The 117,977-nt window shown below is 38.7% G+C and overlaps 2 protein-coding genes across 6 annotated transcripts in view; both read right to left on the bottom strand.

Annotated features, from left to right (window-relative positions):
- The window catches only part of LOC109914311 (centromere protein C), an 80,040-nt gene extending 79,501 nt beyond the window's left edge, over nt 1-539 (bottom strand). For both annotated transcript variants that reach the window (XM_048592404.1, XM_048592410.1), the window contains exon 1: nt 461-539. In XM_048592404.1, the coding sequence (XP_048448361.1) occupies nt 461-527 (67 nt within the window). In that variant the 5' untranslated portion in view covers nt 528-539. The remainder of the gene's footprint in view (nt 1-460) is intronic.
- Nucleotides 540-5,829: 5,290 nt separating this feature from the next.
- Nucleotides 5,830-117,284, bottom strand: gak (cyclin G associated kinase). Of its 4 annotated transcripts, none has more exons than XM_048592374.1 (29): nt 117,251-117,284; nt 103,984-104,045; nt 94,795-94,854; nt 87,899-88,013; nt 87,583-87,725; nt 82,081-82,206; nt 79,423-79,512; nt 76,280-76,415; nt 66,693-66,805; nt 62,768-62,867; nt 60,764-60,881; nt 57,159-57,167; nt 53,942-53,991; nt 52,788-52,936; nt 49,249-49,371; nt 47,159-47,292; nt 41,521-41,715; nt 40,594-40,711; nt 37,634-37,713; nt 32,959-33,152; nt 26,048-26,203; nt 24,060-24,542; nt 21,334-21,492; nt 17,025-17,162; nt 15,663-15,782; nt 14,186-14,419; nt 13,055-13,203; nt 9,063-9,239; nt 5,830-8,717 (listed from the first exon to the last, which is right to left on the bottom strand). In XM_048592374.1, the coding sequence occupies exons 1-29, from the start codon at nt 117,267-117,269 to the stop codon at nt 8,616-8,618; spliced, it is 3,852 nt and encodes a 1,283-aa protein (XP_048448331.1). In that variant the 5' UTR covers nt 117,270-117,284; the 3' UTR covers nt 5,830-8,615. The 4 variants fall into 4 exon arrangements, with proteins under 4 accessions (XP_048448331.1, XP_048448337.1, XP_048448345.1 ...); XM_048592380.1 differs by having other exon boundaries at nt 21,334-21,489; XM_048592388.1 differs by lacking the exon at nt 57,159-57,167.
- Between the last annotated feature and the right edge of the window lie 693 nt (nt 117,285-117,977).

Genomic DNA, 117,977 nt, shown 5'->3' with positions numbered 1-117,977 from the left:
GTCATTGGATCCAAAACATTAACTCTTCTTTCTCCACATATGCTGCCAGACCTTCTGAGTTTCTCCACCAATTTTGTTTTCGACTAATCTGCTTGTATTTACCTTAAAAAAAACTGATCATTAAAACTGGAGAAAAGTATATTCCATCTGTTAAGAAGTTTTGCTCGCTCCCTGCTAGAATACTCCCATAACTGATCTCAGCTCACAGCTGAAAATCTAGCTCAGCACCATGCTGCAGCGTACTGCCACTGTACCCAACCACTGCTGAGTACTTTTTGAAGACCCTTCACTCCTCTTCCTTTACTGACGTCTAGCGGATGCAACCAAGATCAGGCTTCCACAAGTATGGTAATCAAATCCACCTATCACAGTTCAGCATATTTGTAAACAATCATATAACAGCACCATGGAATAGAGTTCAACATATCGCATTTAAATTGGATATTTAAGAAAAGTTCACCTAATCCAGCCAAGAAGTTATTTAGAATGGTTGAAGTGTTGATATTTTTCTGAGAGATGGTGGTCATGGGTTTTCTTGGCAGTCTAGAAAGTTTGAAAGAAAAGAAGATTAAACTAAGAAATCTTTTAGACATATTTTAATGCACCCAAAAACACCTATAATTCACTAACATAAACAAAAGAACTGTGGATGCTGGAGATCAATCAAAAACATAAATTGCTGGTGAAATTCAGCAGTTCTGGCAGCATTGGTGGGGAGAAAACAATCTTTCGAATCTGGTGACTCTTCTCTTGAGTCACTGGACTCGAAACGGTAACTCTACTTCTGCCCACAGATGCTGCCAAACCTGCAGAGTTTTGCCAGCAATTTCTGTTTTTGTTTCACCTATAACTTATATGTATTAAATCCAAACAAATGATACACAAAACAATTTGTCAAAATACATTAACATGCAAACTGAAGACTCTTTACAAAGTTCAATAAATGAATCGAATCTTTCAAAAAATGCTTGCAGTCATGTGGAGAGATCAGGTGCCACAAGTTACAGCCTCGTTGGTAATAATAAATTTCAGTTATTCAGTTTTTCTCACCCTTCTGTTATTCACAGGCAAACATAAGAAAAGATGAGCCAAGAAGAGACTGCATCAACTTCAGGAACAAATTATTTGAGTAGAAAGCACAATGATTTAATCTTCAGAAAGTGAATGTTTAAACATAAAACAGCCAAAACGATAAAATCCAAATGACTAATTTTCCATGCAAACATGATACTGAAGCAAGAACCTTATATGAGTGAACATCACACCCTACATTAATCAATTCTGGCTATTATATTTCCGAGTATATCATGCCAAAGTCTAAGGATTAAAGAAACATAGTTTTGAGCAGCTACATTTTTAAATATCAGCTTTCTAGGGGGTTATGGTTAGTTTCTTTACATAGGGACTTGCACCATCAAAGACTTTTTTAAAAATCCTACAAAATGTTACATCTATTATTGTATGTTAAAAGTGCGCAAAACAGCACTGATTTCTTTTCAGTAACTAATGCTAATTTGAAAAGTGAAATTTTAAGGTCTTGCAAGTGCACCAAAATTTACTAATGACTCCTTTAAAAGCATTACTATATAGTTATTGCGATTTATCTTTTAAATTTCTTTCTTAGACATTTGTCTAGAAACAAAGACAGTTTGAACCATTTTTAATGCAAATTTATTCCCCAGTTGAATTACAGGGCATTTTTCACAACTGAAAAGGTTTATGAATCTACAAAATATTTTAATCCAAATTAAGCAAACAAATTATAGCTGCTTTTAAGAACATTAGAAAAATTGGAGCACTTGATTTCATACTAATCTGTGCAAGCACAGAGTCATACAGCACGGACATGGGCCTTTCGGTCCAATTTGTCCACGCCGAATAGGTTTCCCAAACTAAACTAGTCCCATTTGCCTGCATTTGGCCTATATCCCTCTAACCTTTCCTATCCATGTACCTGTCCAGATTGAAAAAATAGTGTCATTGCACTAATCAAAATGGAGAAAGGGCTTTGTGCGGCTGGTCAAAATTCCTCAAAAGTATAGCTAAACATAAGGCCATCTGACCAATGATCAGTCTGTTAATTTTTTTGTCCTTGCTGTGTGGAAACTGGTTGCTGCATTCACCTGCAGAGAAAGGCAATTAAAAGTGCAATCCAAGTGACAAATTTTCAGTTTCAGAGAAAAAAAAACAAAGTGTTGTATATTTTATCGTTCTAGAAGCAAAGTAGGATTCAATTCTTAAAATCTTTCATTGGCAACACTTGAAATACTTAATACGCCTTCTTCACCGCCCCATCCCAAACCCACAAATATCGTTTCAAAAGTAAGATATCAAAAAAAACGTACACAATATACCAGGTTTTGTCAAAGAACAAAGGCTTAAAATAATCACGTTAATTTATCCAATGTCTTCAAAATGGATCGCAATGTACAAGCACTGACAGCTTTCAATGGTCAATCACAACAAAATCCTCTGTCCTAATACCTCTCCATTCTGTTCACACAACCAAGTTATCCACTTGCTATTCTTTAGCTTAGTTTCCTAATTTGCCCTTCTGAGTTCTGAGGAAGGGTCACCAGACCCAATGCATTAACTCTTTTTTTTCCTTCACAGATGCTGCCAGACCTGCTGAGCTATTCCAGCAACTATGTTTTTGTTACTGATTTACAGCATCTGCAGTTCTTTCAGTTTTTATACAAAAGCACAGGACCAGCATAATCAATGAAAACAATGACTGCTCTTATCACAGGCATTACAAACTGTTTTTTTTTTCTATAAATTGGATTTAAATATGTTTAACAGACTAAAATCCATACCTTGAATAAGGCAGCAAAAGACTTTGAGATTTTCAAGTGCTCTATTATAAATCCAGCTTAGTACAGAAGCCAATTTCTACCTTCCCCTATCCAAAAGCCAACAACCCACTGGAAAAGAAAACAGCTTTTGTTTTGAAAATAAACTCACCACTATTTAAATTAAACACCCCGTACAAAAATGACAAAAAAACCCAGTTTTTTTAAAAACCAAATCACCTATTTGGCAATTAAGCTAACAAATAACAAACTCTGCCCACCAAGGGAAAAAAAGTTTTTTTTAAATTAAACTGTCACCAATCACCCATGTCCATAAGACCTAGGAGAATTACACCATTCAGCCCATTGAGTCTGCTCTGTCATTCAATGAGATCATGGTGTGATATTATAAACATCAGAAATTTAACAACTTTATTGATTGAAAGAATCAACAATAAACAGTTATACACGGAATGAAGCAGCAATAACTCTGGAATAAACTAGTAAGGGACAAGGAAAAAAAAATTTCTAGAAACTGAAAGCATTTAGCCATGTCTGGGAAGAGAGGGAGCAAAGCTACATGAACAAAACTGTTTTGACAACCACTTGATAACTAGTTGCTTTATTGTCACAAGGGCAATTGATTGTCCTGTAGAAGAATTTAAGGACTTAATCACAGGAAAGGTGTGTTTTCAAACGGACAGTCAATGCCAAATGTTACAAGGAACAGGGAAACTACTTCTGATGAGAACGCAAGCTGCAGACTCAATGGTTTTAGAGTAGTCAATAATTTAGATGGAAGAATGTAAAGAATCATCAATAATCTCACATCATTGACCTGAAGGACAAAAATAAACCATACATGAATCCAACACCAGAACAATTCAGCAGCAGAACTTTGAAGAAAATCACTGCACAAAGATTGAACACCAGAGACAGACATTGTTGGTTGGGATCGTAGCTAAACTCATTAAATCAGGGGATAGCCAAGTTGATTCAGAGATAGTAGGAACTGCAGATGCTGGAGAATCTGAGACAACAAGGTGTAGAGCTGGATGAACACAGCAGGCCAAGCAGCATCAGAGGAGCAGGAAAGCTGACATTTCGGGCCTAGACCCTTCTTCAGTCTAGGCCCAAAACGTCAGCCTTCCTGCTCCTCTGATGCTGCTTGGCCTGCTGTGTTCATCCAGCTCTACACCTTGTTATCTCAGATTCTCCAGCATCTGCAGTACCTACTGTCTCAGTCTTAAACTGTGTTCTCTTTCCCACGACAAGAGAAAATAACTTCCAGTATTTAACCTATCAAGTCCCTTCAAATCTTCTGTTTCAATAAGATCAACTCCAATGGATATAGGCCCAACCTGTTCAACCTTTCTTCAAAAGATAAGCCATTTATCCCAAGAATTAATTGAGTGGAGCTTTTTGGAACAGCTTTTAACAATTATATTCTTTTACAAATTGAAATACCAAAACTGAATATGGTACTCCAGATGTGCTTTCACCAAGGCCCTGCAAGGCTGCAGTAAACCTAATTACTATCTATCAGAGTATCACCAACAAATTTAGCTATGATACATTTGGTTCCATTATCCAGTCATTGATACAGACTGTAACTAGGCAAGGCCCCAGCAACCATGTTGACTCTGCCTGACCCAGTTATGATTTTCTAAGTATCCTCTATAACTTCCTTAATTATGGATCCTAGCAATTTCCCCATGATAGAAGATAGCTAACCTGGATATAGTGTCATGCTTTCTGTATCGTCCTTTCATGAATAATAGTGTTTTTTTTGGTTATTTTCAAATCCATTGGGCATGTTCCAGAAGCCAAGGAATTTTGAAAGGTTATAACCAGTATATCTGTTATCACTACAGCAACCTCTCAGATGCAAGCCATCAGGTCATGGAGTATTAAAATTGAACAGTTTTCCTAGTACCCTTTCCCCCCTAGTGATGATGATTGTTTTCAGTTCCTCTTTCTTGTTCATTTCTTGCTTTTCAAATATCTTTGGGAAGTTGTATATTTGCGACAGTGTAAAATGACAGAAAATATGTCAACACTTCAACCATTTCCGCTTTTTCGTTATTAACTCCCCAACACTAACGAGAAAGTAAACACTTGACTTACTCTTCTATTTAAATACTTGTATTATGTGTCTCTATGTTGTATTATACTTGTCTCACTATCTTTGTTATATTTTGGCTCTCTTTCATACTCCCTCCTTGTTTATGATATATTTTAGCATTATTTGCTGGTTCTATAAAAAAAACTGTCCAATCTTCTGAATCTTCACAGATTTGTGTTGTGTTTCTTTCAATTTCACACTAAGCCCAGTTTCTTATTAGGCCTTGTTTGAAAGGCTTTTCTCGAAGCATCTTGCTTTTTCACAGTGACTTATCACTGGGATATATCTTTGCTGAGCTGTTAAATACCTTAAAAGTCTTGCATTGCATCTCAAATATTTTACCTTTTAATCTAGTTTCCCAGTCCACTTTAGCCAACTCTGCTTCATGCCCTTATATTAACCTTTGTTTAGGTTTAAGTCACTAGTCTTATCATGCTAAGTTTGCTGTTCCCTAGAGACTGTTATGATGAAGTTAGTAATTAATCCTGTCTTGTTGCACATTACCAGGTCTCGAATAGCCTACTGCCTGGTCAGTGCAAGAATATACTGCTAAATAGTTGTTTCTGTGCAGGAGTAAATCTAACAGTGTTCCTTCCCACCCTTGTTAGACCATTATGACCACTGTTTCACATAAAAGAAATCTAAGCGCTGCAAAGTATTTTTGCAAAACACCTTCTGTAACTAACCATTCCTCCAAATGAGAATCCAGAACACAGATATATTATTTAGAGTACGTTACCAACACAGTTAATTCATTCTTTCAAATAATTCAATTGATCATTCCTTGATAAGATTTGAAATTAGGGGAAAAAAAGAAGTTTAAATCATGTTTTCAATGCACGAATAGGAAAGTCATATCTGACACAAAATAACTGAGACAGACTGGAGGAAATAGGGTCATGAACTACTAAGTAAATTAATCTGTTTTATTAGCCATAAATGCAATTCACAGATCAGATACTCATATTTCCAGACAGAGATGTATATGACTAAATCAACAGATTCTATATTGTATTTATTACATGGATCCCTGTTTCCAATGTCTGGGGTTTCAATTTACTTCCTTCTATATATACACATATATGTTGTACAATCTATAGATAATACAATATTTTCATATTTAAAAAATGCAACGTGTAACATATTTTCAGATAGTTGTCCAAAATAAGAATATTTTCTGCAAGTCCCTTCAATATATCCCAGAAGAATCACACAAATTAAGACTATGTTAGATTTAAAAGTAGTTGTGCAACCAAATCATTATTTTCTATAAGTTATGGTCAATAGAAGAGGAAAATGTATCTCATTTTGCACGTGGAATTTATTATCTGAATGCCTTAAATGGCTGTAATGCCCAATTTCTCACCTGCCATTTTAGGAGTGTCTCATCAGTAATACAAAATTCCTAATATGCATCACTTGCTATTTCAACTATGTGTTCCCAGGTAAAATTACACAATGCATCCTTCATTAAGCAACTACCTGCCAAGATATACAAATATGCAAAGAAAAATCAAGATCCTTATGACTTGACATGTACTTTCTCAGCAAGCTTTTCAGCCCTTATATTTTGAATACCAAAACACAGGTGCTATGAGTGTATGTTTCAACTTCAATAGTAATGTTCACTACACATGTAAACAGTTCAGTTGTGAATCCATTTTGCAAGCCACATCATTGTCTTTGTTCATTGTAATCTTCAAGCAAAAAGGTTACTTGGTAAACATGTCAGATTTTTCACATGGCATATAACTTTTCTTCAGGTTAACCTCACAATGATATCAAAAATGTTATTTTGTTTTTGTTAAATACTGTGCAATCTCCAGCTGCATGTGTAAGCTCTAGTCAGCAGGATCTCTGGTCCCACACTGAACACATGGATGTGAATTCTCAGCTGAGTTGATACTTTAAATTCAATTTTGATGATGTTAAACAGTTTGCTAAACAAAGACTCTCGCAACATTAAGAATTGCTCTCCAGACTTTTTAAAAGAATCATCTAGTAGACAAACTTTAGAACACACAACGGCACTGTTGGCAGGAGCGAACAATTCAGACTTATGTTTTTTCACAGTCCTGCCTAAAGTATGTCAACATGGAGGCAACAAAAAGGAGCAGAGAAGTAAAAAAAAATTAAAACTACCTTTAAAATACTGATGGAACATTAAGAATACCACATTATATGGCCAGATTTTAATACAGAATATTTCTAAATGCTTGTAATACAGATTCTCTGTCTTTCTTCACTACCCAACAGTCAAGCAAATGGTGTTTCATTTTTTGATAAATTGGCTGCATTAGTAAGCCTTTCTTAACAAGAAACATTTGTTTAGTTAATCTAGATTTGCAAACCAGATTTCTGTCAAATTGTATCATTTCTGGGGCAAGCCAAATTCAATGCGCAGAAATTAGTTACCTGTGAATGAATTAAATCGCACTCTCTAAATCAAATAGCAATGGGAGAGAATGGACTTTGATATTAGAATTCTACCAATTCTGAACAATCCCACCATTCATGCATTTCTTTCTTTAGAAGAAAAGGAATTCTTAGTTAATTCTGGACAAACAATGACCATGTAAAACAGGACCTTTGAACGGAAAGTATATCAGGAAAGTTTCTTTTTTATGTACACAACAAAGGAAAAGTTTTCTAAATTCCACCTTTTGGAAAGTAGCATTCAGTGGATAGTCAACCAAAGAGTGGCTTCAGTGTAAAGTGCAAACACTTCCAATTTTTACAAGGAAAAAGTAATTAACATTTACTTCACTTAAGTTACTACAAATGATTTCTCTCAGGTGTTAGCTGACACTTGAAGACTCACATGTCAAGATCGTAACACTGACATGTTAAACCTTAAAGCACGGTGCACAACCATTTTCAATAGTCACTGAAATCTAAAACAGGAACATAATGCTTCAAAGTAGGTCAACGCCCCAATTCACAGCACATAATACACACTCATGAACACTAAATTTACATTATTACAGAAATCAACATAAAAATGAAAAAGCTAGAGATTGTTGAAAGGAATTTCAAGTTTCAGAAAGTCATGCATAGTCTACATGGGCTAACAAAACAAAATCGTTTCTGACCATTAATCTTTTGATTAAATTGAAATCAATAAAAGACAGCCATGATAAAATTACAAACAAAATATAGCAAACATGAACAAAGACTACAGAAGATGGCCAGGTGGGCTGAACATGCCAAGGAATGCTTCAACTCCAACTTTTGAAGGTAAGGAATTGTTGAATATGTTCATTAAATTTAATAAGCCTATCACTATACATTTTTAGAATATCTTAATACAAAATTCTTCCTTTGAATCCTTTTCCAACATTTACACCTAGTAGTTTAAGTTCTCTGTCAAAACAGATTAGACTTTCAAACACATTTCAAGAAAATATCACTGCAATGATTTTAAAGATATAAATGTGGTTTTTAAGAGGGTGTCTAAGCACAGTCATCACCCTGCAGCAGAAAAAGATTGTCTTATTGATGTGGGAAGGGCGTCAATCAAGTGTCTGTAGGAAGAACTCCACACATTTTAAACTACAACTCTGCAGTTCATGAAGATGAAATTTTAAGACAACTGAAGATATGAATATCTTTTGCAGTGGCTGTTCCAATAGAAGTTAAAAACACACCATCATAGCACTTGGAGCAGCCTTGTCAATTATATTCAGAAGTTTGATGATTCAAAAGAGTGTCCTTGATCCCTGGTTTTCAAATTCTGACCAAGCATCATTCAGTTCCATGAAGATCATCTTGGCATACTGTTCATAGGGTTCACCTGTAGCCTTAATTTAAGGAAAAAAAAGTTTAGTGCCCAGTTCATAGCAGCTACGGTATGGTTTATTTCATTGTGAGTTTAGAATTTCAGAAGCAAATTACATTACAGGCAGAACTTGGCTCACTAAAACTGTTGTGTCCCACAAGATTTAGTAATCATTTATCTAACTTAACTCTACTTTTTCTCGTTGATGTAAAAAAGCAAAGATTAAGTTAAATTCAACAATAGTATTCGATTTCCTTTCAAACTTCTTAAAAGTACTAATTACATTTCATGATGTTAATTAATGAGTTCCCAGATTTTTAAATTTACTGAATTGTATTGTCTGACAATGCCATTTTGTTGACCTTACCTTGTCTGGGTGGACTACAAGTATAGCTTTCCGATAGACCTTCTTCACTTGGTCTGGGTGCACAATGTCTGCCATGCTCACAGGTTTCCATTTAGTTTCACCCTCCCACAGTACTGTGTGTAGAGTTGACAATAAAGCCCTTATATTTCTCTCTTTTCCTTCAATCCAATCAAGGATCTGGCAAAGAATCAAAATTTTAATACGTAATCTAATCAACAAGAGTTTTGCAAACAATTACATAACATCGGAGTCTTTGATATGATAGTTAAAAATATCACATAGCAGTGGAAGGACACCAGGCATCTGAAAAAAAACATGACCTATATTAAAACATTGGTAGGCAACGCTTAAAAATCTTCATACTAGCGTAGGGATATGGGATATGGATCAAAGGTGAGTAAAGGTAATTAAAAGTGCATATCAGTTAAAATTTAATTGAACGGTAGAAAAACCTCAATGGATCAATGGCAAATTCCTGCTCCTATGTTCCCCTTTACCCTGAAGTTACATACTTGTTTCATTATAAATTTCATTGACTGCAAGGAAGTATTGATAAAATGATGTAACAAAGTCCAGAACATCAGTATAATCATAACATTTCTCACTACCTTGACATTGCACTTTCTAAAAGCACTGACAACTGCTAAGTGAAAACTCCAATCAATCAAACTGACTCATGATGAATTTGAAAATATTGTGCATTTTATGCATTAGGTACAACTGAAGAACTGGGACTGAAGAAGAATTTACCAATTACAGTTGGAAATAACTCATCAATAAATCAATCTCTTTCACAATCTCCTTTAAGCTGCTATCATATTTAACAATTTAAAAAAATATTGAAGCCTCTTTCTCCTTTTGGTTGATTAATTGACTGCTGCTATCCATAACTGGATGTGGCAGGACCACACAACTGTCAGGTAATTCATTAGTTGTGGAATCACGTAGCTCTGCCCTTAGCAAACTGCTTCCACTGTTAAACATTAATGTGATACTATGTTGCAGCTTCTCCAGGCTGGCACCTCCATTTTAGGTATGCTGGCATTGTTCCTGATGGACTCACTCCTCATTGAACCGGGGCTGTTTACTTGGCTTGCTGGAAATTACAAAGTGGGGGATATGTCAGGCCACGAGGTTAGAGATTGTGTTTGAATACAATTCTGCTGATGATGGTCCACAGAGCAGCATAGATGCCATGTTTGAGTTACTTAACCTGTTGGTCAGAGGCTGCTCACACAAAGGCAGTAGCTGTGAACTGAAGTTACCCAAGCCCTAACTGCTGGCTTGTCTGGCTGGTTTGAGCTGGTTCAGCTCTGAGGGATAACATAAGGGGGAAATCCTTATTTAGTGGAAGAGTAACGAGGTAATACTTGGAATGAACCTATAGTGGAAAGACACCACTATCAGATGAGCTGACAGCCAACAAGAACAAGACACCACCATTCAGAACGATAAGGATAAAAGATAAAAATGATGGATTTCAGTGTGCTATCAGTGAAAACGCTGGACAGCAACCTTCGCAAAGTGTAGAACCCACACTTGGAAATGTGGAGAGGACCCCAAGACCTGGGAGAAAAATATCTGGCCAATGTGAGCTTCTATTCTTGGGTATTAGCTTTTATTTTTCTTGACTGTTCCAGGAACATCAGCTTAGTGGGCACGCGCTGGATTTTAGCCTTGTATGAATTGCATGTCTGCTGTTAACCTTTTCCTAGCCAAGTGGTATGAATTGTATGTCTCTTTCAACTAAACTAATAAAGGTAATGGTTAGTTAATACAGACTTGACTCTTGTCTTCTTTGTGCCGAGCCAACAATTGTCATCAAGGGAGGTAACCGGGCAACAAACCTGTTCTAAAACTTACCTATTTGGCATGGTGGTATTGACACACAATACAGTAAAATGAAGGACGTGCTCAAGTGTAAAGAAAGGACTTTGTCTCTAGGAAGATTGTGTAATAACTCTTACCAATACCAGCATGGACAGATGGATGTTGATTCTCTCATTACCTGCTGCAGGCTAAGTCTGGCAGATATTGCGCTTCAGTATGTGGGCAGCTTAGTCAGTGGTGGTACTACTGAGCCACTCTTGGTGAAGAACGTTGTGAATTTCAATGCAGAACTACTTTGTTCAAAATGGAGGAGTACTGATTCATCAACTGAAGGACAGCAGTGTACAATACTTAGTAGAAGGTTTAACCTGATGCCATTGAATCTTCATGGGGTCAAGTTTAATTGAGAACAAACAGGAGCATTCTCTCCCAACCTTTTGGCACCATACCAACATCTCTACTATGTCCTGCTGCTGGTACAGAGCATAACTAGAGATGGTGATGCAAGAGTCTAGGACATGAGCTGTAGGGCATTATTCAATATAATTATGTCAGCCAGCTCTCGCACATCACCCCAGATGTCAGTGAGCAGGACCATGCAGGGTCTACTGGGCACAGTGCACCTTTGTCCTATCCAGTGCCTAGATTGAGCCATGTAATCTATCCAGTTTTATATCCATTAAACTTTCCTGGAGCAGACTGATGCATACTGAGTGGTTTCCTCAGCCAATTCACAGGGCAGTTAAGAATCAATCATGTTTCTGTGGGTTTGAAGTCACATGAAGTCTAGGCATGTTTCTTTCCATAAAGGATGTCAGTGAACCAGTTGGATTCTTACGAAAATCCAACAGTTTCGTGATGGTTAATATTGAGATTTTGCTCTTCATTCCAGATTAATTTAAAATAAGTGAAATTAAATTTCCACAGCTAATGTGCAGGAAATTGGTCTTATGAATCTGGAACATAACTCACTATTTAAAAGAAAGTCTTCTCACCACTTCTTGACACTATGATGATTGGTTAAAACCACGTCACAAATTTGGAATGAAATAGGGACATAGCAAATTCACCATGAACCCAGGAAAGGCCTGAGCCAACCTTAGTTAAAAGCGATATTCTCCTTGTATTTGTAAACTTAAGGGCATCAACTCCATACCAAAAGCAGAGTTAATTCTGTACTGCAAGATACAAAATAAAGGAGTGCAGAAAAACAAGATACAAAGTGCAATAGCCAGATTTGCAGATGACACTAAAATAAGTGGGAAAGTACACTGCAATGAAGAAATAAGAAATTTACAAATATATTTGGATAGGTGAATGGGCCAAAATTTGACAGATGAAGTTTAACGTGAAGAAGTGTGAGGTTATCCATTTTGGTCAGAGGAATAGAAAGGTAACATTATACAAATGGAGAGAAACTTCGAAATGCTTTGGTGCAGAGGGATCCGAGTATCCCCGAGCATGAATCACAGAAAAGTAATATGCAGGTATAGCAGGTAATATGGAAAACAAATGGAATTTTGGTATTTAATGCTGAAGGAATGGAGTATAAAACTAGGAAGTGTTACTACAACTGTTCGAGGCATTAGTGACTGTAATTGAAGTATTGCAGACAATTTTAATTGGGAACAGATATAATCGATATTGAAGGCAGTTTAGAGGAGGTTCACTAGATGGATTCCAGAGGTGAGAAGTTTGTCGATGAAAAGAGATTCAGCAGTTTAGGCCTATACTCTCAGGAGTTTAGAAGAATGGATGGAGATCCAATTGAAGTGCATACCATGCTAAACAAGATGGACAAAATAGACATGGGGCAATCTAGAATGAGAGGTCATAGGCTTATTATAAGGGATAGCAGATTTAAAATAGAGATATGGAGAAATTACTTCTCTCAAAGGGTCATGAAACTGTGGAATTCACTACCCCAGACTGCAGTGAATGCTGGGTCATTGAGTAAATTTAAGGAGGAGTATCAACAGATTTTTAATTAGAAATGGGTTGAAAGGTTATAGAAAGTGGGCAGGAAAGTGGAGTTAAGGCCAAGATGAGATCAGCCATTATCATATCAAATGGCACAGCTGGCTCGAGGAGCTGAACTGCCCATTCCTGCTCCTAGTTCTTACGGTCTTAAGATCTGTTCAACATGTATATATTCTTCAAACCTTCAGTTTTAGAGGATCCATTTCTTTAGTCAGTTCTTCTCTTCGTAATTCTGCAATAGTCTTAGGTTCTTTTCTGTCCGCTGTGCTAGAAAATCCTTGGTCAGACAATAGATCCTGAAAGTCGTTTGCAGAAACTTTTGGTTTTGGTCCTGCAGGAGGGAAGAAAAAAAATCAATTCAACAATAGGATTCTACTATGAACAGTTCCTTGCAGTAAACGATGCTAATCATTGAAGTAGTTATCATTAGAACAGTGGATGCTACCTAACCCACTGTGATTTCCTGTACTTTTTGTTTTCAGTACAGATTCTAGCATCTGCAGTAATCTGCTGCTACAAAATTACAGGGTGCTCAGATAGAGTTGTTTAAAAACAGGAAGTGGGGGAGAGTTAGATTGAGACAGGACTTCAAAGAGGTGACTTCACATGAGGGCATACATTTAAGATTAAAAGTGTGAAATTTAAGAGGGAAACATTCCTCTACATAGAGGGTTGTGAATGGAATGCAATATGGAATTAGTGATTGAGCCAGGAAAAATGTCAAAACTTAAGAAGAGATTTGATGGTGGTTTAAGGAAAAAGAAGGGAAGGTGTATGGGATTGAAGGAAAAAATAAGAGGTTAGGACTAGTCAGTGTTTTTCTTGTCATAAGGAATCATGCAATTCGAGGTACCTTTATGATCTATCATGAAATGCAAATACTTTTGAGCTATTTCAAATATGTAAAATTCAAGTGGGTCGAAATATTAGTTTTCTTTTTGTTTAATTGTTCAATGTGGTCTAATTTTAAACTGACAACTACCTTCTCAAGGGCAATTAGGAATTAGCAGTGAATGCTGGTCTTCCCAGCGGCTCCTACATCCCAAGGGCCAGACGAGGGCAAATAAAAGGGCAAAGGTCAATGATGCAAATGTTGAAATTCCGCCAAAGGAAATTTCTCTCTCTCTTGTGCTGGAGTGGAGGATAAGCACAAATCTGAAGTAGGTTAGCCAAATGGTCAGCTTCTGATTTTGAATTCCTTTGTAAATCTATGTATTTTAAAAATAGTTTGCCCTCCCTTCTTAAAAAGCTACTGTTTGAAAAAGTATCTTCTGAAAACAAACAGTTGAAATATAAAACAGAAGAAAAAGTACCAAATCCAGGCCCTCGGATGCCTCGTTCCTCCCGTCTACCCATGACGCTGAAATTCAAATTGTAGTTGGGTTTAGTCTGGGCTGCTGGTCTAGGCGGATGTGCCTTTGATTGCTGCTGTGGAGTAGTATTGCTGCCCAGAGTTCTGCCAGACTGCCAGGAACTACTGCCCATTGCTGGCTGTGCAGATTTCTGAGTCAATGTTCCTCCAGCTGTAAATCCTCCACTCAAGGAACCTGTAGAAGCATCAAGAACAATCATTATTATAAAGACAAATCAACTACTGAGGTTATATTATTTATCCATGTTTTGTCCTCATATGACATACAGCAGATTTATTAAATAACATTCCAAACATGTATATTATGTTTCATAAAATGTAGGATTGGTAGCGAGATTAACTTTGTTATTTATATAAATAATTTAGACTCAGGGAACAATATCAAAATTTGCTACTGACACAAAGTATGTGCATGTGTGTGTGCGTGTGCGTGTGTGGAGGAGGGGAGGGTGGGGGCAGGCGACAATCAGTACTTTGGAAGACTGCAAGATTATACAGGAAGACATTGTTATGTTGTCAGAGATGTGTTTAACTCACAAACAAAGTTCAAAATGGATAATTGTGAAGTATTTTGATATGAAGAAAAAGGAATAATCCGGAAAAATTAATTGACTTAAATGGTACAGAAGACCATAAGGCACAGATGAACAAATCATGTAAAGCTCTGAAAAAAAAAAACCTGTAGTTCATTTCTAGAGCAATATAATTAAATTGCAGATAAGTTATTATAAGCCTATACAGAACTTTGTTTTACTTTGTCTCCAAACTATAAGGATGCAGAAGCACTGGAGAGTTGCAAAGAAGATTTACAAGAAGATGGTAGAGCAGAGAAGATCAGGTAAAATGAGACATAGAAAAAAATCAGAAAAATGAAAATAAGGCCCTTTTTCTCAGAAAAAGTAAAAACAGAGATGTGACCTAAGAAAGGCGTAAAAGATTATGAAAATGTTTGATAGGGTCATTGTAAATAAAACTTCTCATTTTCAGTGGAGACTACAACTAGCAACTGTTAAAATAAAGTTCGTGAACATATTCAATACAAAATGCAGCAAAAACCTCTTTACCCAAAGAGTGATTAGAATGTGGAACCTATTACATCAAGTAGTGGCAAGTTAAATAAACATGAGTGAGGAAGCAGTAGCAGGATATGTTGATGGGATTAGTTGAAGAGTAGTGGACACTTCTACGAAGCATAAACAAGGCGGGGGGGGGGGGGGGGGGGGGGGGGGGGGGGGGCAGGCGGAGAATGAAATCTGTGAACATACTTTAAACAGATCAATCTCATTAATGTTTGCAGTGTAAGGGTCTGATGACACACACAACTTGTCAACTATAAATGACTAAATGTGCAAGGCCCCAAAGGCAATGAGAATTATTTTAGTAACTGGATCTGTAGATTAATGGTTCTGGAACATTACCTGGTAAACTGGAACCAAGGTTACCAATGTCAGCAAATGGATCAAAGGACTTTGAATGACTAAATGATACATTCGAAGCAGGACCAGAGGCAGCACCAGATGCTGAAGTAAATGTTGAGCCTATGTTAGAAACAATCCAACATGAGTTACTTTTGAGTTACAATCCAGTAGCCATGTAACAGAGAAGTGCAAGAGTAATGGTGCAAGTTATATTACATTATCTAGTCAGGCAGAACTCAGACCTTGTGGAATACACCACATATTTGTTTAATCAAAATTATCTTGATGGCCAACATAAGAATAATGTTAAATCACCGTATCAGCGAAAAAGGCTTTTTTTGAAGAAGTAGAATTTTATAAATGGCATTTTTTTTTAACACCACAATATATAAATAGGCAGATAAATGTATATCTATATCTGTAACTCATAAGAGTGAATAGTCAATACACCTGAGTACATAAAGTTTGATGCCTATTTCAATATTCCATTATTTATTCAAAACAGCTGAGTGGTTTCCTACCTGTCTCCGTCACTCTGGCAAACTGGCTACATATTTACATATTCTGTCTTTGAGATGAAATATTAAACAAAGACTCTATCTATCCTCTCAGATAGACATAAACAATCCCATTACACCATTTGAACAGGAGCATAGAATTCTCCAAATGTCCCGGCCAACATTTATCCTCCAGCTAAAATCACTAAAAATGGTTGTCTGGTACTTTTTTTGTCACCATTTGTTGGCCATTACAGTGTCCGGATTGACTTGCACATTGACTAGAGTGACTACATTTTAAAAGTAGTAAAGTGGCTATAAAGCATTTTGGAACATCCTGAACTTGTGAAAGGCCCTTTACTTAGAAAAAGTAAAAACAGAGGTGTGACCTAATAGACGTCTAAAAATTATGAAAATGTTTGATAGGGTCAGTGTAAATAAAACATCATTTGCAGTCGAGACTACAATTAGCAGTCGTTAAAATAAGGCAGTCATGAACATATTCAATACAAAATACAGCAAAAACCTCTTTACCCAATTTATAAAACACAATTACTACTTTTTTTTGTAATATTCCCAAAACTGGTGGCATGTATTTAGCCTCAATATGACTGGATATTTGAGTCAGTTTCATGATCAGCGGTTTCAGGTAGTTTTTTTTTTATTCAATCCAGTGTTTCATGGTCAAGTATCAAACTTTTGACCAAAGGTGAGAACTCTAAAAATTAGGTTTAAATTCCCAAGTTATGCATTTTCCAAACAATGGTAGCACATCTCACGTCTGTTCTTTTCAAAGTAGAAGCACAAGATATTCAAGATGCAGCAGTTTTACTAAAAAACATAAATCAAAACATGCATGTGTTACTTTGCATTGTAGCTCCAAATGCTGTCTTGTTATTTGTTTGGGGAACTGTGCTGCTGGAAGGCCACGCATTCCATCCGCTCATCAGGTCTGGTTGACTGGCAGACGATGACACTTTTGATAGCTCAGGTGTTACATTTCCTAGAAGAAAGCATAATGTGTGAACTTGTATTAATTCAAACATTTTCTCAGAATCATTAAAATACTCATGATAACTAAAAGCATCACAATCATTTACACCCAAAACACCCATCAAACATTCAGTGAATTACAGCCAGCCCTGTCCACAAATGCCATTTTTACAACTGTACTCTAAATAGATAAAGGGTGTGAATTGTAATGCTCAATTGTATTTTAACAGGTAAAATGGTACCTTAATACATATTTTAAAGTGTGATTTTGCAAACTGTCAGGGGATAAAACAAAGGAACATACTCGCTGAGACACCTTAGAACAACAAGGAATTATTATAAAATCGCAGAATGGTGACGACACAGAATGAAGCCATTCGGTCCATCATGTCCTTGTCATGGGATGGCACGGTGGCTCAATGGTCAGTACTGCTGCCTCACAGGGATCCAGGTTCGATTCCAACCTTGGGTGACTGTCTGTGTGGACTGTGCACATTTTCCGTGTGTCTGTGTGGGTTTCCTCCAGTTTCCTCTCATAGTCCAAAGATGTACAGGTTAAGTGGATAGGACATACTAAATTGCCCTATAGTGTCCAGGAATGGGTAGGTTAGCCATGGGAAATGCAGGGTTACAAGGATATGGTGGGATGCCTTTAGGACGGTCAATGTGGACTCGATGTGCCTGCTTCCACACGGTAGGGATTCTACAATTCTAACTTTGAGAGAGTAACTCGGCTAATGTCCCTGCAATTTCTCATTGCAAGTCTTTATTGCCCATTCCCCAGTTCTCAACCCATTCAGCAATGGGTACAGTTTCTTCCTATTCACACAGTCCAGACCAGTCGTGATTTTTAATAATCTTATCAAATCTTCTGTAAGGTGAGGTCTACAAAATCATGAGAGGTATAGACAGGGTGGATAGCAAGAAGCTTTTTCCCCAGAGTGGGGGACTCAATTACTAGGGGTCACGATTTCAAGATGAGAGGGAAAAAGTTTAAGGGAGATATGTATGGAAAGTTCTTTACGCAGAGGGTGGTGGGTGCCTGGAATGCGTTGTGAGCGGAGGTGGTAGAGGCGGGCACGATAGCATCATTTAAGATGTATCTAGACAGATACATGAATGGGCAGGGAGCAGAGGGATAAAGATGCTTGGAAAATAGGCGACAGGTTTAGATAGAGGATCTGGATCGGCGCAGGCTTGGAGGGCCAAAGGGCCTGTTCCTGTGCTGTAATTTTCTTTGTTCTTTGTTCTTTGACATTTAATGATAAGGTATTGCTGAACAAAGAGATCTTGGAGTACAGGTTCATAATTCTTGAAAGTGGAGTTGCAGATAGACAAGATAGTGAAGAAGGCATTTGGTATGCTTGCCTTTATTGGTCATTGTATTGAGGAAAGGATTTGGGAGATCACGTTGCAGCTGTACACGACACTGGTTAGGTTACTTTTGGAATACTGTGTTCGATTCTGACCTCCGTGTTATAGGAAGGATGTTGTGAAACTTGAAAGGGCTCAGAAAAGATTTACAAGGATATTGACAGGTTTGGAGGGTTTGAGCTGTAGAGAGGCTGAATAGGCTGAGGCTATTTTCCCTGGAGCATTGGAGGCTGAGGGTTGACCTTATAGAGGTTTATAAGATCATGAAGGGCATGGATAGGATGAATAGACAAGGTCTTTTCCCAGAGTTGGGAGAGTCCAAAACTACAGGACATAGATTTAAAGTGAGTGGGGAAGATTTAGAAGGGACCTAAGGAGCACCTTTTTCATGCAGAGGGTCGTGTGTGTATGGAATGAGCTGCCAAAGGGAGTGGTGGAAGCTGGACTAGCTACAACATTTAAAAGGCATCTGGGTCGATACATGAATAGGAAGGGTTTAGAGGAATATGAGCCAAATGCTGGCAAATGGGACTAGATTAATCTAGGATATCTGGTTGGCATGGACAAGTTGGACAGAAGAGTCTGCTTCCATGCTGTAAAGCTCTATGACAGTGAGAACAGATCCAGCTTCACAATCTATCCACTAAACTAGAATTTCCCATTCCTGGAAACATTTTCCTAAGTCTTTTTGAATGAGTTCATATCCTTTCTAAAATGCAGTATTAAAGCCTAGTATTGTTGCAGCCTAATATTAAATATAATACTGCAGTTGAGGATGAACAAGTGTTTGATAACTTCCTTGTATTGTACTTTAAGTACATAGGTACAAAACCATGCATCCCTTATTCATTCTGAACCAGCTCTGTAATCTGCTCTTTCAGCTTTGACAATTTGTGGTTGGATATAATTACAAGTTCCTCTGTTTAAGCAATCCTTTGAGAGATGTAGTCTTCATTTTAAGTTGTCATTCCTCATTCTTCCTTCCAAAATGTATCATTTCACACATCCCTATATTAAAATTCATCACCCACCTTCTGTTCATTACATCAGACTACGTTCTCTTAAAATCTATCATAATTCCCTTCACGGATCTCAAAAAACCCAAGAGTGTTTGAAGTTCCATGGATTTTTCTGAAGACACATTTACAAATAATGAAAATGAATAAGATTACTCAAATTTCTTTTTCCTTATCCATTCACGAGATGAGGGCATCGCTGGCTAGGCCAACTTTTTTTGGCCATCCCTAGAGGGCAACCATATTGCTGTGGGTCTGGAATCACATAAAGGCCAGACCAGGTAAGGGTGGCAGTTTCCTTCCCTAAAGGACATTAGTGAACTAGATGGGTTTTTCTGACAATCAACAATGATTTTGTGGTCTTCATTAGACTCCTAATTCCAGACTTTTGTTGGATTCAAATTCCACTATCTGCCATAGTGAGATTCGAGCCCAGGAACCCAGAATATTAGAGATAGTAGGAACTGCAGATGCTGGAGAATCCGAGACAACAAGGTGCAGGGCTGGATGAACACAGCAAGCCAAGCAGCATCATAGGAGCAGAGAGGCTGACGTTTCGGGCCTAGACCAAAACGTCAGCCTCTCTGCTCCTATGATGCTGCTTGGCCTGCTGTGTTAACCCAGAATATTACCTGGGTGCCTGTATTAACATTCCAGTGATAATACCATTAGGTCGTCACCTCCCCAAAACTTTGAACAAGCATCCTTTTACTATGAAAATCAGTAAATCAATGAAATAAGGGGCTGAATCATACAGTATTTAGCAAATGGGAAAAGCAAGCAGACTGTGACAAGAACTATAGTATTTAAAATATCAAGGAACTCTGAAACTTTATGCCTAATGGTTATAGTAAAGGAATTGTGTGGTACATGGAAGTTACAGATGATAACGTTGTTAAACATTTAAATTACAAATTAAATTTCTCCCATGAACCTGACTGGCATTCCATTGAGTATCAATGATTATGAGGTGGTCTAATTAAGATATTTCAAATTATAAGATGCTTCAACAAAGTAGATGCAGAAAATCTATATCATCTGCTGGGGTTATCCAAAACAAGAGGGCATAATCTTCAAATTAAGAGTCAATACATCAGGAGAGAAATCATGAACCGTTTGTTTGCATAAAGGATAGCAGATTTATTTGTGTTAGGTAATGCAGGTAAATGGAGTTGAGGCACAGATCAGCTGTGATCTAAATGCATTGTGGAATAAACTCGAAGGACTGAATGGTATGCTTCCGTTGCTATATACTGTAGTTGAATCTGTTCAATGTTATTCATGAGAATGCGTTTGAAAGTCTTCTGTCTTTGCAATTTGTTTCATTAACAAAAACGAACCTCAAATAGAATTTTCTATGAGGATGGTGATTAAATAGTAACTATATACCACTAAAAATAAATTTGTCTTTCTTCAATCAAACATTCATTTAACAATATTGATATCTTTAACTTGTAACCCAAATACCAAGAGATTCACAATCCAAGAACTTTAAAAAGTGTATACTATTTTGAGAACAGGTCTAAATATTCAAGTGAAATTACAATGCAGTCAGTGTTTCACATAAATTTTATTTTAGCTGCAAGGATGCTGAACTTGCATAACCTTCATGACTGTTTTCCTTGTGGAAAGGAAAATACACATTGAACAGAGATCATAAAAACACAAAACTCGAAGTCTGGAGAGATGGTGGACAACAAATATGATTTGTAGGCACAGCCCCTCTATTTAATAACATGAATGGGAGACAAACAATGAAGGAAGAATTAAAAATTACCAAGATAAACTTACCCATACTGAAAAAATCTGAACTCGATGATGGATGAGGCATACCATTTGTGGATGAAAAAGCAGGAGCATTAGGAGTGAAAAACTGTCCAAATAAGTCTGGCTCAGTTTGATCAGTCTTGGATGTTGAAAATGCAGCACCAAATGGATCAAAAGAGTCTGCTGAGAAAAAAAAAAGTTAACAGGCGATTGCATTTGTTTTATTACAATGTCTGCAATTAGTCAAGGATCAATGTAAAATGCAGGGTGCATATTATTGGCTTTGATAAATCTTAGATTGAACTAAAAATTGAGGAGCTGACCTAATAGAAACTCTACTTCAGCTTTAGTTGAATTGTCAAAAAGTCATATTTACAAACCACTGATTAAGACCAGTGTGACTAACAATTTGGAACAACTAATGATAAAACAATGCTAATACCTTCATTCACTTCAGGCCAGATTTTCCGAGGACTAGCAATCTCAATCAGATAAGCCACGTAAGCAGGGTTCCCAGTGAGTGGAGTGCCAGCTGGAGAGGGTGCTAGTATGAAAGGTGGCAAACGGGCCAGGTAAACAATGTACTTCTTAAGGAGATTCAGAGTGGGTAGGAAAAAACAAGTCTGGCAGGGGCATAGGTGGGTGTCACATCTAGCAGTGGGGGAATGAGGGTTGAGTACGGAGTGGAAGAAGAAGGGAGTGCATCTAGAGGGAGGAAATTGGTGTCAAACCAGGGTAAGGGGAATGCAAGTGATCTGAGGGAAGCATAGTTAGGAGTGCGCAAGATAAATATGGTGTCAGATGAACTGTTATTCAAGATTAGACTACATATACAATAGAAAACTCTACCTCAATATCTACTCAATTTAGTTGGAACCCTCAAATTTTCCAATTTAAATTAAGACTTTTGCAGGGATCTAGGCATAGAGGAATTACTCAGCAGAAAATTCAACTTCCTGGAAAATTCTTTCAGAGTCTGCTAAGATGCAGATTCTGCACATCTTTAACACCTTTCTTTGCAATAGGCCCATTGAAAAGTCTGAGCCTTCAATTGCTGTGTTGATCTACAGAGGTATAAAAATGACTAGTAATGTAAAATTAAAATTAAAGTTGGTGATGAGCTAAGCAGTGGGGATTTATGGATACCCTACTTGATATGACAATTTATTTGGAATAGAAACAGAAGTCTTAAAAGGATATAGAAGATTTCTGAACAATTGTAACCACTCCCTCAACTGATAGGTTCGAATAGTTTATTCCAGAATGCGAGAATCTTTATGGATGTCTAATTATCAAAATAACATTTGACTCAACAGCATTAATTCACCCAACACTACACAGTACATGTGGAAAGTTATTTTCTACTTACACCCACCATTTACAATTCCTAATTCAGGCAGATTTTAAATTGGCCTAGAATAATGTTGCTCACCTATTCTTTCAGAACAAAATTCACTATTTTATCAACGCTATTTTGTTTTACGCCACTGACGAGAAAAATGGGTGGTTAAAAAGGCGTTTAGCACGTTTGCTTTCATTACTCAGACCACTGAATATAGGAGTTGGAACATCGTGTTGCGATTTACAGGGCATTGGTGAGGCCAGTTTTGGAGCACTGTCTACAGCTCTGGCTGCCCAGCTGTAGGAAGGATATTATGAAATTGAAAAGATATACAAGGATGTTGCCAGGACTGGAGGATTTGAGTTATAAGGAGAGGCTGGGACTTTTCTCAGTGGAGGATAGGAGGTTGAGGGGTGACCTTATTAAGGTTTATAAAATAATGAAACTATGTAATATGAGGGACAGTAGTTTATTGTACTTAACTATTCATAGCTTCTATTTAGTATGCAACTCGCATTGTTTCACCACTTTAGCATTCAAATTAGAACACCAGGTTTTCTTTATTTTATATTGTCAATACAAACATGAATTATGAATCCCTACAGTGCAGATAGAGACCATTCATTCCATCAAGTCCACACTGATCCTCTGAAGGGTATCACACTTAGACCCACCACCTCATTCCATGTGACTTCACATTTACCATGGATAATCCACCTATCTACAGATCCCTGGACACTATGGACAATTTAGCACAGCGATTCCACCTAACCTGTACATCTTTGGGCTGTGAGAGGAACCAGACTACCTGGCTAGAACCTACAGTGACACAGGGAAAACAAGCAAACTCCACACAGTTGCCCAAGATTAGGTTTGAACCCAGGTCCCTGATGCTGTGAAGCAGCAGTGCTAAACACTATGCCGCTGTGCTGCCCCAAGCTTACAAGATGTGTTCTGGCAACTTCAGGCACACCTAGTTTTGAGCCAGGTCAAATGATCAAGTCCCAGGGTTGTTCTATAATCATACCTACTTGACCTGATGAAGTAAGTTTATGAGCAATTTGTTACACAAGCATTGACCAGAGGCAAAGGATCCCAAGTTTAGGAAGCAAAGGGGCAAGACAAACAGAAATGCTGACTCAACTAAATTATCTCCAACAAAACACGAGTTACCATGGAGATGTCAACAATTTATATTAATGGAAGGTAGCTGATTTTTAAAGCAGAGAGCAAAACTTTTCGGGACAAGGACGGGCAGACAAGGAAATAGTTTCTCACTGTCTACAACTCCAGACAGAAGCCGCTTCTCAATTTAGAAATGTAAACCCATCAATTTATCATGTAAGAAAGAGACACCCTATATTGACAGTTCTAATTAACTGGTACTAATATCTATAGCAGTACCTACCTGCTGAAGTATGCAACACGGGAGCTACAGGAACTGGTTCAACTGGTTGAGGTGCCCCACTGAAAAAGAAATCATCTCCTCCCCCAATGAGGTCGGCTGCGAATTCTTGCTGCATTTCTGTTGGACCTCCAGCAAACAAATCGTTCAGCAAATCAGCATTGCTCGATGAACTTTTCATTTCCACTGTTGGAGGTGCAATGTCAGCCTGGGCATCGTTATTTAGTCCCAGTAAATCCACACTGTCCTCAGTGGAAGCTTCTGTAGTTTGGTCTGTTGAACCTTCGATGTCTGCTTCAAAAAAAAAGTTTACGGTGTTTGTTTGTTCTGGCTGAGTAGGGGTCTCTGGCTCATCAACCTTCGTAGCGTTACGCTCACTGGAAAAAGCAGCAAAATCATCATCTGATGGTCCACTTTCATCCACCAAGCTTGGATGACCTTCATCAGGAGTTTGTACATCAGTAGCCCGGGAGTCCTCTTTTGCTTCTGATAAATAAACACAGTATCAGACCTAACTAGCTATTTCACACAAACTACCAAAATCACTTGGTGAAAATTTATTATTTATTCTTCAATTTCTTCTTCATTGTTCTTTTGATGGTTACTTACAGCAGATACTCACTAAAGCTTCTTAGTCATTACCTTCCAAACACATAATAACGATCACTTAGAGGTACATGGGTGGCAAATAAATGGGAACACCGTCACCCACAAGTTCCCCTCCAAGTCACTCACCATCCTGACTTGAAAATACATTGCCATTCCTTCACTGCCGCTGGGTCAAAAATCCTGGAACTCATTCATTATTGGCGTTGAAGATCTACTTACAGCAAAATGAACTACAGTGGCTCAAGAAGGCAGCTCACCACCACCTTTTTAAGGGCTGGTAGGGATGGACAATAAATGCTGGCTCTTTTTTCCTGCAATGGCTTTGTTATTGCACCAAGTTATTATATTGAGTTAGTGTGTTATTTGACCATGAAGGTCAATGCAGCACAGGGAGATGAGTTTACTTTCCCCGACACTATCCATGAACATAGTTAGTTGAGAACACTACAGTTGAAGTCTATCAGGGACCATTCCTTGTCCATGTTACTTAGTATTATTCAAGGTTCTGCACTAAACTACTTGAGAAATCCTCTATAAAAATCCCATCAATATGTTCATTTGATAATTCTACATACAGTTTGTGTGTCCACATAGAAGTGGAAGATCAAAGCTAAAGCAGAATTTATTTTTTGGGGGAAGTTGGGTGGGTGATTGGGTCGAAGTAGTTCCAGAGCCTCACTGACATGGTTTCTGAGCAGAAACCCATAAATGAAAAGAAACTACTTTATAAAAAGTAAGCTAAAAGTGGAGGATGTTATAAAGGAAGTAGGCATAAGTTATGCGAAGTAAATTTTACCCTGCCCCACCCCAAATAAATTAATGCACTGCACAAATTCAGATTATCAATGATATTCAACATGAACCAACTTCAGACTTTTTATTTCTTTACTGTCACTAGGAAAAGTGCCCGCTTAATTTGCTGCAATGAAATAATTACTTACATTGTTGGCATTTATTTCCCAAAATTTCTGTGCATGAGCAAAGCTTTGATACAGGTTTAGCTGATTTCACAAAGACAGCAATATGCATATTCAGACGCTTAAGTAACCAGAATAATTGAACAGCACTAGTTCAATGAAGGTAAGTCAATATCAATGCTTGCACTCCACACCAATAAGACAATGTGAAGCTAGTCCAATATTGCTCCATGAGATATAAAACTAATAGCTTAGTAAGTTTGCTTTGCTGGGAATTTGATAATAGGAATACTCAATAAGTTATTGTAACTCCAAGATCGTTCTTCTTTTATCAACCACAGTGGAAGTTCAATTTTAAATAACTATCCATGTGAAATGAAAATCTGGGTATAATGAAAAAGTGAACCCTCCACACCCTGCATAAGCTGAAATTTGATCAAGTTATCATGATCTTCCAACACTTACCTTCCCAATTTAATGTTTCAAAAAAGCTGTTGGAGGTATCACTGTTTTGATGTGATGTCTCCTCTTCACTTGTATTCTGTGAAGCGTGGTCCGATTTAGGAGTCTCTGCATCATACTGCGCTGTTGACCCTGGTTGTCTGGGTAGTTCAGGTTTTCCTTTGTACGGTAAGAAAAAAAGACATAAATCTCAGAATTTTCGTGTGTTATATTTTTCCTCTACGCCAACAGGTTTTCTTAAAGATTAAGAATAACTTTCACATGCAAAACTTGCTCACATATTTCAGAATTACCACCCAATAAACATAGGACCATGAGAATGGCAATGTAGTACAGCAAAATTCAAAAATCAAACTAAAGTAGATGACTCCTGAGGAAGTTCTTTCTCGATAAAAGTCACTCTGACCTGTATAATACAGGAAGTCATGAAATAAACCTAATGCAATCGTTATGTGGTTTTGAGTGATTAATAAGCCTTAATATGGCCATGAGTGCTTCAGAGAAAATGCTGGAAGTAGATGTAAAATGTTTTTTGCACTCTGTCCAAACAGTCTCTTACACAAATTGTGGATGCATATTTCATTGCCTAGGATTCATATTTGTGTCAAATATTCCGTAAGTACAGAAGGGGTGGGACAACAGAGCAGGTTGGAATAATGGATCACTGAAATTACAATAACAGAAGATCCTGATTTTGTATTATCATGGTTCACCAACTAGAAAATATGTCAGGACTAATTTGTTGAGCTGGGAAACATAACTTGATTCTCAGGAGGCTATTTGGTTCAGTATGCGCCCTGAAACAATTACCAATCCATTTCACTTTCCTTCCCTTCTACCATAGCTCTGTAAATTCTTCATCTTCAAGTTTATGCAATTGTCTTTTGAAAGTCACAGCTGAACTTGTTTCCATTGCCTTATCAAGTACCGCATTCCAGATCATTGCAACTCACAATGTAAAACAATTTCTCACCATATCCCAATTTTTGCCAATTATATTAAACTATGTTCTTCTAGTTACAATCCCCCTGCCATTGGGAACAGTTTCTTCTAACTTACACAGTCAAAATTCTTCATAATTTTACACATCTTTCATTTACCTTCTCAGGTCCTAGAGGAAGGATTCCAATTTTCTATGTGATTCTATACGTGAAGTCACTCATCCCCACCCCAAAGAGTAGTGACCAAAACTGGACAATGCTCCATTTGATAACTTATAAAACTTTAGCAAAATTCCTTAGTTTTTTTCACTATAAGCTTCTATTCATAAATTTTGACAAAAAATCACTCACTAAGAAAATCATTCATTGCATTTTGAAAAGTACCCTATTCTAATATGCAATGTGTCACTGTTCTCCCATTCTATAGGCAGAGTTGGGTTACTCATTCTCAGCATAAATGTCACTATTGACATTTCCCTAATGTTGGCAGCTCTAAATGACAGCTTCTGAAACTGTTAGCACTTTATAAACCTGCCTAATTTTTAAATTTATGTTAAACAAGCATCTACAGAGCTTATGGATGTGAAGCTGGAAATGCACACCAGGTCAGAAAGCAACCAAGGAGCTGGCAAGTCAACATTTTGAGCCGAAACCCTTCATCGGGGCTGGGGAGGGGATTTAAAGTCTCCCTTGTCCTCACGTACCACCCCATCAACCTCGGAATCCGATGCATCATCCTCCGACATTTCCGCCACCTACAATGAGATGCCACCACCAAAAAAAACTTCCTTCCCCACCCCTGTCCACTTTCCACAGGGACCATTCATTTGTGACTCCATCATCAGCTCTACACTCCCCCACCAACTTCTCCACCACACCCAGTACCCTTCCCTGCAACCGCAAGAGGTGCAACACCTGCCCGTAAAACTTCCCTCTCACCTCCGTTCAAGGCTCCGAACAGTCCTTCCAGATACGGAATCCAGACATTCTCCTGCACATTCATCCAACCTTATGTATTTTTCTTTATTTTTTCACAAGATGAAGACATCGTTGGCAAGGCAGCAGTTATTACCCATCCCTAATTGCCCAGAGGGCAGTTAAAAGTCAACCACATTACTGTGGATCTGGAGTCACATCTATACTAGACCAGATAAGGATGGCAGTTTCCTTCTCTAAAGACATTAATGAACCAGATGGGTTTTTCCTGACAATCAACAATGGATTCATGGTCATCATTAGACTCTTTAATTCCAGATATTTATTGAATTCAAACTCTACCATCTGCCATGGCAGGATTCGAACCTGGGTCCCGAGAACATTATCTGAGTCTCTGGGTTGACAGTCCATTGAAAATATCACTGGGCCATTGCTTCTAACCTATATCGGGGAGACCAAACGCAAACTCGGGGACCAGTTCATGGAACATCTGCGTTCTGCACACGTCAACCAACCCGACCTTCTGGCTGCAATCCATTTTAATTCCCCCTCCCACTCTCCTGGCAACATGTCCATTCTTGGCCTCCTCCACTGTCAGAGTGAGGCCAAACATAAACTGAAAGAACAACACCTGATATTTCACCTTGGGACCTTATAGCCCAATGGCCACAACATTGACTCCACCAGCTTCAAAATCCCTCCATCCCCAGGTTTATCCCATATCAAGCCCTCCCCCTCCTCCTTGCGTCCCTGACCTGACCTACCTGTCCATCTTCCTACTCACCCATCCGCTCTAACCTTCCCACTGGCTAATTACAAGAACGCCTTACCTGCATCCACCTACCACCTACCCTTCCCCCAGCCCCAGCACCAGCCCCCTCCCTCTATTTATTTCTGGGCTCCCTGCCCTCGCCCCAGTCCTGATCAAGGTTTCGACTCGAAATGCTGACTTCCCTGCTCCTCGGATGCTGTCTGACCTGCTGTGCTTTTCCAGCTTCACACCTATTGACTCTGGCTTCCAGCATCTGCAGTCCTTACTGTCTCCATCTACAGAGCTTCCTGATTTAGATTGTACTTTCATCTGTTACTCTTGCATTTAATGGGCATTAAACCACACTTTACCTTAAACTGCATCCGCCAATGTTCTGCCTGCACATTCATCTATGTTGTTCTGCACTCTCTTTCTCAAGTCCTATCTTAATTGCACAGATTGTAATGTAGATGGGAATTTCAACTGTTTCATTTGTTGGGAATTTTTGGTTTAGTTTATCTCATGCGACTGATTTAAAAGGTTAAACTCAAGTTACAAATAGCTAATTAAATTCCCAGAGGTCCAGTAAAACATTTGTCTTAATAGTAAAAAAATTTTGTCAGCACTGAACATATTGGGGAGAAATGAGATAGCCATTAAAACTATATATGTTTTTATACACAATAACATTAGGACAATGGCAGACTTTGAGGTCATATTGTGAGATAGAATAGATTTGTGTTCAATTCACCTGGCATTTTGACTTTAGCTGATATTGCATTGTTGGTGCCGTGAGCTCTTTGCATCAAGAGAGAGGGTTTTGTAGGTTAACTTTGGAAACTTAGCAACCCCTCTCCTCCGTAAAAAGAACTGAGGAGGAGGTGCAGTTAGCTCTTCTCTCTCTCTCTCTCCCTCACTGGAAAAGAACAGTATAGACCAGCGATTTCCCTCCCTCAGCTAATGAGGGAGATTGGTAGTCCAATGAGTGCTTGCCGTAAGAGAAAATGGTAATGCCAATTACTTTAGGGATTGCTAACATGGTAATTGAGCTCAGTACATAATAGGGCAAAGCCATATATTTTGCTTATCATAAAGAGTAAAAAGAAATGGGCAGATCTCAGTCAAATTTAAGGGCATTTAAATGGTCTTTGGATAAACATATGGATGATAATGGAATAGTGTAGGTTAGATGGGCTTCAGGTTGGTTTCACAGGTCGGCGCAACATCAAGGGCCGAAGGGCCTGTACTACGCTGTAATGTTCTATGTTCTATAAATGGCCCCTATTCTGTTCATATTAACATTTCAGGTAAAACAAACCAGTGAGCGGCTGATTTGTGTTGAACTTTATCTTATTAACTAGCTTTCAGTCTGCCTCCCAAAAAACAGAAGTGAACTTCAGAAACCTCCTTGGGAAGAAATAGTTCAGGGCCTGAGAGTTATCCAACTTCAACATCAAAAATCCCAACATTTCAATGCTTCTGTTTAGACAATCTGTGTATTTCTTTCTTTCTTTCATTCATTCCTGTACTTGTAGCACTGTATCTGAACTCTCCACTGTGAAGACCAAAACAGAACAATTAGTACGAGTATATTTAATATGCTGCAATCCTATAGACGTTTTCCTCATTTTTGTCAATATTATTTGTCTGACGTATGTCCAGGGGGTTGTGCTATAACGCGTGTTCCAGCAACGTGAATTGGCTGTAACGTGATTGACGAATAGGGGAACAGTATTTGTAAAACACGAACTTTGTGTTGGCTATAATGTGATTCCAACTTCAACATCACATGATCGGTTCGTGGGATTTGTCCTGAGCATGCGCCGAAAGAGTATCTGCGCTGGCATCAAGGATCCTCGCATTGCAAGAGGTATTGTACAATTCTGCCGTGTTTCCCATAAAATGCAAGGACAAACTGGCAAGAATGATAACAAGAAGCGTCCTGGTGATAAAGTTGCAGTGGTGTATGTAAACGAAAGGCTATAACTCTGGCAGAGAAGCTAGATGTTGTAAAGCGTTATAAGCGTCATGAGAAAACATGTGATATTACTTGTGCAACAGGAATGAAGCAGTCAACCTTATTCACCATTAGAGACAACACAGAAAAGATTAAAGCAAGATCTAACAAACAAGCCAAAAATCCTGCAGATGTGCCTGCCTTTATGCTAGCAGTAGCTGGTTTTAAGAAACGATATGCTTTTCAAAATGTAAAGTTATGTGGTGAAGCTGCCAGCACAGACAAGGAGCATACAATGGCATTTCCTCCCATAGTAAAAAAAAATTTAATTGACGAAGAAGGCTACAATTTAGATCAAATTTTCAATTTGGATGAGATGCGTTTATACTGGAAGCAAATGCCATCAAGAACCTACATTTCTATGAATGAAGCACACACTCCAGGCTTTAAGATGGCAAAGGATCCTATAACTGTGGTGCTGGGTGCCAATGCCAGTGGAGACTTAAAGCTTAAGCCTGTGGTTGTGTACCACTCTGCTAACGCGCGAGCCTTGAAAGGTTACCTAAGTCTACTCTAGGCATCTACTTTAGATCAAGCAAAAAGAGGTTGGATGACTAGGCAAATTTTTTCTGACCTTATTGTTGATGTTTTCAGAAAGTAGTGCAGGAAAAAAAATGGGGATTTCAAGATTCTCCTCATCTTGGATAATGCCCTAAGAAATCCTCAGACCATTGGTGAGCTTTCTGAAAACATCAAAGTGCAATTTCTACCCCCAAACACAACCTATTTCCTTCAACCCATGGACCACGGTGCAATAGCAGCTTTTAAAGTTTATTATTTAAGGCGCACATTTAAGAGGCTGACTGCAGCCACTGAGGGGGATAAGGACAGTATTCTTCAGTTTTGGAAGAGCTTTAACATCAAGAATGCAATTGACATCATCGTGGAGGCCTGGGGTGATGTCAGTAAGGACTGCTTGCATGCAGTTTGGCGGAAGCTTATCCCAGATTCTTTTCAGAATTTAAAAAGCTTTGATCTGTCAGAGGAGCTCCCAAGAATCAAAGAACATTGTGTTGATCTTGCAAAGCAAGCCAGATTTGAAGAAGTGGAGAGTCAGGATATTGAAGAGCTGCTTAAGTCCCACTGTGAAAACCTCTCTACAGCTGATCTACAACAACTTGTCACTGAGGGGGAAGTGGAAGCTGGAGATGAAGAAGATGAAGTCCAGAATGCAGCACCATGAGAGCTTTCCACTTCTGTTTTGTCTCTATCCTTAGAGAAATTGAGAAGCAGTTGCAATAATTACAGGACAACAATTACAAATCAGAGTACAGCAGGGTAGCAGTTCGTGAAGTCAGATCTTCTCGAGCACCCTATGAACTGCTTCTTGAATGAAGAAAAAAAGGAAAAAACAACAAAAACTGGACATTTTTTTAATCCAACACCCAGGAAACAGTTAGAAGACAATGAACCAGAGCCATCCACTTCTGGATTAACTATTTTTCGCCATAACCCTACAAACAAAACTGCACCTGAAAGTCATGATGATGATGATAACAACCCTGAGAGCCCCTGCATTAACAACAGAGTTAACTCAGGAGCTCCTCCCCCATCAAGTGACCGTGACATTTTTTCAAGAGGTGATAAATTTACTGTTGTTTCATTATTACATGTGAATTAAACATTTGTTCAAACTGTGCTATCCTTTATAGGATATAAGATACAACATAGGTGAGGGGAGGCAATGGCCTAGTGGTATTATCGCTGGACTGTTAATCCAGAGACCCAGATAACATTCTGAGTACCTGGGTTCGAATCCCGCCATGGCAGATGGTGGAATTTGAATTCAATAAATATCTGGAATTAAGAATCTAGTGATGACTGTGAACCCATTGTCAATTGCTGGAAAAGCCCATCTGGTTCACTAATGTCCTTTAGGGAAGGAAACTGCCATCCTTATTTGGTCTGGCCTACATGTGAATTTAGACCCACAGCAATGTGGTTGACTCTCAACTGCCCTCTGGGCAATTAGGGATAGACAACAAATGCTGCCTAGCCAGCAATGTCCTCAGCCCGTGAATGAATAAAAAAAAGTTATGCTTTTAAGTGATTTTTGAGTCATTTTGAGTGATTTTTTTTTTGTTGGTCTGCCCTTAACCCCTGTTCCCATAGGTCCTGTTATTTTTATAATGTGGTTTTCTATCAGGCGTCATTTCACAGGAACACATCAATTGCATTATAGCAGAACACCCTGTAGTTACATAAATTCCTTTCCATGTATTGCAAATATGTGCAGCCTTGGACACTGGAGACTCAAACCAAAACTCACCAAATTTAGATAACATCTCTTGCTGCTCTTCACGGCTAGAGAAAAGAATCTTAGGATTGAGTCCTTTTGTCATTAAGTTTTCCCATGGTGGTACACTGCTGCTGATGTTGTCTCGAGGCTCCACCTCTACTTCCAGAGTTACCTGGAAGAGGTCTGGATATTTCTCCTGAATGTCACATGCATCAAGATCATATCTGCGACACAGAAACAGCACTTCATCAGCATCATTTGACAAGAACCAACACTTATATAGCACTGTTAACAACCCAAGGCCCTCCACTGGAGCATTACAAAGTGAAATATGACACCAAGCCATACAACAAAATATTGGATCAAATAATCACATACTTGGGCAAACAGGAAGCAATCAAGCTAGAAAGGCACAAAGTTGTCCAGACTTAGAGCCTAGACAACTAAAGGCACAGCTACAAGCACTGGAGAAACTAATGGGGGATACATGAGATTAGATTAGCACAGATATGGGGAAGCATTAGAAGTGACAGAAGATTACATAAGTGGAGGGATTTGATAACAAGGATGACAGCCTGATATAGTGTTTTATGTAGTCAAGTCAGATCCAATGCTGGATAGGTAAACCACTTATCTACTGTAAAAGTTCAAGTCCATGCCTCTTGAACTTAAGGCAGCGGAGGTGCGGCTTGTACTAAGGGCATGGCCAAGGTGATAAAGGGTAATAGTTTTAGTGTGGCCAGGGCTTCAAAGCTGGAAATGAGGGCACAGCTGCTGAACTGTCGCAGCAAATGGAAGATCAAAGGCTAAACAGTTGGATTTTTCAAAGTGTAGGTGTAAGTGAATTGAGAAATAATCTTCTCTAGGGTCACATACAGAAAGGAGGTGGAAGGAGGATGTACAAAAGCAGTGAGACCAGGATGTGATCAGAGATGTGCTTATCTGGGATCGACATGATGGAACTAGCACAATGAGATGGATGGCAAGATGAAGGATTTGGCCACGCAAAACAATTGAGGGTTTACATGGTTGGTGAGGTTTAAGGAGGATAAGAAGGCAGTGAATTCAGTGGAGACAATACAGGGAGGTGAGTTCAAATCAGAGGGTGAAAACTCATTTGATGTAGAAGATGACAGAACAAAGCAGTGAAGATATCTGACAGAGAACTCTTTTAACATATTTGAGAGAACAATTTTAAGTCAGAGCAGAGACACTCAAAGGAGGAGAATGCACCAGAGAAGTAAGAAGTCTGATCAAGGTAATATCTTGCAATAATTATTACACCATCCCTGCAATGATCTTAATGGAGCAAGTGGCCTAAGACATAGCTGGGTAGGGAGGCTTCTTTAGGGGGAAAGGTCTCATTATATTTCAGGGTAATGTCAATGTAATCATCCACAATAAGACCAAGGGAGGTAAGGGCCTTGTTCATAAGCTATTGGACTAGTGGGAGGAACTGAACTTCTGGCTGGAACTACAGAGATAGCAGTGGGGTGAGTAGACAGGTAGGGAATTGGCAAAGTTCACTCCCAAAAGGCACAATGGATGAGAAGATCAACCATACAGTAAGACAGGAAAATTGAAGTTACTGGTTCTATCAAGGGAACCAACTATGGTTCAATGAGGAGTGTACAACAGCATACAAGTAAACCTAAAAATGTAGTTCTAAGCTAGTGAAGACACAGACGTTGACAACATGCCTGCTAAACAGTGGAAACAGCATGCTGTCGAGACAATTAAACAATCTCACAACTAATTAGATAAATGTCTGCAGCCTTGCAAGGTGATGGACATTGGAAAACTAACGGGAATAGAAGGATCCAGGATCATTCCCATTCTTGATCATGGCAGAATCCAGCATCTTACTGGAAAAGACAAGGCTAAAGCATTTGCACCTATCTTCAGCCAAAAGTGATGCCAAATGAGGCCTGACAGAATTAGTAATGGAGGTGCCTGCAATGCTGGTTGGAAGTCATAATCCTGTGAGAATGAGCTTGACTAGTCCGAGTGGCAATCTCTACCAATTTTGAGGCAACATACAAGATATTAATGAGGAAGTCTTTGTAAGGTTGACTGGACTGTGTGCAGTTCTGTTATACTAAGATGGCTGAGTCAAAGGTAAGGGATTTGTTCAATTTTAATCTTACTATGCTTATTTTATTGCCATTTGACATAATTCAGTGGCTTGATAGGCTCTTTCAGAAGACAGATGAGCATCAACCACATTGTTTTAGGTGTGGAGGCACATATAGAGCCTTGATAAGGACAGCATATTTCCTTCCATTACAGTTTAAGACAATTGGATGATTTCATGTTCCCATTAATGATACGGACTTCTTATTCCTGGTATTTTTATTTAAATTAATTTTACTTTCCCAGTTGCTACATTGAGATTGAACTAATATCTCCAGATCATGAATCCAGGCCTCTGGGATACAAATCCAGTGACATAGCTACTCATAAAACCAATTTGTCAATGACAATTTTCAAGGGGTTGTTAAATTGATGCAGTTGCAACAATGAAAAAAGCTTTACATCATCCAGGACAAGGCAGTTTATTTGGTTAGTGTCCCAACTACTGGATTTAAAACCACTACCTCACTGTGCTATCACCATTAGGATTGCAGTAAGTCAATAAATAGGCTCACCACCACCTTCTTAATACAATTGTGGGCTAGCCAGAATCAATGAAATCCCTAATGCTCGAGGTTAAGTTTGGGCCCTTGCTCAGTGCTCCTCATGACTTGACAGGGAGCCACAGAACTTACCACAAGATAGCAAACATATCAAATTCTTTTACATACAGTACGGGGGGGAGAAAACATTTATCTATCTCAACAATTCAAAGTGAATTATTTTCTATGAATTAAAAAATTGTTTCCTGTCATTCCTTGCAAAATTGAAAATTCTCAGGCCCAGCATGATTTCCGGGGGGTAGTTATACCTTTGGGTAATAGTATAAAATTGATTTTAAGTTTTCAAAGCAGTCAAGGGAAACTTGTGAAACATGTCTAACAGGCAACCTATTCACCATCACTCACTTTACACTCTTGTTTGGAGATTTACAAAGAGCTTTGCTTTTAACATTCTCCATTGCTTCAGAGGACAATAAAGTGGTTGCTTCTAAAGTCATGATGCTTTTGGTCAATTTACTCTCCAATTGCAGCAATTGATTTTTTTGAGATAACAAGGTGTAGATCTGGATGAACACAGCAGGCAAGGCAGCATCAGAAGAGCAAGAAAGCTGACGTTTCAGGAAGGGTCCAGACTCGAAACGTCAGTTTTCCTGCTCCTCTGATGCTGCCTGGCCTGCTGTGTTCATCCAGCTCTACACCTTGTTATCTCAGATTCTCTAGCATCGGCAGTTCCTACTATCTCTAACTAATTCTTTTGGATGTATAAATAACAGGACGCCTTCCGAGACTGATTGAAAGGCAATTCTTACAAGTACTTTTATAATAATTACATACAATGGATATTAAGCTCATGGTACTGCCAAACAGCGAGCTTGACTAAGTGAAACACACATTTCTTGAGGAGTACTAAAATAGCTTTTCTGAATCCTGATGCAGGGAAATCAAAAGGTTGAAACTCAAGTGGTTTTCTGAATCAGTCCTCCTTGAGCATCACAGTACATATACTCAACACACTACTCATGAACCATGTAACCGCCTGGGAGACATAAAAAAAAACTGAAACCTATTAGAAGAAAGAAAGAAATCTGGAAAATTTTCTCCAAACGTATTAGACAACCAAACTAGCCCAGGAGACCAGTCCAGTCCTCATTAATATCATAATCACAAATAGTATTTGAAAGTACTAGATTCATCCTATACAGTCATCCGGAGAAATATATCCATTCACTATTTATGTAGTGAAACTTGATGCATACAACCTACTCTCAACACTATTGCACGCACTAAAAGGTTTTATCCAGTAAAATCAAAATCAATGCAAATAAAAGATGCAAATAAATTCCCACTACCTAATGTGAATTAAGGATAAATTGTGTTAGCCAAAATACACTGTCAGGAAGGAGAAAATATATTTAAATTGAACACCTTCTGACCAATCCATCTACAGGGAAAAAAACTTTTGATATAAATAGGTGAATACAGCAGTTAAGACACATTGGCACAGATATTCTAATGCTAAGAGTTGCTGAAGCAGCAGATAGAAGTCACATATCTGGAGAATCTTAGACGCAGCAAACTCTGTGGGAGTTGCCTAGGAAATTGAAACTTTTTGTGGGAAATTACCCTGTATCTAAAACTCTCTGTTATTAGACCCCACAACCAGTGTCCCACTCCCAACCCCACACCCAGGCCTACCTGGCACCCTAGCAGTCCACCCACCCGGAAAGCTATTGTTCTCACCCAGCTATACGCTTCACTCACCCACCACCTTAATGTTACACTTACAATCCTGACCTTTCACAGGAGTTATCAAGTGGCTGGCTGTGCTGCCGAACAATTAAATCATAGAGCACTGTGCACTTGCTAATGCAAAATGGGGTGTGGTTTCTACGAACATCTCTGCTGGTGGATTTGCTATTTTCAGAAAGGTTCATAGCAGGAGCCCCCTGGCCAGGAACTAAAGATTTATTGGAAATTTTTAATCTGCTCAGGGTCAGAAGTGGGGTTTCCAATCCTGATCAAAATATCTGGACCATTAACTTTATTTTAAGAGAAAAGCAAATACTTACTTCGCAAATTTGACCAACGTAGCATTCCGAGGCACAAATCCAGTGTGGAACTGAATCTGAAACATCTTCATTGAAGTCATCTGAAAGAAAATCGTCAGTCAATGCCTGCGCATTTCTTGAGACTTTCTAATCCTGGCATGCAGCATTCAGATTTTCTAGTTTATTGTCTCAACATCCATGGAAAAATATTTACAAATTTGAAAATCTTCCAACATTTTAACAACAAGACGCTACTGAAAAGATAGACAAAGAGAAGGGGAGGGGGTCTGTATAACGTGGTAGCTGTAGGGAGATAAATTATTTGGAGGGTGATAATCATCTTTGGTAAACTGGACTGAGAATTTCACTCAGTTTGCCAACGGTCCTGGTACACTGAGCAACATCTTTAATCTGTTAATAAAATATTGGACGGTCCAATCATTACGAAGAGACAGTAGATTTAATGAGCCACTGAACTTCCTCTGCCATTCCAAACGATTCTGACCGATCTTGGAATTCAATCACATTCTCCTGCCTGCTCCCCAAATCCCTCGATTCCAAGACACACAAAATCTGGCAACTGCAGCCTGGATATATTCAAAGATGGTGCAACCACAGCCCTCTTGGGTTGAGAATTCCAAAAATTCACATTGCTTTGAGCGAAGAATCTTCTCCTCATCTAAATCATAAATGTTTATCTCCTTAACCTGAGACTGACCTTCCATGTTTTAGGTTTCTGAGCCAATGGAAATAACGTCTATGCCTACACTGTCAAGCACCTTCGGGCTCTTGAATGCTTCACTGAGATCTCCACTCATTCTTCTGAACTCCAGAGAATATACAGCCAATTTATCATCCTCTCATTATAGGAAAAGTTTCTCATCCCTTGGGTTAACATAAGGAGCCATTGCGGTACTATCTCCAAACAAGTGCATCCTCACTTAAACACTGTACAAATCAATCTAGGTTTGGACTCACCAAAGCCATGCACAAGATGGCAAGACATTCTTAATCCTGTACTTCAATTCTCTTGTAATAAAGGACATGTCATTTGCCTTCTGAGTTGTTTGCTACACATCTATGCTAACTCCACATTTTTTATAACAAAAACAGAAGTTGCAGGAAAAGCTCAGCAGGTCTGGCACCATCCCGTGAAGAAAACATTAGAGTTAACGTTTCAGGTCCGGTGACCCTTCCTCCTCTGAGACGTTAACTCTGATGTTTTCTTCACAGACACTGCCAGACCTGCTGAGCTTTTCCAGCAACTTCTGTTTTTGTTCCTGATTTTCAGCATCTGCAGTTCTTTTGGTTCACATTTTTTGTAAATGCTCATCATATGGATGTGCTGTAATAGTTTCATAACTTTTAAAAAATATTCTGTCTTTCTAGTCCCATGATCAAAGTCACACTTCCCCACATTCTACTCTATGTGCCAACTTTCTGTCCAATCATTTAACCAGTCCATGTATCTTTGCAGCTTCTTTATGTGCTTCTCACAGCTTCCATTTCTACCTCACTTTACAGCAAACTTAGAAATAATATGCTCTGCCTCTTCATCAAATTCAATAAAGTCAATTACTGAGGGCCCAGAAGGAACTGGCAACAATCCACGAGTTGTAGCTTGCTAATATGGCCTAAATATCCCACTTAGACCAACAGTTTGCTACCAACTCTCCTTCCACGTTTAATATATCACCAAATCCACAAGTCTTTATCTAGCTTATTAACCATTTGGTTGGCGCTTTAACGAATGCCTTTTGAAAGTTTAGATATATCATAATCGCCATTTTCACTAATTATAATCTCAAGAGACTGAATAACTTTGTCAAACATAATTTCCCTTAAGTAAAATCATGCTGATTTTGACCAGTCATACTTCTTTAATGATTTTGATGATTTCTAACGACTATGATTTTCTAAGTACATTGCTCAGACTTCCTTAATTTTAAGCCGAGGCAGTGGCAGGGGTAATGTCACTGGACTGCCAAAGACCCAGGTTTAAACTCTGGACACAGGTTCAAACCACAACAGCGTGGCTGGTGGAATTGAAATTCAAGTAATTAATAACTGTGGAATTAAAATCTAGTCCCAGTAATAATAACCTTGAGAATATCATTGACTGGCAAAAAAAATCCACCTGGTTCACTTTCCTTCCCACTGGGGGAAGAGCATCCGAAGAGCATCCCAGCCTGACCCAGCGCACCGCCCCCCCACCCTATTCCTGTAACCCTGCATTTCCCCAAGGCTAATCAACCTAACCTGCACATCCCTGGATATTATGGACAATTTAGCAATGGCCAATCCATCTAACCTGCACGTCTTTGGATTGTGGGAGGAAGCACCCATGCCACCCGGAGGAAACCCACACAGACATGGGGAGAATGTGCAATCTACACAGAGTCACCCGAGGCTTGAATGGACCCTAAGTCCCTGGCACTGTAAAGCAGCAGTGCTAACCGTGCTGCTCCTGCTGTCATTATTTGGTCTAGCCTCCATATGACTCCAGAACCACAACAATACAGCTGACCCTTAAATGACCTCTGAAATTGCCATTCAGTTGTACAAAACTGCTACAGAAAATTCAAAAAGGAATGAAATTGGATGGAGCACCCAACATCAACACAGGCATCATTGATGACAATGGCATACCCAGCCTGTCAACCCTGAAAAGTCCTCAATAATAACATTTGGCAACTTGAGCCAGAATTGAGAGGGGCGTCCCATAGTTAACCAACAGCTTGACAGTCATGAGATCATACATTACAACTTCCTAGGCATCATTGTGATTGGGTATGTTCTGTCCTACTGGCAGAACCAACCCACCAGAAATGGCAGCACAGTGGTATCCATTCGGAAGGGAGTTTTCTGGGAGTCCAAAATATCCACAAATGGCAATTGATATTAATCAGTTTGCAGAGTTAACAAGCATTGTTAACACAACCAGAATAACTAAATCAAGAAGAACTGTAATGTTTCTGTACCTTTGCCTGCAGTCTTCCTCCAAGTGTTGATCTTGCATGAAAGATCACAATGAGAACATCACCTTGGACATTTAAACCCAGTGGAATTATTGCCTTGCCATCTTCCATTTTAAATTCCCTGAAATAAACACATGCCAGATAATATTGCCACACAATACACTAAGTTCCAGTTTACTTCTATTAAAAAATATCTGACATCACAAATCATTTTAGATTAGTAATTTTCAATGTGAAACAGTCTAACAAACCCAATTCAGAAAAGGCATTGACTTAACATTGGCTCTATTGTCAAATCATGAAAAATGACATTAATGTATGTAATATTGATGGCCTGTTCTAATAGTGTCAGAGTCCTAAATCATAAGCCCTAAAACTATCCTTACCCTGGTACCAGCACATATGCACTTCCTCAAAGAGAAGTTGGGAATCAGGCCCAAAGAATGGAATGAATCATTTCCCTTTTCTGTTCACGTACACAGAGACTAACTTTGCTATCACATTACTACAATGCTGATTTAAGCTGACCAAATGTAACAGCTTACATTTACATACAACATTAAATTCCAAGGTACTTCACAAATAGGGATGGTGGAGAAAAGGGGTAGGTAACTGAAAATGAAGTCAATAAACTAGCAAGTTCCTCAGTAAATTTTTAACTAGCACAAATCTTGTTCCCAAGGGGCATAAACTGGCTCTGTATCCTACATTATTTTTTGAATATCTTCCACTGACTATCTGTTAGTTTTTCCGCCAAATGTTTTTCAGTTTACTGTGGACAAACTCTGTCACATTGTTTCGATGTCAACCTTACCCAAATCCAGAAATTTAGTCCTTTCCTTGAAATATTCCAACCACTAAATTCAATATTATGATCAGCATTGTATAAACTGCCAATAAATTACAGACTAGACAAATAAGGAATATTACCTCAATTTATCATATTCTTCAGAAGTGGTCATTACTCGATCATCACCCACATATATCTCACAGAATGGTCGGCAAGCGTTGCGTTGTTTATTAAATAAAGGAACAGGTGTCATCACAATTGATTTGATCATGATGGGTTTATTATGGGGGATTATAGGCTCCTCAGCCATCATGTCACACATGTATTCTACATATCTAAAAACAAAAAGGATAAGTTACAAATTATCTAGTAGCACAGTTATAAAGTATAGCATTTCTGTTCATCCACAACTCTAGAAGAACTAAGCACAACGTATTTTGGCAGTACAATCATAGACTAGTCAATCTTGAAATCCCACCTCTACTATGCTTGACCAAAGACTCGCTTATATTCAGCTGCTATGATTATTAACACAATTAACAAAATTAAAATTTTGTTCTAATTATTTCACAGCTGTTCCATGGCTTTTTATTATGGTCATGGAGGTATTAGAAGTCAGCAATGCTTTACTGAGTAATAACATTTGGCATCCTGTACAATTGTTCCTAGAGAATTAAATAAATGCAGAATTATCTAATTTCCTGCCTCTGTGCCTCATGCTTTCATGCTTTCTCATTTTGCATCTATTTGCCAGCAACTTTGAATGAATCTGATGCACTTTTCATTGTCTATGAATATTTTTCTCACTTCTTTTATATACATTTACTGTGCGATGTTTGCTTTGCCCTCATTTATTTTCTGCTCTGGCTTTATGGCTTTCATCATGTATTTTTGTGTTATCTGCTCAAGGACAGTTCTGCTCAGTTCTCCACACCCAGCAGTCTGAAAACTTTCCTCTTCAGCTGCTTGAAATTGAAAACAGGAGGCTCTTGTAAGTTGTCAAAAATCAACATTCTCTTTCACCCTTAGTCTATATCATTGTCATTTTCTTTTAATCACGTCTTTACCAAGTACTAATGTCTAAGAATATGTCCAATCCAACTTTGTGGCATTTTTTTTGATAATAGTCACTGACGGTCTTGCTTCCATCACCACCCTGAGAATTTCTTCTTTGCTCTATCCAGCTGTTTCATCTGTCCTTCTCCAGAACCTCTCCTGACAAATTTCTAGTCTTTGGTTATTTGCTTTTCTTAAGGTTACAACCAAACAATCCAAATCACAGTCTTGATATTTATTTTCTTACAATCTCCATTCATTCCTATGCAGAACATCTTTTTTGTATTGGAGAACACTTCTTCATAATTGCTATTTTATGGCAGGAACCATGCTCTGACAGGATGCTTCCCAGGCACGTTAAAAACAACTGACAGGTGAAATTAAAAGTTTTGATACTCAGGAAAAGTACACAACATTTACCACTGTTGAGCTAGTAATGGGATCAGAAACTGTGTGTCTCTATGTGCTTAGCAATGCAAGTATTACGACTGGCAAGCTATTATAAAATGAGGACAGAAGGAATGAAACAAGTAGGAAATGCTATGTCTTAGCATTTCTTAGATATTTGGGGAAGAGATTGAAGAAAGGATGTGGAGGATGATGAGAACTACTTAACAACCAGAGAAGGACATTATGTTGGCTTTCTTGTAAAACAGCAAACAGGTGGTGCAATTTGTTTTGAAGTTGCTAAACTCCTGTTAATTACTTTGTGAATTATATATTTGACCTACAATTTTATCAAGACAGGCTGTTGAAAATTATCACAAAGAAAACGGCTTTTGGAATTTAAGAACATAAATAATGTAAGACCGTCCACTGTAGGTCAGTTCAAATTCTCTTGCCATAGAGAACTAGCTGAATTAAACTCGTGGCTGTCATTATAATTGCATAATTCATACTCGAATTTATTGGTTATTCAATGAGTTTGCTTAGTTCTAGGAGGACCACATCCCCTAAGGTTTTATAAAGAGTATGATTTTTGTATTATTTGTATTATTATTGTATGATTTAGTAGTTTAATTATCACCCTTATGAGCTGCTTGTGGACTTCGAGAACCTGATCCTCCAATAGTACACACAATACCTGTTTCCATGAATAATTCTATTTATGAACAAACCAATTTACTGGCTTAACTGTTGCAAAAATGTCCTCATGTAGCTGAACCTAGTTTTCTTCTGAAATGTCACAACATATAGCAGAGTCCTGTCTATAACTTAGTAGTAAGTTTACATTAGTAGGAAGGTCACTTCCCTGTGGTACATTAGATCTTTGAAAAAAAAAATCATAAGTTGTATTTCCAACAACAAGCAGAACGGACCAGTTAGTCTGGGAGCTGCAAATCTGGTGAGAAATATTACAATTATTGAAACAAACTCTAACTGCAACTACATTTTAACATTATCATATCAGGAAATGTTCAAGGAGGAGTTAATCACTTCATCAAAAACTATACTACTGAACAGAACAAATCAAGCCCATTTTGCATGAATGTACCTTTGTTCAAACATTTGTAACCATTGCCTTTTTTCAAAAATGGACATACACAATACTTTTCAAATAAGGGTTTGAAATAGATGTGTTTGTTAAAAATCAATTTGTAAATTGAATTCAATAGTGGACTAATTAATTTATGAACCTCAATAATAAATTTCTATCATGGATTTACAGGAATTATTCCAACAAATCAAAAATTTACGCTAAGCCGAATAGTCAATATCTAGTAACGCGTATTGACTTTTTGTGGGCTTTCAGCACAATAAAAACTAATGAGAAACCCCACCATTTATAAACTGCTCGCTCCGGGTTTAATATTATTCCACAGTCGAGTGAACAGCCACTGGTGACACATAAAACCTGGCAATGTGATGGTCTTCCGCTCTGTGATAAAGTACAATTAATCTATTCTTTGATGGGCTAACTAAGACCAAATAAATCAGGGGCAGAATGAGAGACTGTAATTCATATTCTGCCACATTATGGGGTTTCCAGGCATTGTTAACGAAATAGGTCAACTAAAATTCTATTAACCCGTACAAAATAAGTAATTCCAATTCCTTTTGCTGTTTTTTGTACACTCTTGATATTTATTTTTGTGTTCATTTAGTGAGGAATGTCAGTAATGGGAAGTGGCTTATGTTCCATTGAGGTACGTAATAGCCACAAAACCAGATTAAGTTCCCATTTTTCTCCCAATTAGACATTCTTCATACAGCCAACAGATATTCATCGCATTAATAGGATTTGAATCCAGATCCACAAAGTGAAAGGTCAGTAACTAATCTACTGTACCAATTACCCCCTAAATTTCTCTTTTTATTTTGAACTTATGTACCTATCTGCCTGCTTTTGATTGGCAGGGCACATACTTCTGGAGTTGGAATTTGTTGCAGTTGCAGTTTCAGCTGGTATTCTGAGGTTTCTCTCACAACCAGTGTGTTGGGACTTATTTCCAGAAGCTAACTTACAATTTCTTCTCCTTTTACTTCACACTTTGAAAGATATATTCGCTCCATAACCTACAGGGTGTAAGCAAGGAGATCTGCAGAACAGTCTGCATCACAAAAATGTGCAAAAGTTGAAAACTTGGCACAATTGGAATTGTTGCAGCGGAGAACGTAGGTAGATAACAGCTCAAAAGTGCTGATGTTAACCTCCAACACCAGTAGTGATTCACATTACAAGGAAATAATTTAGTCCAATTATTAACTTAAACTACACCAAATAATCAGTTAAAAGACTATAAACTGCAAGTTATGTTGGTTTAATATAAAGATTAATTAAGACACTGCAAAGAAGAAACTGCATGTTGGAGAAGGGAAACATCCTCTGTGAAGGAAATCCAGACAGTAAAGTTCTTCCAGTTTGAAAGAGACCTACAGGCATCAAGATTCTCAGGAAGAGAATCACAAAGAACAATCTTCCAGCCAGCAACACCACATTTTGGGAGAAAAGTAATCTCTCTCAATCACCTGAATTTGTAACATGTTTGTGTGTGTTTTTTGTATGTGTCTGTGTGCGCAAGAAAGATAGAGAGAGTGAAAGAGAGACAAAGACAAATGTAGGATATTAATAATGGAGAAAAGTGTTTGTGACAGATGTATATAGGTCTGAAAGGAATGGTATAAACACACTATTATGTGATGTCAGGTAGAATTATGGGGAAGGTGGTTCAGGACTTCAGAGGAATAAGACCTAACATCCAGGCCCTCATTGTTGTCTCTGCAAACTGTAAAGCAAACTATAATAACTCAGGAAGACTGACCGGAATGGATCATTATTTTTTAGCAGCAAATTACTGCAGATGCAGGAATCGATACTGAAAACAAAAAATGATGGAGATGACAACTGATCAGGCAGAATCCATGAAGAGAAAGCAAGCTAATATTTCAAGTCTAGAGCTCTGATGAAGAGTCATGTAGACTTGAAACGTTAGCTTGCTTTCTCTCCATGAATGCTGCCTGACCCGCTGTGATCTCCAGTATTTTCTGTTTTCAGTGTCACTACTTTTTTTGTTGAACAGGAAAATAGAGCCACTACTTGTGGCATATATATGCAGGCTGGTCCCAGCCCAGGATAGTCAGTTTTGCAGACGCATCCCCGGTCTACTTGATTGAACAGATTGATAAAATATACTGAGTTGATACCACACAGCTTTGCAGCAGGAGGGACTTGAACTCAAGCCTCCTGGTCTAGGGGTAGGTACACTAGCACTGCACCACAGGACTCGGGTCATGAGGTCCAGCTAGGCAGGCCGTTGCCTGTTAGCATTGGAACTCTTACTCAGGCAACTTGAAGGGATATTAATTAGTACTTCTCCATGAACCATGTAGGAGTTATCACACAAGCCATGTAGATCCCTACCCTGAAAGAGGATGGAGAGAGCAAATCTACCACACAGTGAGATGGAGACTCAGTTTAGCTGCACATGCAATATTACACATTCAAGACAGAGTTAGCTGGGCAAGCTGTGGAGAAAACAGAGTCAACAAAGGGATAGCGCCAGGTTAGGTGTGTGAGCAAAATTATGGTAGATAGAATATAAGGTGAAATGAGAGATTATTCTCTTTAAATTTAAGATTAGAGAATACTTTTTAAAGAAGAATAAAACATTAAACATAAGCATTTTGGATGAATTTGGGTATACATCAAATAATTAGGAATGTGAGGGGCTATCCTAGTGCAGGTGGGGTAAATACATTAGGGCTACACTCTAGCGTTTAGAAGAATGAAATCTGATCATACTGAAACATACAAGATTATGAAGACTTGACAATGCAGTTATTTACAGGCTGTACTCCTGTCTGGGCAGTCTAAACGTAGGGGTCCTAGTCTCAAGACAATAGCCATTTTAGACTGAGGAGTCATATCTTCACTCAGATTTGAGAGTCATTGTATTCTCTGTTCCAGAAGACTATGGGTACTCAATTAGTAAATTCATTCCAACTTGACATCGATAGATTTTAGTGCTCTAAGAATCCATGGAAATCACTATTGGGTGAGAAAATGGAGTTGACATTGGTAGTCAGTCATTAAGTTATTAAATGGTGAAGCAGGCTCAAGGGATCGAATGGCTTATTCTTGCTCCAATCTTTTATGTTCTACTTGTGCTCCAATGAATAAGAACAGCACAAATACAATTTGGTGCTCTTAGGCTCTATTGTGGTGCACTTAAAACTATTCCAACGAAAGCTTTGCACTATAAAACCAAAACTAAACCATACCGTTTATGTGAGGGCCAGATTCCAGGTGGTGACCTCTTCATACTGAACATGTAGACTGCAGCTTCAGCGGTGGTGAAGAGACGACAAAAACACAGGAAAGAACAGACCACCACTGCAGATGCTGCTCGGCCATCCTGTTGTGAAAGAAATGAATGAATATAAACAGCTGAGCACATGCTTGGCTTAATGTAGGGCACTCATTAGTTAAGGCACATAATTATTGGTGCAAAGGAACAATCACAACCACCAATGTTTGTGCATCACTTTTGTCCCAATCTTGAGGCCAATTCAAGGAGCTTGAACAGAAGATGGACATGTTCTAGTGCATCTACTACAAAGAAGTATTCAATCTTACAGTGAAAGCCAGTGCCAATCACCTAATGATCATTAAACAATCAGCTCTGGAAGTGACAATTTTTTTGTCAGTAACTGCACCCTTGTACAGTTAATGAAATCTTTACAGGATTCTTCAACTCCATCGAGGGATACTGTGCCTTTCCCCATTCTTGTGACCCAGTGTCCGCATAAGCAAGAGTGTGAAGCTACCTTTACCAGATTCCAATAATGCGCCTGAGGTGTCCAAGTTCAGAATTGCAAACATTATAAAATCACAGCACAACCACTATTATATCAACTTGGCATCAAATAGGGGACAATTCTGTGCCCAGAGGAACCAACTGACATTGCCCAAACTTCAATTAGCCAATGATTATGTCAATCGCAAGCCTTATTACATCAATTTCCTAATAGTTTCCATAAACTAAAGCTTGCCTGGAAATATGCAAATTACACCAATTCTGCCATTCTACTTCCTCCATTAAATTTGACTAGTCAGAACCAGCAGTATTGGTAGCTAGTATTTTTATTGGTAGGGCTTTCTCAAACTTTACAATTACCATCCAAAAATTAGTCAGAAAGTGTAAAGTCTTGCCATACTGATCAGATTAAAGATTTCTCTTACCAACTTTTTATCACCTTCTTTACTTAAACTATTTCCCTTCCACCACTACAAGACTAATAGCAAAAGCATGTCCTTAACACCTAAACACTCCACTTTTCTACGTCTTCTAGTCTGGTTCACTGCTTCAATACTCTACAGGCGTAAATGTATTTCAATACTATAGCTTGCTTTCTCACAAAGCTCTGCATTCTCATCAACTCCATCTTTTCCAAGCAATAGAACTCAAAATCCCAGCAAATAGAATTCAAAATTCTTGAACAAAAAAGAAATTGCTGGGGATTTTCAACAGGTTTGGCAGCATTTATGGACAGAAAACAGAGTTAACATTTCAAACCCTTCTTCAGAACTGATAGTACCTAGGAAAAGGTGGTATCTATGCTCTTGCTCTCACTTTCAAATATCTTTCTATCCTTGTCTTGCCCCACCTTAGTGATTCTCTTATGCCATACTAATTAAATATGCACCCTCAATACTCTAACACTGAGCTTCTCTTGCCTGTCCATTCCCTTTGCTCCACTGTTTGTGCTCACTTATTCTCTACTAGGTTCCTATCTGCTGATTTTTCTCTCAACTCCTTCTGGTTGTTCAACTTTCTTCTTACTTTTAAAACTGCTGCAAACCTTTAACTAAACCATTGTCTCTCCTCCCCACCCATCTTGTCTCCTGCTTTGAATTTAATTATTTTCTCCTTTGTGCGCATATTTTGAGATATGAGATGGCTTCCTGCATATGAGGAACAATACAGAAATTAAACATGACATAAATTGTTCTTAATTTCTTTGAAATAAATTATCTATATTGGATTATTCTAATTTTTCAGAACATTCAATAGTTCATCTCAAGTCATACAACCAGAAACAAATTACAGCTCCCAATTGTCTCACACAATTATTTTTTGCACAATTTCAGGACTATTGCCTCCACTACTGTCTAGAGATCCATACCAAGCACACTACATGAACAGCTGCTTCTTGATTTGAGACTTATTTTGAGATTGAGGTGCCTTATCCCACAAGTTTAAACAAAATGAGAACTTTGTTTAAGAACTATCTTGAAAGTATTTGTAAAATCACCCTTTTCCAACAATGACTTTTGATGTATCATATAAACACACATCTACATTACTTACAAGGCAATGGACAACACAAATATTCTTCTGATCTTGCTTCAGCCATAAGTGCATATTTCTGCAAATATTGTACAGGTTTTGTAGACTCGGGGCACGTCGTGCTGGCCAGCCACATTCAGAAACCTACATTTATTAAAAACAGAGCAAATATTTTATGTAATAGTTATGAAGTTTAATAAAATCTAAAATGCATCTTCATGACGAAATACAAATATCTAAATAGAATCCTAAATATTGCTGTATTAGCCTAATTTAATTAAGTTATTTTATTTAATTACCAATTTCAAACATTATAGTTACACATAAAAATGTATATTTAAGTTTGAACCAATGGAGTCTTTTTCATTGGAGGGGGAGTTATGTGCCTCTGTACCATAGTTAGAATGTTTGAGAGTCCACGTGTAACTTCAGCATCACGAGCACAAACTTCAGCTGACACTTCAGCATAGTAGTGAGGAAGTGCTGCAGTAACAGAAACGATGCTTTGCAAGTAAGACATGAAACTGAAGCCTCCATATTCCCTCTCGGATGGATATTCCACAGCACTATTAAAATTAAGACCAGTTCATCTTTGCAGCCACTTTTTTAAGACCGTAGGATGAAGTCCATCAGATCCTGGTGACATGTCAGCATTTACTTCTAATAGTTTTCTCAGTAACCCTTCCATGATGATTTTAATTGTTTTAAATTCCTTCCTCGGCTCCATCTTTTTGATTTTCAGCATCTTTAGGAGGACTTCTAGGTTACCTACAGATAATACATCTGTTTGAAGCTGCCACCATTTCCTTGTTTTCTATTAGTAATTCCTCAGAATCATTCTCTGGTGAATAAACACTCACTTTTGTTACTCATTTTCTTTTTAAATAATTATGGAAACTCTTGATATCTGTTTCTATACTACTACCTAGCTTGCTCACAAGCCCTTACCCCTGATTTAAAGTTTGCATTGCTTTCCTGAAATTCACAACTTGAAGTGAAATGGCTTTAGTAAACCATTGGTTCTCATAGGAATCAATGTTAAAATCTGAGACAGGTTCCTTCAGACATTTGTTTCCTTGCTAAATCTAATATACAATTTGAAATCGTGTACCATGAGTATGGAATGCACAGCACTGTGCATTCCTAGCTGAAATAATAAAGGCAAGCTGGGACCATGAAAACAATGTTAAAACAATATGATGTTGAGCGGAGATAGTAGGAACTGCAGATGCTGGTGAATCCGAGACAACAAGGTGCAGGGCTGGATGAACACAGCAGGTCAAGCAGCATCATAGGAGCAGAGAAGCTGACGTTTCGGGCCTAGACCCTTCATCAGAAATGGGGGAGGGGAAGGGGGTTCTGAAATAAATAGGGAGAGAGTGGGAGGCGGATAGAAGATGGATAGAGGAGAGGATAGGTGGAGAGGAAACAAACAGGTCGAAGAGGCGGGGATGGGGCCAGTAAAGGTGAGTGTAGGTGGGGAGTTAGGGAGGGGATAGGTCAGTCCAGGGAGGACGGATAGGTCAGTCCAGGGAGGACGGACAGGTCAAGGGGGCGGGATGAAGGTAGTCGGAAGGGGATGGAGGTGCGGCTTGAGGTGGGAGGAGGGGATAGGTGGGAGGAAGCACAGGTTAGGGAGGCAGGGATGAGCTGGACTGGTTTTGGGATGCGGTAGGGGGAGGGGAGATTTTGAAACTTGTGAAATCCACATTGATACCATTGGGCTGCAGGGTTCCCAAGCGGAATATGAGTTGCTGTTCCTGCAACCTTCGGGTGGCATCGTTGTGGCACTGCAGGGGGCCCAGGATGGACATGTCGTCTGAGGAATGGGAGGGGGAATTGAAATGGTTCGCGACTGGGAGGTGCAGTTGTTTATTGCAAACTGAGCGTAGGTGTTCTGCAAAGCGGTCCCCGAGCCTCCGCTTGGTTACCCCGATGTAGAGGTAGCCACACCGGGTCATCCCGCCCCCTTGACCTGTCCGTCCTCCCTGGACTGACCTATTCCTTCTCTAACTCCCCACCCACACTCACCTTTACTGGCCCCATCCCCGCCTCTTCGACCTGTTTGTTTCCTCTCCACCTATCCATCTTCTATCCGCCTCCCACTCTCTCCCTATTTGTTGCAGAACCCCCTTCCCCTCCCCCTTTTCTGATGAAGGGTCTAGGCCCGAAACGTCAGCCTCTCTGCTCCTATGATGCTGCTTGACCTGCTGTGTTCATCCAGCCCTGCATCATGATGTTAAGCGGGGCAACTTAAAGGAAAGACTTAGTACTCTGGTTTCCTTCTCCTTAATACTTTTTCCGCCATTCTTCGCTGGTTTTTAATTTCTGAACAACCTTCTGACCTACCATGAAGCTCTGCCAAATTATACAACTTTTCCTTCAAACTGACACTATTGTTACCTTTTTTAATTAGCCATAGATTGTGCATTCTATTTGTAGAGTCTTTCTCACTTTACTGAACATTATGAAATATCTCAAAATGCTGCCACTGTGTTTGCACTAACCCACACTTTAACCCACTTTCCCGGTTTCCCTTAGCCAGCTCCATCTTCACCCTTGCCTTTATTAAGACTTTAAAACACTGGTTTTAGACACATTCTTCCCCAAACTAGATGTGAAATTTAATCACGTTATGATCACTGCTACCTAGAAGCTGCTTTACTATGAGGTAATTGATTCATCTGGTCATACTGGTCACGAGGTCAAGGATAGCCTACTCCTAGGTTGACTCTAGAATGTGCTGCTCTAAGCAGTACAGCAACTTGCACTATACAAGTGAGGTGGGCTCTGTCTTCCCTCTTTGCTACACCGCTCCAGCAGAGTTCCCTAGTGGATTCTGCACTGCTGACTTCTTTGACAACCAGACTCAGAAGACACTAATAGAAATGTGCACAGCATCGTGTTGGGGAGTTTATGAGGGAAGAGGTAATCCAAATATCAAAGCCACTGTTTGGAAAATCCAGAACAAATAAGTAACTGTCAATTTTAGATGTTCTTATGGTTGTGGGACTTGCTTTGAAGATGTAAACTTACAGTTTCAATATAAGTTAAAATTACATTTCAATTGCATAATATTTCATTCAAAATCTAAAACAATTTTAGGATATTTTCATTCGGATGCAATAAACCAGTGTGTTCTGTTTTGATTTTCTTAACATTCCTCAAGACATGATATGCAGCATGGTGTTACACATAACCAGCACATTCACTTTAAAAAGAGGCACTACTTTCAGTGGACATTTGAAAGCAGGTTGGCTAAACAATTCCCACATACAAAGGTGCCCAACTGAATGCTGTCCACTACAATCAGTGGCCTTTCATTTGTAGGAAAGGTTCAACTGAATAGCTACTTGCCAGTCAAACTACGCATACAAATGCATTAAACTAAGTAACAAGACATACAAATGACAGAAACAATTATTAATTACGCATTATCATTCAAATCTGGCCAACATATGAGATTTTTGTGGAAAAAATGAAACTTAAGACTACAAAGTTTAAGCAGTACATTGAAGACAGCGAATTTCAATTCACATTTTATATTTGTTATAACATACTCTGTTATGGAATTTGAAGGATCTGTAGGTTCGTTGTGATAGATTGTACACTGCATAATGTCCTGGGTGGCGGGAATCCAGAAACAATCTAACGTCTTCAATGTTGTTTTTGATTGCAGACTCAACACCTTCAGCTGGAAATGACATAACTGGGGGAAAAATACAAAATACAGTACAAATTCTAAGCATAGACCTGCATGATATTAAATTACAATTAATTCAAATGACATCAGAACTCCTTAATTAGATTACTGGCTGTATTCCCTGGTGTTTTTTTATTCTCTGTAGAAAACATTTATGTGAAAATTGTAATTAGAATGCTGTGCTGTAATTATTGTTCAACATTTAATGAGCTAATTCAAAACCTGCTTATTGTTGATCAACCTTTAATTGTGCCTTCTGCAAATCATATAACTTATAATGATTGTGTATTTTTCAATAACACTTCCCACTAATTTCCTTTGGACATGCTAGGTGGTCACATTTTGCATGAACAATAGAGAAATAAGAATCATCCATTCAACATTTCAAAGTAAACCATACAAAACGTGCAGTATAAATAACGTACGCGGAAATATTAGAAGAGCACATTGCAAAATCATAAAGTATTTTCTTTAAACAATTTCCTTTCTTTTTGTCAAACTGTGGTGTACACAGGAGCTTTGACAGTCAAGTTTTGTTTTAAAATATTCTAAACAGGATCAACAATTCTGAACACAAAAAAACAAAGTACTGCGGATGCTAGAAATCCAAAACGAAAACAGAAATTGTTGTAGAAACTCAGCCGGCCTGGCAGCATTTGTCAAGAGAAAGCAGAGTCAACATTTTGGGTCTAGAACTCATTCTGAAGAAGGGTCACTGGGCCCGAAACATTGATTTTGCTTTCTCTCCACTGATGCTGCCAGACTTGCTGAGTTTCTTCAGCACTTTCTCTTTTGTTTCAACAATTCCAATGTTCACTGCTGCATTTATAAATTTGTAACATTTAATAAAATGAAAAATGGGAAATACAGTTGTGCCACGGAATCCATGAAAGAACAAGTGATTCTCAGGTAACAGCTGGCTTCTAGTAGAAAAATAATGTACTGCTCAAAGACAGGCTTATTCATATCCATGCAAACTTTATCCAGAAACACAAAAGCTTTCCTACTCACCGGCTATTCTTGACGTAACATATGAAATGTCCAAATCTCCTTTAGCATAGCTAGTCAAAAAAACATAGAAACAGCAAATAAGATTAGATCGCATAGTAGCGAAGAGCAAGAGATCCAGCTCAACTCTTGAATGGTACACAAGGGTGCAAATCAGCCCAGTGTGCCTGTACTGGATCATTGAATCATCCAGTTAATACCATTCACTGCCCTTTCCCTCCATATCCTCATTATTCTTTCCCTTTCAAGTGCATATCCAATTCAGTTTTGAAAATTATTATTGAATCTGCATCCACGGTCTTTACAGGCAAATAATGTGAAGCTAAATACCCTTGGACACAGTAGCTAAAACAAACACTTGACAACAATAATATAAATACAGAATATGCTTGCAAATTTATCTTTAACCAAATATATATCTAATTTTCTTTTGACAGTTATGACAGAATCTATTCTACATCTATTTAAAATAAAGCCATTCTCTCTACTATCAGAAAAAACCACCTTAGCTTCATGCGTGAAAACCACCAGCTGTCTTTTCCTGCACTCCCTTTTAAACGTGCACCACTTAGTTTAGACTATCCCTCCTTCTTCTTACTCCTAAAATGTGTGACTTTACACATATCTGCATTAAATTTAGTTGCCTTGTGTTCTGTCCAACTCGCCAGTTTATATCCTCCTGCTGTCTGATATTATCCATCTTGCTGCTTACTACATTTCTAAGTTTTGTGCCACACTCAAACTTTGCTTCCTAAATAAAATTTCTAGGTCATATATGTCAAATGCGATTATGGTGCTCAGACTGAGGCTTAAATATGAGTCTTCTTTGCAGTGTTCCATAACTGTTTGTACGCAACTTTCCAAGTACCATCTAATGGAAATATGTCCTTTCCAGGCAGGCCCTCTGTCACAGAAGTTAATGAAATTCTCAGCCACCACCACTCCATCCCACCAAGACTCTACATACTGGAACAATGGGCTATTTTGAGACAGAGATCTATAGATTGTTGATAGGTAAGGGTATACAGCATATGAGCAAAGGTAAGAAAAATGGATTTGAGGAGCAGCTGTGTCATTATCTAATATTTAAATCAGCTTGCAATTTTCAGCAGTTCATTGAATAAAATATACAAGGTGTAACCAGTAATAAGTGACAAAATAACTTTAAAGGAACAGGTTCTCAGTATTATTTTAAGACATATCCTTGTGAGGGGACTGGGGGAGTATATGGTGTATATGTTTGATGACTCTGAACACCAAAATGTTGAATGGGAAATATTTTTATATTTTTATGTTTATGAATGTCCTAGCATTCCATATTGCCTCTGCATACTTAAAATTGATGATTGAAGTAGCTGTTATGATATTAGGAAGCTCAAGTGTGAAGAGTGCTGTCTAGGTAATTATTCATGAGGTATCATAATAACAAGTAAGAGTGGCTCAAAAGAAACCAGTCTATCAGTTGACGTGCCTCTGCCAGCGGGGAGTGGGATGGAGAGGTTAGGTATCAGTCAGAATCGTGAGCAGCCCTTGTCATCCAGTAACCTGTACTTGGTTTGCTGTTGTGGTTGAATTGCATCTGGCACAGCAGACCTGCACAGAATTGTAGATCATGACTACTGCCAGGATGTAAAGCACTGACGTGCATATTTCACGATCAGTTGATGCACAACAGCTGAACAGTGAGTGAGTGAAATCCCCGCTAGTTCCAGCACACAGCATTTATGACATGGGGCACCCAAAACACAATCTGTCTGCAGTTAATAACATGCTGCATCATGGTAAAATTTGCATTTTGAGCAAAACTTTGGATTCTTTTCACCTACTAGCTTCTGACAAGACAATATAAAATTAACTTAAGTCTCTTTGTAAAGAGAACTTCATTGACCTCCCTTCTCCAAAGGGAATGATAAACTGCAATTTTTGCTATGTTCATCAGTTCAAAACTCCAATCACAGCTTGGTATCCATTCATTTTTACTTTTATCCTAATTCGTGAAAAGGCACCATATTTAGGGTTGCTGTTCAGTACTAAAAAGGAATGCTCAATACAACACGTTGCAACCAAAGCTCACCAGAATGTGCAAAATCATTCTTAAAAGGCCAAACAGAAACTAAGATAAAACACACCTTTAACAAAACCAGTCAAAAATGCAAGATAATTACCTCTGAAAGGCTAATTACAAGTAAAGACAGAGCATAAAGGGGACCAACACAAAGCTTCTCAACCCTACAGTGTTCTATTTTTAACATTGCATTTTATGCATTTAAAACAAGCAACATTAATTGCAAACGCAAGCCATAACAGTGTCAGTCACATAAAACTGAATTCAATTTTAAATTTTACAGACCCCTGACACAGCTCATAAAAATTGTACTTAATCTCTACAATATATCAATAGAAAATGATACAGTAATGTAATTAGTCACTTTAGTAACTAGATTAAAGAAGCAGACATCTTGGTAGTGCATTGATATGTTTTTTAGTCATGAACTTTAAACCTTCTAAATAATGTGACTGTAAAATGTCAAAATCTTTATGCAACTTGCAAACTATTTCTCGTCTTCAACATTATCTTTCAAAAGTGAAGGCATCCCTGAACAATGAAGATCAAAACTTTTGACTCTAGCAACAGCAGAGGCTGTCGTTACTGACTCGTTCAATCAGCCTGATTTCACATCAAAACTGTTCTGTTCCCTTTTGAATTACTCACCAGGGCTGCCTGATACCGATTATGGATATGCAAAATTACAATTTCACAACTCATCAATCAAAAATTCTCGACAATGGAGCAGTGCAAAATAATTCAAAAATTAAAACTGAGAACAAGCAAAAACATAGGATTTTTCTCATAAATCCAAATTTGTATATGTCAAATCAAGGCAGCTCAAACTGTTGACTAAGAACTTTTTTAAGAGATCAGTGACTCATAAGTACGAGGAAGAATTCAAGGTCAGTTACAATTTGCAAATTGGTGAATCCAGCCCATCTCTAACAAATCACTCCCAAACCCCTCTCTTCTTGCTTACATCACGGATCTCCAATATACAAATCTAAGTGAGGAGTGTGGAAAATTGCAAACATTCAAAACATAACACATGCAAACAACTCTTGAGACTTCAACTTCAGGGAGAACAGTTCATTAACACCGAAGATTGCGCAAAAATCCAATTATTACAAACCATAACTTAGCAGCACACAGAGGAACTAAAATATTTACCTGGGATTGCTACCAGAGGCACAGAGATGTTAAGGAAGAAAGAAATCTAGTGAATACTCAAAACACCAACAGTAATAAGCAGCAACATTCACAATGAGAAACAAAAAGTGCATGATACTCATCATTAAGCTAAAAAAAAGTAACTAAATGTAAAAGAAGATACAATCCAAGGCAAAAAGAAAAGAAATGCAAATATCAAATTTGTCGTCTTGCGAACTGGAATAATGCATTTAGTGTGGACATAACAAATTAATGTTCTTTTGACTGACATCCCAATTCTAGAGATGGCAAACATGACATGGCTGACTAATGGACTATCATCAAATGAGGACAGTAAATAGAAACCAAGGACTCTTTTTGGAAACTTTTTATCATGCTTGTTTGTTTAACAACAGACAGGTAGCCTTAACTATGAAGGATTGTTGTGTTAGATTACATTAGTGGGTGGGAGTAAAAAGGTCAAGCAGAAAGAAAAAAATTGAGGATATGGCAAAAAGAAAGTTCTAATTTATTCCCATAGTTCTATCTGCACATGCCTCCACCCACAGGCTTTAGCAAAGTAGCTGTACACATTTCTGCTTTCAGGTTTTGAAAGTGGGCAAGACGATGCAGCATGAATTGTCATGATTGTACTCTTTTCAAAAGACCAAATTCTAAGTACAAGTTACTCTGAATTTTATTTGAAATATAGCAATTATTTTAAATGTTCATGAGATACAAATAGATCAAACATAAAATCATTTTCTCTGCAATGTCATTTAATTTGCTACAAACAGACATGATGCCAAGGCTTTTCATCTTACACTCATCAGGAATGCAAAGCAAGAAAACCAACTTTACGAATAAATGAACTATGAGCAGATGTAAGCCATTTGGCCCCTTGAGCCTGCTCCACCATTTAATAAGATCATGGCTAATCTGTCTGTATTTCAAATTTTATAGTTCTAATTACCTCTGATAACTTTTCATTTCATCGGCCAACAAAATCTACCTCTTCCTGCTTTAAAAACATGCAATGACCCTAATTCCACCATCCTGTGGGGTACAGAATTTCAAAATTGCTTGACCTTCAGAAATAAAAAAAGTTCTCATCTCTGTTCTAAAATGGCAACCTCACATGTTAAAATTGTGCCACCACTTTCTGGACTCACCATCAAATAGAAACATCATTTCCACATCCACCTTGTCAAAACTGTTCAGAATTTTAAATGCTTCAATCAAGTCACCCCTCACTTCTAAATGCCAGATAAACAAACAAACTAGGTCTGTCCTCACAGGACAACCTGGTCATTCCAGGTATCAATTTAATAACCTTGGAACCACGTCCAGGAATATATGTCTCTCCTCAAATAAGGAGACCAAAATTGCACACAGTATTCAAGATGTGGTCTCATTAATGTGCTGTATAACTGAAGTATTACATTCTCACTTTTATTTTCAAATTCTTTCGTTATAAAAGATAGAACTCTACTAGCCTTATTAGTAACTTCCTTTACCTGTTTCCTAATTTTTCTCAAGCCCTTTGCACTATGAAATTCCAAAAAGAAATAATGTATACAGCATGAGGACAGAATGCTGACTGATTGAGCTGTGGTTGAGCATGGAGATGCAGCAGGAACTGTCCACTGTCAATTGTTTTACCTGATTAACTTCAAACCAGACAAGTTGACTGAGTTGGCAAGGCTTTGCCGAGAATGGCCATAGGATTTTTTTATTTTCCTCATTGAGAAAGGTACAATGTGTGGCCATATTCCTTTTTTCTACCAAGAACAGTGTGTGTGAACATATGTAGTTTCTGGAACACACAAATGAATCATGCTCCCACACAGACAGACAAATTTTAAATAGGTTTCTGGTGTAATTCCTAGTGTTATCAGGATTATTTGGCAAATGTTGCCCAAAAGCAGAATCACACGTCTAAATGATCAAATAGGTTCTGAGTTTCACAAGCACAGGCAGCAGATACGCTGCCTACTGTGGGCAATCAAAAGGGATGCATTGTGTCTGACATTGTTGGGATGCATGACTTATATCACACTGGCACTCAAAGTCATATTCCTCATTATTCACTTGTGCGGCAGGCAGAACATCCTTTTGGCTTGAAGCAGCATACTGTTAGCTGAGAATACGACTAGTGAGTTAATTGCAAAGTGTCAGCACGAAACAGCTAGCATCACCTGTTCCCTGCTGCATCCCCATGGCAAAGTTCAGTCAGAGTTGACTTGCTGTTTTGAATTTAAACAGTTAGCCAAGATTGAAAGGCAGCACTTCCTGCTGGATCTCCACGCCAACGATAAAGCAGCCAATCACAACCCTCTTCTCACAATGCATAAATTAATGCTTCCTTTCTAAAGCTGTTTTTCTTGCATTTCAGTCCTAATATATTCAAGACAAAAAACATTAACTTCATGTCTCTTTTCAACAATATTTATGTTGTTTACTACCAAACAATTACTTGTTATTTTTATTTGAGTCCTTAAAATGCACAATCCAAAAGAACAATCAAAACCCATCAACGAGCAGACATTACATAGCACTATCTGTCCCAAGTTACACAGAATCAGTGTGGCAACTAAAAGTTTTTTTTTAAAAAATGGATGCTGTCTGTTTGCATCTGTCCCATACTAATGGGTATTACTATGTTATCCACCTGCCCTTCTATAAATCAAGAATGAGATCAACTAAAGTGCAATGTTTCTTGAAAAAATCCTTTATTCTACAGGGTTCTTTATTCTCCGTTCTGAGGAAGGGTCATCAGACCTGAAACATTAACTCTGATTTTTTCCTTCACAGATGCTGCCAGATCTGCTGAGCTTTTCCAGCAACTTCTGTTTTTGTTCCTTTACTCTAGAAGATATATTTATAGATATTTACATTGGGACTGTTAGATGCTAATGCGTTTGCCTATTTAATCTTGTAGCTTGTTGATAACAATTGGCTTTTTGAAGAGATGCTAATATATCTGTAGCCATTGAGTGAAAACCATACAGTGATTAATGATAAAGATTTCAAATGGCAATGCAACAAAATCTATAATGCAAAAGAAAGCTGGCTGAAAATAAAATAATCTATGAATCAAATTCTTTCAGTAAATAAATTTAACCCATGAAAAGAAAGGTGAAACTCAATTTGACAGTTGGTATCTAGAGTAACAGATTAGCTAGAAGCGACATTCATTCAGTGGTAACTTACCAAAGTTGCCAATAATTAAGTACACATTCTTGTAATAGGAAAGGGAAACGTGAAAAAATTTAGTTGTACATTACTGGGATTGTCTATTTAACTATTCTAAGACTTTCACAGTCATTTTAATCCCTGGGGATTTATTATCTGAGCATTTGTGCCCATCAGGAGTGATTCTGTGGAACAGAGCAGTGAATGTAGTTACTCTGTGGAACAGTCACAATGAAATGGAGTGACACCGTGAGACAGTCAAAATGAAATGCAGTGATTCGGTGGAACAGCTGCAGTAAAATGCCGTAAGTCTACAGAATAGTTGCAGTGAAATGTAGTGATTCTGAGAGACAGCCGCAGTGAAATGTAGTGACTCAGTGATCCGAGGGATTTCATAGTGAAATGTATGCTCAGTAGCCATTATGACTTACTTGGCAACTGACTGGATCATCTTTGAGGACGTATCTTTGATGTTAGTCAAGAAGCGCTCCGTACCTCCTTTGAGGATATCAAACAACCCTCCATGATGTGATACATCATTTTCAATACCTAAGGAATAAGGGGAACAAATAATCCATGAGTTACCAATAGCCCTTCAATTGCCAAGTGTGCTTTTGCACATTGCCCACAAATTACCTCTACCTACAACATATTCATGAAATAGTGAAGACTTTCGGAATGTTTTCAAATATTTCCCAATCTGTACAATCAACTAATTCAATAAGTGTATTGGAAGACTAACATTTCTAATTGTAACTCAATCTATTTCACAAGTTAAAAGTCTCTGAAATATTTTTATATAGCCATGGTCCAAACAATTCAAGTTTTACATGAAAGAATTGGCCGAAACAGCTCTAAGTCCCTTGGCCTTTAGTGAAATTGTACTATACATCCTGTCAGGAAAATCACAAAGACCACTTGTTTGACTTGTATTCTACAATCCAAATGAAACAGTGGCTAAGAACAGCACATTCTGTGCACTGTGCCAGAATGTTGTCGATATAACACTTCCAAAGCAACATCTAGAAAATTTTAGAAATATCTAAATGGAGACTTTTCAAATTGAATGAAATTAAGAGACGTTTAATGTCGAGCCTTCATCTCGTAACAATGATCATGATGATGCAAAATGGAGCATATCTTTCCAGGCAGACATAGACTAGTACTGTATTGAATTGACCACAACCACAAAATACATTTATTGTCTTTGCCATGTGTATTCCACCAAATTACAGACCAACATACCTTTTTAGTTCTGTTTATTTAGTTCATCATTCTTGATGCACCAGAGAAAAATTAAAAGATAAGATGCAGGGATAAGAGAGGGATCCTGGATGTGAGAAACTATAGCAAAACGTGCCCTTTCAGCATACAAGCCTGCTCAATTATTTATTAATACATCTTGAAATACACTGGTTAATCTATTTCATTAATACTCATTAAAAATCAAATAATGTCCTGATAGATTAAATATGACTGAAGTAATTAAAGAAAGAAGTAAGGACTCACATTTATAAAGTGCCTTTACAACCCACTGTGTTCCCACACCATCTACATTGATCCAGCATTTTTCAAGTCTAGCCACTATTGTACTATGGAGGAGTCAGTGATAGAGTCTGGCTTTTTTTTAAACGTCATTTTTATGGTGCTTTAGATTGAGAAATGTAAAAGGTTTTCACTTTGAGTACATGGAACACTTTTACGATCATGTATGGTAACTTAATCTCTACCGCATACTTCTCCAATTCCTTCAAAATTCAATTATAAAGTCTGATAAAGATACTGTGTTCTTTTTGAAGTCTGTTTGAAATCTAGCTGAGATCTCAATGGAGTCTAAAACAATATGCAATTGTTCAGTGTTTGCCGCTGCATTATGCTGAGAAGCAAGGCAGAAAGAGAAGGGAATATAATTGGATTTCTTTGAAATATCCTGCATAAATAAAATGCCCTGTGATCTTAGTTTTTGGATGATTTAACAGAGCTATACTCTCCAAACATATTAATCAGTCCATTGAGCATAGTCTGTCATTGTAATTCTAATTTCAAAACGGAAACAGACCAGAGCTTGTCCAGTTTGTTAATTTATGTATTAATTAGCAACATAAAGCACAATAAACATGAAAGAATCGAATAAAAATGAGAACATCACATCAGCACCAATATTGTTGGTGACCTGATTTCAACGCGCACTTCCTGACTTTCATATACGTGTAGAACCAAGAAGCAATCATGAATTAACTGAATCAGACAGCAGGATTTCAATGACTAACTCCAGTTTAGTTGCAAGATCACCAGGGTTAGCATCAACTTGAAACAAACTGTACAGCTTTGATCAGAATTTATATGATACTGCACCAGACACATTTCTATAGCATAATGCTAGAGAGTTTATCAATATTCCTTATGCCTCCTTTGTTGATAGTTAGGTCACATACCTGCATTGTGCATGTTGTTCAGTTGTCCTGCTGGTTTGTTCCACTGTGGCGCTGAACTTGCCATCGTACTGTTGGCCACCCCTCCATTCTGTTCCAGGAGCTGTAAGGATTGGTAACCGTCACAAGCGATCTTTCTCAGATAAGAACCCAGCAAACTCATGAAAGAATAATCCATACACCAGGACAACAAAGAAAATGGAGATTCCTAGCAACCAGTTGCAAATTATTCTGCTATCCAGTCGCAGAAGCAAGAAGATTCTCATCAGAACAAACAAGGCATTGCTGTTAGTTCCATCTCAATACTCAGCTGCCTGCACTTACAAGCAGAACCAGCAAGATATCCAATTTGGCTTTAGGCCCAGCATCATCAGTGTATGCAGCTGACTACACCATGCCGGCTTGACATTTAAGCTGATTAGTTTGAAGATAAGCATATTACTTTCATAATTATATCACAAATGGTAAAATAAGTTTAAAAAAACACAGGCAGTGACACTTCTATAAAGTTTAACACTTTTCTTTTTATCCAACGTATTAGCCTATAAAATAATTCCTATTTTGATAGTGTGAGCAAGTAACAACATGACAGTAAGACAAACTTTAATAATTTTGTACCAGTCCCTTTAAGTAATCGTATTTTCAAAAATCCAAAATTTCTTACTTTACAACAATTTACAATAAAAAAAACAATTTGCAAGCATTACGTACTTTTTGACCAACATATGCAAATTGTCCTATTTAAATTGGGACAGAAAACACATCAGTGCATGAAGTGGGATTGATTTCATGTAAGGGGAGCACGGATGCAATTCTGTATTCTGGGACATGGGAATGGTTTCCTTTCAAGGTTTTCTGTAGAATTAATAAATTAATGATTGCACAAAGCTGTGATTCAGCATATATGTTCTGAAAGGCCAAAACGCGCTTATATCTCCCAGCAAGTATACCTGCCACATTCAGGCATTCAAAACAATTCCATCACGTTAGCATTCTGGAAATGAAGCAATAAGGTCAGCTCGTTTTGTACTTGACCCAACTAGCAATGAGTTAGAACAGCACATTTTCTACATTACATGTATACCAAAGCACATTGTAAATATTCATTCTTTACTTGGTGACATAGACAAGCCTATAGTTTCAACATAAAATTGATTCTTTTCCCCTCAACAGTTGAGTGGGAAAGAAAAAAAAGTAAATCAGTGAGTCTGTGAGAGAAAGTTCCACTCTGCTGCACCTGACAATCCATTATCAATGTACATGCAAGCACTATCTAAGTTTAGATTAAGAACTAAGAAAATTAATACCATAAAACATTCAACATCTTCAGGCTGTTATGGCATTCCAAACTACATAAACATTGCTATCTACCATTTGATATTGTGCATGCATATCTAGAATTGAATGTCAAAGCCAGCTGAATTGATGCAGTCAACAACAAAAGTAATCCAAATAACAGAGATAATAACTGAAGTACTTTAAAACAATGAACATATTAAAAACAAGAAGTCAACAGTGATGACTGTAAAACAGCAATTGACAAAACATTTAGAAAACCATACATATTATTAACTGTTTGTCAATAATTTTCAACATTTATTTTGAGCACGATAAAGAATTTTAAACTGTTATTTAAACATGCCAAGAAAGAATATTGTCCCGCTACATTTGGACTTGGACTGCTTCAGTATCAGAGGAGTCTTGAATGCTGCTGAACATTGTGTAATCATCAGCGAACATCCCCAATTCTGACTTTATGATAGAGGGAAGGTCTTCGATGAAGAAGCTGAAGGTGGTTGGCCCTAGAACATTACCCTGCAGACCTGCTTCGAGATGTCCTAGAGCCAAGATGACTGAACTCTAACAATTACAACCAACTTCCTTTGAGCTAGGTATGATTTCCACCAGTGGAGAATTGCAACGGATTCCCACTGACTCCAGTTATGCCATGGTTCTTTGATCCTACTCTTGGTCATATGCAGCCTTGATATCAGGGACAGTCAGTCTTAGCTCAGCTCAGAAATTCAGCTCCTTTGTATATATTTGAACTAATTCTGCAATAAGATCAGGAACTAAATGGTCCTGGTGGAACCTAAACTTAACAAAACATCTAATTTTATTTTCTGCAATTGGCTATTCTGTCCTCAAAACCTTAATAGACACAACAAAAAAAACAACACAAAAGGAAAGAACTGTAAAGGAAAGTGCCTAGATTTATTTCCTTGTGGAAGACCCTCTTCTTACCTCTATCACCTCCCCATATTCAGCTCACAGTACTTGTCTAATACAGACCTCCTTCAGACAGACAACAGGACAGTCTAGGTAACAAAATTCTCCCCAGACCAGATCAATGCAGCTGCACGGCCAGGTAACTATCTTACTGGGTCATAGTGGCTCTCCCAGATTGGTTTCACTCCTTAATTGATCAGTGTTACGATCCTAACTTATGTTATTATTAGGCAAATCAAATCCTGGGCTGACATCTGGCTTGATGGATTTCTTTCAATTTAATGAGGTAATCTTTCACTGAAAGACAAGGGTACAAAGCTACAGATTCGGTATTAACAATAAAACAAGACTTTTTTTATGCAAAAGAAAAAGATAAAATAAACAATGCTAATTACATTTTAAAAATTTTAAACATACAATTAAAATATAATTTCCCTCTATCCTAACAGTATCCTTTTACAGTAATTAAATAACGGAAAAAATTCCACTCTTTATCATCTCTATAAGTTTGATTTAATTGGTGCTTTTAATTCCAGGTCTTGAGAGTTTAACAGCCTCTTCCTTGAGTATTCACACAACTGAGGTTAGAGTTGTTGAGCTTTGAATAATCCTTTAGGCTTCTGACCAAACACTTCTGGTCTTAAACTTCTAAACTAAAGCTCCCATTGAGGTAACCCTATTTCCTAACTTTTTGAGCTAACTCCTTTCTCTAGAAGAAATTGTTTCATATAGCCATTTTCCAGCAGGACTTTTGAGAACAAAAGCAAAAGCTTTTCAACCTAAGGGAGTTTTCCCTAAGCAAAACAAAAATCAATCACCAATTATTCTAAGTGACAGCAGACTAATGCTCTTCAATGTTTATTCTGTCTCATTGCTCTTCCAATGCAAATAATTTCCCATTAGCACCCAGAAACTCACGAGATCTCCTGTACACTGATTTCAAAAACCTATGGCTCCAAAAGTAATGGCAAATACCCTCATACACACAGATCAAAACCCACATGCCGCAAGTTCAACTTTAAAATAGATTATATTAAAATATACATAAATCACACACCATACATCACAAGTGACAATTGTTACAAAAGGCCCAGCGCAGTCAGCTAAAGAAATACCTGCCCATCAGCACAACAGGATATGAAATAATGATCAGATCATCTTACCTTCAAGAAAGATCTACATTGTATTCAAACACTGATGATAAGCAGCTTATTTGCAGACATCAAAAACAGAGGAAATCACAGTGACATTTCCTCCATTGCAATCAGATCGAGACATATACAAATCAATTAATATTTTCTGTTCCTAAAATACCAGACTCAAATGAAGAGACTCAGGAATGTTGTGAGTAATAGAGTGAACAGCTTGATTTAATCATTGCTCTGGTTGCTGATGGGCTGATTATTAACATACATGATCCAGCAAATTAACTTAGCCAAGCCTTTGGTCAGTGGAATCATGTGCCAACTGTGTCACTCTTTAACAACTTCATGACCTGCAGCACATTCAAAGGTTACTGTTTTCCTGTATTCAAACGTTTTGTTTTTAATTAGCAAAAATAAATAAACCAGGGATCAAGCAATTTAATGCATTAGCCCATTGGTATTTAACTGTTGAGATTTTAATTTATATTCAAATTCCCTTTTGAATGTGGTTTTAAATGCAAGATAAACCCCCTATTGTACAACTTGAGAATTACCTCTGTAATTGGGGATTTAAGATTAATATTCCTAGCAGCAGCGATCTCCTGCAGTTGATTCACAACCTCCGTAATAGTCAATCGCTCTTCAGGATTTATCTTCATCATATTACCTACAGCAATAAAACAGTAAAAAATATAGGCCATCATACTACTTTCAGTCAATATGAGTTAACAAATATGGCAAAAACATTGTACAAGGATTCACTCTAATTTCCTCCACAGATTCCACTTAGCTAGCTGTCCACCTATCTTCTCCTTTATCCATCTTCTTTCCGCTTCCCCCTTTCTCCCTATTTATTTCAGAATCCTCTTCCCCTCCCCCGTTTCTGAAGAAGGGTCTAGACCCGAAACGTCAACTTTCCTGCTCCTCTGATGCTGCTTGGCCTGCTGTGTTCATCCAAATCTACACCTTGTTGTCTCAGATTCTCCAGCATCAGCAGTTCCTACTATCTCTGTAACAAATTAGGAATCACAGCTTAAACGAAAATAAGGAAAATTGTACTTATACAGTCCCTTCCCATATTTGGACTGTTTCACAGTGTTACTCAAACATGAGCAATTTTAGATGCAGCCTAATTTGGCATAGGCATACCCTGTAGCCAACTCGCATCCGGTAAGGTGCTAAAACAGCAGTGAGATAACACCCCGTCAATCTGTTTTCTCTGTGTTGGTCAGCCAGGATATTGGAAGAATTCCTTTGCTTTTATTTGAGAAGTGTATTGAGCTCTTTTGCACTGACACAATCAGAAAATTGAGGATCAGCACCATTTACAAGGCATTACCCCAGCGACATTGCACTGAAGCATCAGCCAAGATTATGTTTTCCAGATCTGCAGCATACCTTGAGTACCTAATCAGCATAGATTAACAGTAATATATCACACCAAAACATGAAAAAGTGACCATCATGCACTTCAATTTGCTTCAGCCAACATTATGCATAATAAGAACATAACATAAGAACTAGGAGCAGGAGTAGGCCGTCTGGCCCTTCGAGCCTGCTCCGCCATTCAATAAGATCATGGCTGATTTTTTCGTGGACTCAGATCCACTTACCCGCGTTCTCACCGTGACCCTTAATTCCTTTATTGTTCAAAAAAAATCTACCTTTTCTTTAAAAACGTTTACTGAAGTAGCGTCAACTACTTCACTGGGCAAGGAATTCCATAGATTAACAACCCTCTGGGTGAAGAAATTCCTTCTCAATTCAGTCCTAAATCTGCTCCCTCTAATCTTGAGGCTATGCCCTCTTGTCCTCGCTTCACCTGCCAGTGGAAACATCCTCTCTACTTCTATATTATCTATTCCCTTCATAATTTTATATGTTTCTATAAGATCCCCTCTCAATCTTCTGAATTCCAATGAATATAATCCCAATCTACTCAGTCTCTCCTCATAAGCCAACCCCCTCAACTCCGGAATCAACCTAGTGAACCTCCTTTGCACCCCCTCCAGTGCCAGTACATCCTTTCTCAAGTAAGGAGACTAAAACTGCACACAGTACTCCAGATGTGGCCTCACCAGCACCTTGTACAGCTGCAACATAACCTCTCTGCTTTTAATTTCAATCCCTTTAGCAAGGAAGGACAAAATTCCATTTGCCTTCCTAATTACTTGTTGTACCTGCAGACCTACCTTCTGTGATTCATGCACAAGGACACCCAGGTCCCTCTGCATAGCAGCATGCTGCAACTTTTTACCATTCAAGTAATAATCCTTTTTACTATTACTCCTACCAAAATGTATGACTTCAAATTTATTTACATTGTATTCCATCTGCCAGACCTTTGCCCACTCACTCAATGTATCTATGTTCCTCTGCAAAGTTTCACAATCCTCTGCACACTTTGCTCTGCCACTCATCTTAGTGTCATCTGCAAACTTTGACACACTACACGTGGTCCCCAACTCCAAATCACCTATATAAACTGTAAATAATTGCGGTCCCAACACCGATCCCTGAGGCACACTGCTATTCTAGCTGGCAGTCAGTGACTAGTGCTCATTTATCCCCACTCTTTGCTTCCTGTTAGTCAACCAATCCTCTATCCATGCTAATACTTTACCCTTAATGCCATGCATCCTTATCTTATGCAGTAGCCTCTTGTGCGGCAGCTTGTCAAAGGCCTTTTGGAAATCTAGGTACACCACATCCACTGGGTCCCCATTGTCCACCTCGCTCGTAATGTCTTCATAGAATTCCAAAAGATTTGTCAAGCATGACCTGCCCTTCATGAACCCATGCTGCGTCTGCCCAACGGGACAATTTCTACCAAGGTGCCTTGCTATTTCTTCCTTGATAATAGACTCAAGCATCTTCCCCACTACAGAGGTTAAGCTAACTAGTCTATAATTCCCCATCTTTTGTCTACTTCCCTTTTTAAACAGTGGCGTCACATTTGCAGTTTTCCAATCTGCTGGGACTGCCTAATGGGACACTTCAGTTCTTTTGTATTTTATAAAATGAATGCAGGTCCCTGATTGCAGTCCCACCCTTTGTTCAAGATATACCGCCAATTTGTACGACTCCAGTTCCCTGCCTGGAATAGCAGGAGGTTTACCCACAACTAAGAGAAAAAGGGATAGCATATGTGATCTAAGATTTTACCATATAGATCACAAGTAGATAGGGATATTCTTTAAACAGACTCTTGAAATACATTTACTGTGGCTTTGCACAAGACATTATGAACAAAATGTGCACAGAATTGGAAATAACCTTACAGCATAGATTACAGTGCAGGAGCAGGCCATTCACCAATTAAGTCTGCATCCCACCCTATCCTATCCCTGTAACCCTGCATTTCCCATGGTTAATCCACCTAACCTACATATTCCTGGACACTATGGGCATTTTAGCATGGCCAATCCACCTAACTTGCACATCTTTGGATTGTGGAAGTAAAGTGGAGCACCCAGAGGAAATCCATGCAGACAAGGAGAGAATGTGCAAACTCCATACAGACAGTAACCCAAGGTTGGAATCGATTCCTGGTGCCTGGCACCGTGAGGCAATAGTGCTAACCACTGAGGTACTATGCCTAACCCTAACAGGCTAAGAAGTAGAAAAGAATGAAGTGGGAATAAACAGTTTGTTCTCCGAATGGAAGAAAGTGAAAAGTGGCAATCCCAAAGGATCTGTATTGTAGTCTCAGCTTCTCACCACATACATTCAAGATTGAAACAAGGAAATTGAGAGCTGCATGAGGTTTGCAAATGACATTAAAGTCAATCAGCACAAGGTTATGTTGATCTCAGCAGAACGTTACAAATAGACTAAGCCAAGTAAGCAAAATGTAGTCAAGGTGATTGAGAGATCATCCATTTTGCAGGTGAGCTTTGGACCTCATATTCACACCTCTATAACATCAATTGACTTTGTTGCTACCTCAGCTCAGCTGCTCCTGAAACACCCAAGCATGCTTTCATTTCCTCTTGAACCACTATTCTACAACAATCCTGCCTGGTCTCTCATATAATTCTCTCTATAAAGCTGAGGTTATGTGAAACTCTGCAACACAAGTCTAAACTCTCAGCAAGTTCCATTCCCCATAATCCCCATGTTCATTGATCGATGCTTGGATCATGTACTAGATATGATATGCAACATTTAAAAACACAATACTATAGTAGGCGCACAAAGGAAATATCCCATAAATGAATGCACTCTTACTTTATTTCTGAAAGAGGGACATTTCAGTTATACATTCTAGGTTTGTAAAAAAAAAAGTTATGCCTAACATATCCAAACTTTTTTGTGGCCTCCTAAATTATTTTAGTGTTGATTTAGTGGTACATTTAGCTCAAGATGCTTTAAGATCAGTACATTGTTGGAACTTTGGATTACAAGAAGAATCAAAAACCTTGTGATGAAGCAGCATGTGCCCAAATGAAGTGTGGCAATCTAAACTTACCTGTTTGTTTGGCAAAGTAACCTGGTTAAGGAAATGCTTGTGATAGATGCAATGCCCACAAGGGGCAGTGAAGTGATCTATTTATTAGAAAATGAGTACAGGTGTTTTTAAGCAGGTAACTTGTGACGTTATTGTGTATTTATTGAACATAAATTGCAAGTAATCGTGGTTTCATTATTTAGTTGTTGCTAGTATCAGCATTCTTTCTGACTGTCCACTATAAACGTTTGTATGCTATAAACAGTGAATTCAGCAAAGCGTTTGACAAGGTCTTACAAGGTAGACTGGTTAGTAAGGTTAGATCACATGGGATTCACAGGGAGCTAGCCAACTGGATACAAAATTGGCTTGAAGGTAGGAGACAGAGGATGGTGGTAGAGGGATGCTTTTCAGACTGGAGGCCAATGACCAGCGATGTGCCCCAAGGATCAGTGCTAGGTCCATTGCTTTTCATCACTTATAGAAATGATTTGGATGTGAATATAGGAGGTCTGATAAGTAAGTTTGCAAATGACACCAAAATAGGTGGTGCAGTGGACAGTGAAGAAGAATACCACAGAGTACAATGGGACTTTGATCAGTGGGCCAATAGGCCAAGGAGTGGCTGATGGAGTTTAACTTAGATAAATGTGAGGTGTTGCATTTGGTAAGGAGAACCAGGACAGAACTTAAACAATTGATGGTAGGGCCCTGGGGAGTGTTGCTGAACAAAAAGACCTGGGGTGCAGAATATCAGTTCCTTGAAAGTGGAGTCACAGATAGACACGATGGTGAAGGCAACATCAGGCACACTTAGAAGTTGGGATATCATGTTGCAGCTGTACAGGACATTGGTGAGGCCACTTTTAGAATACTGCATACAAATTCTGGTCACCCTTCCACAGGAAGGAAATTGTTAAACTTGAAAGGGTGCAGAAATGAACACAATGTTGTTGCTGGGATTGGAGGGTTTGAGTTACAGGGACAGGCTGAAAAGGCTGGGGCTTTTTGCCCTGGAGCATCAGAGACTGAGGGGTGACGTTATAGAGGATTATAAAATGACGAGGGGCATGGATAGGGTGAATAGCCAAGGTCTTTTTTCCTAGAGTGGGGGAGTTCAAAACCAGAGGGAATAGGTTTAGATGAGAGGGGAAAGATTTAAAAAGGATGAGGGGTAACTTTACGCAGAGGGTAGTGCGTGTATGCAACGAGCTGCCCGAAGAAGTGGTGGAGGCAGGTACAATTACAACCTTTAAAAAGGTACCTGAATAGGCATATGAATATTAAAGGTTTTGAGGGATATGGGCCAAATGCTGGCAAATTGGGGACGACATCAGATTGGGATGTCTGGTCGGCATGGACAAATTAGACTGAAGGGTCTGTTGCCATGCTGTACGACTCTATATTTGCTCCTGAACAAGCAATGCACTGTTGTTAAAATTCTTATCTTATGTGTAATTGCCTCCAATCCAACAAAACTCTGAAATATCTGTACCCCTCTAATTATGGTCTCTTGCACTCTTGCGTATTCAGCTGAATAATTGCTCCACCATTGGTAGCTGTGGTATCAGTTGCTCAAGTTCTTAAGACCAAAAGGTATAAGAGAAGAATTAGAGTCATTTGGACCAACAAATCTGTTCCGTCATTTGATCATGGGTGATATGTTTCTCATATCCATTCTCCTACCTTCTCCCCATAATCCATGACCCCCTCACTACTCAAGAACCTGTCTCTGTCTTAAATACACTCAATGACTTGGCCTCCACAGCCTTTTGGAGCAATGAGTTCCACAGATTTACCAACTTCTGGCCGAAGAAATCCCTCATCTGAGTTCTAAAGGGTGGTCCCTTCATTCTGAGGCTGTGCCCTCGGGCCGTCTCTCGTACTAGTACAAACAGCTTTTCAACGTTCACTCTATCCAAGCCTCTTAGTATTCTATAAGTTTCAATGAGATCCCCTCCATCGAACTGAGATCCAGAGGCCTAGCCTGCTCTTTTCAAGCCTTTCATTCCCAGGATCATTTTTGTAAACTCCTCTGAACTGCTGCAATGCCAGCACATCCTTCCTTAGATTCAGGGCCCAAAACTGCTCCCAATATTCCAAATATTCTGATAATTCTGACCAGAACCTGATAGAAACTCAGTACTACAACCCTGCTCTTGTATTCCAGCCCTCTCAATTCAATGATTACATAGCATTTGCCTTCCTAACTGCCAACAGAACCTGCATGTTACCCTTAAAAGAATCTTGAACGAGGACTCCTGAGTCCCTTTATGCTTCAGATTTCTGAAACCTTTTGCCATTTAGAAAATAGTGTACACTTCTATTCTTTCTACCAAAGTGCATTAACACCTCATACTTTCCCACATTGTATTCCATCTGATAATTCTTTGCCTACTCTCATAGCATGTCCAAATCCTTCTGCAGTATCCTGCCTCTTCAACAACATGTATCCCTCCACCTATCTTTGTGTCATTTGCAAACGTAGCAACAATGCCTTCGGTTCCTTAACAATCTGATGAATGTATATCACGAATAATAATGGTCCCAAGATGGACCCCTGCAGGACTCCACTAGTCACCAACTGCCATGCTGAAAAAGACCTCGCTATCCATACTCTTAGCATTCTAGAGTCCTTCCATGACCTTCATTGATTTCAATCATTCCTGAAAGATCACCACCAATGCCTCCATCAGCTCCTCAACTATCTCCTTTAGAACCCTGGTGCGTAATGCATCCAGTCCAAGTGATTTATCCAACTTCAGATCTTTCAGCTTCTCCAGCATCTTCACCTTAGTGATGGTCACTACACTCACCTCTGCCCCCTGACTTTTGTGAAGTCCTGCTAAGCTAATAGTTTCTTCCACCATGAAGATTGATGCAAAGTACATATTCAGTTCTTCCACCATTTCTTTGTGCCCCATTACTCCTCCTCCAGCCTCAATACAAGGCAACTTTTCCACATCTAACCTGTCAATACCTTAAGAATCTTATATTTTTCAATAAGGTCACATCTCATTCTTCAATGTTGCAATGAGTACAAGCACAACCTACTAGACCTCGCCTCATAAGACAGTCCCTCTTATTATCAGTCATAGAGTCATACAGCATGAAAACAGCCCCTTCAGTCCAACCAGTCCATTCCAAACATAATCCTAAACTAATCTAGTCCTACCTGCCTGCTCCTGACCCACATCCCTCCAAACCTTACCTATTTATTTCTAGACTGCCTCTAATGCCAGTGCTAAAGGGCACAAAATTATTCACAGTATTTCAGCTGTGGTCTGATTAGTCTCTTGAATAGGTTTAGCAAAAGCTTCCCACTCTTATAGTCCATTCCCTTTGACACAGAGGTCAACAATCCACTTGTTTTCCCCATGACCTGCTGAATTTGGATGCTAGCTTTTTGTGATCCATGGACGAGGACTCTCAAATCCCTTTGTTCTGTAGATATCTGCAGTCCTTCTCCATTAAAATAATATTCAACTCTGCTATTATTCCGGCCAAAGTGCATAACTTCACATGTCCCCAAGTTATTTTCCACCGGCCAAGTTTTTGCCCTTTCTTTTAACTTGTCCATATCTCACAGCAGACTCTCTGCTTCATCCTCATCACTTGTCTTCCAGTACTTTGGGTCATCTGCAAACTTAGCTATAGTGTATTTACTTTCCTCATCCAAATTATTAATATACATTGTAAATAATTATGGCCCCAGCACGGATCCCTGTGACACTCAAATAGTTACAGTGTGCTATGCTGAAAATGCTCCTTTATCCCAACTCTGTCTTATTAGTTAACCAATCTCTATCCATGCTAATATCCCACCTCCAACACCACGGGCTCTTATCTCATTAAGTAGCCTGAAGTGTGGAACACTATCAAACCATCTGAAAATCCAAACATATAAAATCTCCTGCTTGCTACCCAACAACTGATATTTGGATTTAGGCTGTAGATAAACTATGACCTAACCGAATGGTGGAACAGATTGAAGAGCTAAATAGCCTGTCCCTTTTGCTATGTTCTACAGTCTACAAAGTTTTGTTCCCTCCTGAAGCAGTTCATGAAAATTCTTAATCACAATATAGTATGTATCAAGAAGAATGTTTGATCTACAAGCTTTACGGATCTAAAGAAAGATTTAAAAACAATTTGCAGTGTAGTGCCTTAAACAATAAAAAGTAAGATGTTTCAAATTATTTTATTGAAACAACCTTAAGCTAGACCTTGCTATTTAAGTATGATTTGGTTGAAGCATCACACCAATTTGACAAGCTGTAATAAAACAAAGTTCGAACCCAGATTTTTATAACAGTTCTCAGTTCACAAGCTCATTGAAAGTTAAAAACGAAGAACAATCCGTTGAGATTCCCTTATTCATCTTTTGAAAGCAATGGAATGTGAGATTAGCCATGACTATGCATCGCCCTCTCGTTTGGCTCCTCATACATTCTTTAAGCTCTTCTTGTCCATAAAGCTTCTTCCTAGAGCTTTGACACAATTCCCATAAAACTGCTGGCCACCAGTTCTCCTTCCAACCTCAAGATAAAACTGTAAATGGTCCCTCTCCTCAGGTTCTGTTACAAATCCTTTCAAACCGCTGTCACCACTATCCCTAAAGAAATTTGCAAGATAAATTACAAAAAAGGGTAATCTCTCTTTCCTGCCCAAGTTTCTTAATAGTGTCACTAACAGTCCCTATTAACAGCTGTTCACCCTCCTAGCCAGATCTTTATCAACTCCTCTGTCTATCCAACTGCTCTTCTCTCTCTTCGGGCTCTATCCTTTACCTTATCATTTACTCCTGACCCCATCCCCCTCCCTATTTTCTGCATATAAACTGATGTTTTCCCAGCCACCATCAGTTCTGAGGAAGGGTCACCAGAAACGAAACGTTAACTCTGATTTTTTTCTTCACAGATGCTGCCAGACCTGCTGAGCTTTTCTAGCAACTTCTATTTTTGTTCCTGATATACAGCATCCGCAGATCTTTCAGGTTTTTTTACTTAATATTGTTGCCTCCCAAATCTTGTTCATCTTTTACACATCTCCTGGCTTCTGCCTCTGCCACTATCTCAGCTCAACTGTTGTCAACACTTCCATTCATACATGTGCCAACTTATTTCACAGTGGATCTTGGGTTCAGTCACAACCTATGCACCATTCTTCACCAAGTTGTTATTTTCATTCTTGAATTTCATTTCCTGAATGGCCTCGATTTCACCTGTACCTACAACCACCTCCAGTTTTACAACACTTCACTCTGAACTCTTTCTACGCCTCTAGCCTTTCTTCACTCTTCTAATGGCACCTGTCTTCAGTTACTTCCTCAGCACGTACCAGAAAACCCTCTGCAAGTTTATCCATCTAACTCTCCTCCACATCGTCCTTATGACACAATACAGACGTAATGCTACTGTTGCTAGATGTATTTTATACCATTTTATCACGTTTTCAATAGTTAAAGAGTGTCATTCATAAAATAAAGCCCAGATTATTCTAGCTACTTTACAAATTAAAGAATCCACACCACAGGATTAACCCTGTGCACTCCCACACCCAAGTTCATTGCTGCTAAATAACCAAACAATAATTTACTTTTATTTGTGAGTCAACGAGTCAGTAACATATCTGCAAAATGAATCCAGAACATTGAACTGAGAAATAATGTAGTTTGCAAAAGATACTTACGAATAAGATCATGAAAAACAGTGTATCTGGTATCATTCAAAGGAATTGAGTATTTTCCATTTACTATTCCAAGCTTAGCACCATCTTCAAATGGATGCTGCTTAAAGCACAAAAGGTAGAGGATGCAACCTAAAGCCTAAAGAAAGTTACAAAATACATTTCACTAAAAGCTCCATGTTAATTACACAGGTTAACTCAATGCACAACTGCAATTATCAGCAGGTACTTGCCTGCAGGTCAATTTGCCTTTTTCTATTCGGGGAGGTTTTGCTAAAATTATTCAAGGTACTTGGTAAACGACTCCTGGAATACTGTGAACATCTAAGGAAAGATGTCCAGAGAAGGTTCACTGGGCTGATAAGTAAAGAGGGACTGTCGTACGAGGAGAGGTCAAATAGATAGTGCCTGTGTTCATTGGAATAAAGAAGAATGAGAGGCAACCTAATTGAAACATACAAGATTCTTATGGGACTTGATACAGCAGATGCAGAAAAGCTGTTTTCCCTGTGGGAGAGTCAAGGGTCAAAGGGCATAATCTCAGAAAAATCAGTTGCACATTTAAGACAGTGATAAGGAGGAATTTCTTCTCTCTTTGCAATTCTTTACTGCAGAGGGCTGTTGACACTGGGTCATAAAATACATTCAAGCTGAGATAGAAGGATTTTCAATCCATAAGGGAATCGAGGGTTATGGGGAAAAGGGAGGAAGGTGAAGTTGAGGATTATCAGATTAGCCATCATCTCATTGAATGGCAGAGCAGATTCAATGGGCTTAATGGCTGACTTACTCTCCTCCATTTTATGGTATTATTGATAAATGCTGCTGGGTACCCTGAACCTGATGAGATGCATATTAAAGAAAATAGCTACAGAGATAGGGAAGGTGCCAGTGGAAAACTGGCAATGTAGCACACATTCAAAAAATGGAGAAAGACAAGAACAGGTAATTGTAACCCACTTATCTTAACATCTGTCATTGGGAAAATGTTAAAGTCTATGATAAAGGATGTTTTAGCAAAGCATTTAGACATACATAAAATAACCAAGCAGAGTCAGTGTGGTGTCACGAAGGGGAAATCATGCCTGACAAAATTCTTTGAGGGCATAACAAGCAGTACAGATAAAGAAGAACCAGTAGATGTGATAAATTTAGATTTCCGAAGGCTTCTGACAAGGTACTGTACGTTAGACTAATTAATAAAATAAATTTAAGGTGTTGGGAGTAGAATAGTGACATGCAGACAGAATTGGGTACAGTTGGGTAAAGGGAACAGTTTCAAGATGGCAACCAGTCGCTAGTACCGCACGGATTAGTGCTGGGGCCACAATTATTTTTCAATATATAGCAATGACTTGGTAAGTGAACTAAATGTACTATCGCCAAGTTTTCAAGTGATATGAAATTAAATGAGAAGGCAAGTAGTGAGGATGGTACAAAGAGTCTACAGACAGATATATAGATAAATTAAGTAAGTACTGGCAGATGGAATATAATGTTGGAAAACATGAAGTTGTGCACCTCGGCACAAAGAAAGGAAAAGCAGAATATTATTGTAATGGAGAAAGACTGTAGAACTCTGGAGCAAAGAAGGATATGATAGTCCTGATGCATAAATCATAAAAAGCTAGTATCCAAGTTCAGCAGGGGATATGGAAGGTAATTGGGATGTTGGTCTTTATTTCAAAGGGAATGGACTATAAAAATATAGTACCTTGCTGAAACTATGCAAGTCACTTCCCAGAGTACAAATGGAATAACAAGCACAGTTTTAGCCCCTTTTCTGAGTAAAGATATATTGGCATTGGATCCAGCCCAGAGAAGATTCACGAGGTTGATTCTGGACTTTTTTACATGGAGAGATTGAGAAGATTTGGATTGCACTCATTGGAGCTCAGGAGAGAAGGAAACAAATTTATTGAAACATATAAGATTCTTAGGGGGCTTGACTATCTTGTGGGAAAACCTAGGATCAGAGGGCATAATCTCAAAGTAAGAGGTCCATGGGGGAAACTGTACCAAAGGTTTAGATTAGTAATGGAGAGGAGCAAGGAGAAATGGAACTAGAACTTGCATAAAGGATTAACTTTAGTGGAACAAGAAGGGATCTATCCAGGGTGAAAGGAAAGTAAAAACTGACACAATGACGAGTAATGGAACAGCAAATGGTAAAGAGAAAATCTTTCAAGGATGCTAAGAGGGAACCAACGACAGATGAAAAGGGAGATGGAGATTATGATGAATGCATGTCAGATGAATTTTTCAACTGAAAAGCAAGCCAAATACAAGTTGAGAGAGGAAGTAAAGAGAGAAATAAGACTGGCAGAGACAGAATGGCAATTAAAACAAAAACAACTCCAAAAAGCTTCTAATGGCATGTAAGTAACAAACAGGTCTGTAAGGTGGAGTGGTCCTTTGTAGGATCAAAGAAGGTGATATGTGCATGCATAGAGTCACAGGGCAAGGTCAGTTCCATTACTAAGTAACTGGCATCTGTTACTGAGGAGAGGATGCTGACAAAATAGCAGAATATATGAAGATGACAGAGGTAATGATTGGGATGAAAATTTCTCAGTAAAGCGTACTTGAAATGTTGGCTCTGATTAGTGTTGATAAGTAACCTGGTCTAGATAGCTTCCATCTCAGGTTGTTCAAGGAATTGGGAGTGAAGATAACAGAAAGACTTGCCATAATCTTACAAACAAATCAATTAGAGCTTGAAGAACTAGCACAGATTTATAAAAGACAGAGCATGTTTGACTCATCTAATAATCCAGAGACAAGAGTTCAGATCCCACCATAGCAGCTGGATAATTTATACTCAACTAACTGAATAAATCTATAATCAAGAGTTAGCTTCAGACACGGTGACCATGCTGCTACTAGATTGTTGTAAAAGTCCATCTGGTTCACTAAATCCTTTCGAGAAAGAAATCTTATTGTCCTTAGCCGACGTGGCTTACAAGTGGCTCCAGGTCCACAACAATATTGTTAAACCTTCAACTAGCAAGACACTTAGTTGTATTCAAGGCATTTCACCAATAGCTTTTGAAAAGCAATTAAGGATGTGCAATAAATCTAGCTGTACCAGCAATCTCCATGTCTCGCAAATGAATGCAAAACTGAATTAACAAATACAAACATACCCATATATCCTGTTTTTCATTGATTGGATAGTTGGAATAAAGATCTATTATTTCTGGTGTCCGGTACATTGGGGTTGTGTTTCTTGTAATCTGGTAAACAAAGACAAAACAAAAAGCTTCTTTATGTTTCATTATTCGTCATGGTTGAAATGAAAATACACGTTGATGCTTAGTAGGAGTATCATTGACAACATAATTCCATTTTACTTCAGAAGATAAATCAATTCCTACTAGAGATTATAAGGCTAGAGGTTACAAAACAGCACATACAAACAGAAGTCTAAAATTATGAAATATGAATCCCACAAGCCGTGTTAAGATTTTACAAACAATGACCAGACCAGACATAGAGTAATGTGCTCCATTTAGGTTACTGAAGCACAAACCAACAACCAGAATCACTGGATTCTGATTTACAAATAGATATTGGACACTAGCCAAATTAGAAATACAGCCTTAAGTCTTAAACAGATCAGCTCCAGGGTTGACAGGTAGTCAGACTACCCCGACCCAGGTTCAAGTCGAACCTGTTCCAGAGAAGTGTAACAACATCCCTGAAGAAGTTGATGAGTAAAAAAGAGTAAAGCTCTCTTAAGGGCTCTTGTGGTGCAATGTACCAACCTTTGAACCAGGAGGCACAGGTTCACCTCGTCTAGAAGTGTGTAATAACATGTCTGAACAAATTCATTAAAAGATATTAAAAGCTGAGCTTGGGCACTGTTTGTCAATTGTTCGTTTAACTAGCAAATCAGGTGACTTGGTGGAAGTTTTATATATGCATTAAAAGACACTGAACTCTCAACAAAAAACATTTGAGTTCTGCTCTGCTCCAAACAGGCAGGTGACAAAGTAAATGAAGAAGGTTGGGATCATGAAGAAATAATAAACCTACTATGTAGCAACCTTTGCAAACTGGTGCAGAAGATCACAATCAGTCAACAAGCCAAGTACACCTGCTCCCTCTGTAGGAAGACCAAGATGGAGAGGTCGGTACTTGGTATCTGTCCTTGTGGATCCTGCGTGAAAACAGTAGCTGGAGGGAATTGAGCCCACAACACCACCTTAGCCCTTATTCTGAAGTTAGCTGACTACAGGAGTTGAAGCATCTATAAACAGTGGCTGAGGAATCTGATCCCTTCCAAAGATTTATGTATCAGCAAACTTGTTAATAAAAGTTTGAATGAAAAAGCAAACAAAAAGAGCTGAGTTCTTGGTTACACTGTCCCTAGGGATAGTGTTTGTTAATTAGATGATTAGGTAATTTGATAGCAGGTTCATTCACATTTTAAAAACTGAGCACTTCTTCAGCAGGCTATCAGTTTCTGGACAGGGAAATGGACGATAAGGGAAAGTGAAAACTGATGCTTGTACTAGACTACAGACTTACGATAAAACCTTTCAAAATCTCTGAAAATCTTTTACTGCCTAATTCAACATATGGATATCTAAGTGTGATGTCTGAAACACCATTAGGGTAACTCCTCTGCTCTTCTTCAAAATGGTGCCATGACAACTTTGACATCCATGTGTGCAGACAGATAGGCCTCAGTTTCATTTTTCATCCAAAATAAGCACCACTGACAGCACAATATTTTCTCATACTGCACTAGAGAGTCAGCCTTGATTTTTGTAAATCAAGCCTCGACAGGCAGCTTGAATCTGCAAACGTGACACAGAAGCACAAGTGCAACCAAATGAGTTACAGCTGACAGCCACAATAATACAATAAAAGTACATCCACAAAGACTCCAACAAGTTTGTCAGATGTTTCCCATGTTGACTTTGTCTAATTCCAATCATATTTTCTAAGTGTCCTGTTATCATGTCCTTTATAATAGACTTTAGCTTTTTCCCAGGACTGATGTTAGGCTAACTGATGTATAATTCACTGCTTTCTGTCTACTTTGTTTTTAAATAATGAAGTACATTTGCCACTCTCAGAGAGGTCTGTTTCAGAATTCACAGAATTTTGGAAGATGACAATTAACACATCCACTATTTTCTTGGGGACTTCTTTTAGTACTCTAGGATGCAGATCATCGGGCACTGGGGACTTTTCAGCTTTCCAGCACAAATTTTTCACTAATACTAATTTCCTTCAATTATTCATTCTCGTTAGACCCTTGATTCCCTCGCATTCCTGGTTAGTTATTTATGTCTTCTTCTATTAAATCAGACCCAAAGTATTTGTTTAATTACCCTGCCATTCCTTGCTTTCCATTCTCTGTGTCCCCATTTCAAACTGTAGGGCCCTACATTGGGTTCACTTATCCTTTTCATTTTACATCTTTCTAATCTGTTTTTCCCTTTTACATACTATTGTAATAGTACTTTAAGTATTCAAGCACTTTTACTGCTATGGTACCTTTTATCATCTTATGTTCTTTGCAGCCAGTTAAGTACATTGGAATGTTGTCAGTTGTAATATAGGGAAATACAATAGCCAATATGCACCCAGCAAGATTTGACTGACAGCAATGATCAACCAGCCTGTTTTAGCCACATTAATGATGCCAACTGAAGGATAAATATTGATTGGTATGCACTCACCCAGTCCCCCGCATTAGTTTCCCTAGTACTTTCCCTTTGGTCATAGTTACTGTATAGATTTGTGACATTCAGTAGATATTCTTAACTAATAATTAAAGTACCAAGTACCTCTTCTTCCACCATTGCTCTTTTCTGTGCAGACCAGGTGTAGTCAGGATAGTGTGCTATACTTGTGGCACTGCCAAAATCACAGAGTTTAATCGTGCCCTGATGACTGACCAAGAGGTTTTCGACCTGTATTACAGAAGAAACAATGGAGCAAAAGTAAGATCAGCAACTATGATACTGTGATACCAACAAATTAAGTTGGGTTTTTAGTTGAAAAATCTATGGTGGGTGATGCTTTAAATAAAACTAATGTAGGCATAACTTTTCCAAGGAATTACCGGAAAAACTTCCAAGGGGCCTACACATTTTTGATTTAGTCATGCCTTACTTTTGTTGCAATGTACAAACAAAAAAATTGCTTTTATTCATAACAGTGTTTTCTTTCTGGACAGTGGGACATTCCATAAGCATATTTATAACTGCAGAGCATTAACTGCTCGGAAAGGTGGAAAAAAATACCAAGTCTGAAAGCTACATGAGTCAGCTCTCAATGTGAAATTAAACTGCATCCTTCGATTTGGGATTCAATTTAAGAGATGAATATAAAAAAAACAACTCAGTTCTGTCAGAGAGTTCAAATAATTAGTATATCAAACCAAAACTGATAGGTGAGTAACATTTTACAAGACTCAGTAATTCCAAAATATCTCAACATTTGGCAATGAAGAAAAAGAATCAAGGTACTAGTGAATTCCATTAATTGTAAGATTATACAGCACAGGTCATCAGCCCAACTATAAGACCATTAGATGTCGGAGCAAAATGAGGCTATTCAGCCCATCCTTTATGATCTGATAATTCTCAACTCCACTTTCCTGCATTTTCCTCATAACTCCCAATCCCATGTTGATTAAAAATCTGTCCTCCTCTGACTTGAATTTATGTGAATTCCACAGATTCACCACCTTCTGAGAAGAAATTCCTCCCCACTAATCTGTGTAGTAGTAATAACAATAATAATCAGAGCATGTGAGGAAGAGACAGAGGATACAAGTTTACATGTATGACAGCACATATGGCTAGAGTTTGCAAAACAGTAACAAAAACCTAAAAGCTCTGTATCTGAAAGCCCATAGTGTTTAGAACAAAAGAGATGACTTGTCAGCTCAATTAGAAATGATTAAGGTAAACGGTAAGATTGACATAATCTCATTATGAACGACAACTGGTGATGGTTTAACTTGAGGGTCACCATGCCTCAGGCAAGGTGGGCCATTCATGGCAACCTCCTCCAGTCCAGGAATTGAACCTGCGCCATCACCAGCCAACTCAGCCTACCAATCCTCCATTGAAATAAGTACCTATGAAATGACAGCCATAAAAGAAGTGTGGCTGCAAGGTGACTAATGATGGGACTAGGTATTTAAAGATACATGCCATTTTGGAATGACAGAAAATAAGAAAAGAGTGGACACACAGCTGTATTAATCAAGGATGCCATTAATACAATAGAGAGAAGTTACATTAGTTCTAAGGACTGGGATATTGTATTAGTTTGGGTAGAGATGGGAAATAGCAATGGGAATAAATCAATTGTGGGAGTTGTAATAATGCTGTGGAATGGAGAACACAGGAAGAAGTAGTAGGATAAATGTAAAACACTGTGGATGCTGCACATCTGAATTAAAAACAAAGTGCTGGAGAAACCAGCAGATCTGGCAGGATCTATGGAGGGAGAAACAGTCAAATATTTTGAGTCCAATATGACTTTTCTTTGAAACTAAGAAATAATCACAGCTTTTAAGAAAGATATTCATGGCTGATTTTAATCTAAATATAGATGGGATGAATCAAATCAGCAAAGGTAGTCTGGAAGATGGGTTTATTGCATGTATTCAGGACAATTCCCAACAGCAAGACATTCTAGAGCTCACCACAGAGAGCAGACTATTCTAGCTATGGGTAGTGTAAAATGAGGGAGGATTAATAAATTAGTCTCATAGCAACCTCATTGTAAAGGTGCCCTCCAGCAGCAGTGGTCATAACATGATTGATTTTTGCATGCAGCTTGAGGAAACCAAAAATAAAACTATGATTAGTATTTTAAACTTAAACAAAGGCAATTACAAGGGTACGAAGATGGAGCTAGCTCAAGTGAGCTGTGAAGTTAGGCTAAGGTGTAAGCTGCAGAAGTGCAGAGGTAGATATTTAGGGAACTATTTCATAACAGTCTGTGAAGATACATTCCAGAGAGAAAGACAGCCTTAGGGAGAAGGATGCACCATCATTTGCTAATTAACGGAGTTGAAATAAAAAGCATGTAATTGTCCGAGGATTAGTGTTAAGTCAGAAGATTGGGCTGAATTTAAAAACCAGCAAGGAATGACTATTAAGTAATCTGTAGGAAGAAATTAGAGTATTAAAGAATGCTAGATAGAAATACCTACATGTATTTAAAAACTACAAGAGTACCTAAAGGAATGTAGGTCCTCTAGATCGTGTGTCTGAGCAGTCAATAGTAGGGAAGAAGGGAATGGTGATGCAACAAACAAGACTGTGTCTGGCTGTCTTCGCTGTAGAAGACAGAAATGACATACCAGAATTATTTGTGAATCAAGCAGTGAAAGGGATGGAGGAATTTAAAACAATTGCAATCACCAGAGGAGGAGTATTAAGAAGTAGTACTGAGTACTAGAGGCATAGATAGAGTGCATAGCCAGAGACTTTTTCCCAGGGCGGAAATGACTATTACGAGGGGGCATAATTTTAACGTGACTGGAGGAAGGTATAGTGGAGATGTCAGAGGTAGGTTCTTTACACGGAGAGTGGTGGGTGCGTGGAATGCACTGCCAGCAGTGGTAGTGGAGTCAGATACATTAGGGACATTTAAGCCACTCTTGGATAGGCACATGGATGATAGTAAAATGTAGGGTATGCAGGGTAGTTTGATCTTAGAGTAGGATAACAGGTCGGCACAACATCGTGGGCCGAAGGGCCTGTACTGTGCTGTACTGTTCTTTGTTCTATGTTCTAAAACATAGGAAGAAAGGCTAGCAAGTCACCAGAACTTTATGGATTTCATCCAAGTATTCAAAAAATGATGTGGAGGTGCCAGTGTTGGACTGGAGCGTACGAAGTCAGGAGTCACACAACACCAGGTTAAAATCCAACAGGTTTATTTGAAATCACAAATTTTCGGACCACTGCTCCTTTGTCAGGTGAAGTGGAGGGAAATGCACAGGCATAGAATTTGTAGGCAGAGAGATAATTGCAAAATAATTCTAGGTAATTAAGAGTGTCAAAAGATAGTACAAATGGTGTGAATGGATTGTCAACAGGCTGAATAGTCTTTGCAGGTCATCAGAAGTGTCAAATGGTGTGAGTAAAGTGTCACCAGCTGAATAGCAAGTGAAAGGATAACCTATGATCCAATTACTTAAGGCAGAGAGATAATTACAAAAGATCAAAAATATGATGGTGCTAGAAACAAACCAAATAGCTGGAATAACATGATAGTTAAATGAGTCGCTTGACAAGGGTCTAACCAAAGCAACAATCCAAAACTGTACAAACTAATTAGGATAGAGAGATCACAACAAGTTATCAAGGTGATGATGTCTAACGAAGATGTTACAAACACAGAACAATATAGGGAGGTTACATGTAGCACGACATGAATCCACGATCAAGGTTGTGGCCATCTTCATGGGTTTGGAACTTAGCTACCAATTTCTGCTCCGCAATTCTGCGCTGTTTTGCATCTCAAAGGCTGCCTTGGAGGATGTTTACCCAAAGATTGGAGGCTGAACATCCTTGACCGCTGAATTGTTCCCCAACTGGGAGGGAACACGCCTGCCTGCAGATTGTTGCATGTCCCAGTCAGGAAACACTTCAGCGGTCAAGGTCTTTCAGCCTCCGATCTTCCGGAAAGTGTCCTCCAGGGCGGCCTTCAAAATACACAACAACGCAGAATGGCTGAGCAGAAACCGATAGGTAAGTTCCATTTCCACGAGGACGGCCTCAACCATGATCATGGGTTCATGTCGCGCTACACGCAATCCGTTTGTAAAATCTTCCTTACTATTCTGTTTTGGCACCATCACCTTGATAATTTGTTACGTGCGCTCTGCCTTAACTAGCTTGTGCAGTTTAAATTACTTGTTACTTTGGTTAGACCCTTGTCTTGCGACTCTATCACGTTATTCCAGCCACTTGGTTTGTTTCTAGCACCATCTTATTTTTGATTTTTTGTCAACACTCCACTCACACCATTTGTACTATCTTTTGACACTCTTAATCACCTGGAATTACCTCGCAATTATCTCTCTGCCTATAAATTCTGTGCCTGCACATTTCCCTTCCCTTTACCTAATTAAGCAGCAACACTCTGAAAGCTTGTGATTTCAGATAAACCCGTGGGACTATAACCTGGTGTCACATGACTTCTGTCAAGGATTCTACAGAAGATGCTGTGGAGATAGAAGATGTTTTAATTTTCCAAAATTCCCTAAATTCCGGAAAGGTCCAATCAAATTGGAAAACAGCAAAAATTAATTAATCCGTTCAAGAAAAAAAGGACATTAGAAAAACAGGAAAATTAAAATTTCACCAGAAAAACAGTGCAGAAAAATTGTTTTGTCATAAAACTTTAGATTTCTTTTGTTGTTGTCACCCCACCACCATCGAGCCCAACCCCGCCCCCTCACAGTAAACTGTGACTATACATTTAATGTATATTAAACGTTAGTCAATTCATGTACCTCAAGTTCACCAGCATATAAAGAAAGCATGAATTGAACTCCACAACAGATTCAGATGCAAATAAAGCATTGCAGCTTATGCAAGTATACATTCTCATACTAAAATGAAGACAATCCCATAAAATTGAGTCTTGACTTGGCAAGACAGACACAACATTTCCAAAGAGTTCAACAGCATCAAGGAAACATGAGATTTGCTGACGATAAGTCTGGTTAAAGCGGTTGTTTTTAAGAATTGTCCTAAACAAGAAAAGCGAGGTTGAGCGGCAGAAATGTGTAGATAGAAACTTCCAGATCTCAGCATCTACATAAAAGAAGGCAACAATAGTGAAGCAATTATAATTGGAAATACACATCTTTACAAGCATTCTGGAAACTTGTGGGTTTGAGGGAGGTTACAAGAAGGTTAGGGCAAAACTGGGGAGGGATTTGAAGATGAGAAAACAGAAGTCGATACTTTGCTTCACCAGAAGCCAATTCACAAGTGACAAGTGAACATCATTTGCTACGAATTAAGTCACTTGTTGCATGAACTCAGTTGACAGGATAGAATGTGGGAAACCAGCAAACAGTGCTTGAAATAGTCATGCCTTGAGATCGTGAGGGCATGGATGAACCTTCTCATTCTGTATTGCTACATTTTACTATAAGCATTTGGAAATCTAAAAAAAATGTAGTGAAGAATTCAGCCATAAGTAAGAAAACTCAAATACTTGCCCTTTTTTAAAAAAGCAACTTCATTTTTACAATCATCATATCGCTCATATTCTGACACTGCTAGGGGTGAAAAGCTGTTCCTTACTTTGAGATCTCGATGAATGATTGGTGGTTTCTGCTTGTGCATGTGTTGCACTCCACGACAAGTCTGATAAAATATCTTCAGCACTGTGTTACATGGCAGTGGATTATTTGCTTCAGCCCTCTTCAAAAATTCAACCAACTGGCCTAGGAACAAAAGAGAGCAATTGATGAATCGCTATCGCTGTATGAAGTTGTGAATTTCTATACAAAAGCCAATTACTTTTCTTTTGCATCTAGTCAGATTAAACATCAACCAAACAGCGTCCACAAAGTATTAAGCAAAATTATTTTACATCCATTCCAGTATTTAACTTTACCTTTACATAGTTCTGTGAGTATAAGATATTCTCCTTGTCCAGTATCAGATTCTTCTTTCCCTATGGAAGCCGCTGAGCTAAACTGTACAATGTTTGGATGCCCTGAAAGCTTTTTCTGAAGTTGCTTGGTCAAGGATTATATAGTTCATTAAGCTATAAAAGGTGTGTAAACATTTAATGTTTGTTAATCTTTGATATGGATGTGTAATCTTTTAAAACCATCTTGCTCACAGGAGAACACGAGGAAAGTACGACAAATGAAATGGTGAATGCAGTGATACTGCACTCTTTGTAATATTGCTATAAGCTCCAACTTAAAGCCTCATTCAAGTGTGGATATTCAGGACAGAAACGTTTTCAAAGTACAGCTGAATAGTAACTATTTTGATGGTTGTTATGGGTCACAAGATGACAAACAGCTCTTAATCATCTACTTAAGCAAAATTGCTCAAGATGGAGATGCAGTCCATGCAACGAGCATCCAGTATTGGAAGGGTATATTAACAAGTAATATACAATCAAAGACAAAAGAATTGTAGTGTCCATTATAGGTTCAGCCACTGCATGTGTGCAACAGTAAATTGCTTCTGAGTCTTTACAACCTGTATTTGCTCTGCATGGTTGGGGAAAAGATAGCAACTATAAAGATACTTGTTCCAGAGAACTGGCATGGACTCAACAGGCTGAATGGCTTTCTTTTATACTGTACTTATACTATGATTTAAATCCATCAAACTATTCAGTATCATATGTAATTCAGGTCCACGTTAAAAAGCACCAGACCGACATTCAATCTCAGTCCAGCCATAACAACCTGTTCTTTCTACTATCATCTGCAAGATTAATCAAAGCTGCATGGTTAAATAGACTCCTAGCCTATTGTAGATTATAACTAACAGCCAAACTCTAACGCACATAGAATAGAAAATCAAGGAAAGCAGCTGATGATTTTTTTCTAGGTACTTGCTGCCTCAAGGATAAGTAAGACATTTATCACCAACATCTCTGTATATTTTGGGAATTAATATTTAAAAACTTCTTTTGCAGTGCCAGAAAAGACTTATTTTACCAAAGAATATTTTCAGAGAAAAAAAGGAACATTAAAGATGAGGTAACATCAGCCCATCCCTGTGATTGAAAACATTGCCATTACCTGGAAATTATTTATCTGCTCACATAACATAGGGAGGGAAATGTAATAAAAAATTAACCAGTGAGTAATCTCAAATAAAGTTTTCACACTCCAGTCTATTGGCTCAAGACCAGCAGTAGGAACTCCCTTGTAACATTATCCAGTCAATTTCTCAGGCCTGGATCAATATATTTGCTTAGAAAATGCAGAATGTGTATTTAGACAGACAATATCGCACCAAGGTCGAGATTTGTCCACCACCATCATTATAGCATGACAGCAACGTTGTGCTATTTCTTCCCAATCAAGGATACACACAAATACATGATTTACATCTCTTCTATGCCACAATGTTGGCAGACACAAATTTATTGATTACACTTACGCCATTTCCATGTTATAACTAGGCAAATTTTCTGTCACTTCTATGCAGAACTCCAATCACAACGCAACTTCATGCATTTAAATTAGGACTGAGCACGGATAAATGTACACCACAAAAATGCCATATCCTAATTTTAATAAATGTGGAGCTGGAAAACCACAGCCGGTCAGACAGCATCCAAGGAGCAGGAATGTCAATGTTTCGGGCCAAAACCCTTTGTCAAGATGGGAGGGGGGAGGGGAGCCCAGAAATAAACAGGGAAGTGGGTGGGGCTGGAGGGAGGTTAGGTGAGATGGAGATAGGTGGATGCAGGTAGGGGGTTATTGTGGTTGTGCCTGCATCACCAGCTTCAAAACCTCTGTCCCAACCTGTCCATTTTCCTATTCACCTATCTGCTTCGCCCTCCCCACTGACCAACCACAATAACCCAGTTCAAAGGCAAATCCCTCTTAAAGGCACAATACCGATACAATAGGCCATTTAGTCTGACCTCAGTGGTTGGTAAGATTTTAGAGTTCATTATTAAGGATGAGACTGCAGAATACTCGGAAGTGCATGGTAAAACAGGGCTGAGTCAGCACAGGTTTGTGAAGCGAAAGTCATGTCGGCCAAAACTGAGAATTTTTTGAGAAGCTAATGAGCGAAGGAGAGCCAACAGATGTGATCTATTTGAATTTCCAGAAGGCCTTTGACGAGGTGCCACACAAGAGGCTGCTAAATAAGAGAAGAGCCCCTGATGTTAGGAGAAAGGTACTGGCATAGATGGAGGATTTGCTGACTGGCAGAAGACAGACAGTGGGAATAAAGGAGTCTTTTTCAGGTTGGCAGTCAGAGGCTAGTGGAGTTCCGTAAGGGTCCGTGTCGCGACTGTAACTTTTTATGTTATACAGGATCAATCTGGACGAAGGAACTGACAGCATTGTTGCTAAGTTTGCAGATGACACAAAGATAGGTGGAGGGACAGGTAATGTTGACGAAGCGTGGAGGCTGCAGAAGGACCTGGAATGGGTTGGAGAATGGGCCGGAGAATGGGCCAATTCGCAGATGGAATACAACGTGGGAAGTGTGAGGTTATGCATTTTAGTAGGAAAGAGGTGTAGACTATTTTCTAAATGGGGAAAGGCTTTGGAAATCTGAAGCACAAAGGGGCTTAGGAGTCCTGGCTCAGGATTCTCTTAAGGTTAACAGGCAGGTTCAGTTCGCAGTTAGGAAGGCAAATGCAATGTTAGCAATCATTTTGAGAAGGCTCAAATACAAGATAGGCGATGGACTGCTGAGGCAAAATAAGGCTCTGCTCAGACAACATTTGGAATAATGCAAGCAATTTTAGGCTCTGCATCAGAGAAAGGATGTACCAGAAGGACAGGGTCCATAGAAGATTTACAAGAGTGATCCCAGGGATGATGGGCTTGTCATGTGAGGAGTGGTTATGGATGCTAGGTCTGTACAAGATGGAATTTAGAAGGATGAGAAAGGACCTGATTGAAACTTAGAGAATACCAAGAGGCCTGGATAGAACGGACATGAATTTTCCACAAGTAGGAGAGACTAGGACACGAGGGAGCAGCCTCAGAGTAATGGGACGACTCTTCACAACTGAGATGAGGAGGAATTTCTTCAGCAGGACGGTTGTTAATCTGTGAAACTCATCGCTGCAGAAGGCTGTGAAGGCCAAGTCATTAAGTGTATTTAAGACAGACAGAGGTAGGCTCTTGATTACTAAGGGTTTATGGGGAGAACGCAGGAGAATGGGGTTGACAGACATATTACCCATGCTCAAATGGTGGAGCAGGCTCAATGGGCCAAACGGCCTAATTTTGCTTCTATGTCTCATGGATCCAAGAAATTCCAGACCAAGCCGAAATTTTACTTTGTTCACAATTTAAGGCATTAAATGGTTTTCCACACCTTCCCACCCAGTCTGCTCCATATTTTCTAAATGTTTTCTCATGGGAACATGCAAACTAAAACATGAAAGGCTTAACATCTCCAAATAAACAAATATCATTTCATGCTTAAAAATAACTGAATGGTAGACTACGCTTCCAGTTTCTGCCAGTAGCTTCTGAATAATGAATACTGGAAGCCTCGCTTAGTGCCAATTTATAAAGAAAATCACAACTTTGAAAATGTGTTTCTGGTTGGTTAGATGCAGGTGCAGCATGGAATTTGCTCAAAGGCTCCTGATAACATGTATGTTTTTTTTTAACTCGTTCACAGGATTTGGCGGTCGCTGGCAAGGCTAGCATTTATTGCCCATCCTTAATTTCCTAGAGGGTAATTAAGTATCAACCACACTGCTATGGGAGACAGCAGATTTCCTTCCATGAAGAACATTAGTGAACAGCAATTAACAACAGTAACATGGTCAGTATTAGTCCAGCTTTTAAATCCAGATGTAAAATTGAAATTTCACCATCTGCCATGGTGGAATTTGAACCCATGTCCCTACAGCGTTAGTCTGGCGTTCTGGATTTTGTGCCCAGTGACATTACCATTTAGCTACTACCTCCCTTAATTGGTCGAGGTAAAACTTCACAGAGTAGGTAAAGCAATATATAAACAAAGTTAATCTTTTACTTTGAGTGTTAGTTGTCAAAATTAGACATTTCAAACAAGGCACAGAACTCACGAGGACTTCAATGTACCTCATATATAGACTGCTTGAATGGATAGACGCTAGTGTTTCAACATTAACCAGTCACGGTTTGGGACAGTTACAGTATTAATTACAAAAAACAATCAATTACAATGTGTTATTTAATAAACTGAATGCAGTCAGTCTTGCTGAAATGGTAGCAACTCTAATCCTTATTCTACTCACAGGCTGTTAGATCCAGAGATGAATGACTCTATTCATAATGATTCTAAAGGAAAAAACAAGTTTTTCCTGCTACTTATTGCCAAAGTACAAACAACTAAAACTAAATAGCTATTTAAAAAGCATTGAAGATAAACTGCAATCTATCAAAATTTCTACATTTATCTTGAATTTTTCAATACAGAGCTTTTTGCTAATGCATTTGTTTAAGGCAAACTATCACTTTTTTCAATTCAAATCTCAGAAAATCTGCCTCACCAGTCACGTAGCAATGTGTTAGTAAAATTTAACTAAACTTACCAAGTCTCTCCACTTTGCCGCTGTCAGATATGTTATGAACTTATCATAAAGATTACAGGTGGGTTTTAATGACGCAGCTATGATACAGTGGAATCAGCTACCTGAAGAAAACAAGTCTAAACTTCACAACAAATATCATGTGCAATCAAGCAGTAACTGAGTTGGAAAGCTAACATCCCAAGTTAAACACTAATCTATGTTACAAGAACTATTTGTTCAAAGTTTCACAAACATAAATTACACAAGGGTGATACAAAGCATGCAACTTACTGCGCCATTTGGTGCAATTACAACGTAACTTTGCTATTCCAATGGTATTGTGCTCAGCTTCCCAATACATATTGTATGGAGATTTGTGCTCATTCAAAACTCTGTTGCCTGTATCCTCACTTGAACAAAGTCTTGCCCACCCACCAGAAGTCAGTCAAAGCAACTTGGATGGTTAAATTACAGAAGATTTTCTGTGAAAACAAAATTATTCAAACCAATAGTTCACCAATACCCTCACCATGCTCTAAAAGGAAAGAGAAGTTTGCTCCCTGCACAGGTTCTGCAAAAACAAAGAATATTATGTAATCATGTTAAAAAGTGGTATATCAAGATTTGAGCAGTAAGGAATTTATAGGTTTACATTTTTACAAGATCTTCCTGCTGCCAAATCATTTTGCTAGCATTGGAAAAGCTGGTAGATTGACCATCCATTGGAAGCCCAACTGACCCATGTAAGTGGTGAATTAAGGGTCACTTCCTGTCTCCATTGAGATTTAGCCCACATCAGTGGGGCCTTCCGCTACATGTCTAGACCATGCAGCAGAGCCCTGTTGACCTCTGTGTAAGTCCCAGAAAGGCAAGTGGCCTCCTTTTATACGCAACCTGCCGACCCTGTTACAAATGCACCTGCCTTGGCCATCAAGTCCTGAAGTTTGGAGTTGAAGACAGAGCTTCTGGTTTATGGGCAGGGATATTACCTACATTGCCAGAAGACCACTGAACATATAAGGATTTAGTAACAATTCACACAAGTGAAAAAAAACCTTGCTGTGGTGCTTTCATTTGTTTCAATTTGACTTAACATAAAAATAATAGTGATTAAAAAAGAACATATATATGGGTTATTCCTTTTGGAAAGCAAAATAACACACAGAGTTGTGGAAGGTGAAACGCAGATCAAAACCCTTTCTCTACGAAGTTATTGATAACTGCCATGAATCAATGCTAAGTGGAATACCTCCCCAGAGCAGGAATGAAATGCATGAAGGAGGAAAACAAACTGGTATTTTTCAAAGTTAACAAGGTGTAGAGCTGGATGAACACAGCAGGCCAAGCAGCATCAGAGGAGCAGGAAAGCTGACGATTCGGGTCTGGACCGAAACATCAGCTTTCCTGCTCCTCTGATGCTGCTTATGTTCATCCAGCTCTACACCTCGTTATCTCAGATTCTCCAGCATCAGCAGTTCCTACTATCTCTGGTATTTTTCAAAGCTACTCAAAGCCTCAAAAAGTCCTGAAGCTGTTATGATATAGGTAAATGCAGCAACAAATTGGCGCACAAACTTCTATAAATAGTGATGAAATAAATTACTAGAGAATCTTTTTCTGGTCATGTTGAACGAAGAATAAACCACGGCTGTGACACCATGGCCTATTGTTGCTCATGTTTCTTACATTTCTGTGGAGAACTCCCCAGTTCTTCTTCAAAGTACTACCATGGGACATTTTATGCTCATCTGAGCAGACTAAGCTCAGTTCAATACCTCATCTGAAAGGCAATGCAGTAATTCTCCAGTAATCCACTGGACTGTTATCCTAAGTACACACTTAAATCTCTGGAACAGAGTTTCAACAACGTTCTCACTCAAAGCCAAGAGTGCTACCAGTCAAAACTAAGTACTTACTGAGATGCTTTCAAGACCTATCTGATAGGATAATATGGCAGCAATGGAGACGGTTGAGGGGACTTTACCCATTCCCTTTTGTGCAGAGATAAGGTAGAGGGAAGGGAGAATTAGTAAGGATGAAAGCTTTCAAAGTTAAAAATAGAAACAGTGATTGGAGTGAATGCTATGTGAATTAACATAGTTTCCTCAATTACCTGTTAAAAGCAGAGAAAATCAGAAAAGGCATACTTTTAAGTGTTATTATGTTAAACAAAGGGAAGGCTAACATTACACAAATATGGAGCATTTCAGAGCTCTCTCGCTAAATAAGCAATCACTTACAATAAAAACCAGTGGAACTTAAGTAACTACAAAGGATACCATAAAGCAAACTTCCTGAATGATTGCTTTGCTCTTTTCTTCTTCATTTGACAGAAGTCTCTGAAATGCAAAACATGATCATGTGAAATTTCAACAATTAAGTATGCATGACTTTTAATTGTTTAAACACACCAGATATCACAGACTTCCTGTGCAACTAAAGTTCAACATGCATGAGTCACTACACCAGTTATCTAGCCAACAAAATGATGCAGTCAGTTAATTTGTTAAATGTGACCTGCATCACATTATTAATCGCAATTATACAGTGCTTTTAATGTAGGAAGATGCCTGTAGGCACTTCACACTTAGGATTCATAATGAGACATAAATCGAAAGAGGGCAGTGAATGTTTGGACTGAGCTGCCAGAGGAATTGGTAGCAGTGGGCACAGTTATGACATTTAAGAGACATCTGGACAGATACATGGATAGGAAAGATTTAGAATGATATGGGTCCGATGCAGGCAAGTGGGACTTGTTCAGTTTGGGATGCTCGGTCGGTATGGAAGAATTGAACAAAAGGATTTGTTTCTGTGTTGGATGACTCTGACTCTGTGACTCTGACAGTGTGACTGGTCCAAAAACAAACTGTTGCTGACCAACAAGCAGGAGGCGCTATAACAAGACCTGGGTGTCCTTGTATACTCGTTGCTGAAAGTAAACATGGAGGTGCAGCAGTTGGTAAGAAGGTAAATGGTGTGTTGGTCTTCATAACGAGAGGATTCAAGTACAGGAGAAGGGATGTTTTGCTGCAATTGTACAGGGCTTTGGTGAGACCACACCTGGAGTATTGTGTGCAGTTTTGGTCTCCTTATCTGAGGAAGGATGTTCTGACGATGGGGGGAGTGCAGCAAAGATTTAAAAGACTGATTCCTGGGATGGCAGAACTGACATATGAAGAGAGATTGGATCAGTTAAGATTACATTCACTGGAGTTAAGAAGCATGAGGGGTGTATTTCATAGAAAACTATAAAATTCTAACAGGACTGGATGTGACAGCAAGGACAGAATGGAAGCCAAGAGCGGAGGGGAATGACGCTTTGATTAGGGACAACATTACGGCTATACTTATGAAGGATATTCCTGGGAATACATCCAGGGAAGTTATCTGGGTGGAAGTGAGAAATAAGAAAGGGATAATTACTGGATTGGGATTGTACTATAGATTCCTCAATAGTCAGTGGGAAATTCAGAAACAAATGTGTAAGGAGATCTCAATTATCTGTTAAGAATAACAGGATGGTTAATGGTAGGGGATTTCAACTTTCCAAACATAGACTGGAACTGTCATAGTGTTAAGGGCTTGGACGGAGAGGAATTTGTTAAAAGTGTACAAGAAAATTTTTTGATTGAGTATGTGGATATACCTACCAGAGCATGTGCAAAACTTGACCTACTCTTGGGAAATAAGGTATGGCACTTGACAAGGTGTCAGTGGGGGAGCACTTTGGGGCCAGTGATCATAATTCTACTAGTTTTAAAATAGTGATGGAAAAGGATAGACTAGTTCTAAACTGGAGGAAGGCCAATTTAGATAGCATTGGACAAAAACTTTGAAAAATTGACTGGGGAAGATGTTCGCAGGTAAATGGATGGCTGGAAAATGGGAAGCCTTCAAAAATGAGATAACGAGAGTCTAGAGACAGTATGTTCCCATTAGGGTGAAGGGCAAGGCTGATAAGTGTAGGGAATGCTGGACAACCAGAGAAATTGAGGTGTTGATTAAGAATAAGAAGGAAGCATATGCCAGATATAGACAGCAGTGATCCAGTGAATCCCTAGAAGAATATAAAGGCAGTAGGAGCATACTTAAGAAGGAAATCAGGAGGGCAAAAAGGGGACATGAGATAGTTTTGGCAAACAGGGTTAAGGAGAATTCGAAGGGATTCTACAAATACATTGAAGACAAATGGGTAACTAGGGAAAGAACAGGGCCCCTTAAAGGAATTGCAGGAAATGGGGGAGATACTAAACAAGTATTTTGCATCAGTGTTTCCTCTGGAGAAGGATATGAAAGATAGAAAACATGGGGAAATAAATGGTGACATCTTGAAAAATATCCATATTACAGAGGAAGTGGTGATGGGCATCTTAAAACTCATAAAGGTGGATAAATCCCCACGACCTGATCAGGTGTCCTCTAGAACTCTGTGGAAAGCTAGGGAAGCGATTGCTGTGCCCCTTGCTGAGATATCTGTATCATCGATAGCCACGGATAAAGTGCCGGAAGACTGGAGGTTGGCTAACATGGTGCCACCATTTAAGAAAGGTGGTAAGGAAAAGCCAGGAACTACAGACTGGTGAGAGCCTGATATCGGTGGTGGGCAAGTTGGTGGACGGAATTGTGAGGGACAGGATTTATATGTATTTGGAAAGGCAGGGACTGATTAGGGATAGTCAACATGGTTTTGTGCATGGGAAATCATGTCTCACTAACTTGATTGAGTTTTTTGAAGTAGTAACAAAGAGGATTGATGACGGCAGAGAGGTGGACGTGATCTATACAGACATGAGTAAGGCGTTCGACAAGGCTCCTCATGGCTGGTTAGCAAGGTTAGATCACATGGAATAGAGGGAGAACTAGCTATTTGGTACAGGATTAGCTCGAAAGTAGAAGACAGAGGGTAGCGGTGGAGGGCTGCTTTTCAGATTGGAGGTATGTGGCCAGCAACAAGGATTGGTACTGGGTCCACAGCTTTTTGTCATTTATATAAATGATTTGGATGCGAACTTAGGACATATGGTTTAGTAAGTTTGCAGATGACACTAAAATTGGAGATGTAGTGGACAACAAAGAAGATTACCTCAGAGCACAACAGGATCTTGATCAAATGGGCCAGTGGACCAAGGATTGGCAGATGGACTATAATCTGTAAGGTGTTAAATGTGAGGTGCTGTGTTTTGGTTTGGTAAATCAGGGCAGGACTCATACACTTAATAGTAAGGTCCAGGAGAGTGTTGCAGAACAAAGAGACCTAGGAGTACAGATTCATAGTTGCTTGAAAGTGGAGTCGCAGGTAGATAGGACAGTGAAGAAAGCATCTGGTATGCTTGCCTTTATTAGTCAGTGCATTCAGTATAGGAGTTAGGAGGCCATGTTGTGGTTGTACAGGACATTGGTTAGGCCACTTTTGAAATATTGCATGCAATTCTGGTCTCCCTGCTATAGGAAAGTTGTTGTAAAACTTGGAAGGGTTCAGAAAAGATTTACAGGATGTCACCAGGGTTGGAGGGTTTGATCTATAGGGAGAGGCTGAATAGGCTGGGGCTAATTTCCCTGAAGCGTCGGAGGCTGAGGAGTGACATTACAGAGGTCTATAAAATCACAAGTGGCATCGATAGGGTAAATTGGCAAGGTCTTTTCCCTGGGTGGAAGAGTCCAAAACTAGAGGGCATAGGTTTAAGGTGAGAGGGGAAAGATTTAAAAGAGACCTAAAGGGCAACTTTTTCACACAGAGGGTGGTGTGCACATGGAACATGCTACCACAGCAAGTGGTGGAGGCTGATACAATTACAACAGTTAAACGGCATTTGGATGGGCCTATGAATAGGAAGAGTTTACAGGGATATGGGCCAAATGCTGACAAATGGGGCTAGATTTATATAGGATATATGAATGAGTTGGACCGAAGTGTCTGTTTCCGTGCTGTATATCTCTATGACTCTATGAAAACAAGCAATTAGGAATGACTAAGTTCTGAAGTACCCAGTTCTAAAGAAGGGCCACTGGACTCGAAATGTTAACTCTGCTTTCTCCCCACAAACGCTGCCAGATGTGTAAAGTTTCTCCAACAATTTCATTTTTTTTAAAATTAGGGATGTCTAAAAGTTGATCAATGAGGCAGGTTTCAAAGAAGGGCTTCTTAAAGGAAAGAGAAACATAGAGGCAGAGAGGATGAAGGTGGTAGATGCAGAGGTTAGGGCCTAGAGGACCAACAATGAGGTCAGAGTGCAGGAAAGCAGAAGTCTCAGAGGGCAGTATAGCTTGAGGACATTACAGAGAAAGGGAGGATGAGCCCATGAAAATGAGGATTAGAATTTTGAATTCAAGGTGTTAGTATACATAATGTCAATGTACATTGAAGATTATAGGGATGAGGGCAGAATAGGCCTTTTTTGTTGGAAGCTGGAAAACTAATCAGGAAAGCAGCAGGAGTGTTGAGTGTGGAGACAACAAAAGGTTCTTAGCTGCAGGTTCAATTAGGAACGAATGGAATTGATCAATGTAGCAGAGGTAAAAAATCAATATTCTCTTTGGAGAGTATACAGAGACAGAGGGTCAAGTCAGAATCAAATATCAAACTGTTGCTGCAAACATTCTGATCGAGTCTAAGTCAGTGTCCAGGGAGGAGAGCAGTGGGACTTGTAGAGTTCAGAGATCTTTGCAGTGGAAGTTGAAGATTTGTGTTTGTGTTTACAATATTTTACATTTAGCTAAGAAAGCAATCGGTGTCTGTCTTCACAGGTGAAGACACAAGAACACTCTCTGAAATAATTAAGATTCAAAAGTTTTGTGGTAGACCCAAACTGAAAGAATTTAATGTTAATTTTTTTAAAAAACTGTTGGTGACATTAACAGATCTGAAAGTTGACAAATCCCCAGGTCCCGATAGTCTTCACCCTTGAATGTTGGAAGAGATGGCTACAGAGATAGATTCAATGTGGTCATCTTTCAAAATTCTATTAATTCTGCAACAGTGCCTACAGATTGGAAGATTGCTTCACTGTAACTTCACTGTTTAAGAAAAGAAGGACAGAGAAAACAGGAAACCACAGACCTGTTAGCCTGACATCACGAGTAGAGAAAACACTAGAATCCATTAGAAAGGATGTGACGACTGGCATTGAACAGCACATTGTACTACTGAGCTATTATGGAACTCATGATTAACTTACAATCACCATAAACTGGTTTGTTCTCTAGGGCAACACCTCTTATAATCAAAGCAAACAAATTACCTCTCTCACTACGCAAATGTTGGTTTTCCTCTCTCATTATATAAATGTTGATTTTCCCTTTAAATTGGTATTCTTGAGAATTGCTCTGCTGAGTGCAAGATGAAAGCTTTGACACAATGTGTCTTTCTTCAGCAAGACTTGAGTTTTGTACTACTGATGACTTCTCCACAAAGTGCAAACTTTGAAATACTTTGACCAAATAATAACTAAACTCATTTAAAAAGGATAAGTCATTGACAGTCTCAAATGATGTTCTGATTCCAAAGTCACCTTGCACAAGCACAAGCTGCTGACATTGCTGTATCTTCCTGCAACAGTTGAATGAAGGATAGGCCTGGCCTCGTTCCCACAGAATGCTCCAAGTAGTTGGTCTGTTCCATATTACCTGTCCCTCGTGGAAAAATTTGTAAAATAAAACACTTTTGACCACAGGTCCATCTGGCTGTGGTCAGCACACAGCATCCTTGAGACTCTGTGGGAAAAGAAGAGTGCTGATCTTGTCAGGTATTTCCCTGAGCAGACCATCAAAGTTATTTGGCAGAATGCCTTATCGCCAGAACTGTCCAATAGGCACCAAGATGTAACCTGATTTGTGGTAAGAAGGATGCTCCCTACAATATACTTCATGCATACCCAGACTCTCTCCACCGCCATGCACTGCCCTTGAAACAGCTGCAAGGGGGAAGAGACTGTCACACATCTCCTCCTGGAACGTGACTTTGCAAAGAAGGTCTGGAGAAAGATGCAGCAGTTTTTGTCGAGGTTCATCCTAAGCAGCTCCATGACACAAGACTCTGTGCTTTAAGGCCTGTTCCCCAGAGCACACACTGAGACAAACATTGAATGCACGTGGAAGACCATCAACTCAGTGAAAGATGTTCTTTGGTCTGCCCAAAACCTGTTGGACTTCCATCGCAAAGAGTTGACCTCGACCGACTGTTGCAGAATGGCACCTTTCCAAGGTCCAGGGCTATATCCTGAGAAACACACTACAGCTTGGGGCAGCTGCTGCCAAGGTACAGTGGGGAAAGACTGCATCTATTCAGTTATCATACCATCTCACTGTCTCAAAATGTAAGTAAGTAGTGTCCTGCATGTGCAGGAAATGTCAAATTTCAATGTCTGCTGTTTTCTTCATGTGCAAAGATTGTTTAGAACTGTTTTAGCACCTTGTGTATGTACATAAAGATAATTTTTTATGAATATTTTTGCAATTAAAAAATCTTCCTGTGACAACTGGAGTTGGCTGAATTCCCTTTGCTTCAGCTAAGTGGTGTAGATAAAAAGAAAATCCTCTTCAGAAACTCTCTCCAAGCAGTAAAGATGGCTTCCAGCAATTTTTCAACTAATACATTTTGCTAAGAGAAATTGTAAATTCTTTCTCTCAGCTCCACAATAGTCTTACCGCCATGACTTCTCTCAGAATGTTACCCATACTGTAAGGCTCCATCTGAGCTCATGCTCCTTGCAGGTACAACAATGTTCCCGTTGTACCCAGGATGTCCTTCCTTTAAAAATTTAAAAGTATATTTGTGTTCACGTAATCTTTTGAAGAATAATATTTGGGATCAAATCTCTTATCAAATCAATGATGTAGTTTATGATTGACAGACCCTACATAGATTAATTCTAGCCATAGCACACAAAGATTCTTAATCTAATGCTGCAGAAAAAATTTGCAAAAACTAAGACTAAAACAGAAAGATAGCTTTTCAAGTAATAACTTGCAGAAAGTATTTTTGCAATGAGAAGTTTAAGCTCCTGCTTTAAGAGCCTGGATTTTAAAAGGGAAGACCTTGGTTGACAAATCTCATTGAATTAGTCAGAGATAACTTGGAGAATAGACAAGGTCATACAGTCATGCACTAAGTCTAGGTTTCCAAAATACCTTTGATAAAGGTATCACGTAATAGACTAAAGCATAGGATCAAAGACAAATAGCAGAATGGATAACAAGCAAGCTACAAAACACAGCAAAAAGCAGGGTAAAGGGTAGCTATTCAGAATGCCAGAAATTGCAAAGTTGGGTTCCTGAAGGGTTGGGAACTCTATTCTGATGTTTACAACTTCCAAATTTATAGTATCAAAAACAGAAAATGCAAGGAATACTCAGCTGGTCAGACACCATCTGTGGAGGGAAGCAGAGTTAATGTTTCAAGCTGATGACCTTTCATCAGAACTTTCAGCTAAATTTACAGCCAACACCCAATTGGAAGTAATAGTCGTATGGGAGGGAGGACTGCAAAATCTTAAAAAATAACATTAATAAACTTGCAGAACAGACAGTAAATTGGCAAGTGAATTTCAGCATTAGAAAATGAGAGTTATCACACTGCGGTAAGAAAAATAAGGAAAGTGCATATTACCTGGAAAATAAGAACCTAAATGGGATAATCAGAAGGATCAGGAAGTACAAATATGCTAATCACAAAAAATTCCATGGGTCAAAAGGATTTTAACCAAAGCAAATACTACAGATTATTTCCAGAGATACTGAATTGAAAAGTAGTGAATTACATAGCAAATTAGACCATACTCAAAGTATTGAGTATAGATCAGGTAATCTTACAGGGGGTTCTGCCAATAACGCGTGTTCCAGCAATGCAAATTGGCTGTAACGCAATTGACAATTAGGGGAACACTATTTCTAAAACACGAACTCCTGTTGGCTTTAATGCGATTTCATCGAGTATGTTTTGACATTGTGGGCTTTGTCAAAGAAAAATTTATTTTTTTCGATCCTTGTAGATGGTGTAAATGAGTTATTTTGAAAAAGGTACTTGGATTGTACGTCATAAACCTCAAATATAATATCTCACAGAGAACATCCGTCTTATTAGGAAAATATGTGAAGTCTTAGTTTGAAGAGTTTATGCTGAACATATTAAATACAAAAAAATGAAGTATAGTTTAAAATAATGAGTGCTGTTAAAACATTCACCTTTGCGTGTAGTATTTTTGCCTAGATTTTGTTGCATATTTAATATGTAAGAAGTTTTGAACTTGCTCATGTAAATCATTTATACCAAAAGTTGACTGTATTATAGCCTCCTCTTTTCCAGCACTATTTTGGATACAATGTTGCTCAGGTTTATAACGCACTGTAATCCTACAATTAACTTCACTGTCAATGGGATAGTTAGGAAAGAAAGGTCAGATTCCTCTGCTTCAACTATCTGAAAATCTATCCAGAAGTCTGTGCCGATGGAATGTCAGGTCAGATCAGCAATGAGCTAGGCTGTGATGCAGACTACGTTGTAGGTGAATAGATTTTATTTGATTAGAAGTGTCAAGGGCAACAATACCAATAGGAGTGTGGAGAGGAAGAATTTTGAATGATTTTGAGTGATACTTTTTGGTGGTCTGCCCCTAACCCCGCTTTTCCCATAGGTCCCGTTATTTCTATAGCACAGTTTTCTATAATGCGATGTTGCGCAGGAACGCAACTATTGCTTTATAGCAGAACCCCCAGTATTATAAAACAGAAAGCATTGAGAGCGTGCAACAAAGATTTACCAGATCATATCAGACTGCCAGATTATATCATCAGGATACAATGAATGGATTAAATATAAACAGAATGCTTCCATTGGTAGGAAAGAATCAAATAGTGAAGCTAGAAGCAACTTCGCACCCGTAATTGATGAGAATGTGGAAGACACTACCACAAGGAATAAAGGAATAGTTAAGGCAAATATTGATGCATTTAAGGGGTGGCTGGAAAAGGACATAAGGGAGAAAGAAATTGAGATTTATGTTAATATGGACCAGTTTGACCAAATGGCTTGTTTCTGCGGTGTATGTTTTATATTACTTTTTTAAATCTCCCTATTGACTGAGGTACTTGATCAAGCCAAGCTGAAAACACAATTTCATTCACATGCAACGGTGGTAACACATTCACATTGTTCTGTCATTCAAAACTCCAATTCATAATTGACTACAACATGAATGCATAGACCAAAACCATCAAGAGATCTTCCTGTTATGTGTAACTCTGAGTCTACCACAAAACACAAATGTTTTAAAAATTCCCACTTGAAGGCACAATTAATTCATCTAGAAACTCTCATCCCTTGACTAATTTGGGGTTTGGACATGATCCAATGTCATAGAGAACAATTGACTAGAATGCACTTCACCCTAAGCAATGGCTGCAGAAGTGGTACAAATGCCTCAAAGATGCCTCAAGAACAGGACTTAAAATAATTTCAGCACATCACTCACCTTTAAAGCATAATCTTTTCCACTACCAAGGTCCTGTGCTTCATAGACAAAGGCAAATCCACCTGTTAAAACAGAAAAACATTCCTAGAATGAGAACTTACCCATAATGTACAATAGACTTGTGTAGATAAACAGCACCTCCCAAATCACAGCCCCTTCCATCTGGAAGGGCAAGGCAGAAGATACATGGGAATACCACCACCTGAAAGTTCCCCTCCAACCCACCCAACATCCTGACTTGGAAATGTATCGCCATTCCCTCAGTCACTGGGTCAAGATCCTGGAATTGCCTCCCAAATGACATTTGGATCAACCCATGGCACGTGGACTGCAGCAGTTCAAAAAGGCACCTCACCACCACTTTCTCAAAGGCAACTAGGGACAGGCAATAAATGGTCGCCAGCCAGTGATGCCCACATCCCATAAATGAATTAAAAAACCCAAGGTGATTAAAAGGCCCCAATCTCACAGCAGTGAGTACTTGTGGAATGCCTTAATCAGTTTGTTCGTGAGCTACATACTGCATCACATCTCAATTGAAATCTACAGATTAAGTTTGATAACTGTGGCTTGCCTCGAGGTAAGCGCTGTGCAGACAGGAACACCATTGGGTGGTCAGAAAATCTAAAGGAATAGGCCTCCCAAACATCCTGAAGAATTTAACTGCAGGCGTGCTTTACTCTTTACCCCTCAAGTATCTCATTCACAGTCAATTTGACAATAGGCCTGAAGACTTTTTAGTAGGGAGTTTGATTCACTGGACCAAAGTCTGCAGCAGCAAGTAATTTAATGGAGAAATGTCTCATGGTGTTCTGTGAGGTCCAAATAAATATGCTAGGTGATGATTCAGGGTAGCCAGGGGAGGTAGGCAGATCACTGTAGAACAGGTTTATTGTTATCTTGTTGAGCCTAAACAAAACACTCCTGCCTCAACTAGCCTACTAGGGCTGCAAAGGCTGTCCTTACCTTATGGATTCAGCCTTCTCACCTCCTTTAAGATGCTGAGTTTCCCAACACCCAGGAAGCCTGGCCACCTTTTACATCTAATCTTTGAACCTACATTAACAAAAAACATTTAAATTACCAACCACTTCCCACATGGAAGTTGGTTGCTCACTCCATCTATACAAAACCAGATGCTGGCAGGCTAGAGCCAAGCTTTATCCTGGTTACAGGCTTTTCTTATTTTTCCCCATCCCAGACATTTTTGAAGTGAATATTTAGCATCTATATATGGTCTCAACAAAAACAAGACAGCAAGTGGTTTGTAAATATCACATGAACTCCAAGTCTAGATTCCTACTCTAGCAGGAGGTATGTTGGTTGTATCAATAAAAGATGCTGTCCAATGGGGAGAGAGAATCAGTGTAACAGAAATGAACTGAAACAGGAAACCCAATTTGTGAGTAGCACTACCACTTACTTGAATTGGTTTTATATTTGAAGTCATTCCTGTTACACCCATTTTCTCTCCCCACCATGCGCCATTTTTCTACTGAAACAACCAACATATGTATTATTATCAAATTTTCAATGCTAGCCAGTGGGATGAATGTAAGATCAATCATGGATCATTCACTCACCCATACATTTGCTACATGTAGAGAGAAACACACAACCAGTGCATAACATTCAATGAGGTCTACTGTCTCGGAAATCAGAACAAATCAACATCATCCCATTTGTTACTCCAATGGGTTCATACACTGCCAGACTAACTACCACATTAACTTCCAAATGTTATACAGTTTCAGGCTCTTTTACTTCTTAAATACAAGTCTGGACACTGCCAAGATTCACTAACTGAATAACTGTGGAGTAATTTTATTAACTTTAACAGGGAAGTCATGCTCAATGGCAGCTCAAATATTTAACAATTGTTTCATCATGGACTAGTAATTAGTGTGGCTTTATGCTTGAAAGTTATCAAAACCAAAATTTCTAATGTATTAAATTGTGTCGTGTATGTCTCACTCACCCTATTTGGGCATTATCATTCAATTTCACACTGTTCAACACCAGAAGCAGAACTTGACTATGTTCATTCAGACGTTAATACAAGGGCCTGTCTGTCATGACACCTTGGATACAGAGGCATACTCCCTGGTATCATGGCTAATACTTGTCTTTCCATCAAAGCCACTAAAAATTGTTTGAATGGTTATTATCGCAAGGCAATTTGTGTTATCTCTGTCTCTGCACATTGGCTTCCTATAGGAGTCATATGGTTACGGATTCACAGAAATTAAATCCAAGACATATTGAAGCAACAACACAGAAATTGTTAAAAAGTATAACTGCAGTGCTGCCAAATGGCTGGACATGATTCCAGTTTATAATTGTTCCCTTTTGTATTCTGGACTCTACATCCTCACTTGGCATCAGGGTTGGAGATTCCTCACAGACAGGTGGTGAATTCTGTATTGCCCAGGATACAACTGCCAAGCAACTGGTAACCAATCAGGACAGATTAAAACAAACCATCACAAAAACTTGGTTAATCATCGAGGATTACTGAAATGGTGAGGAAGAAAACTGATTTTATTTTAATTAATTTTATTTTATTCTTTTGACTTTTTTTTGAAAAGAGGTATGTTGTCACACTCACTGTCTCTCAAAAGAACGTACCTCTTTTAAGTAAAAAATCAATACTGTGAAAACTGCAAAGGTTGTACTCTGATTTGTAGCTCTGTGCCAGGGTTCAGAAGACACTGAGTTGGGTTGATAGTGCACATAATTTTATCAATTTTAGACATGTTTAAAAATAAACCTAACGGGGGTATTTTCCCAAGGGTGTTGGAAAAGAGTGAGACAGACTCACTCTTCCCAGCTTTCAGTCAATTGCAGAGTGGTCTCAATAAAAAGCAGCGCAGTGGAATGTCTGTAAACAACCCTTTGATCCTGTTCCATCACTCAATAAGTTGATATCAGATCAGATTTTGGCGTCAATTCCACTTTCCTGTCTTTTCCCCAGGATCCTTGATTCCTCCCTCAGCTTTGAAGATATTCAAAGACTCACCATCCACAGGTCTATGGTGTACTGAATTCCAAAGATTCATGACCTGCTAAGATAAATTCCCCCTCAGTTCCATCTTAAATAGGTGACCTCATAATCTGAAGGTAAACACCCTAGATCAAGTTTCCTCTATGACAAGAAACATCCTCTCAGAATATACACTATCAAGATCCCTCAGAATTTTGTGTTTCAATGAAATCAATTACTAAACTTTAATGAGTACAGATGCAACCTATTCAATTTCTTCATTAGACAATTCCTTCATTTCAGATTTGGAAAAAAAAGTCATATCAAAGTTTCACCCATAATTTTCTATGCCTCTCCACAAATGCTGCCAGACTTGCTGAGTTTCTTCAGCACTTTCAGTTTTTACTCCTTCATCTCAGGAATGGACCAACTATACCTTCTCTGAACTACCTCCAATGCAAAGTAAAAGAACAAAGCTATTAGCAGTACTCCAAGTGCAGTCTCATACAGGCTCTGTTTGGTACATTTCAACCCACTTGCAATAAAGGCCATTTGTGTTACTAATTATTTGCTATACCTGGAAGCTATGCATTCATATTTCAAGTCTGAGGACACCAAGATCCCTCTGTTCCACAGCATTCTGTAGTATCTCTCTAATTAAATGTTTCACCTTTCTGTTCTAACGATCAAATTGAATAACTTCACATTATATTCTATCAGCCAAATGTTTGCTCACTCAAACTTGTTGCATATCCTTGAATCTGTAAGCTCCTTACAGCTTGCTTTCTTACTTATATTTGTATTGGCAAATAACTGCCGACAATACATTTGGTCTCTTCATCCAAGTAGTTAACATGGATTGTAAATGGCAAGTCTCCAGCACTGACCCATGTAGAATCCCACTGGTTGTGAAGAAGAGTCATTCTGGGTTCAAAATTTTAACTTTCTTTCTCTCTCCATAGATGCTGCCAGACCTGTTGAGTTTCTCCAGCACATTCAATTTTTTTATTTCAGATTTTCAGCATGCTTAGTAATTTGCTTTTACCCCATTAGTTGAAAATGACCAGTTTATCCAGTATGTTTTCTGTTACTTAGCCGATCTGCTTATCCAAGCCAAAAATGACCCTGAGCAGAATCGTTACTGCACAGAAAAAGGCTATTCAGTCCATCAAGCCTGTATCAGTACACTGCAGGAACAATTTAGCAGCTACCACTTTCCCCATTATCTTGCTTTTTGTGTTCTCTTCAGGTGCTTATCCAATTCCCTGTTGAAAGCCGTGACTGAATCTGCCTCCATTAGACTCTCAAGCAGTGTATTTCACATCACAATAATTCACTGTATAAGAATTACCTTTTCTTCATATTGTCGGAGTTCTTCTGCCAAATACTTCAACACGAGTTAAAAAAAATGTTAATGTCAATGACAAGAACAGACACAAGAACTCGTTACTAACAAAAGGTGTAACAGCTTCACAGCAAAAAGGTTCAGCCAAGATTTGTTTTAAACGTGTTCAAGAGTGCAAATTCTGAATTACTTACAGCAACTTTCATTTATATAGCACCTTTAATGTTAATCATTGATTTATTATTATTGACACCCAGACCTAAGTACAGTGAAAAAGAGTTGTTTTCCTGCAGTAGAGGCAGGTTATAATAAAGATCATAGACTGATTGAGTGCAGCAAGAAACACAAAGTTACGGCTGCAAAGAAGGTGCACAAAAAGCAAGATCAACTTTAGATATGAAATTTGAAAGGTCCATTTAGAAGTCTAATAGCAATAGGGAAGATGCTGTTCTTGAACCTGTTGGTAGGTGTGTTTAAGCTTTTATAGCTTCTGCCTGATGGAAAAGGTTGGAAGAGATCGTAACCAGGATGGGAGAGGTCTTTGATGATGTTGGCTACCTTTCCGAGGCATTGCAGAGTGTCAATGGAGTCAATGGATGGAAGGTTGGGTTGCGTGATAGACTAGGCTGTGTTCAAAACTTTTTGTAGTTTCTCACCATCCTGGGCAGAGCTGTTGCCATACCAATCCATGATGCATCCAGATAGAATGCTTTCTATGATGCATCTATAAAAGTTGGTGAGTGTCCTTACAGACATGCTGCATTTCCTTTGCCGCCTGAGGAAGAAGTGGCATTTTGTTCCTTCTTGATTGCCTCATCAAAGTGGATGGTCGAGGACAGATTGTTGATGATCGTCAATCGTAGGACTCTGACGCTCTCGGCCATCTCCACCTCAGCTCCACTGATGCAGACAGGACATGCCCTCTGCTTCCTCAAGCAATGATCAGCTCTTTGCTTTTGTTGATACTGGGGGAAGAGATTGTCATCTTTACACCATGCCACTAAGCACTCTCTCTCTTTGCTGTATTCTGTCTCATCATTGTTTCAAATCCAGACTACAATAGTGGCGTCATCAGTATACGGAGTTCAGGCAAAATTTGGCCACACAGTCATGAGTGTACAGGGATTACAGTAGGGGGCTGAGGATTGTCGTGGAGGAGCTGCAGTTGCCTAATTTAAGGACTGTGAACTGTGGGTCAGGAAATCGAGGATCCAGTTGCAGAAGATGGAGCAGAGACCTATGCCTTGGGGTTTGGAGATTGTTGGGATCAAAGTGTTGTTAAGTTCTCCACAGAGGTACATTGCAGATATGTTAGGTGGACCTGGTTAAAGTGGTAAGATTAAAGGAGAGTCTCACAGGAAGAGAGAGAGATGGTAAATCAGAGAGGTTCTGGAAGGGAGAAGGATGTTAACCTAACTACCTGAGAAATAATTTTAAAGTAAAAGGTTATTTCATTGGCAGCCAATGACAATTTCAGAGGATGCACTTGCGCACACACGTAATGGAAATACAGACTGAATCCTTTCAAAGTAATGGATTCTGCCTAAATTATTCCCTTGAACAACTGCTACTGTACTCGTACAAGATCTTAGACGTAAAAAAAATTCCCAAAGCCTTATCATGGGAGCATAGTGGAATAAAATTTGATATTGAGCTACATACAATATTAGACGAAAGTGCAAAAGGAATCTCTTGAAGGAGAAAGAAATAAAGAGGTTTAGGAAAGGAATTCTAGAGATTAGTAGGCTTCAAAGGAAGGCACGACATCAATAAAGGAGTTACTGAAATCAGGGGTTGCACATGAGGCCACAAGTAGGAGAGTGCAAAGGGCTGTGGGGTTGCAGAAGATAGGGAAGGGTATGTGTGAGTATGTGCATGGAGGATATGGGAGGATTTGAGAACATTCCCTAGAATGGGGGATTTCAAGGCTAGGGGGTACATTTTTAAGATGAGAGGACAGAGATTTTAAAAAAGACATGAGGCGCAATTTTGTTTTTACACAGAGGGTTGCTTGCATGTGAAATGAACTTCCTGAAGAAGTGGTGGATGTGGGTACAATTACATTTAAAAGACTTTTTCATAAGTACATGAATAGGAAAGGTTTGGAGGGATATGCGCTAGGAGCAGGCAGGTGGGACTAGTTTAGTTTGGATTTATGTTTGGCACGGACAGACTGGACCAAAGAGTCTGCTTCCATGCTGTATGACTCCATGTTTGTTAACCAGCGACGAATATAGACCAACAAATATAGGGGTTATGGGAGACTGGGACTTGATGCAAGAGGACATGAGCAGCAGAGCTTTCAATATCATCATACCAACCACATGTGATGGTTGATGGCAGTCCAGTGAGGACAGCATTAGAAGAGTCAAATCTAGAGGTACAGATGCATACCTGATGGTTTCAGCAGCAGCTAACTCAGCATTGAATCAGATAATATTACAGGGGTGTGAATAGGTGATCTTAACAATGGCAAAGATGTGCGGTCAGAATTCATCTAACCTTCAAGGCTATGGAGAAGTCCGGTAAGATTCAGATAGTTGTCAGGGAGAGGATTTATTGACAAAGGAGCAGAGTTTGAGGCAGGGTCCAAAGACAATTACTTCAGACTTTCCAATATTTAGCCGGATGGAATAGCTGTTTATGCTGTTTTAGGTAATGAAACTTCCATCCTTACCTGGTCCGGCCTAAACGTGACTCCAGACCCAGAGCAATGTGGCTGACCCACAACTGCCTGCTGGGCAATTAGAGATGGCAATAAATGCTGGCATGGCCAACGGCAGCCACAGCCTGTGAGTGATTTTTTAAAATATTTAAAATCGAGTACTGAACGCTGGTAATACAGTCTGACAATCTGGAGAAGTGGAGAGAGGTGGTTGTGGTTAAGCTGGATGTCTTCAGTATACATGTGGAACTGATGCTGTATTCTTGGAAGACACTGCTGGGGCACAACATGTTGAAATAGGAGGGGAACAAAGACAGATCCTTAGAGAAGACAACTGGTAATGGTGAAAGAGTTTGAGGAAAAGCCAATGCAGATGATTATTTAGCTGTGATTACATCGAACAGAACACTACCAAACAGTTGCAACCATTAGTATAATTCAGACAGAGATCATGACATCCTTTGAGGGAAAATTAAAAAACAAAGGAAGATGCCAGGCAAAGCAGAAAGTGTGGGGTGGAAATTATTTTTGGATTTCTTTTCAACAAAAAAAAGCAAGTACAAATCCCATGGGCTGAATGGCCTCAAACTGAACTGTATGGTTCCACAGTACTTTCAGTAGGACCATTTACAATATAATGACTGTACATGGTTAAAAGTTGTTTGCATATTATACAATTCACCTGAAAACTAACTAAGGAATATTAGATTTTAAAAAAGCACTCAAAAGATACTCATAGTTATCAATTCCACACACTGAAATGAGGTGCACTTGAACTGCACTGTAGCTTTCAATGCGCAGTTGTCAAAGTCAGTTTTAAGTAGCTGAATTGTTTTGGATGAAGTGACCTTTGGGCACTATTTTTTTTTTGAAAAGACCTCAACTTCATGTTGTATGTTAAAATCAATAGACTTATCTAAATGAAATTCAAAACAGGAACTCTCACCTTGAATTCTAATATTACAATCAGAGAGCAAGTTTCCTGTTCTCCAGGTTCAGAGATAGTAGCATGCTGCTCTGATGCTGCTTGGCCTGCTGTGTTCATCCAGCTCTACATCTTGTTATCTCTGTTCTCCAGGTTCACCTGGTTACAATCTTGACAGAAAAAAACTATCCACATTTCATACGTTATCATTCTATTAATCTTCTGGTCTTTGTCATTTGGTCTTGTAATTTAAAAAAATCTAGTTTTTAGTATTCAATGAAAAACAGTTTCATTTTAAGTGTTCTCATCTGCAAAATGACTGCCCTCAGCAATAAGTTTGTGGAGAATCAAATGCAGGTTTAAATAGTCTTCAAAGTATTGTTTTAAGAATTGGAAGCATTGAGTTACCTCAGCTCACCTGGCCTCAGATACCTGGGCTTGGGAAGGAAAAAAAAAATCAAGCTGGAGGACCCACACCTGGATGAATTCCAGGAATTCATGCTGGAGTGCCTGTACGTGAAAGTCAAGCTTCATATGACCCTTCCTTGCTCCTCTTCCCTCAACAATCTAACAGTTAATTATCTATACTCGCACATAAACATCGTTCCATTAGACGAAATACCATCGGGTATACTCAGCATTGACATGATTCTAACCCTACCCCTGCAGGGAATCAATACCTTTAGGAGAGGTGGGTATTCAGCTAAGTCGCTTATGTTAAATGCAAGATTCTGTAGCTAGCTCTCCCATCTCAAATTCTCTTGTCCTCTTTTGCTCAAACTTTAATATTGTTGGCACTATCACAATTGAACTAGTTAATGAAGCTCCAGTTACAAAAACTATTAAATACAGTCGCACCTTGCTGATTGAGTTAAAGAATAGCGATGATCAACTGGAAACCCAAAAGGCCAACGAGTTACCTTGTGCTCCATCACTTTCTTCTATAGGCCCATTGAAGACCACTCTGTAAAATTAGACATCTAATTTCCTGCATAATGTTACGTCTAGTACTATCACTAGGCCAGCAACCATTAGGTATTGTGCAAGCCAGAGCAACAAATGTCCAAAGATTTTAAGAACCAGAACAGATCATTCAATCTCTCAAGTCTGATTCTCCATATAATAGATTGTGACAAATTTGTACCATTTACTTACCTTTGTTCAAAATTTCTTGACGAAACTGAGTGTAGTGAAAGTCACAATAGGCTGCTCTCTCATTAGATACCAACAACTGAGTTTAACCTGAGGGTCAACAACAACTCAAGCGAGGCTGAAAAGGCTGTCCCTTCATGGTAACCTCAACCAGTACAGGAACTGAAACCATGCTGCTAACAGCACTCTCAGCCAAGTTTCACACAAACCAGCCTCCCAGCCAACCGAACCCTTAACACCACCTAACAAAACATTCGATTGCGCATTTAAAACCTGAACTGAACCAGCATTCACAGCCTTTTGGGGAGTGATTTTCCACTCCCTTTGTGTGAAAACATGCTTCCAGATTTCACTCCAAAATGCCTTTAATTTTAAGATTGTGTTTCCTTTTTCTTTATTCTCCCAGCAGAAAAATTGGTGTCTCTTTATCTACCCCATCAAATCCCTGTATCATTTAAACACCTCATATAGATCACTCTTTAAATCATGTTTAATAAACCTGTTATAAAACAAATACTGCAGATGCTGCAAATCTGAGATGAAAGCAATGTGCCAAAGAAACTCAGCAGGTCTGGCAGCATCTGTGGAGAAAGAAACAGGGTTAACGTTAACATTCAACTCCATGTTTTGAAGAGGAGTTATTCTGGACTTCAAATGTTGACTCTATTTCTCTCTCCACAGATGCTGCCAGATCTTCTGCATTTCCCTAGCACTTGCTGTTTTAATGTAACCTGTTCTAACTTATCCTTTTAAGCTTCATTATTCGTTCTCAAATTCATGCTTGAAGGGAGTAAAGAACGATCTAAGTTTGAAAATTACATGGAATAAAGTTCATATTTCATTCATGCAAACTAAAATTCTCCCTATGATTTAAAGTTCTTAATTAGTCCTTCTCCATTGACATGAAGCTGCTCCTGTTCACTTACGTTTAGATGAAATCTAGATCTCCACATCCAACAGCAAGCACAAGTGCTGCAAATGGGGAGGCAACAGCCTAGTGGTACTATCACTGGACTATTAATCCAGATACCCGGGTAATGTTCTGCGGAGCCAGGTTCAAATCCTGCCATGGCAGATAGTGAAATGTGAATTCAATAAAAATCTTAAATTAAGAGTCTAATTATGACTGTGAATTCATTGCCGATTGTCATGAAAAGCCCATCTAGTTCACTAATGTCCTTTAAAGAAGGAAACTGCCATCCTTACCTGATCTGGCCTACATGTGACTCCAGACCCAGGGTGATGTGGTTGACTCTTAACTACCCTCTGGGCAATTAGGGCTGGGCAATAATTGATTGCCTAGCTGGCGATGCCTTCATCCCATGAACGAATTTTTAAAAATGGTAAAATCTATAAAAAGTTGACACTTTCCACCATTACTGCAAAACCAGAGGTTAGATTATTTTCAATTGAGTGCATAACAGTGGAAAAATGAAAATATCAAATTATATCAGATTATGTCAAGATCTTATTTCAGTTTCTAAATCACAATTAATTTCCTGATAATTGAAAGTTTAACAAACTTTATTCATATTCGAGGGATTTCATTTCAATTGATCACATCTGTTTTAAAATCAATTGCATCCTATTTCATTGTCTAAATTTGAAACTATTCAGTAACATGCAAGTGATTGAAATGGTCTATTATTTCCATATACATTAATGCAATTACACTGTTGCTCTTTTGTAATAAAATAATACAGCAAAGAAAATTTAACAGGCTACCCCCGCAATGATAAAATCTTCATGTTACCAAGCATTCTGCTTTGCCTTTAATTGCAATCTCATAAACAGTACTCTGACCAAAATCAGGTGGTTAATGTTACTCTACCTTCATCAAGGCAAATGATTTGAATGTATAATCAAAGCTAAATTCTTCAGACAATGCATTGTAATCAGAAAATGTCATTTGTTCAAATCAGCCAACCTGAGAGTATGCTGTAACTTAGTTGGTGGTACTCTCATCACTGAGTCACAAATCCCACTCCAGGATTTGAGCACAGAAATTAAGAACGGTATCCCCAGTGCAGAACTGAGGAGGTGCTGCAGGTGCCATGTTTCAGATAAGACATTAAACCAAAGTCCTATGTGCCCTCAGAGATGGATGGAAAAGATCGCATGACACTATTTTGAAGAGAGTTATCCCCCATGGCCTGGGCAATATTTATCACTCAACCAACTACATATAAAGCAGGCAATATGATCATTCTCACATTTCTGTTTGTGGGAGTTTGCTGCATGCAAATTGATTCTCATGTTTCCTACGTTACAAAAGCAAGTACACTCTGAAAAGACTTCATTGTCTATAAACTGCTTTGAGATGGCCGGTGGTCATAAAAAGTACAACGAAAATGTAAGTCTTTCATTTCAGTTTTACATTACATTCCATCCAAGCATATTTTGCTCACAATACAATTTGACCTTGTAGCTAAAGCTATTCAATATTCAAAACACACAAAATTACATGTGAAAAGTATTAAACCAACAGCTTCTGTACTCTTTAGCTTCAAATGAATGTCATTGACTGCATTTTTAATAATAATAAGTAGTTGAACATAAGTAGTTAATTAAGATAAGTAGTGAGTATATTAAAATTATTAAAATCTTTTGAGGAGCTAACAATCAGTATAGATAAAGGAGAAACTGCGAATGAAATAGATTTGGGTTTCCAGAAAACGTTTGATAAAGCACCAGTATGCTAGTTAATGAGTTAAGAGCCCATGGTGTTAGTAGTAGTATATTAGCACGGATAGAGAATTGGCTAACTAGTAGAAGACAGAGAGTTGAGGTAAGAGGGCAGTTTCAGGATGACAACCTGTAATTTGTTGAGTGTCACAGGGATCAGTGCTGGGCCATTAGTATTTAGAATATATATTAATGATCTGGATGAGGAAAGAGAATGGACAGTGGTTAAGTTGGCGAATGACACAAAAATAAGTGGAAAGCAAGTGGTGACAATCATTCAAAGAGTTTGCAGAGGGATATAAGCAGGTTAAGTAATTCAGCAAAAACCTGGCAGATGGAATATAATATGGGGAACATGTTATGTTATGCACTTTTATAGGAAGAATAGAGGAGCTGAATATTACTTAAATGGAGAAAGACTGCAGAAAGCTTGGGCACAGAGGAACTTCAAAGGCTTTGTGCATTAATCACAAAAAGCTAGCATGCAAGTTCAACAGGTAATAGGAAAGGCAAATGCCTTTGCTTCTAAAGGAACGGAGTATAAAATAGGGAAGTCTTGCTAAAACTATACAAGGCACTGGTTAGAGTACACATGGAAAACTGTGAACTGTCTTGGTCCTTTTATCTAAGGAAAGATATACCAGTATTGGAGGCAGTCCAAAGAAAGTTTACTAGGTTGATTCCAGGTTTGAAGGGACTGCCTAATGAGCACAGGTTGAGTAGGTTGGGCCTGTAATGGAGTTTCAAAGAATGACAGGCAACCTTTTTGAAACACATAAGATTGTTATAGGACTTGACAGGGTAGATGCAGAGATCTTGTTTCCCCATGTGGCACAGTCTAGTACCAGAGGACATAATCTCAAAGTAAGGGTTACCCATTTAACACAAAGATGAGGTGGAATTTATTGTGAACATTGTGAATGTGCGGAAATTTTTACCACAGAGGACTGTAAAGGTTGTGTCATTAAGTACATTGAAGGTTGAGATAGATTTTTAACGTAACAGAATCAAGGATTATAGGGAAGAGACAGGCATTGAGGATTATCAGATCAGCCAAGATCTCATTAAACGGAGAAGCAGACTCAATGGGCTGAGTAGCTTACTTGTGCTCTTATGGTGACAATAACATTTTTTTAAACTGCAAACACTGCAGGAAAAGGGGGTCAGTTACTGAAACAGAGTAGGAAGATGACTGACAGCGTGCTTGAAACTGAATCACTTGCAACTGATCTAACTTACATCTTACAATAATTAGCACTATTGGCTAAGAGAAAAACAAAGCTTCTCAACCACACTAAAAACAAAGGTAAACAAAAACTGTGATGTATGATCATTTTTCTCCTTAACCTCTTCGGTTTTTTTAAATTATACTATTGCAATAGTCACACAACTTTTTAACCTAGAAACTTCTGTGTACATCTTCAGAGATTCAAGAAAGACAGTGCTCTCCATTAACATGCATCCTTTGGCCTATATACAATTTAGATTTCACAGTCAGCGGTAAAGTCTCACCGTTGATTGTGACAGACATTTCCCACAAAGATCCAGCAATTTTTGTGGGATGGATTTTCCTTCTTGTGATTTTACTTCCAATTTGATGCCAAGTCAAGAGAATCTCCAGGTGTTCATCAAGCAGGATAAGCAGCGAAGCACACTGAAGCAATCAGGAAGTAAAATGAAATTCAATTTTATGAATGTGTATAAAACAAATCTTACAATTTTCATTAAATTTCAGAGAGGTAATTAAGTCATTTGGACATGTACATGGGAATAAAATAAATTGAATACCAATCTTTTCTGAAAAATGTTCTTCCTGTTTAATCGCAGTAAATCTTGTTGGGAATGTCCTTGTAGAACACGGAGAGAATAGGGACAAATTTGAGTCAAAATTTGCAGCCACTGATAGAGGTGCCAAACAATAACTGACATCAGGAAAAAGTGAATGACCTGAAGGAGAAAATAGTGGGAAAAGTGCTTTACAGAGACTCAGGAAGGGCAAGGAAAAGTTAGTTCTCAAATGTTATTGAACAACTTAATGTTACTCAGATTTCAAACATATCATAACAATACTGGAGATAGTAGGAACTGCAGATGCTGGAGAATCTGAGATAACAAGGTGTAGAGCTGGATGAACACAGCAGGCCAAGGAGCATCATAGGAGCAGGAAGGCTGACGTTTCGGGCCTAGACCCTTCATCAGAAATGGGGGAGGGGAAGGGGGTTCTGAAATAAATAGGGAG

This window comes from Rhincodon typus, chromosome 3 (assembly GCF_021869965.1).
Source record: "Rhincodon typus isolate 14 chromosome 3, sRhiTyp1.1, whole genome shotgun sequence".
NCBI classification, from domain to species: domain Eukaryota; kingdom Metazoa; phylum Chordata; class Chondrichthyes; order Orectolobiformes; family Rhincodontidae; genus Rhincodon; species Rhincodon typus.
This window is presented reverse-complemented; position numbering and strand designations above follow the sequence as displayed.

Bases quoted from the DNA above. Each gene is read 5' to 3' on its own strand.
- gak (XM_048592374.1), bottom strand. The intron at 79,513-82,080 runs GTACTTGGTACT...TTTGTTTACCAG, and splicing joins GAGCAATGGTGGAAGAAGAG to ATTACAAGAAACACAACCCC. The intron at 52,937-53,941 runs GTGAGTAGGAAA...TTTTTCCCCCAG, and splicing joins TGTTACGTCAAGAATAGCCG to TTATGTCATTTCCAGCTGAA.